This window comes from Patella vulgata, chromosome 1, assembly GCF_932274485.2.
Source record: "Patella vulgata chromosome 1, xgPatVulg1.2, whole genome shotgun sequence".
Lineage (NCBI taxonomy): Eukaryota > Metazoa > Mollusca > Gastropoda > Patellidae > Patella > Patella vulgata.
The window spans coordinates 69,791,653-69,935,831 of NC_065879.2; the positions used below are offsets into that span (position 1 = coordinate 69,791,653).

Here is a 144,179-nt window from a genome sequence, read left to right on the forward strand (position 1 = left end):
AGAAACAAGTGTTTGCACTCAATGAGAAAAGTACAACAATTGAAAGATGGTGTTTGCGTACCGACATTCAGGAACTGGACGTGACCAGTTTCTAACTCTGTCGCTTTGTAATATCCCCATGTCTCAAGAGTAATAACAGAGAATTTTTTTATGTCAACAAATCTACAATAGTCAAAAGTTGTTTGCCAGACTAATATAGATGAGTGTGTTAAGGGTCAAGATGACATCCCTTTTGCCAAATCCAGGTTTAAAACCAATTTGAGCTTTAGTTACGTGCTCTTCAGAGAGAGAGAGAGAGAGAGAGAAAGAGAGGCAGTGACATGTTTTATGAGGTCATACATGATTCAATCAGTAGGGGATCCTCTCCAGCCTTCTTGAAAGACTAATTAAAGTCAGATAGACACAGTCTTGAATTGGGTCGATCAGATGTCCGACTTTGATTTATAGTTATTTACTAATATATGGTGATTTTAAGGCATCCAGACGTCTTTAGCCGCTGTCGACGTGCGGTACAGGCAACATGGAGAAAACCACATGGTTAGATAGACCCATTCGAACATGGGATGGAAACCTCGTCACTTAATTTGATGTGAGATCTTATGATCTAAAGCGCGAAAGTAAGATCACTCGGTCATCATCCTCACGCCTGGGGTCGACAATCAAGCGCCAAGGTTTGAAAATCAAATCACAAATAACAATGAGTAGCATGTAACGAGACTTAAGGCCTGCATCATTTTCTAATATGCATTAGATTCCAAGCTACTCGTCTACCACGTCTGTTTGAATCAATGGCCTATAGACCTGCCAATTGAAACTTATGAATATTTTAAATCAAACCGCGTGCTTTTGTTAAGGTTCATATTCCTAGAAGATAATCAGCCCAATGAGTCAATCTTTCATTTTGAATTCCTAACATGTGATGGCAGAGCCATTAATACCGGATGAGTTCATATTTCAGTTGATAACTTAACAAATGTGGTTCGATCGGGTATATAATTTTCTATAACGCGAGTCATTAGCAATATATTCGTCAACTAGCAGGTCTTGATTAGAAATTGATCTGTTCATTCCATATTTTGCGCATAAAGGCTTTTGCACATCACTACTGTGGAAGCAGACGTTAAACCACCAGCTATTACTACTGCGGTAAATTGTGCAACCTAATTATCCCCGACCAATGATCTTGATGTTCTGAAAAAATTATGAAACGAAATGAAATGGGCTTTAACGTCCTACTGTTCTGCTTCGAACTGGGCTAATGAAGACGGGCATACGCCATACAGTGTGCTATAAGGGAAATTTTGCCCGGTCAGCGGCACTACGGCCTACTCTTATATGGAATTCCAACTGTCAGGGGATCTTTTACGTGCACGCCAATGTGTACACGGGACCTCGGTTCTTCGTCCCATCCGAACGACTAGACAGCTGTCCTTGTCGGTCCCTCCGTCCTGCATCACTGATGAACTTTCTCGGCCAATGCAGGGATCGAACACCCGCCCTCCAGGCTAGCGAGCCACTTAGAAAAAAAAAACAACACATTATGAATGGGTGATTGTGATTCAACGAATATCATTAATTATTTATCGTTCGTGTTTTTGAGCTGGTTCAAAATATAGATTGGCCGAACATTCCATGAATAGCAATATCCGTATTTTTCAATAGCAATTTCTGTATTTTTCAATATCGGTACCATTTTATTCTTGTGGTTTCTTTTATTAAAGCAAAACAACGATGGCATCAAATGCTTCAAAACTTTTCGACGTAATTCGAATCTTTTACAAATTAGTTTATGTATTTATAATGAAATGGCTTTATATTACAAATTAGGCTGTTATTTACCCACTGTATTTATAATGAAATGGCTTTATATTACAAATTAGGCTGTTATTTACGGTGTGTCCTCACTGTGCCCACTTTTGATTAATCCAATTAAGGTCTAATTAGGATTAGTGGATTAAGCGGATTAGGATTAGGTGTTATAGGTAATTAGGTATTTTATGTATTTTTTTTTTATTTTTCGATGTTTAATATATATTTAATAAAAATATAACATACATGAATATATCATACATCACATTAGCACTTTATAATTTAATGAAAATATAACAATTTTCGATGTTTTATATATAAAATATGTAATAAAAATATAACATACATGGATATATCATACATCACATTAGCACTTTATAATTTAATGAAAATATAACAATTTTCGATGTTTTATATATAAAATATGTAATAAAAGTATAACATACATGGGTATATCATACATCACACAAAAACAAGATAAACAATGAAAATTTACAATGTAGTTAAACGGGCTACGCCATCGGCATACTCGAATACAGTCTTTATACCGTTCTGAAGATCTGTTTTCAGAGCTTGGAGTCGGGTTTCTAGTTGCCTGTACTTTCTTCTCTTAGGCCGTAATTTTCCGTTGGCACCTAACTGGAGAATGGTTACTTCGGAGTAAGCTTGTTAATTCTTAAAAAAAGCCACCAACTTAAAAATATTTGGGTGAGGGGTGGCAATTATGGATGTTATCTTGGAATGCCATCCTTCAACATGGTTCCACATCATTCTGCCATGCTGCCCCTCCACCCAGAACTCAGTTACGTAATCTGCAAATTGCAACACTCTGGCATCTTGGAGTGGTGCATCACAAGGGCATGCAGCCATACATCTTCAACCTGCTGTATTGGAATTAATGGTAATGCTGCTGCTTGCTTGACGATTTTATTGATTTCTGGCACCCGAGAAAAATCTGCTTGTAGTCCATATTTCTGCGCATTGCGCCAAATACACTGACCAAAGTGAAAAAAACAACCTTTTAGTTCTGACCTCGGCAACACAGTTCTCACAGCATTTTGCATACTAACTTCGAAATCTGTAAACACATGGCCTGGGTTAAGATTAACATTGACAAGTGCCAATGTTTTGTCTCTAACACATCTGAGGAACTCAACATATGTTGCCTCCTTCTTATCGGGTAATAGTGCATACACCAAACGGAACATTTTATTGTGTACAAAAGCATGTATAGTGTAGATCTGGGTGAATAAGGTAAAGATTTTCTTGTGTGGAAAACACTAGAAACCTGTTGTCGGCTGCTGCGTGGTCTTGGTGTAAGAATCTGGAAGCTGGATATCGTTGCGGGTCTGAGGAAGTGCTGGGAGGATCTTTGCTCGGGCTCTATACAGGGAAGCACAGCAACTATAGAATGTTGGAATCTCTCTGATCATCTCACCTGAGTCACGGTCAGATCGAAGGGCTGTAAACAAACAAAAAGAAAATATTTATTATACATATTATTATATCATTAATACTCGACCAGACACTCGATTGGTTTGTTACGGAAGAACATGTTCAGTATGCTTTAACGTTGAATCATTTAAATCAACGGCACACAACATTAGAGATAAATACATACCTGATACTTCTTCTTGATAGATGGCACAGACTGGTTTGGTTTCCTCTTGCACCTTGGTTTTCATGGCAACGAGAAATTTGTCGACTGCCACCTTGTGTGGGTTAGCAACATGGTTGTGGTTTCTGGAATATTTGGTAATAAAGCCTTGGTGGGTGTTCAGGGTTGCTGGACAACCTTTTATACAACATCTCCAGTATACTCGTTCTGCCTTCCTATTCTTCACTCGGAATTTGTATTCTTCATGGACTAAGTTTTCTCCACCTTGAGCATTGGGGATGTACTGGATGTTTACTTGAACGTTTGCCATGATGAAATATGACAGACTGACTTCTGTGTGTCCTTATAAAGACCGTGTAATGTGTTGGCTTACTGAACATAATTCATATTATATTCAAGTGTCATTTTTTGAATAAAATTCATCACTTTAACGATTACAGTGAGTTCATCTCACCAATTATAAGACTGAATATTTAGTCACTTTCAATATTTGTTTTTTTCCATCTAATTACCTATAACACCTAATCCTAATCCGCTTAATACACTAATCCTAATTAGACCTTAATTGGATTAATTAAAAGTGGGCACAGTGAGATGTAACCTTATTTACCCCCTTTATTTATATTGGAATGGCGTTATATTATATAACAACCGATCGCTTAATTATAATTTTCTTTTTAATTTTGGTTATAAAAATTGTGGCCATATTTGTTGGCAGTCAGTGTTTTTTATTGTTTATTATTGCTCCAATGCAAACCCAATAATTGCAGCATCGATTGCTTCGTCCATTTTGTTTTGATTACATTTTGCTTACAGAAGATCAAAGAAGCTTTGTCGAAATGTCGCTCATTAATAAACATCAATGACATTCCATGTAACTGTATACTTCCATTTCAATCGCTAAATACCATAGAAACAATATATCTAATTGTGATCTAGACACAACCCTATCGATATTCAAAATCTTTGTCCAGATCATCTCAATTGTTAACCGACAATGGTCAGAGCTGCTAAGACTCCCTTTCAAACTGTTTGCAGCGGTAAGAATAAACTGTATGTTGAACCACAGCGGGGCGAATTTTATCCAATTATTCTTAGAACCACATATCAGTTCATATCTATAATCCACCAAACTGCTTTCTCACAGGTTCTGTTAACGATTACAAACCGTTATAAATATGAAATGAACTGAAACCTTCATCATGGGTCTGTACCCATATTTACCCGAACGATACCCGAAATAAATGGAAAATGTGATGGTCACTGTTGATAGCTATATAAAACAAGTCAAAAGGCATACCTTCCATGGTCTGGGTCCAAAATAAAATGGTATATTTTGTTGGATTCTTAGTCGTTCGGATGGGACGAAAAATCGAGGTCCCATGTATACGCTGGCACACGTAAACGCCCCCCGAAAAGTAAAAAACAAACTAAGAGTAAGGCGTAGAGCAATACGTTTCCCAACAGCACACTGTATGGCGTAATAATTTGTTAAACCCCATTTAATTTCATTTTTTTTTTTACATTCTGTATTACTGATGAGTTTTATGGGATTTCGATTAAACTTTTGTTTGCAGAAAGATTAAACAGAAGCCAAGTCGGTTCTGAAAAGTAAGACGTTAAACCTCATTTCATTTCATTTTAGCGGAGCCTAAAATATTGAACGATGAAAGATTGTCATATAACTAAGAAAATCAACATATAAAATCCAAGGAAAATTATTTTGAATATGATTTCATTTCGAATCATGTACATTTCATTGCTGCTTGCAGTGATAATGTATCTTTAAATGAGACTATTAACCTTCTCCAATACATTCTTTTGTCAAAACAATAAACTAAATTGATATTAAAAACCCAACTGTCGGATTCGTTATCTTATTCTGGTCTACTGTGTAAGAATAGATCAAGGAAAATGTCACCCATTGTCAACTTAGAAATATATAATTACAATTTCCACCACTTCCTGGCTGATGAGTACCATTCTTTCTTTGATGGTTCATTTTATTAACTATCAGAAGGAATTCCTAGGTTGTTACAGACAATATTAATCTAAATCTAATTCTAAATGGCTCTACAGATTTCTTCAACAATTCTAATATTTTAATGCTCAAAGAATAATATATTAAAAGATTTGCGTTTATACATCGTTGTATCAAATGTTTATAATAATATAATATAATATAATATAATATATAGATCGAATTTTAAGCCCATTTACAAACGTTATAGCTACCGGTACATGACCGTCTAAAGGCATGGGCACGTGGGGCAGTTGCCCGAGGACCCACGACAGGGGCCCCATGCTAATCTATGTATGTTGTAACTTGCAGCCCAATAAATATATACTATGCTATACTGAACTATAAATAGGTGATGTTGTGTTACAAGTGGACATTGGCATTTGCCTCTGTGTAGGTAGGGACCCCAGTGTACTGCTTGTCCAGGGCCGATAATGCTTTCAAGGATGTCCTGCCCTGTACATGCAATTTCTGAATTGCATGGTGCTGGTATCTATTTATGAGGAAAAGATGCCTGGATTTCACAGTCTAATTCGAAATACAAGTCTCGTGTCCGCCGGTTTCCAAATCAAGTATTCAAGTAGTTGAAGAATACAAAATGATAAAGGTTCGTGACGGTCGATTTCAAAAAGGTTTAGTTTTAGACCCTTTAACAATAAATCTCTGAAGTAAATATTATTGACGTCAAGTATACTCACTGCTTTCCGGCTGATTTCGGCATTTCACTTCCAGTTAGTATTTTTTCAAAACTCCCTTTTATACAGATATTTTTGCGCAATGTCTTCAAACATTGCTCTGTCTGACCGGAACAATGTTTTGACTACATAGTCATTGTCTAAACTGTAACCAAACATGCTGTTTCCCCATAACAGATACACACGCTGTTTCTGCTTGCTACAAATACTGTTCTTCAAATTATTTTAACTGGAACCCCGCGCAATTAATCTAGCACACACAGGATATCATAATCGTTAATCTTTGATATATTTAATAATGGATATCAAGTGTCTGTATGAAAGTAAAAGCACTGTTAAGCTCATCAGGCCTACCACTGACACGTACAAGTAGATCGAAGACTAGATCCGATTGATTGAGTTCGTACATGTATGTCACTATCTATTTACCTTAGTTAGAGCCCCGCCCACCAGAACAGCTACCTACTACACAAATCAATGAAATGTGTTATTGATTGAACGTGAAGTGATTCTAACAGGTTTACCATAGAGTGCGTAGCATCATACGTACATGTAGTATACAGGTTAGTCAGTTACACTTGTATAATATAAAGTTAATTGACATTTGAAATCTATGACCAATTTTAAAGATGCTATCCAAATGGTCGCAAAATGGGGTTTTACGTTTCCCTGACAATCTGAGACTAATACACGGTAATTATTGTGGGGCTGCTCTAGCATCAGGATGTTTGCCTACTGTTCTTCGAATTACAACTCACGTCTGGATATTCTGGTTGGGTATTTACTACATATGACAGTCTGGATGAGTAGCTTCGAACAGAAAGCCAGTGTCGCACCTTACTCTTCGGGTGACCCAATACTCGTCATCCGAGTTTTCGAAGGGATGAATCGCAGTAAGCGTTGCTAAAGAGATTCCACTTGGTCATAATATTATTATAATTGTATGCATCTAACAGCTCTATTCACTTTATACCACACCTTGAAACGATTTCTATTGTGTGTGCTGTATTTAAGTACCGTATTGTTGTTTATGTCGCCATTGTTGTTTCTGTCGACATATGGGGGATGGGGGAGGAGGTGGGGGTGGGGTGGTGGATGGCCGAATGGTTAGCACGTGCGCGCTGTATCATAAGGTCTGTCATTGAGTCAACTGGCGTGGTTTCGATTCTCGGGCTGTACGTGACAAGGAGTAGGGTCGCCTGTCCAACCTCGTGGGTTTTCTCCGAGACCTCCGGTTTCTTACCACTGCTAAAGACCCCTACTACGAATTATTGAAATAAAATTGAACCATATGTTAGTCCCGAAATGACCTAGTTTGTGTCGAGTGGACGTTTCCCCCCACCTCTCTCTCTCTCTCTCTAATCTGGTCTTGGGGATACTTCACTAACTTCAATGTTTCTCCACTGTTTACTGTACAGCAGCTTGCAGTTAATGACTGTTAACAACCAATATATACAAAAATCTCCTGAAATCCTGCTGAATCTTGACAAATCTTTATTAAATCTTGTGTGTTCTTAAGTTCATTCGTGATTAATCGTCTATAATCATAGAACAGTCGCAAGGGAAACGTGATTAATCGTTGGCATTTCTGGCTTTATTAGGAATAATAACCCCTTATGCTAGGCTCCCACTATCACGATTCGTGCTACGACTGAAATCTTGGTTCTAATCGTGAAGTAATCGTGGTGATCCTATCAGGTCTCATCATATATTGAGGTCAGTTGTAGCAATCGTGTTGACCGTATTGAACCCTGGTTGGAGGGGCAAAGCTGGGCCAAAGTCCAAGGTTAAGGAGGCAAAAGTGCGAGTTTCAATTAGGGGTATATTAGAGGACTCCGTCAGAAATCTTTAGATAACAGAGCTTACCAGAAGATACCGTCTGTCGCCAAACCACTAGTTGATGCCACCAGAGAGGAAGGTTTCAAATGAACGGAGCGGGTGAATCAAAGTTAATGCATATTTTCGCCACGATATTTTGAGAAATAGAGTGTCGGAAATGCAGCCTCGCAGTATTTCAGACACTGGTCGTCGAGATAAATAGAGCTGACCAGAAACTGTCGCCATGAAATGAAATGAAATGGAGTTTAACGTCCTACTGTTCTGCTCCTAACCTGGGCTAAGGAAGACGGGCATACGCCATACAGTGTGCTATGAGGGAAATTTTGCCCGGGCAGCGGCACTATCGCCTACTCTTATATCGAATTCCAACTGCCAAGGGATCTTTTACGTGCACGCCAATGTGTACACGGGACCTCGGTTTTTCGTCCCATCCGAACGACTAGACAGCTTTCCGTGTCAGCCCCTCCGTCCTGCATCACTGACAAGGGAGAACCACGCCGGAAAATCTGGATTAACTTTCTCGGCCAATGCAGGGATCGAACACCCGACCTCCAGGCTAGCGAGCTAGCGTCTTACCCACTTAGCCACGTGATCCCCAACTGTCGCCAAATCACTAGCTTATCAGAACTGAGGTGAAGGTGTTAAACGTGTGAGCAAATCCATCCTCGGTTACCCAGTGTACTCATTCCGTTCTACTCCACTATACCCTGGGTTAATTTATAGGGTTTCCACGATTTCAAATTATCTGCCCTGGCCTAGAATGTAGCTACAGTCTACGAACCAATCAGAAAACAGTTTACAAACCAATCGTTTCGCCTTCGTTTTTATAAGGGTATTCATGTCCATTTACTGAATGATTTATGTAAATAATGTATATATTTATAATTTTTTGATATTTAATTGTATTATCAAAATCTGTAGTATGTGTTGTTGATTTCAAATATGTATAACATCTATATGTTTGACTTTTGTTATTATTATTACTATTCGTTCTTTGTCTGAAATATGTCATTCTGTTATGTTTATTATTATTGAACTTGTACTTGGCAATTTGATTCGCAATAACTTGTCTACGATATCACCTCGGTGGAAGCGGACGTAAAATACAACTAACCATCATCATCATCATCGTCTACGATATCACGTGGACATAAAATTCCGGGAACGATGAACGATTCTAAATAAAATTAATGACCCTACATTATTATATGAACGCCTGGTCTTCATTAACATAATATATAATTGGTTGTTAATAATTACGCATTTAGAATAGGCCAACTCCTAACATTGTCCGATGAGAGTTACTTCCCTTTGCCAACTTCCTTTTCAAATAACAATTTATGGGATTGGTCGATAAAAATAGCACAATCATCAAGGGCGGATAACTTGGAAACGTGCCCCCCCCCCCCTAGATTAACCCAGGGTATAGTTGAGTAGAACGGAATGAGTACACTGGGTAACCGAGGATGGAGCAAATCAAGGTGAACGAATATCCTTGCCGCGCTGAACCTATACCCCAAAACTTTAAGGATCGTATAAAGCACTTCTCAAGCGGTTGACGTGTTATTGTTTATAGTAGGTTTACAGGCATCCATCAATCTATCTATCAATTACAAGATATCAAAAGAATTAACAGTGGCATATGTATATACATCATACATTGGATGTAAAAGCAATGCAAGTCCGGATATAAGCAATTTTTTTTGTCACGCCTGCACATAACAGATGCAAGCAACACATTAAGTGTAGCTATTTTAAGTAAAATTGTTACATAAGTGCAATTATCTGTTATTGTTATTAGCCCGGCCTACTGTACTGTAAATTATACTTAATAAAAGAAACACGGCAAAGTATAGGCCTATTTAATCTTCCATACTATAAAATTTTCACTTTATTTACCAAGAAAACCCATAAAATAAGCCCGTCTTCATTAGCCCAGTTTAGGAGCAGAACAGTAGGACGTTAAACCCCATTTCATTTCATTTCATAAAATAAGTAATTAGACTTTGCTCTGATATAAGCAAAATCGCATATAAGCAATTTCAAGCTGTCACCCGACCCGTTGCTTATATCAGGGCTCTACTGTACTAGTAGATTATTCAGAGGATTTACTGGACCAAGCGAGAGCTTAGGGAAACACAGAGAATGATTACGTGGGACCCCCAAAAGCGCGGGTCCCTAAGCCATGGCCTGGATGGCATGCGCCTTAATCCGGCCCTGGGATTCGGGATGGTTAATTTTAGATTTTTTGTCGGGCTTATTTCATGATGTGCAGAAGGATCAGAATGTAAAGAGGCAGACATGTGAAACCATTGCGTTAAAAATAACGCACTGCATAACCAGTGTTCCCCGTCTTCATTAGACAGACACATGTAGGTTGTCAACCCCATTTAACATTTATATCAGATAATTGTGACATACTTGGATGTTTATGAATTAATGATTAGCGCCCAAAGAATGTTAAAAGAAAGTGATATACCAAGGCTGAATTTAAACCGAGTCCAATGGAAAAAGAGCTGTGGTTAGATTAGCAAATGTATTTCATTTATTAATAGCACTTTTATCATGGCAATTGTTTTTTGCTTTTCTGTCTAGAATTAAACAACAGTGTTTGGGTTACATTTTCGAACAGGTTTCGGTAAAAACTTCTGATTTCAAAGCGAAAAGATAAGGAGGTAAAGGAGGTAGCTTCACGTATACGTGAATTTGGAAATCAACTTCGGAAATGTCCAACCCCCTGATCTTTAGATTTCTTTGACCGCAATATTTTTTCAGATGACAGACTGGTATGTCAAGCTGTTTGTGGTAATAAAGACTAAGATCATCGGAATGTTAAAACAAAATGTAGAAAACAAAATAAAGACTTGAATTCTATATTGAAGTCAATGAGTCTATCATTAAAGGGAGACAGACCACCATTAATTTCCCCGTTGACTTCAATGTTAATTCTGGCCTCTTTGCTCACCTCCAACTTTTCCCCAAATTTTCGTTGGGATGAATGCTTTTTACTACAGACAGAGGAACAAATGGTCATGTCTTTGCACTAAAATTTGTATGAGGTTGACCACCAAAATTTTGAGATACACAAACTTGAAGAAGCATACTTAAAACATATAACTGGTTGCATAACATATCACCGTAACCAACTTGAATATTCACCAAAACCTAGCAGAAAATGTTAATTCAAACCCTCTTCGTCCATTCTAGACCACAAAATCAACAAAAATGGGCATGCAAAAGGGGAAAAAAGAGACAGCGAGAGAGAGAGAGAGAATTACTATAAATAGACGAACTACAATTTGTACCGAGATGGTAAAATTTAATGGTGGTCTGCCTACAAAGAAGCGAAATGGGGTTGCTTCCCTTGGTCTGTTGGCTCAACTAATAAACACAATAATCCTTACAAGTCATATAGAGGTAGATTTCACAAATTACAGACACTTAATATATGGGTATACTACTTCTGAATTTATTTAACATACAATTATTGATATCAAGTAAATAAAGATATTTAACACAAATGTGGTGCAATATATAGATAACAATTGGAAACCATTTTACAGATTAACCATTAATTACAAAGAATTAACAAGATGAAAGAAGTTATATATTAATTGATAACACTTACAAAGAATTAACAAGATGAAAGAATGTAATATGAATATGAATTTAGCAGATAAAACTAATATTAGTATGAGATTAGAAGCTAATTAACTATTTGAAACCATAACTACAAGATGGAGGGGTGGGGAGGGGTAGGGAGGGGTAGGGAGGGGTGGGCGTAACGGCACATTCAAAAAGTGAGAGGAAGGGGAAGGAAACCATACACTTATCAACAACAACACACACTAATTAGGGATTAAATAAATCAACAAGATGAGAGAATGTAATATGAATTTAGCAGAAAAACTAATAATAGGTGATTAACGAGGTGAGTGATAGCAATGTGTAGATAATAATTAGAAGCTAATTAACAAATGAAACCATAATTACAAGATGAAAAGGGGGGGGGGGGTAACAGCATATTCAAGAAATGTGAGGAGGGGGAAGAAAACCAATACACTTATCAACAACACACACTAATTAGGGATTAAATAAATCAACAAGATGAAAGAATGTAATATGAATTTAGCAGAAAAAACTAATAATAAGTGATTAACGAGGTGAGTGATAGCAATGTATAGATAACAATTAGAAGCTAATTAACAAATGAGACCATAATTACAAAATGAAAAGGGGGGGGCGGGGTAACAGCACACTCAAGAAATGAGAGGAGGGGGCAGTGGCGGCGCCAGCCGTCGGTGATTGGAGGGGCAATGTCCAAGGTTAAGAGGGCAAAGACACGAGCTTCAACTAGGGGTAGGGGGCCTCCCCCAGAAAATTTTGAAAAACAGGTTGCCGGAAATGCAGTCTGGCAGTATTTCAGGCACTGATCGATGAGGTAAAGTGTCAAACGAACTGACTTGCGAATCACGACGAAGCCGACTCACGAGCGTCAAAGTAGGGAGTCCTCCCCCAGAAAATTTTGAAAAATAGACTGCCGGAAATGCTGTCTTACAGTATTCTGTCAGGCACCGATCGTCGAGATAAATAGATCCGCCCAGATACCGTTCGTCGCCTGATCACTAGTTTATCCGACTAGAGAACAAAATGTCAAACGAACGGACTTGCGAACCTCAACGAATTCCCCTTGTGAGCGCCGAAGTAGCGAGTCCATTGGGGACCTCGCCAAGAAAATTTTGAAAAATAGACTGTCGGAAATGCTCTACAACATGCAAGTTTATGACTGAGTGGGGATGTGGGATTATTCACCGTAGGAGGTATTGATTACCGAAACGTATCACAAATACTTTTTTTTATTTTCTAAAATTATTGGGGGGGGGGGGGCAAACAGAGGGCAGACCAGATTAATGCCCCCCCCCCCCCCTGGCGCCGGCACTGGGAGGGGGAAGGAAACCATACACTTATCAACAACAACACACACTAATTAGGGATTAAATAAATCAACCCAAAGATTTGGGAAAAAATGTCCTGAGTCTCTGTTTAAAGTAGCTAAGTCTCTAACTCAATATCATCCAAAATCTTCGACATTGAAAACACGAATTATTTGTCAATTTAAATCAACATTGAAGTTGTGATCTTACCGGGAAAAGATGGGCTTCTGATATCCAATATTTAAACATACATTATTCAAGAGCTAAATCTGATTATTGCAAGTCTTTATTTAGGCTTCAGATGTCATAGAAATTATAAATTAGATCTTTATTTACACAACAAGCACAAAATCAACTCTGTAGACCCACGGATGGCTTGGATTTAAACAGGATTTCATTGATTGATTAAATTTTTAAATGGCGTCGTAAGCTGAGATTAACCGTTACGTTGACGTCATACTCCCGGAAATTTTAGATCGAGGCTGAATGATAGAGTGTACGAAGCGAGGCCGCTGTTGAGCGAGGCCGCATAATATGTCGGTCAATTTGATTGAAAGTTCGATATATACGGCCTTGATATCATGTTTAATTGTGGTTAAAATGAGAGTTTGGATGTCAGTATTATACGCTCTTTTGTCACTTGCGTTTACAGAAAAATTATGGAAATTGATAAACATCGCAGCTAACATCACCCCAGTTGAATTGCAGCCCCATTGGATCACTGTTTCCTATTTCAATTTGTCTGCTTCTGGAGTACACGCAGGCTAACAAGACTGATGAAGTCGGCTATAATTATGCCTCATTGATTTGGTCCATTCCTTTAAAACTTTCGCTTCTTATCTATATAATAAAGGTCCTATTTTTAATTTGTAGTAAAAATAAATGTGATACGAATTGAAAACGTTACTTGATAATCGAGATTATGTAGGTGGTGTTAACGCCTGTCAATCAAACGGCCTGCATTATCGGAGACGGTGAAGAGGGAGTTGACTCCTATTTTCTAGTCAAAAATTACAATGGCGATAACTTTGTTCAGATTAAAGTAATATGACTAAAATTGTCAATATATTCTTCTTTTATCATCTATTTTTGAACTGTTATAACAAGAATGGCCAACTCTATTAAAATCTCCCATAATGTATCTTTAAGACAAAATAAAAATTTTACCATTGGTACACGAATCGTGTACCATAATGCGTTTCAGGCCCATTCTAACAAGGGACTCGAAGAACGAGACTAGACATTCAACAAGTCATGTCAAACGGTGACGGCATATTCATATCGGGAAGGTATGCACAATAAATACTAGGTAGACTAGAATAACCAGACGCTAGAAGTTTTCATTCGATTGAGACTTCAGACATATTTCGCCGAACGTAACTGATTTGAAATTAGAGTAAAAATGGAAACGATTGAATGTAAATCAGTTTATATATATTCATATTACATTATTATATGCGTTACGACCCATTTCTGGGCATTTGTGTCAATTTCTAGGTCCAAAATATTAGCGATTTAGCTCCTTTAATTTTGGCTTATGTTTTTGAATTTCTAGCGCTTCTCGAAGAATTCTGTTTTTACATGTTGATAAATTTCTAGCTAGTATTTCTGACTTTTCCATTTGATTTTATGCTGTGGGTTTTGGTAGATATGTTCTGCTAGAGCTGATTTGTTATGTTCTTGTTTTATTACTGTCGTCTGGTGCTCTTTTGTTCTCACTGAACATAGGTCGGGATGTTTCGCCAACACACGCTTCATTAAATTCACAATTGGCGACCATGGAGACCATAGCACGATATTTGGTGTTTACACCACGCTTTTACCACGCATATGGCGATGTTGATGCGCTCTGAGACCATTTTCCGTCGCCGTAGCAGCGCAGTACGGACGACACCCAGGTCGGACTGGGGTATAACATACACGTAGGACATAGAAGTTTCAATTACTATTATCAAACCGGCGGTTGAGTCACGTGATTAAACGCCCATACAGATATATCCGCCTTGCACGTGTTATGTGGGAGCCACGGTGGCTCAGTGAGAAAGACGTTGGTAGGCTAACCTGGAGGTTCCGCGTTCCATCCCTGCGTTGGACGAGAAAGTTCATCGGATTTTCCGGCGTGGTCCCCCTTGTCAGTAGTGCAGGAATGAGGGCCTGACAAGGAAAGCTGTCTAGTTGTTCACGTGTACACATTGGCGTGCAAGTATTTTAATAGAACCCTTGAAAGTTAGAATTCGATATAGGAGTAGGTTTCCCTCATAGCACACTCAATGACGTATGTCCGTCTTCATTAGCCCAGTCTGCGTAGAATAGTATGACGTTAAACCCCATTTCAGTTCATTTCATTTATTTGTTATGTAGACACGGATATTTCTGATCTGATCTGATCTTAGTAATTTTAGATTTGACGTGATTTGCTACTACAGTTACATCGGAGGTGTTCAAATTAGATTATATTTAAAATTTGAGACAACGTTACCTTGTCACCGTTGAAATGTTGAAAATAAGATTATATTTAAAATTTGAAACAACTTTACCTTGTCATCGTTGAAATGCTGAAAATACCTAACTATGAGTTGGCCATTGCTTGGAATTTCGATAATTATTCGTCTCTATGTTTATTTTGAATATGTTATTATTCAAATATAATTACAATTATTTACTTGGTGTGGGCAACAATGTATCTTTAAAGTTATAAATTTTATACACAGAATATGATTGAGGATTGGACTAAGATACCTCTCTCCTATATTTCGAAAGCAAAGCCGGCTAATATCATAGTATTCAGCGTTCCTCTTTGAAGAGCAATAGTCGGGTAAAGATAAGCCATATGGAGTGGATACCTAGAACAAATTGCAACAGAATTTTTCTCGATGGAATCTGGTAGAGGGGTCCCTGAAGGTCCCCCAAACAAAAATCGCCCAAAATAAAAAGATAGGTTTTCGAGTAATTAGCATAAATCCAATATGGCCGCCATTGGCACCTTAAAACTCCAATATCTCGGGAATGGTTGAGTTTGGAGGGTGTAAACGTATTACGGGTAGATAGGAAAGTGGTACAGATGGCTCAGAAAAACAAAGCGAAATGACGTCCCTTCTACGTCATACCGTCATACGGCCAACAATTTGCATAAATCCAATATGGCCGCCATTGAAACTTAAAACTCCGATATCTCGGGAATGGTTGAGTTGGGAGGGTGTAAACGTATTACGGGTAGATAGGAAAGTGGTACAGATGGCTCAGAAAAACAAAGCGAAATGACGTCCCCTCTACGTCATACCGTCATACGGCCAACAATTTGCATAAATCCAATATGGCTGCCATTGAAACTTAAAACTCCGATATCTCGGGAATGCTTGAGTTGGGAGGATGTCAATGTATTACGAGTAGATAGGAAAGTGCTACCAAAGAACTAGAAAAAACAATGCCAGGTGACTTCCTTGTGACGTCATAACGTCATACGGTCAACAATTAGCATAAATCCAATATGGCCGCCATTTGCACCTTAAAACTCCAATATCTCGGGAATGGATGAGTTTGGAGGGTATAAATGTATTACGGATAGATAGGAAAGTGCTACCAAAGAATCAGAAAAATATTGCCAAATGACGTCACCATGACGTCGTAACGTCCAATAATTAGTATAAATCCAATATGGCCGCCATTGGAACCATAAACATCCAGTTTTTCGCGGATGGTTGAGTTTAGAGGGTGAAAATGTACTACTTGTATCATTTTGTCAAACAATTCATATATTTCTTGAATATCTATATACATATCATCAGTTTGTAAAGGTTTTAACAGGAATATTTTACTTGGTTTCTGATAGACCTGAATTTCAATTATGGACTGTACAATTCTTCTGCTAAACATTCTTCATTATTGACGATTTCAGGGACTGTAGTGTCAAGTAAGCAATTTGTTCTGGTTCATGCGAATCGTTGACTATGAATTTCAATCTTTAAGTTGGCGTCGGGTGAATTAGTTAACAAACTTGGCGGGTCTAGTTCTGGGGCCTTTGTCCATGTGTTTCTAGAAGGTAGGTCAATGTAATACTTTGGTCCTTTAACTAATTATTGGATATTACATTCTATAGAGTCAAATCCTACTTACTAATGAAGATGAATGATATTTTTATATACATTAAAAAAACCAGTGACATTTTGGTAAAATCCTTACCATTGTCAAAATATCCATCAAATTCTATCTGTTTATGACATGTGGTTGATAGAGCCAAATAAAGTAAAGTTCTCCCCCCGGTTTTGGGAAAATGGGGGTGCTTATTCCATATTTGGGAAGGAAATGAACGCCTAGGTCAGTCTATAACGTGCAGAAATTAGGGGGTTATACAAGAGGGTGTTGAGTGAAATTGAGCAGAACTCACCCTGATATTCCTAGCAGCTAGCATCAATGCTTTATTGAGAACGTGAAACATAGAAGCCTTGCACGTAGTATAATAGTAAAGCTGTAGAAACGAACTAACCTGTAGTTTTATTTTAGATCACAAAGAAACCACAACAAGGAAGCCCGGTATCATTACATCGTTGCTGCTTTAATTTCAAATAAGAGATACAGAAGCTGTATGCATTCAAAGTACCGATTAGAAATCCTGGCCCATAAATATGATGAAGCTGCATCGCGAACGCTGAATGAAATGGGTCTAAAATTGCTAGGGGTCTCGCCGCTTTTACCAAACATAATAATAATAATAATAATCCGAATCGTTTTCTATATCGCTGAATATTCACTCAGTCTGACTGCTCTGTGGCGCTTTACAACGTAGCTATGATTATAAAAAAACATACATATATATATACAAATTAACAATCATTAGCCCAGTAGGAGCAGAACAGTAGGACGTTAAACCTCATTTCATTTCATTTCACAAATTAACAAAAGAATACAAAGGAATAGTCAAGTTACAATATACAAATGGAAAGTAAAGCATTTAAATTATAGTTCAAAAGTTTGGACAAAAAACGGCTTTTTAGACGTCGTTTAAATACATGTATAGCCAAGTTTGGACTCCAGAGGCAATTTGTTAGGGTGGCCCATGTGCTCTACAGAAATAAAGTCCACTGCTGATCGTTCGAGACTACCACTGAAGCGTACACATTCGCCGTGCCGAGACCAACTTTCTGACAGTATGATACTATAAATAGCCATGGCACGTGCAATTCTCTACAAATCTATCAACTATTACAGCCGTAAAAAATTTATTGTTGACGATTTTGAATAGCAGTGAAATTAAGCTTCTTGGTTATTACAGCAGATTTAGAAATTACGTTCGTTTCATTTTTTAAATCGCTTTATCATTAACTGTACCGTTAAGAGCGGCATCTTTTGGTTTAGTACAAATAATATCTCTGAATCACTCGGGTTAGACAGGAACATGATACTAGCAGTAGTTTCATTTTACTTTTACAAGGTTCTTAAAACGATTGTTGAGCTACCTAACGTGCTTATTTCTAAATTCAATTTCTTGTTCTAGCTTTCTGTTATGTTTCGTAAAAAAGTAGTCTTGATTATCCCGACCTGTCAATCAGACGTAGAATGGTCGATAGACTGGTTAAGCGAGACTGATTTCAAAACAAGGGCACGTAACCTATCTTTTACTCAAAAGTGTCTGGATGTGATGGACGACAATTGGAACCAGTTTTCAGTCTATTATTTGTAGATGATTAATGGTCATAGCTTATTAAGTACAACATGATCGTTTATTTAGTGACTATAATTGTGTGAAACTGATTTGAGGCTTGGCATATATATCAATAATGTGGCGTAATTGTCGAGATATATGGAGATATATGGAGATATTTATTTATGGTGGGTCACCCTATTTGTTCCATTCGTTTGGTGCTGCGTACGCAAAAGATCTCTCACCAAACTTTGACTTCTGTACTGGACATACAAGTTGGTTTTTATGAGATGAACGTAAGGAAGGAGAAAGCACATATTGTTTCATCAAATCGAATAAATAGGTTGATGCCAAAGGATCGTTTAAACAGTTGAAAGTGATTGTGTATTTTTTTTAGAAAAACTGATGCAAAATTTGTCAATGCACTCAAAAACTTTATTGTTTCTGGTCCAGGTAATACTTTTCTGGATGTGTGATGGATTTTGTTTAATAATCTTGCTGCAGATTAGCGTGGCTGCTGTTTTGATAAATCTCTTCTGGTCGAATTCCAAATCCCCCTTTCGTGAATTATCATAACATTGTCGAAGAATTGTCCCACTTCTTCGTTTAATCATTACGTCTTTTTACATTGTCTGCCCAAAATACATAAGATATTAGAGTTTTAAGATTTCCAAAGGCGGCCATATTAGATTTATACTAATGATTGGACTATGGCGATATGACGCACATGGACGTAATTTAGCAAGGTTTTTTCTGATTCTTTGGTAGCACTTTCCTATCTACCCGCAACACATTTACATTATGACTTTTTTTATTCTTTGGTACCACTTTTATATCTACCCCTAATACATTTACACCCTATAAAATCAATCACTCCCGAGATATTGGAGTTTTAAGGTGCCAATGGCGGTCATATTGGATTTATGGTAATTACTCGAAAACCTATCTATTTTTTTATTTTGGATTCATGCTAATTGTTGGCCGTATGACTTATGACGTCACAAGGACGTCACCTGGCATTGTTTTTTCTATTTTTTGGGTAGCACTTTCCTATCTACTCGTAATACATTTACTTCCTCCAATTTCAGCCATTCCCGAGATATTTGAGTTTTAAGTTTCAATGGCGGCCATATTGGATTTATGCTACAAGAACGTCTTTAAGCTATGCTTTTCTGAGTCATCTGTACCACTTTCCTATCTACCCGTAATACATTTACACCCACCAAACTCAACCATTCCCGGGATATTGGAGTTTTAAGGTGCCAATGGCGGCCATACTGGATTTATGCTAATTACTCGAAAATCAATCTTTTTATTTTGGGCGATTTTTGTTTGAGAGACCTTCTGTTGCAATTTGTTCTAGGTGATTTATTATTTTTACCGAACTACAAGTGAACATTGCCAGTCATTTAGTGATTATTTTTTATATACAGCAGATCTATAAAATTGGAATAAAATGTCATAATTTGTGGCTCCCATAACAATGTGGTCAATAGAGACACCAGACCCTCTTAGATTTCCACCTACGGGCCAGTTTGTCACATTTGGCGAAACTTCACTGGATAACCAGCCACATAATAAACCAAACTCCCGGTTACGTATGGGCAATTGAACTATATTATAGCTAAAGTCAAGAAAGAGTTGCTCGCCTTAACGAAATAAATCTCATAATTCGTATTATTTTAAACAAACATGAATCGCGACGACGAATTAGGATCAATAAAAACCATAGATATGATCCTTGAAGAGATAAATTCTAAAATAAAGTTTTAAGGAGTTTTTGATGTTGAACAGGCAATGCAAACATTTTTATTTTTTAAATGGTAATTCTTAAATAAGAATTTCATGGGCGTCGACAGTTGGGTTTACGGCTATTTACCTCCCTTATTAATTTATCTGACTGAAAAAAAAATAGATTTCATACATAATGTACTCGGTTTTACGTCCCAACAGTACGACTAGGCACACTTTCCTTACCAGCCCCGAATGCGCCCGTAGAAGGAAGATTTGAAAAATCTCGAGGATTCTCCTCTGTATACGCCGGTATATGAAACGGGAATGTTCTGGTTCAGAGGCCAGTGCCCGACCAAGCCCCTCCCCTCATACCCCAGAAGCGACGACCCCTTATTCCGCTTATGGAACGTACCTATTTTTGAGACTACCTGACAGTTATGAGCAGACATTTTGAGTTTCATTTATCCAGCAGTTTTCTCTTTATATTTTTAATTCTTATAAACACCGGATAACTGCTGATAATTACTTCATTACTAAAGTAGTGGCGTTCTAATGAAGCGACAAAATATTGCAATGGCCGTGGTTTGGGTTTTGAATAAGACCACATATTTTTGAAGCAGTGTTTCGAAAATATTAGAAATCCTGGGTCGCTCAGTAAAGAAGGCACTGGCTCACTAACAAGGAAATCCGTCGTTCAATCCCGGTGCTGGCCGAGAAAGTTCCCCGGGATTTTCCAGTGTGCTTTCCCCTTGTCAGTGGTGTAGGATGTAGGGCCTACCAAGGAAAAGTGTCTAGTTGTGTGGGAGGAAAAAGGAGGTCCCTTGAACACATTGGTGTGTACAAACCTTGACAGTTGGAATTGGATATAAGAGTAGGCAGTAGAACCACTGTGCAGGCAAAATTTCACTCATGGCGTTAGCCCGTCTTCATTATTCCCGGTTGGTGCAGAAAAATAGGACGTTTCAGCCCATTTCATTTCGAGAATATTAAATATGATTACATTACTACATGCGATAGCAAAGGTATAGAGTTCAATGAGGTCATTTTGATTTTTATTAAAGAAAACGGTCCCGATACTTGTTCTCGGCTAACGTCAGAGTCCTTATAAAAAAAGACTCCCTCTTAAACATGGAAATTAAGCAATCCAAAACAAAAGATTGAAGGAAATTTCTTTTAATTCGACAACAAAGTAATATATATGTACATATTTACAGAGTGAGGAACAATGCACTTGTAGGAGTAGAGAGGGGTAAACCAGGAGGCAAAGTCGAGATCCGTGCTCTCAGATACATAATATCATATTATTTGTATGAAGAATAAACATAATTTGATAAAGAAAACGAATACATACCAAATTCAAATAATGTGCTATATACATTTTAACTATAGATGTTACCTATATATTACGTAAAAAAAACTCCTTATATATAAATACATGTTTATTATTACATTGGTGCAGTTTATCTGGATAACCTGGATATCTGCCCTTTTGTACGAAAGTACGGCCAATCTAAAAATACTGGCATAAATCTTTTGTTGGTAACAAACTGGCAGTTATAAATGACATCATTTAATATGTGGACACTCAGAAAGCAATGATTATATCGATAAACTATTTCTATGACTACAGCTTTAAGAAGCTCCCCATGGCAAGTCGGTATCGTGTTGTTATTCCTTTCGGACACACGGCGGCACAAGTGAGTTTGCAGCAGGCACAGAACCAAATGAAGTTTTTAGTATTAAATTTAAAAAAAAATATTTGTACACCCAAAATACAATTTAGATTCGTAGATTAGGCCACCACGAACAAAGAGAAGCAAACTTACTAGGTTATCCAGAGTAAGGAAAGTTGCGTTTATTTTGTGCAAATTTGACATATCAATTCACTCGGTACGAAATTTATACAACACTCAGTCAAAAGAATACTACTCTCAATTCGTTTCTATATTTATACTTCAATACAACTACATGTACATATATATATATCTATAGAGTTATAACAATGAACAAAAGGGGTGTTTATGGTCCTGAACACTAATTCAATTACTGGCCAACGTTAAGCCATTTTGTTAAAAATACAGATCCAAATCTCGTTTCATATTCTGTTATTATGATGGTTTCGCCTGACGTACGAAATTTGGAACTATTTTTATTACGAAACGAAATAGAATTTGCGCTTTATTAATTAGACTGATATTATTCTATCTTTTATATTATTTGACTGCATGTATGCAAGTTTATCAAACTTATTAATGGATACAACCTCATTAAAAAGTACTAATAAACAATGTATGCAAATATATTTCGCCAATGAAATTCAATAGCTATCCGATGTTCTCACAGCGTGAATGAATAAAAGTTGAATAATCGAACCACAACTATTTATTGGAAGCTAATTATCATAAAAATAACTAATATTTGTTTCAATGTCCATTTATATTAATCTATAAAACTTAATACGTTTTAAAACAATCTAAAGGGTGTCATTTTTTTTTTTACCAATATACTATTTTCTTTTTCATTATTATATATATATATTATTTTTTTTTTTCAAATAATAAGGTTTCTAAGAGTAATTTTAAATGTCATCATTCACAAGTATCTTTTTTGCGATTAGTATAAAACTTATTTCACAAATATATAATTAGCTCTTATTATTCAAGTTTCATGAAAAGAATATATTTTTTATATATAAAGTTTCAGCAACATTTTTATTTCTCAGAAATAACAATAATGTTTTAAACTCATTTCCTTTAAATAAATCAATTATTTCCTCAACGCTATATTTATTGTTATACTATTAAAAAAAACTATCTGAATAATTTATATCACAATCTATGGGTATCACATCGGTTGAATAAATAGTATATTATATTTTATTTAAAGGGAGATACTTCTTGATAAGTACTTAGATAATAGCTATAACCTTTCACCAATTAATCTATAAGTTATTATATATTATTATGCTATATGTACTAGATTTGCTCTTTCAGTTGTATTAAACATTTTGTATCATAACGTCTTGATTACAATATAAAATAAATGGTAAACACTTGTTAGTAAGCGGTAAGTTATTTTTGTCAAACAAAAATCCCAAAACCGCTTTATATTTAGTTTTACGGACTAAACATATTGACCCTTTGTCGGTTGATTCAGACCATACAACTAAATCTAAAATGTTGAACAACAGTGCTTTTATACAATATGGATCCCTTATCACTAATAATACTAATATCATTGTGCGTTTACCAAATAACATGCGTCCTTCATGTTCCACTAAGGTGATTCTTAAAAAGTCCAAGTCATCTGAATGCTTTTATTTAAAATAGTGATCATTAATCCATTGATGAACTAATGCGAAGGAAATACATAATAATATAACAATCTAATTTTAATAATTTTACGTAAAAAATCTAAACCCTATGTGAAATTTCCTGCTAACTAATCACTTGAACATAAAGCTGTAAAAAAATACAAATACCACATCTCACGCCCCCGAATGGAAAAGGTGACATCAAAAGATTCAAAAGTTTGAAAAGTACGCCATAACTCCAAGCTCGCCATTTTAGAGTAAGTCTACCAGCTACATTCTCGTTCCAAACGGTTTCTAGCTATATTCACAACCTTTGGTGACATGACTTAACATAGCGCATAGCACATGCTACATGCTAAATAATTTGTATCCATAATCAAGCCAACGCAATCATAATGTAACCTGAAAGACTGGACATTCTTGGGTATTGCTACCTAAAATGAGCGTTTGCTTCTTCACCTTATATTAAGCCATGAGGCCCAAGGTTGTGTATGTTGTTTGAAACTGATCGCTTGGGAGTGGACGCTACATCTAGCGAATTAACGTTGCATAGCATGCTGAATATCCACTTTGTATTCACTAGTCTCTGAGAAGCATTACAGACACAGACGATTTATTAGAATTATCTCTTCCTAGAACCATGCTACAGGAAATCTTCATTTTAAGATTTTTACAAACTTCACACTTCAGATAATTTTTAATAAATGCCCAAGATTTTTTTGACAGATCAAAATATTCTATCTAGGCGAATACAAGGCTACAACATATTTCGCGCTTAATGAATATAAATTTTGGGTTAAAAACACTCGCTAGTATACAAAAATTCCATACATTTGGAAAATTAGCAAACCCTGTCATTTCAACATATAATTATAAACGCTAAGAAACGTTGTAAAATCAATATTTTGAAATGATATTTATGCTTACGCGATATTTATGCATCAGCCACCCACACAAAAGTTATTTCAAGAACAAGAAAATGAAAAATTATTTTTAAAAAAATTCTATTTTTTTTTATGGATGAATGTATCTTCAAGCTCCGTCTTCATTAGCCCAGTCGGAGCAGAACAGTTATCTTACAACGGGGGATAACTATGTCAAATTATCTACTCTAGAAAATTCAGTTCAACGTTGTTTTTTTTTTGTTTTTTTTTAGATTTTAATTTTTTTTGGAAGATAAACTAAACACAATGTACATCAACTTAACAATAATAGCCATTATCATTAAACGAAATAAAATATTAACGAACACATAAACGAAATACAAACAAATTGGAATGTGAGGCCGCGGGTGCACTGGGTCAAGGTCATACCATGGTTTTATGTTACCATAGCGACCATAATCATGACCGCCTTTTATTAAATCATGAGACTGGATTGGCGATAGGTGAATTAGCGAGCCTATTTCCAATATTCACAGGTTTTGTAATAAAAAAAGGGTTTTGTTTAAGGTCCAAGTTAAAAAGGTCGATGCAAAATTTAATACCATTTGCACTAACCCAGTGACATTCCAGTATTGTTACAAATTGATTACATAATATGGTTTTAAAGTTATAATATATTGAAGGCCAACAAACAACTTGGAAATATGATATAAAAAATTGTAATAAACAATCACTGCTAATATGGAAAATATCAAAACAGGCTCCATTTTTTGTCAATAATCTTATCCATATCCATTATAACGCTCTTCGAACCAAGTGACTCTTTATAAAAGGCCACACACACTAACCCTGTGTCATAGGTTATCACCTCAGCCGCTGACGCATCCATTAACCGTGATGGGTTATTACCTGCAGAGTATAATAATATTAAGGTCCGTATCACAAACGCCTGAGTGCCTTTAAACGACCGAGGAATGGGGTAAGAGAGGTGAAAACGAGACCACACACATTAACACGTGAATTGAATATAAATTCAATTTTTAACAAAGAAGTAAACAGAAGAAAACGACACGAAATATTTTAAAATCTTCCTTTTATGTTTCGTCGCCATTTGTTTTTGCAACAATTGTTAAGCAAATTGTTAGTTCTTTTCCACAACGCACAGAAAATGTTTAAGGGCAAGACATTCGCTGTGTTTCACGTCTTCAATCTCCAAACGCACAGCTCAAATTTGTCCAGTTTGCGTTTTGTTGAAAGCACTCTTTCCTTACAAACTGAGCTACCATCACCCGTTTTGGTATAACAACTTCACCCACTTCTCTTTGAAAGAATGTACCAGCCCCTTTTCAAATTTTATAACATTTCTGAATTACCCAGCACAATCTGTTCTTTAACGCAAATACTAATATCTCTTGTTCCAACACAACCCAAATATAGTCACAAAAACGGCTGCATTTATTTTCCTAAATTTCTTTAAATTCAAGAAAAACAGTATCAGTGAATTTTGGGGGGTCATTGGAGTATAATAGAATAAACGGAAAAAAAGTAAGAAATATTAAAACACGAAAACACACTTTCATCTATAAAAGTTCTTCATACAGTGAAATTCCCAATAAATCTTGAGGAAGTTGATCATAGTTTAAATTCCCAAATAAATGTTGCATCAATCACTTGATATTTGTGGCTCGTAGTATAACAGTCATGTGTAATGTACGGTGTGATGTGAAAACGATACAAAAAGGGAATAATAGTCAGTTGTCAAATCTTTAAATCCATTATAAATAGGAGTTTTTCCCCTTTGCATGATCATTTTTTCGAGTCTTTTTTAGAACCCTTTGGCGGACTACCTTTGACACCCTCCTTTCCTTTTGGCACTACAGGAAAACATAAGCCACCCATAAGTTTGTTGAACTCTGTAAAAACAAATACATTTTGTGCATAAGAATAAGACATCAAATTTAGATACTTTGCAATGACGGGAGACAAGGTGGCTAAGTAAGCAAGACCCTGGCTCGCTAGTTAGGAGGTCGCCGGTTCGCTCCCAGTGTTACCCGAGAAAATTCATCAGGATTTTCCGGCGTGGTTTCCCCTTGTCAGTGGAATAGGATGAAGGGCCCGACAAGGACTGCTGTCTAGTCGTTCGTATGGGACGGAAAACCGAGGTCCAGTGTATACATTGCCGTGCATGTAAAAGATCCCTTTCGATATAAAAGTAGGCCAAATTTCCATCACAACACACTGTATGGCGTATGCCCGTCTTTATTAGTCCCGTCGGAGCAGAATAGTAGGACGTTAAACCCCAATTCATTTCATTTCACTTTTCAATCACATTTAGTTACTGGATGGTCGAAGCTCTAGCCTTGACTATATTTGGTCCAGAGCCGATAAGGTAGTTGGGGACATAAAGCACAGGAAGTTAAAAGTACGTTTTATAATTTTCTATTATTATTGCTGTGTCATGTATTGCTGTAGGCAGGTAGGGTAAGTGTGTGCGACACAGTTTGAGCAATGATTAAACGTTTGGACAAGAGGTTTCAGGTTCATTCCCGGTGTTCCTCGTGATTTTCCAGCACGGGTTTCCCCCGTCAGTGGCCCTGGGCGGAGGGCATTGCAAAGACAGTGTCTAATCGTTTGGACGTCCAATGTACACGTTGACGTACACGTAAAAGAACACTTGACAGTTGGAGGTCGATATAAGGTCGTAGCGTCTTCATTAGCCTAGTCGATGAAGAAAAGATGGACGCTAAACCCCGTATCATTTCATTTCATTTTGTTTTTCACTTTATGAGAAAATAGCCTGGATTAAAAGAATCTTATTTCAACTCACCATCGTAATCGATCAACCCATCGCCATTAAGATCAGCCAGATGGAACATGGCCTTAACATCTTCTTCTTCTAAATTTTCACCCAGTCGCCTCATAACATACCGTAACTCATGTTCATCGATATATCCATTACCGTCCATATCAAATACTTTAAATGTTTCTTTTCTCCTATCTTCGTCTGATAGTTCGGGTTCAACCACGGCAGCAGCACCACTCGCTGACGGATGAGTCGTTGACCATCTTTTCATTAATTGTAGGAATTCGTCATATTCTACGTAGCCATTTTCTGAAATAAAAAACCAAAATGTGATTACTAACAATTATATAACAACATATATTTCTTATTACATCATTTCAATAATTCGCTTGCGCGTAGGGGTCTTTAGCAGTGGGAGGAAACCGGAGGACCCGGAGAAAACCCACGAGGTTGGAAGGACTTGAGCGCGGTGGTAGGAATCAGTATAACTCCCAAAATGCCGATAAATCAAATATCAACATAAGAATAAAATTAGAAAAAAGTTACTTGGAATATCCCCCCACGTTTTTGTTTACGTAACGTTTATCATTCTCCAAGAATACTGCTGGTGACCTGAGGTGGTGCAGGAATATTTACTCCGTGTCAGGAGGTATTGTCAAGAATGTGGTCTAGAACTCGGGCATTCGTATAACCCACACGACTATCGTGTGTTTTCCGTTAAGTGCGCTAGACAACTATTTTGTACTGAAGTTTTACCCAAATTTTAATCGAGAAATGAAAAAGAATAATACTCTTAACAAAAAATATAATCACTTTCTTTAATGGATTGTAAATATTTTAGAGAGAGAGAGAAATGGGGTTTAACGTCCACTCGCCACAAACTAGGTCATTTCGGGACTAACACATGGTTTCATTTTATTTCAATAAATCGCTTGCACGTAGGGGTCTTTAGCTGTGGGAGAAAACCGGAGGACCCGGAGAAAACCCACGAGGTTGGACAGACTACCCTACTCCTTGTCACGTACAACCGGGGAATCGAAACCCCGCCAGCTGACTCAATGACAGACCGTATGATACAGCGCACGCGTGCTAACCATTCGGCCATCCAACCCCCCGTAAATATTTTAGACGTAGAAACGGATTAAAATTTGAGTAAAGAATCAGCTGGGTAAAACGCAGCTTGTTTGGCTCGTTATTACCCGGTATGATAGAAATGAAATGGGGTTAAACGCCCCACTGTTGTGCTCTGACTGGGTTAATGAAGACCGGCACACGCCATACAATATGCTATGAGGGAAATTTTGCCCGGACAGCGGTGTTACGACCTACTCTTATATCGAATTTCAACAGCCAAAGTTTCTTTTACGTGAACGTCAATGTGTACACACGACCTCGGTTTTTAGTCCAATCCGAACGACTGTACGTTTTCCCTTACCAGGTCGTCTGTACTGCACAACTACGGTATGATAGAGTATTGGATAAATACGCCTCTTTCAATAATATCACGTAGAGTAGATCAACATACTTAAACTGTACTGTTTTATCAATTACAGAAGAAAAATCAAGTTTATCTCAGGTCAGAGCAACTTTTATGGTTATTAAATCACGAATCGATGGAGATAAAGACACCATAACAAGGCCAACGACTGATAATAAGTAAATAAAACACTTATTAGACACGCCCTGTAGTAAGTCTGCCAAATATGTTGAGGTATATTAAGTGGTTCATCAGGGATGTGTCTTGTTAGCGATGGGGTTCAATAGATACGGTATCTCTAAGGAACGTTGGTTTCAAACGCAACATGATTTACCGCATTCAGCATCACAAATGGGAATTTGCCCAAAAGTTCAACAGATTCCTAATGCGTTTTTAAGTTTGCCTCGACTTTTATTTTAGTTAAAATTTGCAAATTCCATCCCCGATTCTCCACCAAATGAATACTAGTATAAAGTATAAGTTTAAAATGTCCAAGAATGTAAATAAATGCATCCAAACGTGCATACAGATCTGAATTCCAACCGAGCACGTCAGTATGTACAATAGCTTTTCGTTTCATTGAACTGGGCGAATGTTCCTTGTTAGCATCATAGGCATCACCTCTGCAGTGGGAACTGGGCTTTAAAAAATCCTTAAGGTTCTTCCCGAATTCTTGTTGAGAGTCCATTCAGAGACGAGCATTATCGATTTGTAACTAACAGTAATACATTAACAGTTAAACAGATTTGTAAATAGTCATTCTTTAGCGCGCCATTTAAACAAAAAGACCGTTTATTAGCAATAAAAAATCATTATGATGTCTGTGGGCTATTTATATGTGACAATTTAATATTCAATAATAGACACAAGACTATATAATTATTATACATGAGAACAACTAACTGTACTGTTTATATTACTTAAATCAAATAATTAACATCACATCGACTGAATATGCAATTTGGAATTAAACCAAATAAAATATTCTTGCTGCTTCCACTGAATAGAATTGTTCTCCATTTCGTACGAGCAATTACGTCGAAAATTTTAAATTATGAAAGCCCAAAATGATAATCATCACAAGAGACGGACAAACAGACGGGTTTCCATAGTATTGATTAAGGGAAATAACTTATCGGAATGAAATGAAGAGGGGATATAACTCACCATTTGTATCTGCATTTTTAATCATTTCATCTATTTCTATAGCTGTATAATCATGCCCTAGCGTTCTTAATACACAGCCTAATTCCTCACTAGATATTTTTCCATCCTGATTTTTATCAAATAAATCAAAAGTTTGTTTTAATTCTGAAAATATAAAATAGATAATCCATAATATAATTGAAGCAAATGTGGGCGGCGGATTGTTTATGTGCAATAAATCGACATGTGGAGTCGAACATGACAGACTATTCGAACTTCTCACACACAAGTAACCTGTTTCTCAACTTTATTATATTATATTATATACATGTACATAATTTTAATACATGCCTAAATTATCCCCAAATGAATATAATTATCTATGAATGTATCTAGAAATTGTGCCATTTTCTTAGCAACTCTAGTTGAGTACCATAAAAATGATGTTCTTAACAACATTTAAAATGCTTATCAAACCATTAACATCACAATTACTCGCCTAATAATCACATTAGAGCTGCCCCTTGAAGGTCATTCTTATAAAATTGCGCAATTACATAAGTCGAAGAAATATATCATGGTCTCTCATCGCCATCTTAGCAGTAACGGATTTTTGATGCACAACCTCTAACGCGTTTCAATTCTACAATCAATTTCTCGAGTCTAGCTCTTATCTCGTTCTTAACTGTCTACAGATTGCAATGATTACTTGTTCTATTTAGTGGAAAACTGTAGGCCAGTTATTGGAATTTAAGGGTAATATTGCTTAAAGCGTTGTTTGAAAAATACACTGACGCCATGGATAACACATTGCTGTACCTATTAAAATATATCACTAAAGCAGTATTTAAAGCAGGGATTAGTTTCCAATTTAACTCATCATAGATTAGTCTCACACTAGCCCTAGGACTGCTTTACGCCCATGGTTTATAAGCCTATTACACCCACAGAATGTTTCGTGAAGTAGAGGAATAGGAACGGGTATGATCGTGATCAGTTTCTAACAGATTACTCGAATATCACGTAAATTTTGTTTGAATACCCTGAAGATTACGCAAATATTAAATGACCGATCACTTGAATATCAAGTAACTTTAATTAATTGTATCTATCAGAACACTATGTTACATGTTTCTTGCAAATACTGAAAGACCAGGTAAGTTTGCATAGCTAATAAACCTTTATTGTACTTTTGTCACCAATTACATTTCGGGCAAAACATCGAAAGTTCACACGTTCTGTTAGTTGTTTCCAACAGAACACTCCAAAACCATGTGTAGTTAGAGGTTTCCAGCAGAACATCCAAAGAACAAGAAAGTTTTTTATTGTATAATACCAGAAGATCGAATAAGTTCGGTAAAAAGTTCTAGCAGAACATCCGCCGATTAAAAAAGTTCGGTTGAAAATTTCTAGAACATCTGAAGATGAAAGAAATATGTTCGCTCACCAGTAACATACTGATAACGTAATCGATGAACACAAAACCCCTCAAATTAGTTACTGTGGATCAATTGTGGAGATTTTAATAAAAACATTTCAAGCTTCATTTAATTTTGTTTTAGCTAAGAACCATACTCTCCACAGTATGAAAATCGACATAATATGCATGTTTCTTAACTAATATTATATTCCCACTATCACGATCGTGGTTTTAATCGTGGAGTAATCATGGTGATCCTATCGGGTCTTATCATATATTGAGGTCAGTCGTAGCAATCGTGTTGATCGTATCCGAACGCACACCAGATCGTGGACTCATAGGGACAATCCTGTCGTAGAGCATTACACGACAGTGGGAACCCAACATTAGATAAAACAAACCTTACAGATTCTCTTCGTTTTAGCCAAAAAAGCGGTTCGGTTAGTTCGAGTAAACTGTGTTCGCGGTGCCCGAGGGTTCTTTACCCGGACTAGAACTTCAACTTAAGCGAACATACAACCCTACACAACTTGCCGATGAAAGGCATTGATCGACGATAATTAAATTGTTCGACTTCAGGCCAAGTTAAACCCCCTCAAGTAACAATTTCCTCAAAATATCAATAAAACAAATAGACAGAAAATCAAGTAAACCCCTTCATGGGATTACGTCTATTGAGTGCAGAGAAATCATCAAAATAACCGACTAACATAGTCCTCAAACGACTTTAAACAGTGGAAATAACACAAACCTTAATGAATAGGGGTTACCAAGCCATGATTCAATATATATATATATAATGTTAATTTGATGCCGACAGCAAAGTTTGTTCGAATCACGGCCTTCTAAATATTTCAAGAGATAAACGAATTTCTTGATGTAAATCGACAATAATGTCGTACCCAATGTAAGCACATTCTAGAACGGATGTGGTCATTAACGGGCAAACGAAATGAAATAAAATATGAGAAATATGAGAGAGAGAGAGAGAGAGAGAGAGAGAGAATTTTAGGAATCCATGATTAAAAAAATTTTTTAACGTGTCAATGTGAATACAATCTATATATGCTGTTCTAATTTTCTGTATACATTTAATTTTATAGATAGGTTGCCAGGCAACGCAACATACACAAGCTAAGCAGTCCAGGCGGTCAATACGTATTGTCGCATATTGTTTCTTTTGTCGGTAATGAAAATCTTTACAGCACACTAAAATCTGATTAGGAGTAAACAACATTAAGTAATTATCAGAAATTACTAGAATTTGGTTGGTTTCTAGTTCTGCCCCATGCTAGAGTTTAGTACACAAAACATTCAATATCATGAATTCAACTGTTCTATTTATCAGAAATCGTTGAAAATCAATAAACTTCGTCGTCTCATAATCATAAAAAGTAAATCGGATAAATTTTGCCTCGAGAGCATCGACATTTTTCGAAATAATCGAAAATCGTTGGCAATGAAAGGGCTGCTTCGTCTCAAGACCTTAAACACTGTGTAAATTTAAGGTCAATTACTTTAGCCCGAGCGTCCACAATCGGACGGACGGACCGACGGATAATATAAGCCCTGGCCAATTTAAACTTGACTGGACGTAACTGAAATTGGTAGTCAAAAATGAGATTGAGTTTAAGGTTGTCTTGACGGAAGTTGTTCATAATGAAGGAAAGGCGAATAACTAAAAAATTACCACCTCTTGAAATGAACAACGTTGGGTTAAACGATCGAGCTTCTTTTACAAGTATCAATCGTACAAGAAATTGACAACAACGATCACAATGGCGCCTCATCTGACAACAATAGGAAAGTAATTATCTCAACTTTTGACTGTCATTAAATATTTATTATAAGGATAAGGCTAATCGTCGTTTAGGGACGTAGAGTAAAGACGGATTCTAAATTGTTTTTGTTAAAGCCAACGGCAAGTCATTTATCAATGCGCCAGTTTCGCACATTAAGACGGACCTGGGTCCATTTTGGAATGTAACTTTTTTTTAAATATCTAGCAATTATCTACCTTTATATGTTACAGAACGACGCGGATTTCCAATTAGAATAATCCCCAACGAGTAAAACAGGCATGGCATACGAACCGTTAATGAAAAAAAAAAAACCAAAAAAAAAAAACCAAACCAAAAAACAACCCCCCCCCCCAAAAAAAAAACCCCCCATATATTTCTGTTAATTGAATCAGTGTATTTTAAATTTATGACTGAACTATATATATTGATAACGATAAATAACATTCACCATAATTCTTGAAATGCAATTATAGCCATTAAACATACATTATGCAAGAGCTAAATCTGCCTATTGCAGGTCTTTCTTTAGACCTGAAATGCTATCTAAATTATTAATTAGACATTAATTAACTTATCCAGACCATAATCAACTCTCGATGGCATCGCTAGCCTGCGATGTTTATTGGATTAGGTTCGATTTGCTGTTCGACTTCCATTCATATTTTAATCATGAAATGGATAATCGAGACTATGTTTTTTATCCTACCGACTTTAGTAATGATGATCGAGGCTAGGCCTAAAATTCAATCTTAAAATCTCGGTTCATAGTGGACCAATTTGACTGAAATTTTCAGCAAATTCCCTTTACAGTATCTGGTTCTTAACTATTTTAGTGAGAACTGCCAGCTCTTTATCTAATCTCCCATAATGTATCTCGGTTCATAGTGGATCAATTTGACTGAAATTTTCAGTAAATTCCCTTTTACAGTATCTAGTTCTTAACTATTTAACTGAGCTGCCAGCTCTTTATCTAATCTCCCATTATGTATCTTTGAGCAGTAGGTGTTAAATTTTAATTAAGGTCCAGTCATGTGGTCCAGGAGTAAGAACTGAAATGAAATGGGATTTAACGTCACACTGTATACCCCACCTAGTGTGCTACGCGGGAGATTTAACCAATTCCAAATACCAATGGTTCGTTAACGTCCGCGCCAACGAGTACAAGGGTGTGCATTACAGTTAGCTCTTCACGACAATCATACATCGATATTTTATAATCTACCAGCAATTAATCCCGCCCCAGCTTCGATTAACAATTAGGAACTTGATAATCAATTCTTTTCGTGGAAGTCTTTCACAGCGAAAAGTCCGAAACAGCTTCACAATTATTGACTAATCAAAATGGTTCTAGATCTAAGCGGAGATATGTAGTACCTAAACTACGATGGAAGTCAAGGAAACCACAGAGGAACCATGAGTGGTTCTGTTTTTGGCCAGCTTCCTGAGTCTACTCTCTACGAATCTACGCACCACAAAACAAATCTAGTACAGATGATGCAGGCTTTATGTAAAATATATGTAGACTGGTGGTAGAGATGAGAAGGAGAATCAGAGTGCTCAAATAATCCACAATAAGACGTGTCTGATACTACTATTAGAGAACGTCATTACTACTGGAAATCTCATCTTATTCTGATTTATATTCGTGTCTTTTACTCTGGTTCATTTGATACACGGAAGATTCCATATACACGTAATTTCAACAAACAGCCAATACGCTCAGCCTAGTAGTCATTCGTGTCTACACTCGGCAATCCAAGTCATACTACCTTAAAAGTTTATTTTTTAAAAATGTGATTGGCCACTTCTTTTATTACCACTACTGGAAAACCAATTTAAGACAATGGAATTATTTAGTATTTGTGTATAATCTAACTAATTCATCATGTTGTTCTGCCTTTGATCGTTCTTGGTACGTCTAGCGTCATATATATTTTCTGTGACCATGTTGCCAATTAGGAATAATAAGTGTGATAAAAGCTAAAAACACGTGGCGCATCCAGTGAATGAAGTATAGTTTACTTTCTGCCCTTGGGCGAGTAGTCACTATTGGTCCTAATCTGAGGTGACTGGTGCTCGATTTTTCTATGTAACTAAGATCTATCTGATAGCAGCTTAGTCATTATAAATCCTTTACCTTTCTTACCAGCTTTAGATAGGAAATGAAATGGGGTTTGACGTCCTACTGTTCTGCACCGACTGAGTTAATGAAGACAGTCATACGCTACAGTCTAATCTTATTTTGAATTCCCACTGTCATGATTTCTTTTACGTACACGCCAATGTTTGCATGGGACCTTGGTTTTTCGTTGTCCAATGCCATCGGAAAAAAAACCCTGATGAACTTTCTCGGACAACACAGGGATCAAACACGAGACCTAAAGGTTAGCGAGCCAATGTCTTACTCATAGAACCACGGCGACTCCAGATTTAGATAGGAAATGAAATGAAGTTTGACTTTGCGTCAATACACGGCAGTTTGGGACCAAACAAACAATTAAATTATAATCACGTGTTTACACTTAGGTCAGAACAAGTAAGAACCGGATTTAAAAATCGAATTTCTATTCACGATTCTCCTGAATAAACGGTGATATAAGGGGATTTTATTTATATCAGAATTGGTCTGATACCGGGATAAAACGGCACTATTTCCAGTACTCATATACCTTCAAAACGTCCAATCTGTATCAAGTGGTTTCGTCATATCAGAAAATCAAAGCACGGCATTTCTGAGTTAATCAACCTACTTAAATTCACATTACGAAAGCGGGCGATAATTAGAAATTAATCAATCTTCTTTTATCAAACAAATGTCACAAACAGGGTTGGTATTATCTTTAAAGTAGAATTTATTATTCATCTGGAAACTTGGCCCAGGTCCTATCTGTTCTTACCAGGTGCCAAGAAATAGCACGGTGTCGTTTAATACCACCGCCCTTACTAGAAAACAAGTAGATGGATTTAACTGAACAATGGAAGATTAATAAGACAGTGTTCGTCATTATCAAATGGCTAGACCTGTTTTTTATTTGATTGAAAAGAAAAAACCCAACCAAATGTTGATTTCTTTAATTTGTGTGGTTTGATATGTTCATTTTATATAGAATGATAATTTGTCTTCGTTGATACCTCCATGTCTATAGATTAGGGGTCTAGTGTTCCAATGTCAACACGGTGGTAAACAAAAATGACTTCACAGACCAGTAAATCTCTTTTTCTTCAAAAATGCAAAACGGAATCCATGAAACGTACTTTCATTATTCTGCATGTCTTTTATGGAACAATCTGCCTTTTGATATAAAGATGTGTAAAATATTGAAAAGTTTAAGATTAAACTGAAAACTCATTTATTTTGCACACTGAAGGAACCATAATATTCCACTGATGACATACTTATTATTTTTAACTTGCAACTGCATTCTATCCTATTTTGTGTGTAATTATAGTGTTCTTTCTATATTCTACTTGTATAAAGTATATGTTTTGTAGTTTGGGAGTGATTACATTTCAAATGATTTTGAATTTATCCTAATATTACATGTATATATGTCTTTGTAGCTTAGGAGGGACCTATGGAAGATTAGTTGTTTTTTTGCAAACTAAATACGTTGCCTCATTAAATTTTTATCATTATTATTAATATTTCCGGTCCTTTTAAGATATAAAATTAAATACAATAAACATTTGAAGTTCAGGCCGCGACATCAAATTTGAAGGCAATGGGAATGGAATTTGTGGTAATACAGGACCCGGAGAAAACCCACGAGTCTGGACAGGCGACCCTATCCCTTACCACGTACAGAGAATCGAAAAAACGCCACTTGCCTCAATGGCACAAACTTTATGATCTAGCGTTAAACCATTCGGCTACCCAACTCCCCTTTCTCAGTGTAATTGTATGCTCCAATAAGACACCAACATGGTTTCCATTTATCAAGATCTTTATCAACATAACAGGCAGGCATGGATGCTAAGTTACGGGTTTTTCAATACATGTGAATTAGCAATGTACTCGGTGACCCTGCATTAACTGATAATCTAGAGAGTTCCCAATTTCTCCAAAACACGCAAGTTTCTGTAATGCATACGTTCCTCAGAGTAATTCCAGACTGTAAACACAGTTCTTCTTTTCATTCCATGTTCTACGAAGATATTTTTGATCGCCATAATTCTAAAGAGCTCTCTTATCAATAAACTGAGCGACCCTGTTTATGTTTGTAAAAATGTTTTGATTGTAGTGACTGGGTTACCGAGTGAAATCTGTGGTTATGTTTAAGGTCCCACCATCACTATACCTGTCATCTTTGGCACTTACAAGATATACACTTTAATGAAATATGGGAACACTCACAAAGGGTTCAAGTAGTCCCTTTCTTGAAATAGAGCAACTTTTTGTAGTAGTCAATATGATTTTAAATCTGACATAAAAGATTACCTTCTTTGGAGGAAAGGGAAAATGAAACTCTTTTAGTTTTTGTTGTACGGATCACAATATCCCCCAAAATATATAGAATACTCCTATATTCTTACAGAAAAAAATATTTTGTTAGTTTTAGCGACTCCTACATATGTAATTATTCCCCTATGTTTTGACTATCCCAGGAACATATCTAGATGTGTAGGAGTTAGTTAGTAACAATTGGCATCCCTACCAACTATCACAGCGGTATCAATTTAAATAATTTATTTACACCTGGTTCCAGTTAGACACATAAGTTGTATCATTTACCTTCACCTGACTTCCATACGATGTTATTACAAATTGGTTTTGTTTAGACTACATTAGAATCAATGTTTTGTACATGCCGATGTCGTCGTTTAAGAACTAAACAATTTAATTTTGTAATATAACCTAAATTATTGCAAAGATGGTCGATAATGCAATCTGATGATTGATAGAATCATTATTGATGTATTCATCAATCTGATGATTGTTAGAAATCATTATTGATGTATTCATCAGCAACATCATCTTCATACACATTTTGTTTTATTAAAGTTTCAACAGTTTTTTATTATTAAAATTATATTGCAAAAATAGTTGATATTGAAAAAGAAGAACGTCCATGGAACCATATTTGCATTATTGAAATTTTGTTTCAACCAGCGGTTGCCATGCAAGATACGCCCACATTTTACAAGAGATGGATGGAGAACAAGCTAAAAAGATAGGTTGTTCGGGAAACGACAGCACTAAAGAAAGACCTGCAATAGACAGATTTAGCTCTTGCATAATGTATGTTTAAGTAATTATCAGAAAATCATTAGAATTTGTTTCACAGATATCAAGGGCCAAAACTCTGACAGTAACTATCAGCCATCGCTAAAAATCAATAGGCTTCTTCGTCTCATGACCTTCATCAAATTCGGATAAAAATTGTGACCTCTAGAATGCCCACAGGCTAAAAACTTGATTTTTCGTACAATCAGTGACTTCGTCAAGTTTCGTCAAAATCGGATAAAAATTATGACCTTCAGTGTTCACAAATTGTGGACGGACAGGGGCGACGACAATACACATCCACATGAAAATGTGGGCGTTTAAAATTGTTTTATTGCGAAAATGGTTCCCTTGGCGTTCTAAATTTGCAATATCAACCATTATTGCTACAAAGCCTTAATAATGAAATACAGTCTGAATCTTATATCCAAAGGGAGACTACAATCTCCTTTATGGGTCTTTAATGGTCTATTTCGATCTGATCTTTCAATTATTATTTGAAAGTAGACCTATAGAAAAATGGCTACAATATGATCAATCACGTGATCAATGGGGGTATGCGACAACCTTTGTGGACCCTTCGGTCAACTTAGCTGATGCCTGACAAACTATCTTGACATATTTCTCTATTAGGGCTTTTCAATATTATTGTTATCTTTGACAGGAAAGACAACTGTAACAATTTAGCCGATCGTCGTAGCTTTTCAATAATACCAATATTGAATATTGATATACATGTACCAATGAAATGGCAAACACCATAACAATTTAGTTTATAGAGCGAATGGCTTAAAGAAATGGCCGTATATAGAAACTGGCAGATGGAACTGACTCGTTGACGATTTGACAGTATATATATGCCAGACTGATTGGCCACGTTGGCGTTCAGTATAAACGAATTCGTTGAAATAGAAATTAATCGATCAAATTCGATCGTTGCGTTCGCAGGCACGTTCATTATAAACGACCATTAAAGTGATGCATACTCTATTTGAACACTTGTATAACTTATAATAATAATTCATATTATTGTTCTGTTGCTTCCCATACTTTAAACGTCTAATGATAAGCAATCGATTAAAATGTCACATTAAATAACTCTTTAATAAATATCTAAATACACCCACGCAACTATCAGTGTTAGTACACCCATGGCGAGAATCTCTGCGATGGTGAATGTTATAGATATATTAAAAGAGCAATAAAGCCACCAATTAGCATTACAAAACTAGTTGATAAATGTCATAGGTTTCAATATGATACTTGTTATCAACCAACCAGGAAATGAAGAACACGAAGAGTTATGTAAATAATCAAATTTGTTCATGTTGGTTATAATATAGGCAATAATCCACGTATCGAGAATGAAGCTAAAGGTTTAACGCCCGACAAGTCCCCTTGATGTTTTTTGGACAGTTCCGGGGCTAACATATTTCATTATTGTATTTTCACTTTTCTATAGCATGAAGCTATTTAGCGGAGGGACGATAACAGTATAATTGTATAGCCGTGGCGAAAGACTTCAGACTACTTAAACTGGGAAATCTTGACCATAACAATTCGGGAAATCGCATACTAAGCTTAATGATACCCTTTTTTTTTTCTTTTGCGGATACCATGGTGCGGTTGTATTTCAATAATTCGTTTTCCGCATAGGGATCTTTAACAGTGGGAGGAGACCCACACGGCTGGTATTGCTACAAGACCCAAGACAATATTGTTACAAGCATCAGTTAAGGAATTATTTGGTTAAAACAGACCCACATTTTATTCCGAATGGGGAATCCTGAACTGAACAACCAAATCGTATACTAAGCCCATGCAGGACCACCCTTTATAATCTTTTAGAGATACCATTGCTAATATTGTTATAGGCATCCATTAAGAAATTATTTGTCCTCTCAATGCTATGTCACGTTTAGGACCATTCTGTTCATCACGTACCTTTGGACGGTTTTAGAGCGAAAGCTATACATAACCATTACACCCTACTAACAAATCATTTATTTCAAAAACCCACTCCACGCCCGATTACACAACCTAAATCTAAACAAACTGCCCCTCGTATTTTAGACGAATCCAGTGGATCGATAAAAATGATTGGCTTTGAATTGATTTGCAGTTATCTTGGCATTTTGTCAAAAATCATGATAAGTTGTTGTTTACAATGAAAGCCTGGCTAGTGAAAATCGGTCTTTGAAAAAGTAATCCATCGTAAAGAAATAAGGTTAATGGGAAGTGTTTACTTTTAATAAATGAAATGAGTATTGACTTGTTAAAATGTCAGCTCCTACTTAAAGCGACTTTATCACTATCTTAAATCTAGACTTTATATGTGTGTATCTGTATCTCGGCATCGGCAATGGTTTGACCGATTGATCTCAAATTTTGTGCTAAAATTAATTTGAAAACGACAAATTTAATTGTTAAATAAAATCTTTATCAAAACGGTTTCTTCTTGATAGCCTAGCCCAGTCGAAGCAGAAAAGTAGGACTTCACTTTAAACCCATTTAATTTCTTTTTGATAACACCCCTTCAATGACTTGAGTAAAGTATCATAAATACGAACAGATCCAAACATTATACAAATCTTTAGATGTCTTATGGTCAAAGTTTTTAGTACTAACGGTTATATTGGTAAGAAGGAGTAAGCGTTCCTGGATCAATTTAAACCTCAACGTCCTTGTATCGAGGGAAGTTTTAACCCAGTACACACTTTGATTATTCACCTTTATAACACACCAGTATTAAGAAAAACATTTCGCAGATGTTAACTTGAGTGGAGAGGACTTTTACGGGGTAATATACTCCCTTCATATAACTTTTCTTATTTTAAGACCTTTTCATTTGCCAATGGTTGACAAAAAGAACGAAAATGTCAACAAGGGTTAAGTTATTCGTGGAAAAATCAATCAATAACACAGCGGGCAATTGAAAATAAAATATTACGCAAACCAATAAATCATAGGTCAGATATAGCATTATTTTCAACACGTATCAGGTAATAAGCTCCAATACCTAACAAATACAGAAATTTTCGTATCTTTATTGATATTGTGTTGGAATAAATCTAAAGCCTTTCGAAATGTTTGCCACTCCGTCTACCTTCCATACACCCATGAGATTACAATGAGCGGCAACGTGTCCACATAATAAGCTTCATAAATTGGCAGATCTGTAAATTATTTTTAAACACGTTTAGGATCATGACAGTCTGGAGATACATAGTGTTATTGGATGGGGAGTTTGTTCAATGACGTATTTGTCCAAGTAAAGCATAAAATTAAACGGAATAAAACGCATATTATAAATTTAAAATTAATTAGTTTAATTTGATGCCGATAATAGGTTTATATAATGCATATCTATACACCGGATAAAAAAGAAGAGTCACACAAAGCGTTGAAATGCGCCCACACAGCCGCCATGTCTCGACGGCAGCTTATTTGAAAGGAAAACTTGGATGTTGACCAAACATAATAAGAAATGTACCCCCCAAGAAATCATTATCGTGTTCACAAGCTTGAAAACAATATGTTACCAGCGGTTGCCAGACAAGATACGCCAACATTTTGCAAGAGATGGGTAGAGAAAATTCATTTTTGTTTTAAGTTCGTGTGTCCATTTTGTCCTTCATAATGCCATCGTGAGGGCATCTTGTCAAATCCTGTCATCTTCGTCTGATTATCGGTGCCGCTGGGCATACTTATAGACCCATCAGCGTTAGCTGAAAATACTTACTTTTTCACAACTCAATAAGAATCAGATTTATGGCGTTCCAAAGCATGGACATATCAAATTCCTTATAATCTGACAATTATCGAATTTAATCGATGTAATGAAACGCTATGCCTATTTTCACCATTTGTACTCAATAAGAATCAAAGGTATCGTGTTATAAATTATCGACAAATCGAAAAGTTCATCTCTCCTCAACTCGGTGAACGTCCACACCAAGTTTGTTTGAGCAATCTTCATCAATTAGAAGCTGATTTATTATGCTCTAAAGCCTTGACCAACTAAATTTATTATCTAAGGTCCCCATCACACCAAACTAGTTCTCATTCCGCTCTGAAAATGTTGTCAAACGGACTCAAACTATGTACGAACGGAGTAGCAACTGTTTACGATCGGCTTATGCACGTCGTGGACGGGAAGGTGCTCTAGAACTTTGAGCCTGTTCAAAATTTCCCTATCCTGCAATTAGACGGGAGTCACAACGTGACTACGAACGGAATTGTCGTACTATGAACAGAATTTCCTTACTTCGATCCTACTAGGGACGTGTTACAGCATGACGTGGTAGGGCATTAAATAGCAGCAGGACTAGGTCAAGTAGTAGCTCGCTGGAACATGAAATAAAGGGGTACAATGTAGGATATAAAATATGGGCCGTTTCCTCACTGGTTTCTCATTTGGCTCGAGATTTCTTGCAGTGCAGTTTTGGACAGGACCATGGAGCCTTTGATATGTTGAATATTGGTTCACGCAATTTCCGTTGTAAGCAGAGCAAGCGTACAATGAAATGGTAGAACAGGGAAGAAGGAGAAAGCCAAGAAATGGTTGGGCTTGGAATTTGCTGAAACGTGAGAGGAGAATAGCTGATAGAGGAGCTCCGCCTGGATGATCAAGTGCCCTTATACAACATCTTGAGAATCACCCCACCCATGTTTGACGAACTTCTTGAACACATCACCCCTTTCATAAAAAAACAAGACAACAACTACAGTGAGGCTATGGAACCAGCGATGAAGCTTGCCATCACACTGCGTCACCTCGCAACAGAAGATTCCTATGTCACATGCAATATGCTTGTTGGTGAAAGAAGTGTGTGATGCCTTGGTTTTTAAATTATACAAAAAAGGCGAAATTTAGCCATGTTTTTGGTCTCCATCAAATGAATTAGTACTACAACCGGACTGTCCTACAAATTCAATACTACTAAAAATATATGACACACAATAAGAAAAACTAAAAATATAATCACCCACCCCGACGAAATAAAATAAAATAAATTACTACTTATTGATGCTCGACCACGTCACGTTGTAACACGACCCTAGTAGAATCGATGTACGGCAATTCTGTTCATAGTACATCAATCTCGTTTGCAGAACGTTGCTCCATCGTCTAATGGCAGGACGGGGAAAGTTTTGAACACCCACAAATTCTTAGAACACACTGCAAGTGTGACAAAGTGCTCTATAACTCGTATCATATTAAGATTATATTGTATACATGTAACGTATTTATATAAATGCATAGAACCAATTTCACCCCCACATCTGCGAACTCACTGAACCCCATACGTTATTGATGTATGATGCAAGATATACTGCCCACTACCAATGTAACTTGTTAAGCCCGTCTCATACTACATCCGTATCCATACATCCGTATCCATAAACGTCATATAGTATGGGATTTCTCTCCACAAGGATGATTATTTCCTCTGTCTTGTCCATGTTGTGTTCTTCACAAGACTACACAAATCCACAGCACACAAGGCCAGGCTTTTCTTGGAATGGATTGAGTTTCTATTTGGGGAGATGGTGTAATAAGGGGAAAGAACTCGCTGATTGGCTAAAGCTCGGCTCACTAGCCGAAATGCCGGACGCACTTTACAAAAATACGCTCTGGGAACAATCAATCCGGCTTAACGGACGCAGTTGTTTTTGTGCGCAATACGTGCCGGATTCTATTTCAACCCTTTCTCTAAAAATGACTAAAGTATACCAGTACGTATTCACGCACGTATTTACAGATACGGATGTAGTATGAACGGACGTTTAATTTTATTGTTTCCTGGTGTATTTTAGTTCCTTTTAAATTTATGTCCCTATGTTCCTGATGTAAATAAATCAAATATTTACGAAACTGATCACAGTTATCAATAAGGTAGTGTTACACAAAGTTCTTAAAGAGATCGTAAACAGTTGCTACTTGGTTAACTCCTCTCGCATACAGTGTGAACCCGTTTGGGAGAACTAGTTTAGTGTAATGGGGGCCTGAACACCACAGCTCGAAGCGTTGAAGGGAAGAGGAATGGCAAGAACGCCATGGATTTTTACAACCCTCGCGCAATAGAAGCGCGTTCGAAGGCGACAAGAGCGAGTCGAACTCGGGCTGGACTGTCTCTTAAACTTGGTGATCCGGTTACGAACTAGTTAGACGTAGTTAGAACCAATTCCGGAGGTATTGGGAACGGAGTAGAACTAGTTACCAAAGGGTTACGGACGGGCTTGGACTGCTTGGAAAAGGGAAATTTACTCAATCTGTACTTAATATAAACTGACTGTGGACGCGGTGCAGACGAGATAGACGAACTGAGTACTGTTCATGAGCGCACTAGGATCGTATTATAGATATTATTTACAGATTGTACCCCGACCACAACCTGTTTTGCGATTTTCTAGGGAAATTTCCAGTACGGAGTGATAAGTAGTTTAGTGTGACAGGGACTTAAGCAGAAAATGATCATCATCGAACTCGGTCAACACTCATCTAACAAACTTCTATACCACCTCACTTAGAAACAGACGTCTGCTTAGGTTATCAGCAGCACGTTCACCTTAGAAACATCTACACTGAAAAGTGTACCACAGTTATCCATCTCAGTGCAGACACTCATCCAATGAACACCTACACATAATATGAATATTCTACCGCAATTAGAAGCAGAGTTATGGTGTCCCACGTATCTCTGTTTAGCTACAGGACATCCAGTTGTTCCAGTATAAATAGGCCGACTAATACCGCCTTGGCTGTACTAAAGAAATACATCTACGTTTAGACTTACCTAATCTTTCTTTATCATTTAATCCGTTTGGTATTTTGTCGTTTAATTTTTTAGATTTTCCCTGAGAGGCCATGTCTTTCATACTGGTTTCGTCCTCCTTCCGAGACGATTTCTTCTTTAACTTCGGACTAATCCGTAGAAATTTCTTCGTTTTTGACGACTGGAAAAATAAAAATATTAAGCACCTTGCCTTATTTAGATGTCCATGCGGTTATGTCAAAACAAACACTTGATTCAATGTCAAACCGACAACCGTCTTTTTATAAAGTATATGTAGGGCACAAGAAACGGCTTACTATTAGAGATTGTCTATTTTTATTTCTGTTCTTGTTTTATACAAATTTTTACAATTTTACAACCATAAAGCTTTCTCGTAATATAAAAGCTATACTGAACTCTTCGAATTCAAAATTATCCATCTACGAAGACCAAAAAATACTGTTATTCTTGAAAGCAGTTGTTTTCGCTGGAAACGTTACGGTAATTTGGTTATTCCGAAAGGTTATCAAAAGTCCACATTTTTGGATTTGGTATGAAATACAATTCTATCTTACCCGCATTAAAAAAGCCTTAAATGGGCGAGTTGGTCATTTTTTGCAATATTTGAATAAAGTTTCTGCACCACCCGATACCACGTATCAGGTATTTGGGAAAGTCATCATAGAAAAGAACCAGACACACACTGCAATTTTATATGGATTGAAAATAAAATGTGTTATAAAAGAAAAATACCCCCCTTTGTCGTAATATGTCAACATATTTATATCAACATACAAGGATTGAAAATCATAATGTGTAAAAAACCCAATACGTAATTCAAAATATATAAATTATCAACGAAGGCTTCAAATATTTTCAAGGAAAATGAAATGAAATGAAATGGGGTTTAACTTCCTACTGTTCTGCTCCTAACCTGGGCTAATGAAGACGGGCATACGCCCGTGCTATGAGGGAAATTTTGTCCGAGCAGCGGCGCTGCGGCCTACTCTTATATCGAATTCCAACTGCCAAGGGATCTTTTACGTGCACGCCAATGTGTACACGGGACCTCGGTTTTTCGTCCCATTCGAACGACTAGACAGCAGTCCTTGTCAGGCCCTCCGTCCTGCATCACTGACAAGGGGAAACCACGCCGGAAAATCTGGACGAACTTTCTCGGCCAATGCAGGGATCGAACACCCGACCTCCAGGCTAGCGAGTCAGCGTCTTATCCACTTAGCCACGTGATCCCCCTATTCTCAAGGAGAAAATAAGATATAGTAAAGAGTCACAGACAAGATAAAACCTACTTAGGTTAAAAACTCAACAACATAAATATCACACCATACCCAATGTTATTCTAGCTACTAAATATATCCTAAATCATTAAGAAGAAGAATAAAATGTCTGCTAATACGGTGTAATCACTTCAACAAAACGCAATTTTAAAACCTGTACACCAACATGCCGTTAAGAAAACGACCCAGGCCATCATGAATTTATTGTCTTGAAAAACCCAATCGTTAAAATCATCCTCTTAAAGCAGAATTAATTTCAAATGAACGTCGTTAAAAGCACATATTTATGTAGGTTTCAGCTCATAAACGTTTGGATTATGTAACACACCAGCTACTTTCCAGGTGATCTAGCTTTATAAATGTGTTTATTTTCCTTAAAGTTCATAAATGGGCGTGCAAACATTGCATGGAGAAGAAATACTGTTTAAACCGACTGCCGTTTTTTTGACAAAAATCGATTGTCATGCATTTTTATTATTAGTGTAATCGAATTGGCGGGATCGTATTTTCTAAATTAACTATGTCAGACTGGTGAAAAATGATGAAAAGCAGGAAACGAAAAGAAATAATACGGGTGTTTAACGTACTATTTTTCTGCAACAGCTGGGTTAATGAAGACGGGCTTACGCATTTTAGTGTGCTATGAGGGAAATTTGGCCCGGACACAGGCGTTTCCGTCTCACTCTTCATCAAATTCCAACTGACAGTGGCTCTTTTCCGAGCACGCCAATGTGCACACGGGGCCTGTTCCTTATCACTGACAAGAGACACTACGCAGAAAAATACCGAGGAACTTTCGAGACCAACACCGGCATTGAACCAGGGATCCATGGCTAATAATCCATCGCGGCTCCATAGCAAGGCGCCCGCTAAGAAGAGACATAAGGATTGACCCAAATCAATCAGGTTCAGATTGATTTTCTTTGGGACTTTATTCGACCTGAGATGTTTAACTGTCTACAGCAGATGTTGAATTCACGAACATCAATAATGGAAGGTTTTTTGAAGGACTGGATAAGAATGAATGACAAGTCACATCCTATACATTAGACGTGTTGATGACAAGGTAACTGCCGTTAACTCATTATCTTAAGTAGCCATATCCTAGGCCAGGTTCAACAACATTTACAAACAAGAGCAACAACTTTGGAAGGTATCACAAAAAGTTTAATACTATTCTTCGCCTCAGTAATATTAACACTATATATCTTAAAACGATCAGATCACAAATGTAGCCTGAATAGAGTTTACGAGAAATTGTGGACGATGGTCGATGCACTACCACATTGCAATATGGGTGTATAAAAAGTATCGATGCTGATAATTATACTCTTTATGAATATGACAAATGATGCATTATTTAGCGTTGGGGAAATAGTTTGTTGAGTAGTCTAATAGTTTATGTTGCAAAACATTGCTTTTAAATAAGCTCTGTTTAATGAATTCAACCACCCATTGATACGCCACTTCTTAACACCTAGTTCCAACTTCCATTGAGGGAGCTTTGCATTTGACTGCAAGTTGGCAAGTTTAGATCTTTTTTTATCTACAGCAGAATTGATGACACGTCTATAGTCCGAAGCACTATAGAACTATTTTAGCATGGATGATGAAATAGTTATAGGTTAGACAAGCACACGTATTAAGTTTAGTCGCAGACACCACTGATGATCAGTAATATAAAACATCCTAGTGCCTGAAAGCATGTTGATGACAGGCTGATATCACGTGCGTGATAGTTAAACCGTAAGCGACAAACTCGCTTACTGACATCCACACGGCCTCTTCTCAAGTAATTACTACTTCCGGTCCAGGAATAGATCAATTTGCCGCTGGCATTACGGGCCAATCACATCCGATATTCCTTGCATCCATTGTAAAACGTTAATTGATTGGGTCTAATTGGCCATTGGTTGATGGCGGTGTACCGAGATATGGTACTATGTTTGATGTATTTATAAAAGGTGAACAATATGAGTAACCGCAGATTGCCGATTTAACAATGGATCAGTTATTATTCAATAATTGGCTTGTCACAAACTGGGTTCATAAGAACCCGAAGACATGGCACAAAAATAAAAAAGTCCTTGTATATCAAGCGGCTTTTTGATATACAAGGACTTTTTTATTTTTGTGTTTTCACCACTTTTAAGGTGACTTCTCATATACACGGACTTTTTTATTTTGTCCTTTTACCAATTTTCAACCCATTAAGTGTGAATAATTTAATTAAATCAACCTGGCCATAATGTCATATTTTATGTTTTGGACGTTAAATCTGTAATGAACAACAAGCAATTCCACTGCATTAAAGGTTAAACTCTCTTGTTCGGTCATATAAAAATTCGGTCATCTCGAGACGAACGACCTGGTCCCATTTCTTATTAGGGAGTTCAAACAACAATTGTTTGTTGTCCTTTGTATATTAAAGAAATAAAATAAAACCAAGTACGTACAATCCAAACCATTAGACAAAATTCGAAGTCCTAAAAAAAACGGTATAGGCAAAATAGTGTAATAAGGCAAAATAGTGTAATCAGCATATGGACTGTTCACCGTGTACAAAATACACGACAAACAGTCGTAACAGGTGTCCGGAAGAGTAAGCTTACCCTGCCTAGTAATAGCTGTTAACTACTGTCACGCGTGTAACTTGATTGAAAGTAGAACAGATAATTTTAAGCAGACAGCGACACTACTCCTTTTCGAAATCCAAAAATAGAATTAATTAATGGAATAAAGGTATATTATATTTTTTAGTTCGGAAATGGTTTAATCTTAAGAGGACGTTAAGCCAATGTCTGAAATAAACATGTACTTCGTATATTAACAGGAAATCGATTGGAAATAAATAAAAGTATTATTTAACGAAGAGAGCAGATTCATGACATTTCAGTAGATACAGTGGGGGTTATTCGATCTAACTTTATTCTGACATCAGACGTCAATTTATCGTCTGTCGGTATTGCTATATTCCACGTCCAGTAAATAATGAATATTCATTTTTCAATCAGATGCGATCTATATTCGAGGTAGACAATACACAACTTACAAAGTCTGGCAAAATAAAGGTTAATAGGAATAGTCTGTATCGATACTCGTTGAAACCTTACAGACACATAAAACGATGAAACTAATTAAAGGAATTAGTCTTAAAGGCCCGCTTTCAGGGTAAGAAACTAGGCCACAGTAAAAAAAAAATCGTTAGGTACATGAACTCCCGTTATCATGTGTTTTAGAAAATGCTAGACTACACTGTACTGCGCATGAAATCCGACACGAAATATAACGAAATGAGGCATCGCATTAAAATTCACGGAATCTCAACAAACGACAAATTCATCCGGTGACAGACTATCAAAGAGAAAAAAGCCAAACCTGTTCTATTCCCGGTATCTTTAATAAAGGAAATCTTTACTGTAACAAGACGCTGTACATAATGCAATGCATGGCAACGGCTAAATAGATTCTTATTTACCATATTAAATCAACCAAAGAAAATATTCATGTCCCGCATCAACATGTCAGTCTAAAAGAAATTAAATTACAGAGTAAATTAAGAAAGCGTATTAAGTTTGTATGTCTGAAAACGTAAACCTAAAGTGTGTACACTCCAAGCCAGAACTGAAATCAAATCAGAACAAACCGACTCCGTCTCTTTCAAATAAATTACGCTGTCGATCTTGAAGGAAAGAAATTGCCATCGGCATCTTTTTGTTACTTATAATGAAATGTATAGATTTTTCATCAGAGTTACAGAATTTACCTCAAATGATAAAAAGGAGTGTTTTTAGTTACCATCGATTGCTATTTATTGGAATTGCTGTTGTAAATGGGTAACTATTTAGTATTTTGATGATAGTTAAAAGCTTACCAGTGCATTAATCAACTCATCAGTCTCTGCCTACACAATTGATTGAAACGATTTTTAAAAGAGCTATTTGCTTGCTTTTATTATGCAAACCATAATGTCGATTCCCAGTTATTACAGCTGACTATAAAATCTCATTAGAAAAGTAAAACTAATGAACCGATATTATGTTCACTGCAGTCGTGTGGGCAGGATCGCCTGCAGTCTAACCTTGAGGGTATTCTCCGGATCCTTCGGATTCTGGATACTACTTAAGACGCCTAGACGCAAGCAAATTATTTAAATAAAAATGTACCATATATTAGAAAAATAACCTAGTTTGTGTTGAGCGGACGTTAAACCCCATTTATCTAACTCTATGTACACTACACGTGTATTACGACTAACTTTCAACATTATAACATAGGTTTATATGTGTTAACACGATCTTTCCCCATCTTACCTCATGGATCTCATTCAGTCATACTAACAAAATCGAACAGTTCCCTCACAAAATAAGCCCTCATTAGTTGTGCCACAAGCTAAACTGAAATCCTATGGGGATAAAGCCTTCCATCTTACCTCATGGATCTCATTCAGTCATACCAACAAAATCGAACACTTCGCTAACAAAATAAGCCCTCATTAGTTGTGCCACAAGCTAAACTGAAATCCTATGGGGATAAAGCCTTCGGTGTCTGTGGAATAGCTTCCCACTGGAGATACAGAGTTCTCAAACATTAGCTGTGTTCAAATCCAAACCCAAAACTCATCTGCTTGTTACTTATCGGGATTAGCTATTATCTTCCATGCAAGCACGCAATATGGATGGAGCTGTACTGACAAAGTACCCTCCCTATCCACAATGTGCACCCAACCACGTGTTAGTCTAAAAAGTATAAACCACCGGAGCATTGTACAGACATGTTAACCCTCATCACACATCTTTAATTTATTTGAACAAACCTTCTAAAAAAAAATAAATAAATAAAATAAAATAAAATAAAGAGACTGGTTATTAAAACACAGGAAAGTATTTTTCAAAATAGTCTCCTCATACTAAAGCATGTTATCTAAAATAGTTACTTGATATTTTGAGTTCATCTTCGGAACAACCTACACGATTTGTTGCTCAAAATGTCAGATTTATGCTTATTTTACCACACGTCTACGTAATATACTACTGCATATTATGTATTAACAAAACAGTTCATAATTTGGATGAATTCCAAAATCTGTATTTTACATTCCTAATGTCAGCGAGTACATCTAACGAGAAATGCCTCGATGGAGGAAGAGAATCCGAAATGAAATGAAATTGATATGAGTTCTGAATCTTCTTGGTGGAGATTTGGGATCTATTTCTCGCTTAATGAAACCCATATTTATTCTCTTTCATCATTTATTTGATTTAATCATAAAACAATTACTCTGGTAGAGTGAAGACGTCAATCTTTGTCTAGTAAATAAATTATTCCATATCGAAAAGGAAAGAACATAAATAAACTGAAACGAATGAGGTATAGAGTCACGTCATAGCCTAACACTGACTTTCCTTAAAATCCTAACATACCATTTCAGTCTTTATTACATATTCCCGAAGCAATGGAGGGAGAAATCCCTAAACACTGCGAGGAATGTCTTCATGGAAGCTTTTTATACGTAATGTGCTTAATTCTAATCAAGGAGGGGGACCAAGGTGTATACAGGTGCAATCGGACTAATCCAAAGATCCCGTGAGCTTATGACGCCAATAATATACGCGTTACATAATTATTTCTGCACGCAAACAACTTAGATATTCGAATGATTTGACCAATATTTAAAGTTCGATACTCGTAATATCCGTAAACACAATATGAATCGAAAGCTAGGGACTTTGAAATAGACCCCGCCCCACTCTCCAAAATAATAAAATTAACCCAAATGAAACCACGGTCAAGTTTTTACATAGTTTCCACGTATTAATATGGCACCATAACGGGGAGTGTTATGTATATAACATTAATATCATTGATGCCATATTTCTGTTTATACTATACCTGATATATAGAGGTAACTTCAAAGAAGTCAGTGTGTAATTAACCTTGAGGGGAAACGTATACATACAGACACTACTTTAACATGATTTTATGCAGCTGTTGAACGTTACAGATTTGAAGAACATTTGCAAAGTCCCGATAGAAAAAGAACCAAATCTCAACAAATAGTACGCCTTTATATCAACATACCAAAACCTAACAATACATAATTTAAAGACACAAAATATCAACAAGGACATCGAATATATCAAGGGGAAATGATAGAAGGTTAAACGTCACAGATAAGATTAAACCCACTTAAGTAAAACACCCAAATATATCACAACAAGCATAATATTATTATCGACAGTACAGATATTGTAAATTATTAACTAGAAGAAAATATTTCAACGAAATATAAACACCAAGAAGCTATTTAATAACAAGAGCATCGCTACCGCTGCAATATACGTCCACATTCCTGCATTGATTGATATGGTATTATTTAAAATGAAGTGAACGAAATATGAAATAGTTGTAACAACTGTAATAATTATGACACGAGGCAAAGAAGGCTAAGTGATGGGTTTGTTTTGCCAAAATTTACAGACTAATTATTAACAATAAATAGTTGCCGTCTTTACGGTATAAAGAATAAATATGTCAAGTTCCAAGATGATCCATTCAGAATTGCAGTATGTAGACGATAAACACAAAAATTTGGCCTGACTCTGCCCCTGGGGGTTGGAGATGGAAAAATACAAATAGGTATAACCCTATGATGAATCATGCCGAATTGGATCTAAATCTGTTAATATTTGGAACTTATAGATTATTTACAGAACAAAATGTGGGCGTGGTGGTGGTGGTGGTGTGTGTGTGTGTGGGTGTGTGTGTGGGGGGGTATGCACTAAATTCAATAGTTGCCGTCCAAACATACCAAGTTTAAAATAATCCAATCAGAATTGCGGCCTGTATACGATAAACACAAACATTGGGCGTGGCTCTGCCCCTGGGGGTCGGAACAATAGTTGCCGTCCTTACGCTATAAGGAATAAATATGCCAAGTTCCAAAACGATGCATGAATAATTGTGGCCTCAAGGCAACACACAGACACACAAAGAAAAAAATGGTGTGGCTCTGTCCTTATAGGGATCGGACATTGACCAAAAACAATAGGGATCATTCTTATGTATAAGGAATAGGTATGCAAAGTTTCGAAAGGATCTGTTAAGAATTGCGGTCTGTAGGCGACACAGACACAAACAAAAATTGGGCGTGGCTGTCCCAGGGGGTCGGGCATGCACCAAAAATAAAAGAGGCCATCCCTAGTGTACAAGTAATAACACATTGAGTAATTATAAGAAAACATTAGAATTTGTTACGATTGTTTGTCTCATGACCTTAAACTATTTCTATTAACTTTAGCTTTCGACGACAATATACGACCACATTTCAATGTGGGCATATAAAAATTAACAGAAATCAAGAGCACGAAATCTGACATGAAACTATGTTTACTACATCCCCGTATCTTCTACATGAGCATGACTTCATTCTTTCCACTTAATTTTGATATGAAAACTTTGCATGAAAAAATAAAATAGGACCGCCCTGTTTCTTAGTAGGGCACTCGATACTTCATAGCAGTTATCTAGGAAAACCAAATAGATAATAGTTTAGCTGGCCTTTCAAAATCATATGGACCAGTTGTGAATAACTTAATTGTTTATCTTCACTATGTCAATGACTACACTAGACATATATATCAACTATTATTAATACTTGATTTGTATTTTTAAGATTCCAAAAAGTCAATCCGAATATTTCGAACAGAACGAAACTGTTTGCAGAATCTTCTACGAAAGCTAACCATCAAGGGTCCTAATTTATGCGGAATCAATATGAACATTTTAACTGCCGTTATTCCGTCTGATCAAGAATGGGTTTTACGTCTGAGAGATAGTAACTGAGCCGACGTGATTGCGAATCAGAAATATTCTGGTCATAACAGAAACTTATATTCTCGGTGAGGCAAATTGATGTCCTTTGGGATGACTTGAAGTGAGGCGGGGTGCACTTCAAAATTCTCAACAGTGACCTGTAAGTATGTTTGGACTGCATGGCAAACGGCTGAAAATTATAGTAGTTACGTAATGTGAACACCCCGTCCACCGTAGTGTTGTGTCTAAATATTTCAAAGATAAATAAGCCAACTAAATATAATCTAGTGTATCCATGGTACCCAAGGTCATGCTTCAATGTCAAAATTGGGCGGTTAGATGTATTTTTGGAAGCATTTAAGTGCAATGCAGGTGTTCACAAATGGATTTTAATTGATTTGTTCAAACGTTAACAACGTTAAAAAATAAAACCAACACGTTAAGAAAATGTCTTTAAACAATATCATTCACCATTTTCCACCTAAAAATCTAAAGAAAACAGCAAAGTATGAATTGAACAACAAATATATCCTATGCATGTAGGCTGGTGAAACCTGTTTTTAGCACGTGCGCTAAAGTGTCCGCCATCTTTAAAACAAATGGCAACGTTTGGCAAAGTACTTTGTAGAAAGTGAATTACGATTTCAACATTACATTAAAGGGACACGGTGCTGTCGATTTTCTAATATGAGATAATTTTGTTCAGTATGAACCAAGGATAAATGCAATTTTACACAGGTGACTCATTACGCTAGATTATTTGAAATGCTGGCGCGGCTAGACTAGTTCGAAAACAACGCTTTGCACGAATTTTGCGTCGTGTACTTACGAGATTCCACTATCCACACAAACTGTATGCTTAAACGAGTGTAAAGCATTTTAAGGCTCCCCCCTTCTTTTTTAATTTCTCCGTCAGATATACAACTATTTTTTTTTCGATATGTATTTATAAAAGGGAACCCACAATTCATATTTGGCATTATTTCCCTTCAATTAGAAATGAAAATGAAATGAAATGGGGTTTAACGCCCTACTGTTCTGTTCCTATACTGGGCTAATGAAGACGGGCATACGCCATACAGTGTGCTATGAGGGAAATTTTTCCCGGTCAGCGGCACTATCGCCTACTCTTTACGTGCATTTCAATATATACACGGGACCTCGGGTTTTCGTGCCATCCGAACGACTAGACAGCTGTCTTTGTCAGGCCCTCCGTCCTGCATCACTGACAAGGGGGAACCACGCCGGAAAATCTGGATGAACTTTCTCGGCCAATGCAGGGATCGAACACCGGACCTCTAGGCTAGCGAGCCAGCGTCTTACCAACTTAGCCACGTGATCCCCAATTGATTAGACACCAGAATCTATCCACCAATGACAGCAACTGTACCGCAAACATGTTGTTGACTCTTCTCAAGCTTCTTGTTTGCATGTTCGTTTAAAGATCCGCCAAGTACATTAATAATGTAAATAAACCCATGAAAATGTACGACATATACATATTGATAAAGAAACTTACCGTGATACACATTCTAAACATCTAAAATATTATATTTCATAAACAGTTAAAACAAAGAAAGGCAAAATATATCATTGTCTCCCCGTCTTAAATATTTATAAAAGAGGTTGGATCACGTGAAAGAGGTAAGTCAAATTTACGAAAATGTCATCGCCTCTAGCAACGTAGTACTTATCCGATGTTTATCAAAATATTAAATCAATCGTTATCTACTATACTATGTCATCTGTTTTTCCGACAATTGAAAATTTACGACACTGTTATTTTTTTATTACTAAAAATGGCTGCCTCAGAAAATGAATGAACTGTATTTTGTTATCATATTTGAACTACTTTTAACAGTGCAGGATAACAAATCAAACGATACTTGAGTATAACGTACAAACCAAAACCTTGTCCTGGTGTTTATGATCAAAATTCAGTTTAAATTAAATTTTCAGAACGAGATCGGGAAATCAATAATTGTTGTATGGTTTAATCGAAAAGTATTTGTTTTCGGGTTTCCCATCTAAACGAGCTACACAGAATATTTAGTTTCATTTAAGCCTCAACATTCCAGGCATCCAATAATAATTGTCCTCATCTTAATCAACAAAATATGGACTTTAAAGTGTTCTTCAGATAGTATTCTGGACGATTAAAACAAAACGTCGTTTTAGCTAGATGCTTGTGGACAGAAATTCTATATCGTTACAATGATATTTTGAGGAATATGATTTTTAATAAAAATATTTTGATTGTGTTTTAAACGGAATGCTATATTGCCTGTTTTTCTGGAAAATTGTAACTTTTACATCGTTGATCAAATTCTGTTTGTCCGGGTATCTTTTAGATGAAGAACCAATGTGCACTTTAGACATCATGATTTGTACCATCCAACCCAAAAACGAGATCAATATCACCTCAAAGGCTACTGGCAATTAAAACTTGGTAAGAAAATTTTGCCATGATAGGGACGTTTCCGCTTATCCCTATTCGTATATCAACTGTCAATGGGTCTTAAATGTGCGGATAATGCCATATTTATGGAAATAATAATATTCCGACTTACAAATGGAATAAAATAGCGTTTAATGCCTCAAACACCACAACACTTCGGTCGCTATAACACGGTTAGTTTTATATGATGACAATGCTAAGAACTAGAATGCAAATTTTCGAATTTGATGCCGAAAACAAAACCCCTTATTTCGTGAATTGAGTGTCATTTCCAAATCAGAAATATGCCATTATTGTACCACCATATGATTTCAACGCAACATTAGCTGTATTATATTCAAACAAGGCGCCGACAAAGCCAATATTTCCTTGATTAGTTATAATTTTGTCTGTTCATACAGCGCAACTGGAAGCGTCTTTTACCACTGAAGCTATTACCAGTTAACAAGTATTCGTAAATAAAGACCTATTATCTAGGTACATGATTAAAGCAACGAGTAACTTGTTTTGAACAAGTCTTTTGGGCAATGCTATTTTTTGGACGAACACCATAATATATTATGTTAAAGAGACAACTCTAATGTATGGAGATCGGGGTTTTGGTAAATTGTGAATTGGTTGTGATCGTGTTGTGTATTAAGAATCTGAAGTCATAATCCATGTTATTGTGGATATAGTAATGCTGAGGATGGGTAGCTGGATTAAAGAGTTTGCTGACAGATTAGAAAAGTTTTTAAGGTTTATGATATGCATTACTAAATGTTCGCATTAACCGAGTGGCTTTTAGTGTTCTACTTTTCTGCACCGACCTGGATAATGAATAGGGATGGGGGAAATTGTGCCAACAGAGTGGCGTTTCCGCCTACTCTACATTAACTTCCAACCGAAAATCTTTCTTTTACTTGCACGGAAACTATTACACGTAGTAACTATTTTCCAGAACCGGGACCCCTAGTTGATTATCCAGCACCATACTTACTGAGCCATCGTGGTTCCCTTTAAGAATAAAAGCTGCTATCAATTATGGGGAATTACTGAGGTACTATTTGTTAATAGATACCAGCAAGACATAAGTACCTACACAAATCTCAAGATATGGTAAACAGCTATTACTACAGAAAACATAAACATATATTGACCTCTTGAACTTCCTAAAATATACCTTGACTGACCTATCGACCATAATTACTGTGGTCATTTTGGTTACAAAAATAGCCATTGCAAGATATATAGATAGACCTCACAAGATAGTGCAGACTTCCGAAAATATCATTCGATCTTTAACCTTTCTAAATATATCTAAAATGACCTATCGACCATATGTTATGGTAATTCAGATTGCTACAAATAACCCTGAATGATGTACCAATGCATAGACTAATTGTATATAATTATAGCCTTGGAACAGAAATATATTTTTTACACTTTTACATATTTCAGCCAGTTGATATAACAGCAGCTTGTGTTGAGTGGACGTTTATCCCCATTTTTCTCAAATCTTCGACCGTTCTTAACAGGTCATTGGCCTGATGTGTGCAACAATCAATGGTGTTGTAAAACGGTGTATCTCACAGAATCTCTCTAATCAGTGAGGGCTTTATGGCGTATGTTATGCGTCTTAAAATAGCACAGGAATAATTGTTTCAACAGAAACTGTACATTCCTAAGCATTATATATTTAAGTTGGTTGACAAAAATACATTTAAATAACTATGGTTTATGTGGAATACGAGGTGTTGTGGGGAGGGGGGGGGGCTTACAGCGGTGTTTCCGCCAACACTTCTCCGAATTCCAAATGGCATGTTTCCTTTCACGTGCACGCAAACAGGCTATATTTTGTTAGTCGATACTTTGTCGCGCTCTGCATGTTCCTGACATTATACTATTCTCAATGACATCACTGCACTGACATTAAATCATAACAATTTCGTTATGTCTAGTGAACGCTCGGATTTTCAAGGTTTTTTCGGGTGTCGTAGACTTTGACGTTCGGTATTTTACCGCACTTTTTGCCTTACCTCTTCATACCGTAATTTGTACTTGTAAAACAACAAAATTAATACTGTCAAGAGCGTCATATCTAAGAATAAGATACCCGAAATAAGATAGTCTACGAGGATTTAGCTAGAATGCCATCAATTATAAGGAGAAAGAATTTTATCTTGTCGTTAATCACTCATGTTTTTATTCATAAAGCTAGCCTTGTTTTTCGCAGTTCTGTGGAACAAATAGACTCATTTGCCAAAAATTATATTTCGGTTTAGAACTTCTAGATGGTTTTTTTCCGATGCCTTAGTTTATTCATTACATTCGTTATTCCAAAAATTTAAACAAACAAATAAAGTATTAAAATATCGAATACCCTATTTCAAAACAAAAACAAAAGATAAAACTGTTTAACCGAAAAATAAATTCATATAAATCTATTCTTCCATCTCATATATGTACTAAATACACCTGATTCCAAGTTTGTCAGGTTGTTTTCAAGTCACTGGACTTTAGAGGGTACATTGCGATCATGCACAAAATTCATCAAAATCGCCACATGCCCTTAGTATCCAAATCGTATGAGACCCCTCCTCTTCCTCCAGCCTCACGACTAGCGGAATATGAAAGTATATTTTTACACATTTGAGCACAGATGAGGATGATGACGGACGTTTAAGACTACAACGTGTGTAAGAAAGGCATATGCCTTGGCCGGAAGACCACTAGATCTTGAGACTCTAGGCTTCAGACTGTCCGGGTAAATCAGGCACTGAACCAAATGAACCCTCTGCATCGGATCTTGGGGAGTGCCTTTCCTTCTAACAAGACTAAATTATATGATCTCCGATAACATAAAAGATAGGTTGCCAGGCAACGAAACATACGCCCACAGCAGCTAACTCGTCCGGGCAGTCAACAAGAGTTGTCACATATTTTTACTTTTTTCGGTAATGAAACATTTATAATACATTAAAATCTGATTAAGAGTAACAACTCATTAAGTAATTATCAGAAAACCAATAGAATTTGTTTGGTTTTTATAAAGTTTTGCCCCATGCTAACGTTTAGTATAGGAAACTTTTAACATCATGGATTTAGCTGTTCAAGTCATAAGAATTCATTGAAAATCAGCATACTGGTTTGTCTCAAGACCTTACACTCTGTGTATGAATCTGAAGTCAATCGGATGATAACTTTAGCCTCTAGAGGGTCACAAGGTTTTTAAAAGTGATCAAGGGCCATAACTTTGGCAGTAATTATCAGAAATCGTTGTAAATCAATATGATTCTTCGTCTCATGACCTCAAACACTCTGTATTAATTTAAAGTCAAATGGATATTAACTTTAGCCTCTAGAGCATTTACAAGATTTTTTGAAGTGATCAAGGGCCATAACTCTGGCAGTAATTATTGAAAATCGCTGAAAATGAAAAACTTCTTCGTCTCATGACCTTAAACACTGTGTATAAATTTAAACTCAATCGGATATTAACTTTAGCCTCTAGAGCGTCCACAAGATTTTTCAAAGTGATCAAGGACCATAACTCTGGCAGTAATTATCGGAAATCGCTGAAAATCAATAGCCTTCTTCATCTCATGGCCTTAAACACCGTGTATAAATTTAAAATCAATCGGATATTAACTTTGACCTCTAGAGCGTCCATAAGATTTTTTGAAGTGATCAAGGGCAATAACTCTGGAAGTAATTATCGGAAATCGCTGAAAATCAATAGGCTTCTTCGTCTCATGACCTTAAACACATGTATAAATTTAAAGTCAATCGGATATTAACTCTGACCTCTAAAGCGTCCACAAGATTTTTTGAAGCGATCAAGGGCCATAACTCTGGCAGTAATTATCGGAAATCGCTGAAAATCAATAGGCTTCTTCGTCTTATGACCTTAAACATTGTGTATAAATTTAAAGTCAATCGGATATTAACTTTAGCCTCTAGAGCGTCCACAAGCAATTGTGGACGCCGGACCGACGGACCGCCGGACGGACGGACAGGGGCGACGACAATATACGACCACATTTCAATGTGGGCGTATAAAAATTAATCAGCCCAAGTATTCTATTATTTACCTCGTACAAACAATTAGCTAGTTATGTAATGCCGTTCTAGGGTCTAATTCAAACCGTAAATATTTAATTAATATTATCAAAATAGATACATACGAACTTAAAGGGATTCTATACCAAACTAAATGAAGAATGTCTGGTTATTAAATACTTCGGATTTTCTGGGACTGTAGACAATATGGCTCTCGATCAGCAAATAGTTTACCCAAAACTTAATACCGGTAAACTTAATTAAATTTGGCTTTTAACGTCCTAACCACAACAGCACTGGTTTGTTCTAAAGCTGTATTAGTTTTGCAAAGAAATTTTAAATTCTGATTATTCTTTAACTAATCATACTGATGGGATAATTCGAAGATTTTTTATCCATTAAGATTAAGTTTGTATCCGTTAATTCGAAATAACGATATTTAACGGTACTTATTTTTGAAGTCATTTATAGCTTTAAATATTATTTTACAATCACGCTGGAAAAAGTATAATAAAATAAACACGACTATTGATTTTCGCAATAAACTTATTCATCGACAATCTATTTTAAGAATACAACTGCACGATGATTAAAAAAATTCTGACACACTAATGAAGACTATTGGAAAGAAGTTTAACTTATTAATCTCATATTGTTTTTATGAATGCAAATAAGCCTTGGCTTAACGTGGTAATTGTGACAAAAAACTCCAACAAATCTGCCTTAATTAAAGGGTAACTAAAATATTTGTTTATTTTTTGATTACAGTTTCATTTTTATGCGATTTAATAAGATGCTAATTTACTGCAATCATTACCATTTAAAGGGAAACTATACTGTTTTATAGCGATAAAGTGTTGTTAAGATTGAACTCTTGCTAAATCTGTGGCAAGAACTTCATTGATTTAATGTCACCATTTTTTAAAATTCAGATATAAGGTTATAACGGTGCTTGGATATTGTTCAAAGCAACAATGGTTTACTTTTCAATGAAATCCGTGCCTGGATGTCAAACGTCTGTCATTTTAGAATCGGGATAACCCAAAAGTATAACCAAATGGTAAGCCTAATGAAAAAGGAGAAGGTTATCAGTTGTTTTAGAAATCGTATGTATGCACTGTCTCGTATATGACACAAAACACTTTTTAGAGCTAATTGGATAGACGTCCCAAACTACTTGGTTAAGATAACCTTCGGACGCTGTGATTTCAAAGAAGGATCTAAAATAGTAATTTACCCTGTTCTCAAAAATAAAATGAGGCAATACACAAGTAAATTTAAACGAAACTTTAAGGATTGCATCTCGACATTTAAGGCCGGTCCGGAATCTTAAGGTGGTGGAAAAATTACTTTTAATTGTGGCATTTCTGCTCGAGAGAAACACTACATTATAATTTCCGATGGACGAGACATTGATCCTTGACATCTCTTAGAAATGAGTTAATCCATGAACACAGAAACACAATCAGAAATGACTTAACCAATAGCAAAGTTTAAAATGCATCGGATACAAACTTTTATAAATGGCATTTCAGTCATCTTGATAAAACAATACGTTCATTGTATTACCAGGTAGAGTTATTAATGCCATATTCGACAAATGAATTAATCCACACGCTTCCCTGCCGTCGTTTATGATTCTCCGGCACTTCTAAAAAGGTCAATCTGTTTTGACATTTGATGGATTCAAATAAGCACACAAAATGTAAGTCCGCGAGTAAATTTCGAGAATCGAAAATCGTGATGTCAAATTCACGGTATTGTCTTGATTAGGTATTGTATAAACCTAAAGAATCAATCATGATAGATTTATTCAATGAAACAAGTATACCCATAGAAGAAAATAACTAATTTCTAAAATAAGGTTATATTCAGAAGAGCTCTTTTACCGAAATGGAAGAAAGGAGGTCTTATTATTAGAACCAATTATCAAACAACTTGTTCAATTAAAACACAAAACCAGGATTGAGTATCCAGAGAAATTTTCCAGGGCAACAGGTGTATCGAACCCAAGACCGGATCAGTAAGCCAGAGGAATCATGGCTCACGGAATCTGAGAAAAGGTTTGACATGTATATATGTACCAAAGAAATTGATCTCATACCCTTAGTACCCTTTAACATCCAAACGAACTATTAAGTTTTTATGAAAGCCATCTATGTGTTATTCTCGACTGCGTCTAAATGTTCCAATAGACTTCACATCCTATTTGAATGTCGCCTTTATTTTCTAATAAAAGCCTATACCAAGCTCTATTATTTCACAGATTGTGTTCTATTTTGGTAAAATCATTAATAATTTATTGTAGTGTTTCTAGCCGAATGAATCAAGACGGTTTGATTAACACTAAATACGCGTTTATACATACATAGCCATGGGGATAAGCATAGATACTGACACATTAACCACACTCTAAAATTTGAGAAGGGATACAAAATTATATGCAACGAGTTGTTCAATAACAAGAAATAACCACAAAAAGGTCAGCTTGCCAGGAAACGAAACATATACCCATAGCCGTTATGTCATCCAAGAAGTCCACAAATGTCATCGTATGTTTATTCAGATAATAGGAATATTCAAAGAAAATGAAAACTGATCAGGAGTCACAATTCCGCCAGTAATTCGATAGACTTCTTTGTCTCATAAACACATTTGCAACGAACCTTGTTAATTTTAACATTAAATCAGTCCAAAAGAGTAAACGAATACCTAAAACCCGGTTCTCCCGCAGGATATACACAAAACAAACCTTTTGAGTGCTCTATTAACTTTTCATAGATGTAGCAAAGCCATTAAATTTTTCTTTTTTTTAAAAAAAGAAGAGACCCTAAAATCATTAAAAGGGGTTGGAACAATACGGTGTTGGATAGAATCATCACGACACCGCAAGATAACACAGACAAAGGGATAAGCAAAGCACTAAGCATACTATGCATTAAAAAAAAGCATTATCTGACTTACCAGATCCGATTCGGGACTCAGTAATCCGGGTCTACCGTTTTCAGCCATCTTAGTTTATTGGTTAACAGTATTAGTAAACCATATAATCCAATGTTTATAACGAAAGTAAATTACAACAGCACCGTTACACTTTATACAATCAACAAACAGGTATGTAGGATATACAGCTGAAACCAATTTTACAACGTTGTTATTCGAATCGATTCGAATTCGAATTAAGCATTAAATTTAATGTAATCAAGATTTACTACTATTACATTACTGTTAGTCTACAACTCTGACTTTTGGGACAGATTAACTGGCTGTTAAACTTGAAAACGAATTTAACGCTTGCCAGAATGTCCAACTAATTAATTTCAGATTCTTTAGTTTAATCCAAATTGTCGATTCATCACCAATTATTACCTGTCTACTATATTTACACTATTCAAATTGTGCTTATAATTTTTGAGTAAGCTGACGCCAATGACCGGTTTATCCCAACTAAAGATATGGGAAAACTCAGTTCATGTGATTTCTATTACAATTACAAAAATTGTTAACGTTCAATATCATAAATGGATTCTAGAGTTCAGGTTCAGTGACAAAAATATATGAAGAGAAATTTTCCCTTAACAATGAATAGTAATGACACTCAATTACAATAAATTTCAATATTTGAAAAGTACTTGATATTCCTTGGTTAGAGTGCTGTATCACTGGTATAACTATAATTCATATGACCAAACAGAATAATCAGGAATGAATGAAAAACAGAGCTGGATTTTACAAGTTACTGGCAGGTTGTATCGAGTTCATTCTATGCATGGAAGTGCAGAATAGCGCCTCGGGATATAATCAATGATACTAACGATATGGAAGATACCTCAAATTACGTTATAAATATTACACGAATTAGATCCTTCATAAGATGTTTGTAAAACACATACCATAATATGTAATAAGTTACGGTGTTAGACAGGTGAACGTTATATTAATTCAGTTCCCCAAAACATGTAAGAAATCACTCACAAAGTAAATAGTTTGTTGGTATACACATATAAAACCAAATTTACTTGAGGTTTTTTTTTTGTTCTTATAACGATTCAACGTTATAAACAAACTTCACTGTGTCGAGGCATCAGTTAATCAAAAGACATTGATTGATTGTTTAATATTCCGATGTAAACATCCATAAAACACAATTTGAATACAGTCAAAATATGTCCATCAATTCCAGATTTTTACAACTGTTTTGACAACACATAAAATCTTCAGAGGAGAATTATCTTCCATATTCGATGAATATATGACGAATCTCATGTTAGCTTTATATATTGAAGATCTGGTTTGAGATTACATTTTCTTAAAAACTGCAAAAAAGACATGATTTGTTATTATGTTAGTATACTACAAAGTCTCGTCAGCATTTTATATATAAATGCTCTGAGAGAGAGAGGGGGAGAGAGAGACAAAGAGAGAGAGAGAGGGGGGGGGGCGGGGCTTGACACTAGCTGAACAGTACTTTAGTTGAGGCTTTTAGAAGTGGAAGGAAACAGATAACACAGAGTAAGCCCACAAACAAATCCTTGACCGAGTTGTCATACATTCGAGCCCACTACCACCGTGAGATACATAATTATGTACACAACAAACATAAATCAATCTATTTCAAGAAGACATTATCAGCCCCGGATGGTAGAGATACGTTGGATGGCAAACCCCATTTAATTTATTTGCAGGTATTTTAATTTGTCTTTTCATACATAATTAAAATAGAGCATATTTACTTTGTGGCTGTTAACACATTCGTTAACTCGCATCATTCATTGTAAGTTTTTAACATTTTGTATATGCAATATATAAATACTCGAAATATATTCGAATGGAGACTGGCTTTACACAAAACTTTAAACTATTTCTGATGACCGTTTGCTACGAGAATATCTTCTACACAGTAATCTTCGGTTCTTGAAATCCAGGTTCAATCTATCGCTCAATTTAGCATTTAGTAGTGACGGGCGTCGTTCACAGGCAAGTAGCTTTACTCTTTCAAGAAAGTCATATATAGAGAAAAATGAAGTTTTACATCCACTCGACACAAACTAGATAACTTTGGGACTGGACTAACATATGGATCAATTTTATTTTAATAATTTGCTTAGCTTTGGGGTCATTAAAGTAGCTAAGTCCCTAACTCAATAGCATCCGAAGTCTTCGACATTGACAACAATATACGGATACAATACAAATGAAAAGAATTACACCAAGGCCACAATATAAAGACATATTTCGAAGGGATGTGTAAATCGTCTCTGGAAAATACAAACACAATTCGGTGTTTCTAAGCTAGTCTATATAAATGTAATAGAAAAGAAACTCCTTCATCATTTATCAGAATTCGAAGAGATTTTTCGATGTTTTATAAGATCGGAACAGAACAGAACCTTGTCTGTTTTCATATTCATTCAAAATGCCAAAATTGTACCGAATAATACTGAAAACTGAATACAAAAGAATAAATTGTCATATGTGCGCCAATGTAACAAAAGACATCGTAAATAATATGGAGAACACAGGAATCGCACGGAAGTACTATTAGCCTGCCAAACCTTGTGAAATCTGGGCATTCAAATGGACGCAGGAAATCTTCAAAGTCTGAAGTCTAGAACTCGCTCGACATCGCACGATGCTAACTAAGATTCTTAATTTAATCTTCTGAAAGACATACGTCGATATTCAATACGACACCCAGACTAAAGCCCCAACACGATTACAGACATCCATGTAAAATTAATGAGTCGTACTTGATTCAAAATCCGGAGTTCGATGATCGGCACTCTCAAGTATGGAATCAGCCGAGAAAACTCTCCCCTGCAGGCAAAGGCTTATAATTAATTAATACATTCGTACTTTTTAAAAGTATTATTTGCTAATTGCCTGTAGAAATGGCAGACCCAATTAGGATTGTGCCCGGGGAGCTTCCATGCCAATGGTTTAACTGGTTTATCACTAGCAAGGACAGGCAGAGCACAAGTTATAGACCATAGCCTACAGTATTGTTATATATTTTTTTTATAACCAACGAGCCACTGAACTGATCACAGACTAAACATTAATATATAAATAGAAAATCTGAAATAAAAAGTTAAGTATCCTTTCCCTTTTTTGACCAAACTGTCCGACCCTAAAGACCCGGAATTTTAATTTTTTCGCCAATTTAGACCCACCTTGGATTCTTTTCATTAGGGTATAACTTGTTGTGGATTGACAGATTTCGCATACAATCTAATCTAAACAATCGGGATGTACCAAATCAAAACCGTTTCTTATCGGAGAGGTGAATATCTCCAAAGCGCCACTTTGATAGATCGATACTCCATAAAACTACTATACAAGCATCTCTTGTACACACTTTACACATTATATTCAAATGTACCTATTAGCCCACAATTTACATCTATCCAACAGGCCAGATTATCAATAAATCGAAACTTGCTTACCCTTTTACGGTACAGAACAAACAAGTCAACAGTTTCTTTCATCAATATCTGGTTCAATAACCGAAGTAGTCCATTAATCACAACGTATCTACATCCACAATGATGCTCGCATACACGACGCCTACATAAATTGTACGTAACTCTAATATCGACTGTTTTTAAAAAGAACAAAAAAAAAACCACTACTACTAACCAAGCTGTTCCACACGGAGGTGACAACAGATGACATGACTCTTGGTCACGTCTTAGCCATATTGTACTCCCCCAGTGATAGGTCCCAAAGGATGTCGCGTATTTAGTCTTTTGTGGGTAATGGGAGCATTCACAAGACATTAAAAAGGATCAAGCGTAACAATCCATGAAGTAATTAGCAAAAATAATGAAAATCTGATTTGCTTCTAGATCTTTCTGTGCATAAATTAATAGACGCCTTCGTCTCGGGAACATAAACACTGTACGAATTTAAAGTCAATCAAGTGATAACTTTAGTCTCTATAGCGTCCACAAGGAATTGTGAACGACCGACAGACGGGGGTGACGATAATATTGACCATATTTCAATGCGGGCATATGATCAGAATTATTTGATAGAAAAAAAATTCTTAGGGACAGCCTTACAAAATGGAAAAACCTAACAGAAAGACACTGGGGAAAACCAGTTCCAAAAGATCATCTTACCGATTCGACGATCCAGAGCTAACCAATAAAAAAGGACATAATTTCTTCATAAGTGTGCTTAGGATGACAAATGCCTGGCAGGCCTTATGGCAGTCCTGACGACCCACCCCCACATCCCGATTCCAAGCTACCAGCGGGCAAACTCCCCTTAACGTAATATAATTTATTCAAATGTTCCAATAAACAAAGAACGTGCTACTTAAGCCTTATATCACTTCCTACTTTATACATCCCACGCAACCACTAAATCAAACTAAAGAAAAAACTCGCTTGAAACTTTAGACATTACAAAACCCTTCCATAGCGCGAAAACATTAAAAATCTATACATTGTCACCTGACACCATTCATGCCCTGATAATCAAATGCAGTAGATGATAATCATTAATTCTAAGCTCTATTCAATTGTCCCTTCATTCATTAATCCGTTCAGCTTGCCATCGTGTTGGTCCATGACACGTCGACGCCAGAAATTAGAAATCATTGCAGTTATAAATATATATATATATATATATATATATATATATATATATATATATATAAAACAAATTAAACCCTAAAATCCCAGCACCGGCCTTTTTAAAGCAAACCTTGACATATACATATAAAATTTGTATAACTCTTAAATTGAATCCTAAATATCAATTGCCAGCAATGATAAAACTAACCAGCAATAATATGTTTTTATAATTTGTACACAATCTTCTCAAAGCTTCCCAGATTAAACTGTATAGAGAAATCATGTCAAATGGGGTTTAACGTCTTACTTTTCTGCACAAACCGGGCTAATGAAGACAACTATACGTCGTACAATGTGCTATGACGTACAATTTGCCCGGACCGCGACAATCTTATTTCAATTTCCAGCTGTTATGGGATCTTTAACGTGTTGTCAGTGCTATACTATAGAATTCAGTTTCATATCCTATCCGAACACCGGGTTCAAGCAAGGGACATCCTGGTTAATAAACTAGCGCTAAACTCTCCGATCCACCGTGGCTCCCATCTTTAACCATGAGTTACAATATTCTTTCAAATCCCCATTGAACATTCTAAACGCCAATAAAAATAACGGGACATGTCCAAGTTATATCTATTCTCTGATTTCCCCACAACCAAATCCTTAAGGAGCCCTGGTTCATTTTCATACACAAGACCAGCTTATGTCCATTCCAATCTAATTTATCATATGCACTTTCTCCATATCTAGTGTGATTCCATATTTGATTGGCACTGAACTAAACTCAAAGCTGGATAATATAAGCCGAACTTCATCAGCCGTATGCACGTACTCCCACAAATCACTCATTAAATCATGAATTACCTTAAAAAGATTAAGAGGCGTGAAGCAGTATTTCATTCAGCTACAAGCAATATTACGCATGAAGATGAATCAAGCATCAAGCGCTACACAAGACGGTTCGTAGTCCACGCCGGTCCGCTACATACTGTTTCAGAAAATCAAACGAATTCCTATGAAGGAACGTGACGGACAGGATCGGGAATATTGATCGGCCGTTTTCTATAAAACGTTATCGTTCAGTTGACGAGTATTTCAAGCTGAAAATCGTTAAAGCTACTCTACTACGCAGTTAACGCATCCAGTAATCTTGTCGCTGGAAACCCAAACAAAAGTATCAGTCTAAAAACTGAACGTGTGACTTCAGACTATGGAGTATTCACATAACGACAAATGTAAATAGCCACGGTAATTAACACGTATTGTAATGTAGCCGGACTTTTAATAGTGCTTGTTATATAACGAGTAAAATGATATGATTATATTTAATATATTCATGTGACTGGGGCTTTGAATTCTACAGAGAGCACTCTGAGACTAAAATATGGACAAGACAGCAGTGTTCTAAATCTGTTAAAAGTCCCACAATTATAACAGTAACACCCCGGGGCATAAATGTAATAAATGTGTGACTTGCAACGGATGAATTTTTTTATTTTATGTGAATCTGAAATGAAATGGGGTTTAACCTCCTACTTTTCTGCCATGACTGGGCTAATAAAGACATGTTTACGTAAATCTACTGAGGATAATGTTAATTGTCAATGCGGGTTTTCGTTTAATCCGCATCAGCGCTTAGCAGATCTTGGTCGGTCGGTAATAAGTTTATTTTTCTACTGTCCGTGATTTCTAAATAATTATTAGACTGTGTGCAAAATTTGAGACATCTGTCAATCCACCGTTGAGATACAGACGTTTTGAGATTTTTTGAAGTCTTATAGTAAAGCAAATTTTAACTTCAAGAACACGAGAGGCCGGTCGTTGAAAATGTCTTTTTGTTAGACAATAGTAACATGAACTTACATCATCTTCGAGACATAACGGATCTGATAATAATGTCGGTTGACTATACTTACTCATCAATGTTACAATCTACATAGAAATAACAAATTATATTTTATATACATAAAATAAGTATTAATTAAGTCGGTTTACTATACTTACTCATCTATGTTCAAATCTACATAGAAATAACGAATTATACTTTATATACATAAAATAAGTATTTAGTAAGCAGCATGAGTTGCTGGTAATGAGGAGTTCGCAATAACGTGCACTCAACAAGTAAATAGCCAAGCGAACAATTTCATTATATGCACCATTTGTTACTGACTAACACGGTGTTAGCAACAGCGATCTGAACTCAACAACGTTGTGGCGGAAAGTTCATCAAATCAGAAATTGACCAAATGAATTAGATAAAAAAAAATAATAATTGAGCATGGAGTAGTTATTGATATCTGTAGCCAACAGAGTAAAACTAATGTAACAAGGGCTATAAAAGACTGGGTAATAGGTAAAGCCCAGCAGGACGAATGGGATAATTGGCAAATCCTCTCAGTATTCATTAAGAGCCACCCTGTATGTAAATAATTATTCCCCGGCTTATGTCGGATAATGAGAAAAGCAGACACAACCAATCAACCAACGGTTATCAATTTAAAGAAGAACGTTATGGGCGGCAAACGTAAGGAAAATAACGAGGTTTTGTTCTGTGTGTTCATCCGACTCGCTTCGTCCAAATAGACTAATCGGTGCTATTATTTAAATTGACAAGGTACAAGTGTACCAATAACGGTAGACTGTCCCGTTTTCGACAATTATCAACCAATACGTGTACGTTTACAGATACCAATTTTATTGGGCACCAACGGACGAGTGAACAGCCAATAGGTCTTGTAACGCCTTGAGCAACTCAAACAGTGATATATCATTTAACTTTTTACAAATTTGATTTAATACAATTTAGAGTACCATTATTTTCCTAGGCTAATCAGATTATTTAATGACAATTTAAGGGAGCTCTTGTTTCGAAAAATCGATATATTTTGCAGCCGTAATTTGAAGTTGCAATACAGTATCTTGAATGTTACATAGTTTATTGAAAATGCAAGCAGTGACCTGCTTGAATTTTTCAGCTCTGTATTAAAAGTCGTATAAAAATTCCAGAAACTTCTGAATCTGAGTAATGGTTCGGCTGACTAATCTTCAATATCGCGATTAACAAAGTCAACCTTTAAACCCAGCCTTTCATTTAAAGAAATATCAGATTTAAAACATCATTCTCCAGGCCTCATTAAATACACCATCAATGATGGAGGCATTAAATCTGTAAATCTTTTGTAGCCATTCAATTTATCACTACAAGATTGACCTTTAAAGTTCCTGCCAGCAAAATAAAAAAAAAGATTTCTTTGGATTATTTTCAAAGGTTTAATTAAATTTGTCCCAATTAGCATTGACCCGTACAGAAAACCATTGGATCAGGAATAAAGCCTCAAATACCAAACCATATTCTAACGAAGTGAAGTAATTAACGTTAATTCTAAAAGGTAACGTCTTGGAATGTTCGGGAATCCATTCTTTGACAACAAACGTGGATAAATGGACATGCTTGAGGTTTGTTTTGCTTTGATTAAAAGGAAATGAAATGAACAAAGTTTTACGTATCGGATACGCTATAAGCCATTTTGAGACTAACAACACGACTACAGTGTAGGCAAATGCACCAAGATTAGTGAGCTAGATCTGTATTTACACGGTTTAACCTCGCTCTAGCTGTGTGTCGAATCTATGTGTCCTGGAATAAGTCACAGTTTTCCATTGTTCGCAACTGTAATTGGGTACCGGTTAATTTAATAAAAAACGAAAATTCAGTATTGTATAACGAAATGAACGTCATCGGGCGAATCCCATGTATTAATAACGAATCAATGTAAACAGCAACCGAACGTCTTGACACTTATTCCTAGGTAGTAACCGGGATTTGAAATTCAAAATGTTCGAACAGATCAACGCCAAAAAGCAATTAGTTAATAACTGGACGAACGGTAAGCGTGATAAGAAACATCATCACAGAGTAATCAGGATGACTTGATATTCCCAGAGCAATTTCTGACAATTTTTATTTCGAAGTGTTTTACCTCCGAGCACTGCAAACCAAAGTGTGTTAAACACTGGAAATAGCTCCACTAATAAAAATTACTTTAACATATTCCACAATAAAAGGGTGACAGTTATGTAGGCGTATAAATGGTGCCAATTCAATAATAGTTGCTTTAATTCAGTCAGGCCGGATGATGTCTGACCTAAACTGACATAATATTGGAGTTGTCTCGATACTAAACTCCATCTATTGCATACAATCAGTTGCAGACAACGAATAGTCACAACCACTACTAATATTAGTCAATCTGGAACAAAACCCTGAAGGGAAACTGATAAGAGTATTAATAAGATTTGACGTCCATCGTTTTAGAAAATAGCGCCCCTATCTGTTTTCTGGTGTCTATTTGTGGAAATAAAATCAAATAAAAACTACTCGAAGACCAAAGTCAACAGCATTCAATATGTACTTAGCCAAATGGACTAGCTTTATCTTATTAGAGCTCTAAATGAATAGAAAATTCCTTACGGACATCTTTTTCTCAAATTGGGTAAAAGGGTGGAATATCTTAAATTTAAAGGCGATTTAAATGTTTTTAACTTGGTGTGAGGACAGACTAGATGACTGTGTTCTCTCCTCTATTGGTGTTTCGCTGTTTTACATTCTTTAGACAGATGGAAATTTCTTCACATTCAAAACATTTCTCAAGATTAGGAGATTGGCCTGAATTCAACATAACATAACCGTTATGGAACGCGTCGGATAATGAAGACGGGCATACGCCATACAGTGTGCTATGAGGGAAATTTTGTCCGGACAGCGGCACTACGGCCTACTCTTATATCGAATTCCAACTGTCAAGGGATCTTTTACGTGCACGCCAATGTGTACACAGGATCTCGGTTTTTCGTCTCATCCGAACGACTAGACAGCTGTCCTTGTCAAGCCCTCCGTCCTGCATCACTTACAAGGGGGACCACGCCGGAGATAAAGAAATGAGTTCAGCTCGAGACGAAGTGGGGTAAATAATAGAAGTGAACCACATAATTTTAATTACACTCACTACCTTCTAGTCATTCGGATACATTTATCCCACATCAGCCTACCACTACCCAGTTAGAATATGATATACTGTCTTATTGCAGGATTCGACACGCAGAAAGTTTGAGGATGTAATATACAACATTATGACAAATTTTAGATCTGAAGAGCAAATGAAATGATGTGGAAGTAGTTACAGTCTCTAACCAGTAAATTTGTGATTAAATATTAAGAGTGCATAAGCGTCTCTAACATGATTAGGAAGTGCTGTTTGTGTGTGTACGGGGAAAGTCATTGTGATTCCAATGGTTATATAAGACTTCTCTTAATTTTGATTCAATAATCCATAGGACTAGACAGATTAATAAATAACGTTTCCTTGCAACTTAAATTAACATCACAGTGATACTGGTATATATGATCCTCCGCTACACAGGTCGAGTATATAAACAAAGAAACTATAATATTCACTGGAAACTAGACGTGGCTTTGTTTAAACAACAAAGAAAGCTATAAATCAAACTTTTGATCACAAAGAATTAACTGTTTTGTATGCAGATATTTAATGAGATAATATATCCTAATGTTGAGCGACTCAAATATGGGATGCACGACTTAGTGGAGTAAAACGGAACAATACTACTGGGGATACCGAGGATGTGACAGGGTTCGAATAAGTCTAAGCCATCAGTAAAAAGTGTGAGAATAAAACCCTAAAATTGGAATGGTATTTATTGAGTGATTTGATAAACGTGACTATAAGATACTGTAAACTTCAGCAACGGCCTGCAAAATCCCATGTGTAACCTAACGTGTAACGAGAAGTTGTCACTGCCTACGCGTCTAGGTTGTAGACATGTTTATCCAGATACAAGATGATTTCTTGTCAAGAAGCAATTCTCCAAGACAACATGTTGGCATTTCTCTGAAAGCATATCACTAAGCTTCTGATAGTATTGTCTGCGATATCACTTATGTGGAAGCAGACTTTAAACACCAAGAACTACTACCTACTTCTGATAGTTGGTTGTGTGGTAGTAGAACTAAAAGGTACAAAGAGGCTTCAACACAGAACTAACCAGTTTATTCACAGAAATATACCTCAGAAGTCTCCTCCAAATTTAGAGAACAACAAAATAAAGCAAAAAAAAATTGTTCACTTGCAGTCAACTAAATAGTTCTATTGGCTGAAGTTTCTTGGATAGGTTTTGTTAAATTGGTACCAAATCATGAACCATATAGAGTTGGGACAACTGTTGAACAAAATCAATAGTTTATAGTATCCACGAGTGGGCGAACGATCTGAGTAAACTGACAATCTGTAATTTAATCAAGACAAGTTGTGTTTACATACTAAATTTAACAAACTTGAAATTAGCCGCATAAACGTATGAGAGAATCCCTTGTGGATCTTTATAAATTACATAAATGTGGGTAAATTCTTTGACTAGACAAATAACCAAAGAAAACCAAGGTATTCGACAGCGGTCGAAAATGGATACGATATTAAAATGAATGCTTAGTATAAGTTAAACGCAATCCCCGATATGGTGATTTGCACTTTTCCATAACGAATTCGAAGTAAATCAATACAACTGAAGCCAAAATCGCAAAACAGAGAGTAAGATCGATGGGTACTGTTGTAAATATTTAAAATAGGGTTAGAGAGAAATTAAGATATATTCCTGCTACTAAAAGATCATCGTTATTCAAGAGTTGGTATTCCAAATTCCGGCTATTCAAAATATCTCAATAAAAATCGAATTTTCATATACCACCTTGCTTTGGACCCCTTTTAAATCACCATTCTGTCAATATTTCACAATTTAAGCGTTTTCCAAAATTAAAATACTATACTTACCCCGATTTTCTTTTTACATCGCTTCACTTAATCCACAGCTAAATCGTTACATTCAAATCTTATCTATGTAAAGTATATTGTACACTTTAGATACTTTAACACTTGTACGCATGTACTTACGTAAGCTAGAAACCAGATCTTTAGAAGAAAACACTATCACCGGTAATCAGTTTTTTTTGGGTTTTTTTAAAAGTTGCTTATTTCCACTCTAACTAATATATAGTCTTAACATTCTAATGTCGATTGTTGGTTAACCTCCTTATAGTAAAATGAAATTCAGAAGAATATCCAAAGTTGTAAAAAGAAAATATTTCGGAGTAACATATTTATATATACAAATACAACAACGTTTGTTCTAGAAGAAACCAATACAGTCGGTAACCAGTTTTAAATAATAGTTGATTTTCTCTGCAACTAATAAAAAAGTCGTATACTTCAAGACTTATAGATCTTTGGGTAAACCCTTTACAGTTGGATCAAAGGTTGTGAACAAAATAAAATTAAACGGTTAATTCAGTAAACTTCGAATGGGGAGTGATATTAGGTGGTTGTCTAATAACAGTATCTTAACAATAACAGTTCCCTCTTTATAATAATTATTCTGAGCACAATTAATAAGCCATCTTAAAAATTTGTTCGAAATTACACACACTTCCAAAAAAGGGAAATTCCTTGAAAAGATTACATGTGAACGTAGGAATTACGAATTTGTCCAGAACGATGGTAATATGGGTCTGAAGATTCAATACACTCACAGAAAGATGAACATGATATTAAAACATTAAATAATCTTTTAGTCAAAAAATATTGACGCACAGTGAACCATACACATTGTATCTCAGTTACCACAATTAAGAAACGGTGTATGCACAGAGCTAACAATTTACCAGATTAAAATGTTAGGATACAAGTAAAAGCTGAATGCACGAACACTCGATCAGCCTAAAATAGATCCCCCCTTCTACTACTTTTGTAACTGATATTGTAATACTTCTGGTGTGTTTTTAAGCAACTAATTGCATCACTAAGCCTGGTAATGTCAATCAAGTCTACCCACTAGCCAATAGTAAAGCGGTTAACAAGTGTACTCAGGGGTATTTCTAACATCCTTTATACCGCTGTAAATGTGTTACTCACATTAGACGTTCACTAACGAAGCCATTATCATAATTATTATGCCAATTTGGTTGATTGCAATATTCGCTATAATGTTTTTGTCCTTATGTGTTATACTTATTTATTGACCTACAGACTTCTTTGAAAATTGAGTAAACTTAACGATTGGAACGATAATTGGAAATGAGTAAAATACCTGATTTAAAAATACCTTGAATGGATAACTAAAAGATAGTTTGCCAGGCAAAGAAAGCAGAGACGCCGCCCAGCATACCAAGAACGGGTACAGAACACTAGGAAGTGATCAATGGTAACAACTCATGGTGTAATTATTGGCAATTAACATGCGAGCGCAATGTTTTCTTAAACAAAACAAAAAAGAAATATCTGGTGTATCTGTTATGTATTCTCAATTTGCTAGAAGCAACGCGGCCATATACAGATCAGCGACATGATATTAAAGTCTAAACTTCTATTATGTGTCATGTACGAGACAGTATGCATATATATCACCATATATAAAAAATTGAAACTCCAGATAAAGATTTCGATCGATTGTAAGCTTGGATTACAAAAAGTGGTGTTTATTTTGTTCTCTTAAATAATATCAAATTCTTCCATAGTGGCATTATAAACGGATTAGGCTTGTATCATGATTAAGACGCTGACAGCTAACAATCCCCTATTCAATCCAAATCCTAAGACTTCTTCCATAAACAACATATAAATGAATTCTTAATTTATTCTCGGGTAATAAACCATTTATCGTGTATCTCCCCTCAAATTGAAATAATGAATATAGAGCATCCGGTGCAACGTCTCATCGTCACGTCACCTTTCTAATTTAGGGACTGAAGTACTTTTTTTTTTACAGTTGCCGAGTGTGTAATGCGAAAGACGGGGGGGGGGGGGTATGGATTCTGTGCGGACAGTGAAGTTTGTTATTCAAAATGCCGGATTAGTCGAAGAAATTAATTAATGAATAACAGATTCTGCTGTACTTTTTCATTGTTACGCATCTAAATTACTGGTTCTGTTTTGTGATAGTTTGAGATCTATACAACGAAGATGCCAACCCGGAAGACCAGGAATATAGTTAGTTCCGGATTTTACAAAAACACCATCTTGGAACTTGGATTACGTTCGTTTTGACCATATTCAGATTCTATCGTCTGCAAAAGATGCCAAAGTTTCGAAATTTTCAATTCATCCTACAAATACTGAACGGAAATGAACCATTTTAGGACCAATTTCACAATATTGTTGTTTGGAGCGATTAATACTCCTTCAAATGATGTTCAGCGATTTTAATTTTGTTATTGTGTGCTGTCACTAGGGTCTAGGTTGAGTTGTTTATTTGTCATTCCAGCATGCTAGAATGTTAGCAACGGTCAATCGTTCTACAATCTTAGTATTATCAATTTGAACAAGAGACTTGCAGTAATTAATTTTGAATAATACCAAATTCAAAATAAACCTAAGTTCAAATTTGCTCTGTCGAAAATCCAGGCTGGCGTTAGCTGAACTCCTTGAAAACTACTTTATTGTGGAACTATAATGTGTTTTAAAAATCGCCTTAAATTTTCCCCATTAAAATTTTTTATTGTCAACTCGTGACCAATCATAATCATTTTGGTATCGATCGGTCAAGATTTTCAAAGCGCTGGTGTCTTTTGAATAACCAATCTAAAATATTCACCGATTTGAAGACACAGGGAGTGATGTATATAGACAGAAATGTTGCTTTTTAAGAATTGGTTTCTAAATTTGTGATTTATGTTACGAAATATACAGATGGAATTTAATACTTTTGCCAAAATCACCAAATTCTTCACAACGGATTATTATTTTGTCAATATGTCAAGATAGATCTATGCAATGCATAGACTTTGATACTTTTTTTTTATATTATCCCATACTGAAAGTGTAATTTGAAAATTCCATTTATTTCCCATGGAATAAAGTGTTCTACAGAGTAAACATTCTCCGCATACTGATATCCGTTTTTACCGTTGATTACGTTTCAGTATTGCTCTTAACTTCTTTACTCGAATCATCCAACTTCTACGAAACTAACCTAACATATTACATACATAATTAGTACTAGCATGTCATGCATGTGTTCTAACAATGGTCGTACAACAATTCATTAAGTTTTTATGGACTATTCATGTAATCTTCAGAATGAAGATACGGTCTGCCGACGTCTACTGAATAGCCATTTTGTCGGTATCAATGACCGTTGCCTGGTAACCTTTACATGGGCTTAACGAACGCCGGTAACTGTGATTGGCTGTAATCGAACGCCGGTAACTGTGATTGGCTGTAATTATTTTCCGCTGTGCTTACATTGATTCCATTAATTACGGGAGTCGATTGCGGTATAATAAAGATCTGATCATGCAATATAGGCCTTTTACATCCTGATTTCACTTAACAGTTGTACCCATGAATTCACCAAATTGAGTTTTCAATGATGCATGTTCAAATCAAGCGAATATTTGTTTTTTTGAAAACTTTAGTGTTCAATTCTATTAGACGGTGCACTTGATTTGGAAACTGGTTGTCATCTTAACAAACAGACCCTGCTTCAGAAATCCTGTACAGACAATCGGTATACTTTGATATAACTAGTAAATGGCAGGAATAAGAGTGTCACTGGGACACCATATACGTCCATGGGTGGACAGAATACATCAACCAGTAACATAGTGAGAATTGCGTACGAGGCAGGATAACTTAGACTTCATGCATACGAACATATCTTTTGGGGGTTTGGGGGTGTATATATTATAACTCCTACCTGAAATTTGTTAACCAGAAAACTACTTTATCGTACTTAACTTTCAAATTCAGACGCATATAGACAAAAGAAGTATTCCAGAAATTATGCCCTAATAACTTTTGGTGAAGGATCCAATATCACCCAACGTACATGAACCGATTGTTCTTAAGATGGCGTTGATGCATTAGCAACTTCAGTGTCAGCAAGGAAAAACATCAAGCCGTTCGGCTTGGCAGCAAAAGTCTGAGGCTCGTACAGTCGGAATGGAAATATGAGTACCAGGGCAAAATTTACCCCACAGTACACACCATAGTGTGTGCCCGTCTTCATTTATCTCGGTTGGTGCAGAAAAGTAAAACATTGGAGTCTATTTTATTTAATTTCATTTCCCCTGCACAGAAAACAACAGCTAATTCGTTGTACAAATAAATTTCAATTACAAGCAATTGTCACCTAAAGAGAAACTTTCATAAAACATCTTCCATAAGCCATCAACAGAAAGGAACATTATCCTACTCTTACATAATGAAGCTAATGATTAATCTTTGAATGTAATGTTCTTATGTTACGAGAGTTAATCAGAGCATTTAATACAGTTGATCCACCTGTTGTCTAGCAATAAGTAGATTGTCAGCTTATATCACTTCTCTCAGACAATTGACACAGGTGGTAATCGTTCTGGCATGAAGCACTGGAAATATTTATATAATTAACCTCTTTAATGATATACATACAGTTCCTATTGATATTCTTTTAAACTTCATTTTCTTAGGTTCAACTACGATTGCCGGGATAATTTACAAGCATTACATCAAAACTAAACTTCAAGTCTGCAACCTACTGAAATGTCTTGAGAAGGGGGTCTAATGCATGCACTACTTCTCTGTACTAACTGGGCTAGTGCAAACGAGCTTACGCCATCCAGTGTGATATTAGAGAAATTGTGTCCAAACTCTTCATAGAATTCCACTGTATAGAGTTGTTTTATGTGTCGTGAGTAACGATTTTAAGGTATTGACAACACAAGTATAGGAATCCTAACTATTCATGTGCAGAAAATATCATCTTTAAAATTGCACAATGCGCATATTAAGCCATACAAAAAAAGAAGATGTCAGCTATGTAACTACTCCAATGGAAAGTGGTATCAGGTGTCCTAGAACTATACAGATGTAAAAGAACCAAACAAGGGATGTGTTAGTCTCCAAATAACAAAATGGGTCGGTGAGATAAAAAACCCACAATTCATCATGTTATATGTATTTTGTTTATCAGTAAAGTTTTAGGAAATAACTATAAAAATAACTACAGAAAGATTAGCTATAAAAGCATGTTTATGAACTGAACCGGTTGTAGTCTACGCTGATCAATAGCAGTATATACCATCTTTTATTTGACTATAAACCACGCTTTATACCAAGGTTAGCAGCAATAGAAAAGGCGGAAGCTACCGGTATTCAATCTCAAAACACGCATTAAAAGCGAGGATAAAGAAACCGTTTGGAGGATAATTACAAAAAAAAGGAAGAGGAAGTCATTATTAATTGCAACTGGTGAAATACAAAAATTATCACATCGTTAAAAACTAACATCCCCAATCAGAGAAATACAATAGAAAGTCATTTCAGATAATTTGGAATGAATATTAACCTTGAAGACAATTAGCATTTGATTGTAAATCAAAACATCGGATAGCAATCAGTGGCATAGCCAGCAATTTGATATGATGGAGTACTCGGACTTAGATGACCTAAGCCAACAAAGCAAGAACCGATGGTTCTAGTTTGGAAAGGAGGTCAATTTCGTAGTTGGAGCGTCCACAAGCTTCTACAGAGTCATCTAGAGCAATGGCACAATATTAATCTGCGTCTAACTGATGTAAATATATTTATGCATTTTAAAAAGATAGACGATAAATGTAGCCTATAGTGTCCACAAGTAATATCCCGCCATATTTAAATGTGGGCGTATGTAAAGTCGAACAGAATAAAAAAACAACCTAGTCAATTACATATATCATCTACTTCGTATAAATATAAATAACTTGATTGGATGTGTGTTCTCTATTATCTTAAAGTAAACACGATCTACAATGGTTTAGGCTTTTAAATTGTGTATATATTGGACTTGGATTTTGTATAGTTACGCGTATGCACCATCCGAACATAAGGTACTTACTTTAACTAATGTTATGTCCAATGAATCAAGTTTGTTATACACACAGTAACATCTGTCGAAAATGGATACAAACAAAATGGCGCCTAAGAATGAGAGGTTTGACACATTTGGCGGGCTCTGGTACTATTTGTTTAGAAGCATAGCACGTAACGCGGGTTGCTAATGTATCGAATGCTGATTGATCCACGTCATACCAAGAGTTGATTGTTAATTCCAGATTAGGCATGCTAAAAGATAAACGTAACGGTTGCTGAAAGCCAAATACCGTATGATCAAACATACGTTATAAGACTAATGGAAACACGCTACAGAAACGGAACGAAAGATAACACAGATGGCGCATTTCGTAGTTTTTTGTTTTTTCACTATTAGTGATGTGTTCTTTACACCCGGGGGCTCACCTGTCCGCCACCGAATTCAAGAAAGTACCTAAATTGAATTTTGAAAACGTCAAATCTGAATTTAGATACAAAACGTCATAGTCTATTCCCATAACGCAACAATTATATTTTCAAAATCATGAAATAACTGCAATACATGTCTAAAAATGGATATGTAAAATGAGAAGATTACAGACATCGCTGTATATTTATTTTGGTCTTGCGGAAGAAAGATAATACGACACACTCAGCGTCTTTGATGTAGTTAATATTATACATCAATGCACACCCAGACAGATGAATCCCATGATACTTAAAGTAAGAAAGAGAAAGAAAGAGAAAAAAAGAGGCCCAATGAATACTTAACATAAACTTGGTCATTTCGGGAGTAACATTTAGAATAATTCAATAATTAGAAATTGGATTAAATCGTGGAAAACCCATGAGACCAGATTATCGTGGAGAAGCTACATTTTACCGAACCAATCCAGAAGGTCATACCATTGTATTCAAACAACTTTACTTCGTGTTGACTGTCATTCGCCATTTCCCAGCGTTTATCGCCCACACAATAGCTTCCACATCTAAATGACATTCCATTTTCAGACAAATGCTCTATTTCTTTTAAAAATTGAATGATTGTCGAGCACAACGCAACATATCCTTACTAAAATACCCAATACCTATTCTACAATTGTTTTTAAATGGGGACCGAGAAACCATCGCCACATAATATAAGATAATTTCTTTGAGGAGTTCATACGACCAGCAATGGACCGCTTTAACTATAACTCAATTTTACTACATACGTTTAGGCGTGCTCGGGGTGGTGTATGCTTACTGTTTCTAGTACATCCAAAACACCCACACGGCTAACAACTTTTCGCGAACTTTTGTAATTAATATCTAAATAGTGCCAACTTTATGTATTACATTTTACAGGCCCCTGAAGAATTAAGAAAATTAGATTAGCTTTTTTATGGATCATGTTTTATATAAAAACTACACGAAGCGTTAAACTAAATTAACGAAAACATATTTTATCTAATATGTTTATGTGTTTTACGTCCGCCATATATATATAATGGCTTCAAAGGATATCGTGGTTATAGGTAACGGTAAATTACTTGGTAAAATATATAAAACATAATACAACAATAAACAGATATCATTTAAAACACGTCACTGTTTCGTTTGATATCGACTGAAGTTTCTCCTACTGAAACATTTTAATATTTATTATCATCGCTAAGCCTATGCTATAAACTGATTATTTCCAATAAGCGTAAATATGCGGCATATTCAGGCAGGAAATGATATTCTGTTATTGTAAGAAAGTTGAGGGGGTGAATAGGATGCATGCGACCTTCTCATCCACCTCGAAATGTCCTTTTAAAGACAACGTCTACACTAACTGCAACAGGAGAAACTTACTCGAATCAAACCGGTTCGGAACAAAATTTACATACGCAGTTACATGATTAGAATCCGTTGATGACGATACAACAGGGGTAATATGGGATTAAAAGTGCGCCTGGTAAACTGGATTCAGTTATTTTCCCGAACCTTCACTATGAAACTTCCACTTTTTACCCGAACTATCTGCGCCGATACATCTAAACTGTGTAGCATAACATGTAATGTGAAACATTTGTTTATAATAAGTACAATAAGTATATGACATACATGTATACATGATCGTACATGTATATGTTCTAGATGTATTCTTATCTTATATCAGATAACAAAGGATCGTATATAAAATAATTTATAGATTATAGACCCCTATCAGTCTAAATATAATAAACAGCAGAGGAATCGACTAAAATATGAAATGAAATGAAATTTAACGTCCTACTGTTCTGCTCCTATACTGGGCTAATGAAGACGGGCATACGCCATACAGTGTGCTATGAGGGAAATTTTGCCCGGGCAGCGGCACTATCGCCTACTCTTATATCGAATTCCAACTGCCAAAGGATCTTTTATGTGCATTCCAATGATTACACGGGACCTCGGTTTTTCGTCTCATCCGAAGGACTAGACAGCTGTCCTTGTCAGGCCCTCCGTCCTGCATCACTGACAAGATGAAACCACATTGGAAAATCGGGATGAACTTTCTCGGCCAATGCAGGGATCGAACACCCGACCTCCAGGCTAGCGAGCCAGCGCCTTACCCACCTAGCCACCGTGGATCCCTGACTAAAATAAGCATAGAATAAAGGATAATATCACACAGTACAACAGTTGGCTTTGGTATTACACTACGTAGGAGCGGACGTTACCATCCCGCCCCCACACTCGTGCTCCTTAAAGAAGAAGAGCACAAACAAGACAAATGGGCGCACGGGACATGGTGATTAGATAGAGTTTTAAATTAATGTATACATTAATATTGACCGACCAATGTATCACCAAATACACTGGGAGTGAGTGTGTATGTGTGTGTGTGTTGGGGCGGAGGTAGGACTGAATTCCGTTGTTGTTGAAGGCCTCTTGCTCAGCTCAGTGTTATATTCAAAGGTATCTCGAACCAAGTTCAAAATCAGCCACGTTCGTGGATACATTGACATGATTTGTAACGTTTTTATTTTCATTTTCATAACGCAATATATATTTATACCTTTCGATCTTATAAGATAAGTCCCCTCCCAAACATCAATTTCCTACAGAGGGTACACAAGAGTTTGATGGTGAATTGTATACTGTGATTTTAAATAACGTACATGTATAATGCCAAATCTTATCAATAATTTAATCACCGTGGGGAAATCAATCGATAACCGTTCTCCTTTAATCACTGCATATACTTTAAACGACCCAATGATCCTATCTATTATTGATAAGCACGGATTAGACGGCACTAGCATTAACCCCATCTCTACTGCAAATGCAGCAATGCAGTAACATGGGACAATGGACATGGAAATCTTTAGATTATAGACAAACTGTAAGTAGCATACTGTGTCTATCACGACCAATGTCATAGCTCTGGTATCCTTCCGCCTTGAAATCACGAATATTCAACAGAACACGGTAGAAGATTTATAATCAAAACCCTTTTCTTCGATTCTAGATGAGAAAGTCAACAAAAATCGCCATGGAAAAAAGGAAAGAGAGAGAAAGACTACAATTGGAAGGGACTACATATTACTTGAGTGAAAATTTAACCCACATATTTTTCCCCCGTGAGTCTTGGAAATAGATCAACTCCTTTATTTGGGTTTTTTAAAGAAATTCTACTATTTTACATTGCAATTGGGCAATTTAAGCACAGGTCTTCTTATCTGAGATATCTGATATGAACATATGGCATGGTTTTTTGTTGGATAATAAGAGAACACGATTATGTCGTTCTTGAAAGATGACAGGAGTATTAGCCTACAATAATGAATTTTGTCTTTCGTTTATTGTTTTCGAAATCAAATTTTGGATTTTAGCTTTAACGTTTGTCAATACTTCGAAACCCTGATGCAACAAATTGAATTGGACGAGTTACTCTGGCATCAAGTTGTCAAAATATTGACAAACGTGAGTTACTCGGGTTTGCCAAGTGACATTTTCTCATCTGTAATAATTTAATCATTCTAGTGCTTTGGTGCGAAAACATATTAGTAACGAATTACGTTACATGGATTGATACCACTTCTCAACTCTCAACTGTTAAGATTACATGGCTAAAATATAGTTAGGCTTTAAAGCCGGAAAAAAGCTGAAATGAAATGGGGTTTAACGTCCCACTTTTGTGCGCCGACTTGGCTATTCAAGACCGGATAATTCCGAGCGAATGGACGCTGTTTCTTGCCAAACCCCCCGCCCTGCATCACTGACAAGGGGAAACTATACTGGAAATACAAGGGAATTTCTCAGCAATTTTTACTTTTGCGTTATACGAAATTTCTACAGCAGTCTATTTATATTAGTCGTTTATATATGTACTAACTGATCCACCGCGGAGCAGGGAATTGTGTTACCGGTGAATTCTAGAGATCACACTGTGCATTAATAAAACATCACCCATTTCTAATAAGTCGGTTATATATGTACTAACTGATCCACCGCGGAGCAGGGAATTGTGTTATCGGTGAATTCTAGAGATCACACTGTGCATTAATAAAACATCACCCATTTCTAATAAGTGGTTTCTTATAAATGTCCACTTTTCTTCTGCTTTGCGGTGTTTGTCAATAAACGTATAATGAAATTTAAACGCACACGAATCGGGCCTTATTTAAATTCAGACTGAAAACATACTCATTTACGAAATATTTGTAAGAGTGAGTGTGTTTTTTTTGTAGCGCAATGAGTATGACTATATGTGGAAATTAGCCAAACATCGTACTTACTTTTACTTTCTATGACCTTGTCGCTGGTCGGGCGAAAGCTAAATGAAGAACTGGAGATGTACCTTAGTGACGATGGCATTCGACCTTGGCTACCTTTTATCTCGTTTTATTTTTTTCTTCCTTTCGCCGGCGAATTATGTATAAGATAGGTTGTCAGGCAAGGAAAAATACGCATATTATTTTCTTTTGTCATGACTATAACTCTGTGTATAAATTTAAAGTCCACTGTAGCCTCTAGAGCGTCAACAAGCAATTGTGGACGACGGACCGACGGACGGGGGCGACGAAAATATACAACTTTTCAATGTGGTCGTATAAAAATAAAAATGTTGGCAACTTTGCAATTTTCAATTTTCGCGTTACGAAGTTTTCCACAGCAGACTGTTTATATTAGTCGGTTATTTATGAACTATTACTTTACGTGCGTAAGAAAAGTTTGCTCTTTTTCAAATGTGGAGTAGTTTGGCTGTTTTTGTGGTTAAATCACCGACATCGACCTCCCCAGAAGTTGTATCCATTTCGTCTAGTCTGCTAAAAGAATCTAACGAAACGCCTTAAAATCTAAATTTAGCCACATCGACAGCTGGAATTGACATTGTTTGCAATTAGCGGTGTAGAAGTGGTCTATTTTTAAACATAACGGTACAGATACAACAGATATATATACTTAACTAGCCGTGTCGTTCCCCTCACATTACCGTACAACATGTCACTGGATTATGTTTGTTTTAAAGGGGTATGGGAGCAGCCGTGGCTCAGTGAGTAAAACGCTGACTAGCTATAACATTTGAAGTCCCTGGAAAGTTCATTGGGATTTTCCGGCATGGTTTGCCTCTGTCAGTGCTACAGGGCGGAGGGCTTGGCAATGAAATCGTCTAGCCGGTCGCGTGGGATAAAAAAAAACCCCGAGGTCTCTTGTACATCTTAGTTGTGCACATGAAAGAACCTTTGGACGCTGGAATTTGCCTCCAACTGGCCAAACGTTAAACACGCATATCATTCATTCATTTTATAAAAAGACATTTGAAACGACAAATGGGAAGGGGAAACAATATTTCAAAACATAACTGTTAAACCTCGCTTCTCTCAGCTTTCGCGTGTGAAATGTAATTCTTTAAAAATGTCGCGGAGTTTGGGTAGAGGCTTTATTTTACTTCCATTCTGGCTTAATGTCCCCTTATTACAGATTTTAATAATCCAGCGGTTGCCACGCAAGATACGCCCACATTTTGCAAGAGATGGACAGAGAACAAGCTAAAAAAATAATACAATTTTTCGTACAATCACGGGACATAATCCAAGAAGTTACGGACCGATATGCGAGAATATCGAAAGGAACCGAAATCTCTGGGACATAAACATATAAGCATCCGTTAATATCGATAGGAACCGAGATCTTTGGGATGTAACTATCGCCCAGTTTAGCTGTAAGTAGTTAAGGGTGTCGTCCAAGAGGAAGCGTATGTATAATCTATCAAACATCTGCTTCTGATTCTCGTTTATTTGTGAAGTTCACACATCTAACAATTTTTGTTAAAACTTGATGTACGATAAACGATCATTAGCAAAACAATCATTGGGTTATGGGTGCCGTGCATAGGCAGGATATCTATACTCATTCTATGACACCTGGCATGACTTCTCGTTTATGAATCGAAAATCTTAACATTTATTGTTTACACAATCGGCAAATACGAGAAACAGAGCACGGAGGACCGACGATTATAAAATAATATTTACATTCAGAGATTTTTAACTATTAAAACCTCTCCAAATCAAACCGTGCCAATAACACACTTGAAACTGTGATAGCTGAAATTTAATCCTGTTAAGCTCCAGGCACTTATCATTAGAGAACTGGTAAAATTGTGGTTAAAAATAGCGATGGGTAAATCTAATTTTAGATTTTCAACAAGCTCCGTTAAGTAGATAAAAAAAGGTCGACCTAAATAGAGTTAAAGTAAGGACATGTATTATCTTCTGAAATTAAAACGTTTGGCTAATTTCAAGCGGTGATTGGCATAAATGTCCCGAAACCGCGCCAGATCGTACGAAATTAGTTCAACGTTTCAACATCATTCAACACAAACTAGTTTAAGTGTGGAATCAGTACATTGACAATGGTATGTCTTCATTTCAATTATTCGAGTTAAAGTAAGGACATGTATTATCTTCTGAAATTAAAACGTTTGGCTAATTTCAAGCGGTGATTGGCATAAATGTCCCGAAACCGCGCCAGATCGTACGAAATTAGTTCAACGTTTCAACATCATTCAACACAAACTAGTTTAAGTGTGGAATCAGTACATTGACAATGGTATGTCTTCATTTCAATTATTCGAGTCTAACAGTTGGGGGGGGGGGGGGATTAGAGTAACCCCACGGGGCCAGACAATCCACACTACTTGTCACGTCCAAAGCACGGGATCGGAACCATGACCAAATAATTAAAAATTACCTCTGAGAATTAAGAACTGGGACATTTTAGCGATGGGCCCAGTTCAAAATCCACTAAAATTCTAAATGTTCAAGAAAAATAACAGACATAAAATGGCATTTATAATTCCACCAATATGGCCAAGTTTCAAGACTAATATTGTTTCACCACAAAAATATCAATGGTGCGAGAATTGTTAAAAAGGGCGGAAAATCGCTCAAAGCACGCACTCGCGAACAGACGGTTAAGAATAGTAATGGAAGTAAAAAGGGTTTCTAAAAATAACTAGCGCAGACAAATTTATCTCGGACTAAAATCGTCGTTAAGCCAACAAAATCTTTTCAATCTGGTTATAAGCAAACTAAAATAACAGAAACCCAAATATAACGAATTCTACTTAAGAGTTACACTGAATAAACATATGTTGTTAAAATACGTCAATAATGCAATTGTCATGACGTCACCATCTTTTCTTTCCAGTGCTCGTGACGTCTGCAGATTGTAGGCTAATATGCTCTTTATATTTGTTTAAGATCCACTTAGGAAATCGCTGCAGTGATGAATACACCTGCATTCATGGCTAGCATTTATAAAGATTCTTAATGGTTTTTGGGTTTAAATTTAGGCAAAGCCATAATATGCTGAAGGCTCATAAAGTAAATGTTTAAAAACGGCAATTCTGATGGTCACATTATTCAATAGCCACCACTAAAATCACTTATCCACAAGAAATAGAACTTTTTAAATACAAGCAAAGTGCTAACTGTAATTGCCTAATCTTTTCTTTAAAACGGCTGTTCTTTTCTAAAAAAACGAATGTTCTCAGATAGGTGGTGAGTTTCAGGGTAAGCACGTTACTCCTGTTCATCTGTAGCAAATTCTGTCCTAATACTGAGGTGTCTATGGCCTTACAGAATTTTCGAGATAGATAGTACTGGGATTCGTGTAATCTGCCCTAACCTCTTTGACCCCCAGTTCTTCGTAAAAGAACAGGCAAAGTGATGCTTGGCTAATGTGTCTGCTTGTTTCATTTCACACTGACAAAATTACAGGTCCAGGAGTCGGGTACCTTTCACAATGACCTACAGTGTCAGTAAGCGTTACAGAGCATTTTCCACCAATTGTCTGTACACCAATTTTTGTCAATTTCATACCATCTGCAACACGAACTAGAGGTATTTTAATCTTATTCTACGAGACAGAGAACAGATAGTGGAGTCTGCTATTTCAAGACGCCTGTAGTATGTTAAGGGAAACTCAATGTTAGACCTGTCGACAAAATGTACTTCAATAGCGAATCTCACATCAATGCGAATGTAAATATTCGACACTCGATCTGGCCATCCCAATTTATTTTCTATCGAGTTCCCTTCTCTAAGTATTAAAGTAGCAGGCGTGTCTCAAATAATAACCTTCGACGTTAGTGTTGCCTACGTCGATGCCCATGATATTAATTAATATATATATCCCGCGAGAGTAATCCGTCCAATTACGGTCGTTGGATGACAACTTGCGAGTAACGTACACGGGGTAACTTCAGACTACCCTCTAATTTCTATTACCGAGAAAAAATGAATACGACCGACATTTACAGTGTTAGATCTTCGGTAGCATTGACTGTAAAATTGTAACTTTACGCCCAATACAAGATAATCGAAAGACTCTGCAAATCAAGACCCCACAGCTCAAAATCAACACCGGAGATACATCACTTAATATCAACAGCACTATATATATGTGTACTATCATTTAAAATAACAAGATCCTTTTGAAATGCACCAAAAAGAATATTGCCGGTTTCACTAGATTTTGTTGAAAATATCACATCTAAGGACAATTTATGTGCTGAGATATATCCGATTTTGTGTTCCAATGTCGACGCAGTAGTCAAAAGTTAAACAAACATTAGTAAAAAAAGCCGACTCCTCTTAATCTTTTGAAACAAATGTCTAATCACATACAACTTCCACCACTAATGGAAATATCACATCAAATCAACACAATTCAATAGTCTATTTTGAACTAATTCAAAGAGATTTCGTTCCTTTGAGACTGACAAGTGGAATGCTAGAGACTTACATTTGCCTTTCATACAACACTCAACGCATGATGTGTGAATGTATATTTTATTTTCATTCAAACTCTATTTAGAGATGAATCAAAATAAATTAACAATACAAGTAACAAGTCGCCTCAAATAGAACACTGGGTTGTCTAGATGAGTTTCCTCGTCTAGCAAGAAACACTTCGTCAACCATTTACAAGTTAACACCAGACCTCTTGACAACTTTACAAACAAAGTTGGCGTTACGTACTTGTGTTAACATGGTAAAGAGTATTAAGGTCCGTCTGGACGACGTGAGTTAATCACGTCAGCAATCTACTTTAAGTTTCATTAAGTATTTACTTGATGAGTGTTGCGAGTAAATCATTTCATTTCGACTGAAGGTCTATGGGGAAACGCATAGTAGAGGTCGGATTGGTCATCTATGATGAATAAAAACTTCGTTCGGAATGTAACTTAGATAAAGGCTATTTGCAGTAGCATATTCATTGATTTCCGGTTAAAAGTATCCGTTAAACAATTATATTGTCAGGTAGTCCCGGCGGCAGGTCGAAAAACCTGGAAATCTATATAGTCCACCTAATGTTTTTTGATGGATAACATATCTTCAGTATGTGTAGATTCAGAATCCGGATGAAGCCACCCTGGCACCCCTGGGGAATTTAAATACTAAATATGGCCGCCGTGAGGCATTGTCTGGTTATTTAGTGGGGTAAAATTTTGTGAAAGATTCTATCGGAATTCGGATTTAAGGTGGTTTCTAAAAAAATTCAACCCGATGAATCCAATGAGCTTGGTCCAAAGGTGGATTGTGTTTGGCTGTGAAGCTTTTGTGTTCTTATAAGAATACATGGGGTAGGTGTTTGCCGTGCTCTTACTCCTGTGATACGTAAGCTTTTACATTACAATTTTCTTCCATGGTCTCCCAAACTTAGTTATTTTGTCGAATTTGGGAACCATATTGGAGATTTGTTTGGTCATGGCAAATTTCGACATTCAGATATGAATTCTTTAATCCTGAAAACCTATAGTTTGACGTATACAGTATCACATTACTAACATCTAAATGTCCCGCCAAATATGGCCGCCATCATTTTGAATAAGAGCTCAACCTGGAATACCTTTTCCGTCAGAACATGTTTGTATGTTTATATCCGAAGTAATTGACACCTATATTTTAATATATTACACATCTTTTTAGGCCAAAATTAGCCTCCATTTTGAATTTGGCCCACTAGCTGAATTAACCGTCACTTTTAGGAGGAATACCCAAGTTTAGTGAATTCAGTGGGTCTAATTCTTACAGAAGCCAGCTTCAAACCAAGGTCCGAGAGAATCTGTAACGAGCTTTACCTCGCTAAATAACCAGAAAATGCTTCATGGCGGCTATCTTGAATATGCAAATTTCCCCACGGTTGCCAGGGTGGCATTATCCAAATTATGAATCTATACGTATTGAAGATAATATAAACCACCGAAAACCTATTTTCCAATATATTATACACCTTTGCAGGGAACTTTATGAGTTTCCCGCTAAAATGAGACTCCATTTTGAATTTGGCCCCCAAGCGGAATTAGCCGTCAATTTTAGGAGGAATTCCCAAGCGCAATGGATTAATTGGGTCGAATTCTTCTAGAAACGACCTTCAAACCTAAGTCCAATAGAATCCGTCACGAATTTTTCTTTTACCCCACTAAAAAAACAGAAAACGCCTCATGACGGACATCTTGAATATTTAAATTTCCCCCAAGGGTGCCAAGGGTATAGATTCCAAATCTACACATATTGAAGATATATAATCCAAAAACCATTAGGCTTAAAGTGGGGTTTGGCTACAGGACTATGGGGCTTAGTTAAAATTGGTGTGTATTGTTTTGAATATTGAATCGTAATTAGAACAAATTAATAGTGAGGAAACTTGAAATGAAAGGTTTTTGGCACATCGCATGTAGAGCACATCTTAATAGTCGAACATAAAACTAAGTAGCCTGACGTATACGAATCTTGGCACAAATATGCACTTTAATGTCTTCGCCTTGATTTAGATTTGGTACGTGATTCGGTTGCTGTACATTTCATCTAATTAAGGACCTTAGCTCTCCACCTTAGACATAGGTTATGTCAGTCATTGATAAGATCTTTCTTTGATTGAATTACTATGGTACTTTTATATATACAACTACACTACGGATAATACGCAAGACATCCAAAATTAGATTCATGACTAATAAATCCTTACGAGGCGTACCTGTACTTGACGTATGTATATATATATATAAACTAAATTAAAGAAAGACACTAAAATACTAATTTAACGTTTAACGGCTAGCACTTTCTGTTCGTATTGAACATCTTCAGGACATTTTTATTTATGAACGATTGCCTAGAACAATAGACCCAACGTCATGGCGTCACTATAAATATATCAAATACAACAGATATATCAAATACAACAAATAATATCAAATACGCAAAAATGATAGCAGCTACTGAAAATCGACGGCCACCACATTTCATCAGTTAATGCAATTTAGTTAGATTGCATAACACCTGAGTACATTTTGACTGGACTGGAATGAAAACGTAAGTATATTGTGCAATAGGGTATAAAGCCGGCACAGCCTCGACACATGGAAGAATTAACAATGAATTAATTCCCCAATAGATACGTCATGAGATTTTAAACGTACGTTGATGGTGCAAAGCAGGGATCTTTCCCACCCCCTTAAATTCCATTGACAACGAAATGAAGGAACAGACACTAGGATTTAGTGAACACGTCTCTTTAGAGGCAGGAGAAAATCCACGAGATTCGCCAGTCACGTACAAGCCTGGAATCGAACCCATTACTTGCACAGATAACATTCCCTGTAATCTACATCGAACACATCAGAAGGGGGAAGTATACTCTGCCTTGCGCAAATACAAGCAAATCTCCCAAACGACAAAAGAGGTAATACATGACCTGGTTTAAAAGCTGGTGTTTGACATATTATCTGTACATAATCATGAACACAGCAGGATTATAGCTAGCTATAAAAATTCCAAGCTGAAACATTTTGGCCTAATTCCATTCTATCTAGATCAATGATAAGTTAGTTAGGTGGTTATTAAGCCATCTCAGAGGAATTTCATTTCATACTCGAAAATATTTTGGTTCACGATTATTGAATTATCATGAAATGAATATGATTTTACGTCAGGCTGATTTCTAAAGAGACTTTTCTTGACAATACCTTGTGAACCAGAATTAGACAAGAAACTCACTCAGTCGCGTTTCTGCCCTTCATTCTTCTTTATTAAATAGACACATTCATAGAGGAGTCTTTATTTTGGAAATCAGACGTCGGAAAATAATTTCGGTCTGATTACTGTACTCATGATAATAAATCATAATGAAATAAACGCAGTCAAAATGAGGCCACGTAAAGGGTATTGAAGATAATGAGAACCGCGGTATTTTAAAACACTGTGTCGACTAAGCGAGTTCCTTGTTTGCAAAAATCGAAACCCTCGGTCAATTCATTATCGATCTGTGTAGTGAAAAAGTCTGTAGCTGTTTTTTTGGCGATAAACCGAAGGTCACTGCAGAATATATATATCATCTATTTTCATGATGACCGTGTCCAACGATCCGTATAATTACGATGACCTATGTTTATTCTAAGGGGCACAATAACCTGAAGTTACAATATGACGACCGAGGTCAATTACGTATCATAATATCATTGAAGATTATCGTTAAAGCGACGAACGAAATAGAATATGGCGGCAATTTTACTTGATACAAAAATATTCCAAAAGAGAAAAATTGATAAAATAGTGAAGTCTGCTCACATTACCGTCCTACCCTCGTGTGCAGACTGAACTATTTTATCAATTTTGATGTTAAGAGCCTTCATGACTTCTTTTCCACAAAACACATTAATACTTCAAGAAGAAATGAAATGGGGTTAAATGAAGACAGGCATACGCAATACTGTGGGCCATGGCCGAGCGCTTAAGACTTCCGCCTACTCATCCGTCAAGCGTTCTTTTACGTACACGACGAGTGCACAGATGGACCTCGATAAAACCAGACTAGGAAAAGCAGCGACATAGCCACTGAGCCACCATGGCTACAGAAACGTTTAAACATTGAATTGACGAGACCTTGTTTTTGTGTAAAAATGTAAACATATTCAGTCCAAATAGTTTATCATTTCATGTAATCACACGATAAATATCGATCAACAGTTACCTATTAATGTTCATATTATGACTTGTATGGATAATAATTTTATGGTAATAGCTTTTGTTGTGAGAAAGGATTAAATATTAGACCAATACAAATAGGTCCAAAAACCAGATGGTGGTTTAGGGCTTGCGTCAAAGTGCAATTATATTGATTACATGAGACTTGTTTTGTTTCGTCATAAAACATTTGTATAAACAATAAAAGATAATGTATAAAAAAAACCCAAGGAAACGCATCATAGAAACTGACTATCATCCTCAAACGGAAATGATAATGCCTTGATAAATTCTATCACAATGAATTGGGACACACAATTTAAACTAGGGTCCAAAGGCATCTAACGTAACTTTTGGATTTGGGCCGTTGTGGTGGTCGAGCGGAAAGGAAACTGGACACTAGACTAGAATAGCAAGAGTCAACAACACCTGCATGTTCCTGAAGTAACGAACGCGAATGTTACATAAATAAGACGCGCAAGTTAAAGCGAGATCAAGCATTCTATTGAAGATGCAACACCTGTGGGTCCTGGGGTAGTTGGTTATCACGTTGCCAGCTCTTAGCTAAATACTTGACAACATATATATGACGGCATTTCACAAATCGCCACGGAAATTCGCCCTATGTCCTTGAATACCCTTTTATTAAAGGAATCACACTTTCAGAAGAAAAAGATAAGTAAATAATTACCAACGAGAAGATTTAGCCCCGGAAAAGAAAACTAGTCACAAACGCGATTATTATCCTGCTTATTCATAACTTTAAACTGTTGAATCATCAAGTCACCTATTTCTGGTGTTATTGAATTAGTAGACCATAAATAAAAATATTTGTTATGTAAATATTTGTCGCTAATGTCATTGACAATAACAAGTTCTAAATCAATATTATCATATTATCACATTGCCTTGATTAACTTATTAAACATTTAGTACTGTCTGCATAGACCGTCGCTGTTGCTATATTTAGCTAATGTGTAAAATAACAAAACAAAAACCCAACATCAAATTACCAATATAAAAGAGAATAGTTTGAATGAAGAGAGGAATACATAGTGAGAAATAAAGAATAACATAACCAATAACAGACATGTGATGTAAAGAAAATAAAGTGAAGATTGGATTGAAAAGAAGGATGAATTAATCGATGTAACTTGTAATCTAGTGTAAAGACAGATAACGAATGTAGTATTTAAAGGTTAAAAGAAAATGTGTGTCAGTGAATGGATCGAAAGAAGGATAAATGAAGAACAGATATTATCAGTGTAACCTACACCTTAGTTGAAAGACAGATAACGAATTGATATATGAGAAACGTAAACCAATTACATCTATGATAATACAGGGCACAAAGTGAGCTAATGACGTCACAGCTCTACACAAATACAGTGTGAAGACAACTTTTATATTTATATTTTACTAGAATAAAAATATCATATGCAGATTTACTTCCATCACAGTCGGTATGACAGACATTAATGTACATAGCAAAACGCAATTTACGTGTACCAACTTATTCATAATACATGAGGTATTCTATTGGTTCAATACGCGAGTTCTAGTTCACGTGTACGTGATAATTTGTACTTTTGTTGATTAAAGTATGGGTGACCAAATAGAGGATAGGCTCTGTAATAATCCACAATATAAACAAATACAACCAATCAAATTACAAACAGCCACTATTCAATTTGTTTAGCAAATAAACCTGCCAGTAATTACCATCTTGTTGAAGATCTGACAATCCAAAAAAAAAAAAAAGAAGAAAAAAAAGGTAAATAGATAAGAGAAAAATAGAAATAGCCCGTGCAGTCTCTTGTTTTTATTCATTCAATACTTAACCATTGGTTGCCAGGCAAGATACGTCCACATTTTGCAGAGATGGATAGAAAACAGGCTAAAAAAAGTGATTTTTCGTACAATCAGGGGCCATAATCCAGGAAGTGAGAGAGAAATTGTGTTTAACGTCCACTCGACACAAACTAGGTCATTTCGGGACTAACATATGTTTTAATTTTATTTACATAATTTGCTTGCGCGTAGGGGTCTTAAGCAGTGGGAGGAAACCGGAGAACCCGGAGAAAACCCAAGAGGTTGGACAGGCGACCCTACTCCTTGTCACGTACAACCGGGGATTCGAAACCACGCCAGTCGACTCAATGACAGACTTTATGATACAGCGCGGGCACGCTAACCATTCAGCCATCCAACCCCCCAATCCAGGAAGTAATGGTCTGAAATACACGAATATCGAAATAGACTGAGATATTTGGGATATAAAGATATATTTTAAGTTTTTAAGTTTTATCAAAACTGGATAAAAATTGTGACTTCTGGAGGGCCCATTTCGTACATTCAGCGGCCATTTTTTCAGGCATTTTCGGTCCGATTTTCACGAAATTCGATCTCAACAGTCATTAAGGGGTAACGGTGGTACATTCAAACCTTTTATTTTAAAATCGGATAAAAATTGTGACTTCTTGAGGGACTACAAGCTAAAAACGTGAGCTTTCGTATAACCAAGAGCCATAATTCAAGAAGTTATGGTCCAATATGCGCAAATATCGAAAGGAATCAAGATCTCTGGATTAGAATCGTACATTTCAAGTTTCATCAAAATCGGATAAAAATTCTGACTTACAGAGTGTCCACAACCTTGGTATTACATACTTTTACACTATTTGTGTACAAGGAGCGGCTATTTTGTCCGGCAACTTGGGTCAGATTTTTACGAAATTCGAACTCAACGTTCATTGATGTGTAACAGTGATATATTTAAACGTTTTTTTTTTTAAATTGAATACAAATTGATACATATGGCGGGTCCACAAGCTAAAAATGCGATTTTTCGAACAATCGGGGTCCATAATCTAGGACGTTACGTTCGGATATGCGCGATTATCGAAAAACCAAGATCTTTGTGACATAAACATAAATTTAAAGTTACATTAATATCGGATCAAAATTGTGACCTCTAGAGGGTCCACAACGTTGATATACCATATTATACTTACCCTATATGCGTACGAGGGGCGGCCATTTTGTCCGGCATTTTGAGTTCGGTTTTCACGAAATTTGAACTCAACCATCATTAGGGTGCAACGGTGATATATTCAAACGTTTATTTTTAAATGGATAAAAATTGTGACCTTTTATCCAGTGACAATCATTTTTTTTATAAATTGTCAGATATCCTCTCACAGTCTCATATATAATTATGAGAGAGCCGAAATTCGCCCGTGTATCTGTTATCGCTTGTTACTTAAGTCAGTTATATAGAAGGATAACTCGTGTTTTCCTTTTGCTTTCATCACTTCCGTTTCTTCAAATCTTCGTTATTGATCTATCGTAGCAATTATCTCTGTGTTAAAATTATATTTGGAACATGTTTAACCAGTTCTATCACATATGTGATAATGGCGGACTCCAATATTGTCCTTTAACCAAAATAAAAGGGCCAAATCAGCAAAACTGGACTCCACACAATAGAATAATTAAGAGTATATGGGCTAATTAAACACCCTAAAAATTAACCACAGAATATTATGCGTGGTAGGATGAGGCAGTTGCCCATCGCCACGCTTCTTCTCGCTGTTCTTCGAATGGTATATATCTTGGGAACTCTTAATTGCACTATGTCTTGTTAGTATTTAAAGAGGATATTTGTCGTTTTAGAGTGAATAACATATTTTATTTCATCGAGAAGCAAGAAAACTTATATTTTCACGAATGCTAAATATAAATGTTTTCTTGCTTAGAGATGAAATAAAATATGTTATGCACGACAAAACGACAAATGTTCTATTTATTTTATGATTTTACAATCATTTTAGGTAAAAACAACTAGCCAGTGGAATAACACTTTTATTTCACTGATAAAACGCGGTATTCCACTACTGATCATAAAATAAAATGTGTTATTGCCGCAACAATGTTTGGAAAAAAAGTTAATCTCTGTTCACGTCGGGATTAACATCTTTTACATTATAGTTTCTCATCAAATTCACTAAACATAATAAAGCATTGTCGTCTCATGTGAGTGCAAAGAGGTGTCGTTGTGAAGTTTTAACCCAATTCTATCTGTGTACGTCCTTGCATTTCATTAGTAATACTGTTATTATACATAACATGACATTAAACTCAAAACAAATGCCCTATTATTTACATTTAAACCAATAACTTCCTGCAACGGTCGCCAAATACAAGAATCTCTGTAATTTTAAAAGCTAAGTTTTTATCGGTCATTATCCCTTGGCTTAAAGTACTGGCCCTTTAATCACAACGAGTTTTTGTATTTAGCGACTGAAGTATAATTATATATACTAAGTTTAAATAAATACGTCAAAGGTCATCACGAACTTACTATTTAGCTGACGGGAATGTCACATTTTTCAAGGTTATGGTCTAGATTGTAACTAATCATAGCGCATTAAAATGTGGACAATTATTCATTTGTTTTCCCTGGCCATCCACAATCACAGAGATGATGAAAAGGGACAAGTTAATGAGGCCTCAATATTAACTTTTTATTTTCTGTAAATTAAAGTAGCTAAGTCTATATTTAACTCAATATCATCCAAAGTCTTCGACATCGAAAACACGAATTTTTTGTCAATTTAAATCAACATTGGTGTTGTTGTCGTATCGTGAAAAGATGGGCTTATGATATTCAATATTTAAGACAAAATAAACATTTTACCATTGGTACACGAATAGTGTACCATAATGCGTTTCAGTGCCATTTGTAATAAGGGACTCGACGAACAAGGCTAGACATATTCCACAAGTCATGTCAAACGGTGAGGCCATATTCTTATCCGGAGAACATGCGCAATAAATACTATAGGTGTAGACTGGAATAACCAGACCCTAGAGACCGCCATTCGATTGACACTTCTGGCGTATTTCACCGAACATAACTGATTTGAAAAACGGGTACGATTATTATATTATTATATGCGTTGCGACCCATTTGTGTCAATTTCTATAGATCCCAAATATTAGCGAATTAGCCCCTTTAAATTCTAAAACATTTTTAAAATATTTATTAAGAAAATCAAAATTTACGGGCAAATTTAAAATTCAGTTTTCGACTACTCGTACAAAAAGCACGAAAAATTGTTTTTCTAATTTCTACCCCCTCGCTATGTACAGCACAATGAGTGGCACAAACCACCGAGCATCACACCTCACACTTCGGTCGACACTGGCACACATGGTGCTGCCATCGGGACGGTATGCATTGGGAACCACGTTCATATGTTAGCCTAATCATGTCTAGCACAAGTATATAGTTTCAATAACGCATACGTCGGCTAATTAATTACTAGCTATCCCAACGCACTACACGTATTTGTTTAAACGATTCCTTATCAAATAAACTTGCCATAGTTAATATAATGAACTCGCGATTATGCTAAAGACGTCATAACATGTTATTGCAATCGGATCTTCTCGTTACATTCCGTTTCATCATTAATGATCTCGATGATGCAAATGAAGACTTCATAAAATGGCAATTTCCAACGTTAACGTATGGAAAAGATGATTCATGGTGCTATTACAATAATATTTGCATTGATTTCGACATTTCATATAACGCATACGGTAGTTGAATAAACTTTACTAAACACGGACACACTGATATTTATATTAAACTCGTAAACATTTATGATAAACAACTAAAACTACTAGATCATTGATTTAAAGGCTGCCGATTATCAGAATACAACCAAAGTGTAATTTATTGTAAATGTTCACGGTGGGTCTTCACCTTTTCATGAAACCAATTAGGTTAAGTACTTTGAATTGGTAACATGAACTTTGCTGAAAAAGAAATTAAACCTTGGTGTCCTTTCAGATTAAGAGTAATCGTATTATACAGAATCCAAAGATTGGCCTCCTGGAAGAATGCGGCGGTCATGGGTGTGTGTGTGTGTGTGTGTGTGGGGGGGGGGGGGGGGCTTTTTATCTACACGTTTAGAAATGAAAGTATTAACTACACGAGCAGATTTAATGTTTAATAAAAATGTGTCAATTAGAAGGGTAATTGGTCCTTTCCCCGTCATTTTTTCGAGGTCTATAGTGTACAAGTTATTTGCCCTTTGTTGTTGAAAACAGCACCACCACCATCCTAAAATTCCTGGATCACCACAAATTAGCTATTTCGGGACTAATACATGATATACCTTTATTTATTGGGAAGGAAACAGGAAAACCCGGAGGAAACCCACGGGGTTAGGCAGACGTCCGTACCCTATTGTGATCTAAAGCGCACACGTTAGACACACCAACACCCACTTCACCCTACTCCTAATTGCCCCTCTAAAAACGTTAAAGGGCCAATCTCGATTATATTTTGGAGAATAAAACTGCTTAAATTTGTGTGAAAAGCCCTTAAAAACCTCTACCTTAGGGTCGGGCAACTAACTCAATATACGTGATACGTTTTCAAACAACTTAATCCATGCAGTCTTCATCTGATACTAGGGACCAATGCCCCTAGCTGCATTATACCTCGAAAGAAACAGCAATAGGTTATTAGGTCACCCAACGAAAAACAGACCCGAAATCTTAAAAGGTTTACGTGTCCGGATAAGCGGTTTTGACGTTCTCGCCCAAACGGCTCAATATTTTAATCTGAAATCTTCAGAGAAGGTAAATACACCATTCCTCTATATTTTGGCGTTTAAATGTAATACGTACACAGACTTTTATTTCTGAGACTGTGAAAATCGGGATGGTCCCTTTAAGGGCCAAGTTGGCAAGACGGCGTTTTACACCAACCGAAAGTTGAGTCAGAAATCCAATTTCTCTTTCTGTCTCCTTTTTTATTACAAATGTAAATAATCATGTTATACGAAATTGATACAAAGTATATAAATATTTGACACTGGATAAACAAACATTATTAATTTACGTAGATGTCGCTATTACCCAGGTGTGTGCAAACTGTGGGGTAATAGGGTGCAATTACCAACCGTGGAGGCAGAATAATACTGATATAACGATTTATAAACAAGTCAAGTTCATATAAGTTACCTTGGCTGTAACTAAGTAATCCAATGATTCACCCCTTGTTAACCCACACACTTTCTTATTCCTAGTATCGATATCTGGGGTCACTTTATTCATCTTTGAATGAGCAATTGAAATTATGATTTTCTGATAAACATCAGCCACTTACAATGGGGAAGTTGTGTTTATGGTTGATAGACGAGCCTACTGCATAAGTAATAAAATATTAACCTCGCTTCATCCGAATTCTTATTACTATGCTATTATGGATAATTTACATGTATATATGTATTACTCGCAATGAGTCTCCGTTATAATTAATACCCATGTCTTCTCTAAATGTCTATCAAAGACGTTCACGAAAATCAATTGAAACTATAACACTGGACCCCACTCCACCACGCCCACCCCATACAAGCATGTTGCCGGATCTTAGTTTAAAGATGTGTCAATTAAAAATAACCTTAAAAGAAACTTACATCTTTTCGAGCTGGCTCTTCCGTCCTTTCCGTAAATTGTTTTTGCCCCTTTGTTTCGGCTTTCGGGGTATCTACTCCAACAACCATGATGCTGCTTTAGGTTGATACGTGTATGTTTAAACAAAGAATTAAACAAAGTTCCAAATTTTTTTCAGAAGTTATTAAATTGTATTCATAGAAATCTGTGAAACGTTTTATGTAACGTTTCGCAAATTTGAAATAAAAACCATTAAGAAAAATATTCGGATCAATACTGTTACCGAACCCTTCTGAATCTCCACTCTAAGTCTTTCAAAAGTCAATTTCAAATCAACACTGCCAATGCAGTTTTGATCACTGGAACCACAAGTTAGTTTCTTTAAATTACTGACACTGTATATGTGATAAAGTCGATTACCAGTTATTTTATCCAAACCACAACGTTTTTAGATGTTGTGTTTTTGCTCCTAAGACCTAAACACAATATACTTTTAATCTACCCACAACAACTGTTTAACACTCCGCACTGTGAACTCACTCACAATAAGCAGACGTCAAAATAAATTTGAACCACCATTCCATTGACGTAGAACGCAAAGTTTCAACTGACAGGTCATGTATAATGTGAACTTATATATAAAACTAAAACAACGATATATATATACACGCGCGCATTCATCATCAACATTGGACATATAGGTATATACAATAAATACATCGTATATACACTATCGCATGCGCGTCGCACGTGTGTTTAAAAATAGCACCACGAGTAGAAGCAGACGTCTAATTGTTATATTTACTTATATTTCTAGGATGTAAAATTGAGGTCACTTTCCTATGACTAGGCTGCACGTGGTGTACATAATAACGTTGTTATTTGAGAAACATAGTAATTTATTGATTTGAAAACTGGGGTCAAAAACTAACATGTCAGAATTATGCGAGCATTTGAAGCAGCTGGGTCAAGTATGCAATAACAGTGACGAATCGTCAGCAGCCATGAATATAATGAGGGGTTCGCCAAGGTTCTCTACTTTTCTTGTAGATATTTCTAACATTCGTAAGTTTTTTTAATGACCTTAGTTTATTTTCTGTTTTAAACGCAATGGATAAGATGATAAGTTAATAAAAAGAATAAGGCGTTTACAATTTTGATCAAAATCTACGAAATCCAAACAAACTGTCCCTTAAATTGGGAAAAGAAAATGGTCGTTTTCCACTTTCCCTATAGATGGATACCAACCAACCATTACCAACTAGCATCCTGTTTGGATTTGGGCTCAATAACAGAAACATTATTTTCCATGTGGGTGTATTAAAAGTAATTAGATGACACAAATTTTTAATTGCATATTTATACGACAAGTTTTACCATTCTCACTCAATTAGAATCGAAATTGTCGAGCTCCAATATGTCGACCAATCAAATTGCTCATCATCGAACTTAGTTAAGGTATATATACGACTGAAACTATACTCCGACTTTGAGCTACAGAAACTCGCAATCAATTGGAATCAAAGTTATCATGTTCCAAAACATCAACCCATTAAACGTTCAAGATACCGATGTAATGAAACTATAGGGAAAGCGCATCATCGAACGTAATTAAGGTATTTATGTAATGATATACGCCACGTTTACCCATTGTCACTAAATTAGAATCAAAGTGTTGAGCTCCATTATTAATTTGCTTATCACTCTGCTTAACTTGAGCCGAAAATGCTCATTATCAAACTTAGTCACGGTATTGATGTAATGAAACTATACACCAAGTTTCAGCACTCTGGCCTAACTAGAAATAAAGTTATCGTGTCACAAAGCATCGACCAATCAAATTGCGTATCTATGCTTAGCCTAAGTAGAAAATGGTCATCATCGAACCCAGTCAAGAAGGCATTCGTATATTATACTTGCACAACATCAAGTTTGAGTTATTGGGTCCCAAAAAGTGTGACAGACAGACCCATTTTAATAGTCCCCTGTTTTCTTCGAAGGGGGTGGGGGGGGCAATAATGCTAAAACTCTAAATGTAAAAATCCGAATGATAGACGAGACAATTTTCATATTAATGCTAAAGTCCCCTAGGCACAAGCGTAGTTGAAATAAAATTGAACCGTTATGTTAGCCCCGATAAGATCTAGTTGATTATGTTAGCCCCGATAAAATCTAGTTTATTATGTTAGCCCCGAAAAGATCTAGTTTGAGTCGAGTGGAAGTTAACAACCCACAACTCTTTATGATGTTTCTGAGTGTAATTAATTAACAGGTGATTAACAGATGGTTATGATGTATCTTGGTGAAAAGTGTACTTACGCTTTCTATATAACACCTGTCGTTACTTTATTGGTGATGTCAACTGATTCTGACTGTCACCACTGTTATCTAACATTTTGTCTATTTTTACATGTCGGGGTATTGTTTTAAGATTATCTGATTTAAGGTCTGGCAGACACTTTACGTGGTTCATTTTGAGACTAACATACCGTCATTTTATGTTCCCGTGCGAGAATTTTGAGTTTTGTAAGTACAGTGGTGTTGCAACTTCGAACTGCCAAGTGATCTTTTACATGCACAACCACTTTGCTCACAGGACTGAACGGGTTCTAGAACATAAACCTTCAAGGCAAAGGGATGGTTCCCAGTTTGCATGCCTATGCTCGTGGTTACCCAGGTATTCGATTTACTTATTTTAGTTTTCTTACGCTCTAGTTGAATTTGGGTTTATTTTATTCTTTAATTCTAGAAGGCTACGATGATTGTATCATACTAGCAAAAGCCCCCATAGTAATAAAATAAAAAATATAATCTTACTTCAGGGATAGAAAGTAGATTCATCTTCAGAAATCTTGGAACGGAAGCAGTGGAACGCAAACCGGAATCTCTAATACAGGCTTGTCATAACCCAACAGTTTTATTTATCAAAATCTCAGCTGTTTTACCACGACACATTCGCGCACTTTTTTGTTTTTATTTTGCTTTCGGAATGGCTAAAACGGTTATTGCGCAACATTTATCTGGTACTTCACAACGGGGATAAGTATGGCACTATGGATTGTCTTATGAGGGTGCATAATACACCCAAGGTAACGAGTTCCGTTTCTAATCACTTTAAATCGCAAATATAACAGAACTGGGCACTCATTTAGCGATAACTAACCAAATTGACACACGGCACTGGAAACGTTATCGCTGGTCAATATCAAAATAACAATAAAATACTTGAGTATATGTTCATATATTAATGTAGGCCATATATGAATCCAATAATCTCGTGTTTCAATTAAATATACGGCTGACTAACAATCGATTATCATGAGATCGAATAATACCTTAGCGGTGTATTACAAAAACTGTCATCGTGTCTATAATACACGTTTAAAGAGACACGAAGTCAGTATTAAAAAGTTTTATAAAGAGTTGGCCATTCTTGCTATAATAATTCAAAAATAGATGATAAAAAAAGAAAATGTTGAAAATTTCAGTCAAATTACTTTGTTCTGAACGTAACTGTCACTGTTAAAAGTTTGGACCAGAAATAGGCATCAATTGTGTCTGCACCGTCAATGAGAATTGGCGATCGTTTGATTGACAGACGATAACTCCACCCATGCTCAATGGCAATGGCAGCCTCGCTTGACAGGCCTTTCATCACCAGTTTCCGGTAGTGACATCAGCGACTAACGGTAAATGTTAGCTTGGTCCGCCATTCATTGATTTAATTTTAAATGGACGACGTTTAAATCCAAATTGTATCCAAACCATCCGTGGGTCTACAGAGTTGATGAGCAATGTTTGGCACAAAGTCGAATAAATTGTCGGCGATGCATGTGTCGATGTATTTCAATGACAGTGTCAACTTTGAAATAAGCGAGTAACCACCGACTTGGGAAATGTCGTCCCAGATAACTTCCGACATATCAACGACAGTCAAATAATGCGCACCGAATATCCGTGATGAAAATGCCACATAATAAATATTTCAAATTCAGCCTGAAAAACTATCAGATTGTCGGCGGCAAAAAAATCATTAGTGTGCACGAACGCAACGTGTGGGATGGCAGAGTTACTTAGTGCCAGTACAGGTTGTCTAATTCTGGTAAAAAAAAACCCACAAAACTCCTGTATTTTAGCAATATATCTACATGCAGACTTTATATTGTATCTCTAAACACAGTGTAGTCAACCACACGGAAGACCCCTCCTTTAAATCAGCTATTCACCATGAACAGATAGCAGACAAATCATATACCGTTCTTATTCATTGAACACAATCAATACATAACTCATAAATAATCGTCAGAGACGAAGTCATATTCGTCAGTTTATGGTTACAAAACAATCCTCAGCTGTATTACGAGAAACTGCAATATTGAAACTGGGGACAAAATGGTTCACCAGCAACTGACCGATTTTAAGAGTTGGTTGAGTTAGGTGTTTAACGCAAATGATTACCACATAAAATGGAATTAAAAAGCAGATGTCATAAACATGGCATAATTTGTCAGACAATAAAACGTTTGTATTTTTCCTTCTGGGACACAATTCACAAAAAGTTAAACCTTTTGCCACCTGTGCATCTTGTCCCGTTGTGAATAAATCAGATCTTACACATCTTAAAGGCAGAAAAAGAAATTTTTTTCAAAACCGTGGCCAAATTTAAATAGGTCAGTCAGTACTTGGATTTTCGATAGTAAGGTAAGGTTACGTTTATATGAATATATTTTCTCTGAGAAACCAGAAATTAATTCGACTTCAAATTCACTATATCATGGCATAGTTTATTATCAGATTTCTATCCATATATAGAATTCCCATACAATACGTTGCCACCTGTACAATAAGGTCCATATTAAGCGGTTTTCCTTTTTACCAAACAAGAGGTATTTCTGTCTCCATAAATAATTATCGACTGTCATGTCCTATGTCAGCATTTATCAGTGAACTTAATTCGAAAGATTAAAAACCACCAAGTGGTCCAAAATACTTTATTTTAAAAAGGGATAAATGCAACTGTGTTATATAATAAAAAGAAAGCTTAAATCTTAAATGAATTAGGTTTTATTTAGATCAATTATTATTTCATGAAAAACTATATTATAAAAAGGGAACAGTTAGCAAAAATGGGGCTAGACTGTCTACAGTTATTATTAATAATATTTCGTTTCGTTTTCATTTCTTCCTTAATTATAATAAGAGACATCACCCTACCAATTTATAAATTATCGTGACATATTATTATTCATAAATTAAAGACCATTCAGCCAGATTATTTCACTACTATACAGTATTTGACATCTGGAGCAGGCCATAAAATGCACTGTGTATTTTTGTAAATAGAAACATATACAAAAAATCTCGGATTAAAATAGTAAGTGCGCGATAATAATTTTCTAGATAGTTGGGGTTCTAGAAGAAGTACTTGGTAAACATCATACCATAAAATGATACACTTGGATTATTTTCGATTGGGGTCATTTAAAAGAGCCCGAAAACTATAGTGTCCATTCATTTATGTTATTTTGTCGCTCTTAAAGGAGAAGTCTCGCCTGTAAGACTCTTATGTCGGTTACATATGCCCAAACTGTTTTTCACACTTTGTGTAATGAATTTAAACCCTATGTCTTGTATGTCATAACAATTTTTCTCTAGTCTTTATACTTGTAATTAATGACATGACAAATTGCAGCTCTATAAATGTATAATATATGTTATTGTGTCTAGTTTATGAAAATAACGACAAGCTTAATTGTAGATCACATTTGAAGATAGATGGTGTCGTCCTTTGTCCCTTTTAGACTAGCACCATCACTGTCTTTAAGGTTATACAACAACAATTATTTCATATTAGTTAATTTTGACACTCTACTACTAACAACTGATACCACTTCTCATTTGGGGAGTACACACGGCTAACACTATTTTAAATGCTGTACTATTGTATCAAATCACCTGAAACTAAAAAGGGTTCTAGAAAGCTTAATCATGCTTAAAACGATCTCAGAAACGGAAGACACCGAGATTAAAATAAACACCGAACCTAAGATCGCCACTTTAATCAAATATAGCAGAAAATTGATGAAGTATTGTCATAGAAATAGCAGCATGTAACTAAAAATATCCCAGATCTTGAATCAATTCTCTTTATACAAACATAATGACAATAGTATTTCAGAGCTCCAGTCCTAAAATAACTCACATGCATCAAGCCGATGACTCATTCCTAGCTTTTGTAATACAAAAAATTAACTGAATTTATTGATCACCATCAAAGTATATTAGAGGAAAATATATTAAGTATGTGTTTCATGTTTTATAGCTATTTTCTTTCACAAAAATAAGCTTAAATTTAGCTTTACGCACATTAGCGATTTTTTTTGTGAGTGATTATTCGTCATTAGTACGTACAAAAATATACTGAGTTATATAAGGAACAGTACACCGGTTTTCCACCGCGCTTAGTAAATATAATTAATAATCAAACTATGCGTTTTTATATCCTTACTGTTGTTATTGTGCCATGGCTTTTACATAGTGGGTGAGATTTCAGAATTTTATTCACTACACGTAAAATATGGGTAATGCGAATGGTGGACAGGTGCTAAAATCGCGAGACAAAATGTCATTTCTCCTGTGGTTACTACATTTAAAAGAGCCAAACTGATAACTCAATATTTTCCATAATATTCGAAATTAAAAACACGAATTGGAATTCATTATTGTTCGATTTCAATCAATATTGATGTTGTTATCTTGCCGTGAGACTATAAGATTAAATATACAATATTTAAGACACAATGAACAATTTATAATCAGTACACGAGTCGTGTATTCTATGGCTTCGGACGCCATTTGTAATGAACAAAGAAGAGAGAGAGAGAGAGAGGGAGAGAGAGAGAGAGAGAGAGAGAGAGAGAGAAATGGGGTTTAACGTCCACTCGACACAAACTAGGTCATTTCGGGACTAACATATGGTTTAATTTTATTTCATTAATTCGCTTGCGCGTAGGGGTCTTTAGCAGTGGGAGCAAACCGAAGGACCCGGAGAAAACCCACGAGGTTGGACAGGCGACCCTACTCCTTGTCACGTACAACCGGGGATTCGAAACCACGCCAGTTGACTCAAAGAAGAGAGAGAGAGAGAGAGGGAGAGAGAGAGAGAGAGAGAGAGAGAGAGAGAAATGGGGTTTAACGTCCACTCGACACAAACTAGGTCATTTCGGGACTAACATATGGTTTAATTTTATTTCATTAATTCGCTTGCGCGTAGGGGTCTTTAGCAGTGGGAGCAAACCGAAGGACCCGGAGAAAACCCACGAGGTTGGACAGGCGACCCTACTCCTTGTCACGTACAACCGGGGATTCGAAACCACGCCAGTTGACTCAATGACAGGCCGTATGATACAGCACGCACGTGCTAACCATTCGGCCACCCAACCCCCCATGAACAAAGAAAACATACCCTACGATGCCGAAGTAATTAGTAATCACTGATTCACAAACGACAAAATAATAATAAAATAACGTATAGAATGGACTAAGCAGGCGTACACGTATGCATTTATACAACATTAATATATGATTTAAGACCCATTTTCGTCTTCCAAAGAATAAAGGCATACGCCCTTTAATTAAACTAGCAATGGAGAACAATAACAGCGATTGTAGAATGGAACAATAAATCTAAATTATTATTACAGCTAATAAAAAGTTTGTCATACTTAAAATTAATGGTTACTGTGGTCGTGTAACGCCATGGTTGTGAGTTGTGGAGACATAGATCGAGTAATGGAATGGATAGGCTGTATCAGACACGATGTGCCATTCTGTGTTTATATTATTAAGTATTTTGAAAAAGTTTATAAACGTCGCACGGCTTTATTCTTTGGAACCTTAAAATATAGGAACTTGGGTATAAAAGCACAATATTAATGTAATATAAACTGATGCTGGATATCTAAGACTACAGTGCGTATAAGAAATTATATGACAGCGTCAATAAAATTATACACCTTGGCCGGGACCGAGACCCCCTTGATCATGATCTCTTAAATCCCAGCCTGCCAAGCCTATATATAGGTAAATCCGGCAGTGATGATTGTCGAATTTTAGCCTCAGACATCGGCAGTGTAGACGAACAGGCAAAGGTATCTCCACATCTGCGTCTTAATTAAATATTTGACATAAACTGTCGATTGTTGAAACCAAACATCGATTTATATACGGCTACAGTGGAGTAATTAACGACTTGCAGAATCAATTAGTACATCAAAGTTATCAATAAATTATTCACCGAGTGGTCTACAGCGTACACTGTGGATCTTAAAGTCATCTATGAAATACGTATTAATAAGTATATTAATCAACAACAAGTATAAACCCTGGAGGCGGTGAAGAGGGGGGGGGGGGCGGTTCATCAGCCCCCCCCCCCCCCCCACTCCCAGTTCTCAAAGTTTCTTGCGCAATGCTAGAGAATTGAGGTGAAATTACTCCCTCGCTGTCTTGATTGAACGAACCTCTGTGTGTGTGGGGGGGAGGGAGGGGGGTCCTGACGCGTGCGATTTGGATTTAAGATCCGTCATTGAGTCAAGTGGCATGGTTATGCGTGTAAGATCACCTGCCCCCCCCCCCCAACCCTATCTATCTATGTCCCGTGTCCTTTGTGTGAACGATAAACTGGGTTCCTTATTCCTACACTTATACAGCACACATATGAGGACGTATCACAAACAATATCGATGGCCTTGACTTAAATCCATTAAGGAAACTGATAACTAGAAAACTCGCAAACAGATAATGAATATTATTGGCGTACGCAATCGAGGAGGGGGAAAGTGATCTTCATAAATTGATCACGTGCAGTGATAACTGTCATTCATCTCACTTGATTCGACTGATTTACTTTCACAAGTTAGTTACCCTGTATGTCGACTGGATGGTTGTTACGGTTGTATTTGCTTTGTTTGTTGGACTTCTTCCAAACTGATTACCAGATACCCCCATCCCCTCCTAACTAGATTTGCGACCTACGGATAACTTTGTTGTGAAAGGAATATATATATGATCTAAGATGATCTATGTGGGTATGGTCCAATCTTTTGAACACCACTTCCGTGACATTGGCCCCCGATATGCTAAAAAAAACAACCTTGAATACACTGACCATAGATAGGCATACGAAAACGCAAACGCAGATTTTCATTATATCTAAATGTCTGGGGTTGTTATAGGCCATTTTAAAATCGGCGTTTACTTGCAAATGTAATGGTGTTTCACTCCTCCGATTTCATAGATGAAGGAATTTAAAACTCTAAATCATATGGAGTTTAACATCTTATTTTTCTGTACGAACCGATCCAGTGTAGACGGGTATACGCCATGCAGTTCGGTACGATGGAAATTTTTCTGACAGTGGTGCTACAGCCGACTCTTATTTCGATTTACAAAACTGCCAGGACACCTTAAGATGCGGTCAATGGCATACCCGGGGCCTGGTTTTTTCGTAACATCCGAACAACTAGACGCTTTTATTTGCGGACAGGCGGTGAATCGAAACCCTTGACTCAATGGCATCCCTTATGATCTAAAGCCTACGCGTTACAGCAATCGGCCACCCAACCCTCCGCTTTGTGGGAGGAAAAAAAATGAGTTTAACTTCAACCTACACTCAACACAACCGAGGTCTTACATGTGGTATATGATACGTAAACGAGCAGTCGATATTAGAAACTTTTGGCACGCGTAATTTTTCCCATCCGTATGACGTGTCCGTATCGTCACGTGATACGTTGCGTCGATGTAGTTTTAGATTTTCGCGCCGCGTACGTATGAGTAGCTGAAATGAGCTTAGTTCTATTACAGCATGATGGCAGTTATCTACCAAGATCACCATCAGCACCAGTCAAGGGCCTAGCCTACAAATTCCTGCGGTGGGTAAAGTCCTTTGACAGTCGCTGAGCTATTACAAAAATATTCAAATCGAATCTTATAAAATCTTCAGAAAGTTTATATCCCTTTACTGTAGAATCGCATCATTTACAGATTTGCAAGGTCCCACCTCCCTAAATTTAGCACGTAGATCAAGCAGCATGCAGACAGACAGGAACAATATAAAATTCCCGAGAAAAAACTCATCAACTATAATGATTAAATTCCAGTCTTTATCATGGTTAAACTCACATCAAATATACTCTTTAGTGTTCTAGGATACACATAGATTTATAAAAACGCTATGACACAACATTTCAGAGTCTAAAAGTAGCAAAAAGACGGTTAAAAGACGAAGGTGTTATACGGACCTTTTCCGTATGATTATGAAATCTGTTCGATACGTGCTGCCATATCCGTGTGCCGGATCACGTATGAGAAATCCACAAACATTGATGACGTCACGCGAAAAATCGATACAGATACGCGACACTTACCAGGAATCAACGCTTGCGAAATGTCTCTAATTACAGTTGTTTTTGCTCTTACTAATCTCATATCAGTGGAAATCTGAAAACGCTACGGAATTGTCAATTTCGGTCAACAATCCAATTACGACGGAAAATGACTGGCATTAGTTAAGCCCATTAGCATTAATCAGTTCTTCATTATTCAATTATAAATCAGTCAGTATTAACAATCAGTGAATGATGGAGAATAAATGTATGCGATGAACGACTTTCATCAATTGAATCAAAGAATTAGGCATAGTTGAGAAAAGGATTATTTGAGAGAAGTCGTGATAAAATTCCAGTTTAAACTTGAATGACGTGGGGTTAACATCTCATAAACACAATTCCTTCACACTAAGAAAACTTGCTCGGTGACTGACGTTTATCGCTACCATTGTGTAATTTGTGGAATGCGAATATATTTCTGTGTGGATAGAATAACGCGTAAGGTCCACTCGTCTATTTTATTACATAAGGATGCTGCACGTGAATTATCCATGTCTGCTATAGGACGAATAGAGTTCAAGTTTTTCAGACCTTGGATATACATGTTACTGTATGAATGATTACGGCTACACATTCTCAATATGGCTCCCGTCCTGCGGATCATGTTATGACATTCGGGTTACAAATGAAATAAAACGTGGTTTAATGTCATACTTTCCTGCACAAACAAAGCTGACGAAGGTGGACATTCGCCACACGGTGTACTATGAGGGACATGTTGCCTGGACACCGGCGCACAGAGTAAACCGGCGTTTCCCTCTACTCTTTACCGAATTTCATAAATTGTTAACAGTTTCTTTAGGAGTACGCCGATGTGCACACGAGATCCAGGGTTTTCGTCCTGACAACCACGCTCAAATATCCAGAGAAAATTCTCAGCCAACATCAGGTTCGAACGCGGGACGTTAGTAAACCAGTCCTTTACACTGTGTCGCCATGGTTTATAGTTCGGGGTAATCAAATCAAAACAATCACAACAACGGGTGTATGCCCCCTTGTCAACACGCTTGAGGTGTTTTCACGATGCGATGGGATGCACTTCGTAGTCTCTGCCATACAGATTATCATTGACACCATATTCTTTGGATGCATAATAATAATATGATATGTAATAATTGTTGATATTTGAAAGTATACGCATCTGAGAGAAACTTACACAAACCACCAGGATCTTACTACTGTTTTCGTTGCTCCTCAATATAGTTTCCCCACATACGAAGTCCACTGACTATTTACACGAATAAGCCTTTCGTTTTCTCGACTCTTTGTCGTTAATACCTTCTTAGGATTTATTCCGTACACCTTTTGTATTGAACTAGATGATGGGGTCTACGCGCTTCGATTTCAATATAGTGCATCCGGTTTCGTCCCCGACATCTCTAATTGAACAACAAATTAGCTTCTCAAAATCACCGAAGTGTTATTTGTGTTCACGGCAGGTTCAAGCTATACCATTTCGTTTAATAATGAAATAAATCAGCAATTCCCGTTAGTTCAACAACACGCCAATCAAGTCTTGTTATAGACGTCATTGTTTGATTGAAACCTACAAGTTCCAACAGTATTGCTCTTTTGTAAAGGTTGCCAATTGTAATATGTTCTTACATGGTCGAACAACCGACGGAACTAGTCAATTATTTAATGACATACGCGAAAGACTATGAAGGCACTTAATGATATAATATTTTTCATCAGTAACCATAAGTAATTATGAAAATTTGCGGCAAGTTAGATATGAAAGGTCCATGCATATACTTCAATTAAAGGAGAAGTCTCAGATTATCCAAGCCAATGAAACTGGTTAATTTTGTGCGAACGACACTTACAAACATTTATCCTACATAATTTTCGCAGCAGGTGCAATGTGAAACCGGGGACTGATCCTTTAAAAATATGTTAAATCGAGTTCAAAAGCTTTGGAGTAAACTTTGATTTGCTATTAGAAGCAATCCCTCTGTTGAATTGTTAAAAAAAATCTTTTATGACTCATTTATATTATTAGCGCTATGATCTTTGCTTGATAATGACTGATAATGACTAGAGAAGCCTAGTCGAAACATCGCTCAGTAATAAGTAGTAATTGTATTCCATAGAATTGTGATCTGTATACTCTAGTTCAATTACTAAATGCTGCATTGAAACAATCTATTATCTGATGTTTGTTTTATTTCGATTTTTCTTAATACAATTATATTATAAATTTTAGAGCTTTATATTTATTTTCAAGTTTTATAGATATTTATATATTGGATTATATTAATGTGATATCATATAATAACCACCTTTTTGTAACTTGAATAATGTATAATATTTTTAACCAGCGGCTGCCAGGCAGGATACGCCCACATTTTCGAGAGATGGATAGAAAACAAGCTAAAACGAAAGTGATTTTTCTTACAATCAAGGGCCATAATTAAGCAAATTACAATTCGATATGCGCAAATATCGAAAGGAACCAAGATCTTTGGCTTATAAACTTACATTTCAAGTTTCAACAAAATCGGATAAAAATTGTGACCTCTATAGGGCCCACAACCTTGATATACCATATTTTTACGCAATTTGAGGACGAGGGGCTGCCATTTTGTCTGTCAGTTTCGGGCCGATATTTCACGAAATTCGAACTCAGTCGTCCTTAGGGTGTAACGGTGATATAATACTACGTTTTTTTAAATCGGATAAAAATTATGACCTCTATAGGGTCCACAAGCTAAAAACGCAATTTTCCGTACAATCAGGGGCCATAATTCAATAAGTTACGGTCCGATATGCGCGAATATCGAAAGGAACCAAGATCTTTGGGTTATAAACTTACATTTCAAGTTTCAACAAAATCGGATAAAAATTGTGACCTCTATAGGGTCCACATCCTTGATATACCATATTTTTACGCTACTTGAGAACGAAGGGCGGCCATTTTATCTGTCAGTTTTGGGCCGATTTTCACGAAATTCAAACTCAGTCGTCCTTAGGGTGTAACAGTGATATATTAACATGTTTTTTTAAAATCGGATAAAAATTATGACCTCTATAGGGTCCACAAGCCAAAAAACGCATTTTTGCGTACTATCAGGGGCCATAATTCAGGAAGTTACAGTCCGATATGCGCAAATATCAAAAGGAACCGAGATCCTTGGGTTATAAACTTACATTTTAAGTTTCAACAAAATCGGATAAAAATTGTGACCTCTATAGTGTTCACAACCTTGATATAACATATTTTTACGATATTTGAGAAGAAGGGCAGCCATTTTGTCTGTCAGTTTTGGGCCGATTTTCACGAAATTCGAATTCAACCGTCCTTAGGGTTTAACGGTGATATAATACAACGTTTTTTTTAAATCGGATAAAAATTATGACCTCTGTAGGGTCCACAAGCTAAAAACGCGATTTTTCGTACAATAAGGGGCCATAATTCATGAAGTTACGGTCCAATATGCACGAATATCGAAAGGAACCGAGATATTTGTGTTATAAACTTACATTTCAAGTTTCAACAAAATCGGATAAAAATTGTGACCTCTATAGGGTCCACAACCTTGATATACCATATTTTTACGCTATTTGAGAACGAAGGGCGGCCATTTTGTCTGTCAGTTTTGGGCCGATTTTCACGAAATTCGAACTCAGTCGGCCTTATGTTGTAACGGTGATATAATAATAGGTTTTTATAAATCGGAGAAAAATTATGACCTCTATAGGGTCCACAAGCTAAAAACGTGATTTTTCGTACAATCAGGGGCCATAATTCAGGAAGTTACGTTCCGATGTGCACGAATATCGAAAGGAACCGAGATCTTTGGGTTATAAGCATACATTTCAAGTTTAAACCAAATCGGATAAAAATTGTGACCTCTACAGTGTTTACAAGCCCAAAACGTGATTTTTCGTACAATCAGGGACCATAATCCATGAAGTTACGGTCCGATACATGCCAATATCGAAAGGAACCGAGATCTTAGGGTGATGAACCTATATTTCAAGTTTCATTGAAATAGGATAAAAATTGTGACCTGTAGACTGTTCACAAACAATTGTGGACGGACGGACGGACAGGGGCGACGACAATATACGTCCACATGAAAATGGTCTGTTTTGGCGACATCCTGGGCTTCATTGCATTCAGTAATTATCTGAGTTAGATATAATGTTTAAAATGAAAAAATATGCAGCAGAGGTTCATGACTGCTTGACGTCATCTACATGTATATAAAGTATAAAACAGCACGTACAGAAGAGTATATTTATGAGAATACAATAATATGCGCGAAATTAATGACCTATCATTTATCGTTATGATATATAAGTATATAATAGATCATATTACATATTTATATATAAGTGTGTAATATACACCAGAGTTAATATACGTTGGACTTGTGTTCAGCTGTCTAATATTACCAGACATAGAAAACTGGTTCAAAAATGTCAAGGATGCATTGATTAATGAACTGACAAGTATGAAACAATGTGAAAAACGCATATAATTTTATACAACGTTTCGGACACAAACCCTTCTTTAGGTAAACCAATAAATAACAAGTACGGGCATATTATGTGACAGGGACCGAACTTGGCGTCATCGCAGACATCTTGGAATTGTGACATCATATCAGACATTGAAGTCCGTCAATCGCAATTGTCAAAGGAACAAGCTCGCCGTGTTTCATGCCGATCGTACTTGAATTGGCGTCGCCCTCAAGAAGACGAAGAACAAGAAGATGAGTAGCGCCTTGGGCCCAGTTTCGGGTCCTAAAATAAAAACACACTCCAAAACCCAAGATCCTTCTTGTCGAGTTCCCAAGCGACACTACCACACGAGCGTCTGTTAGTAAGCAAATAAGAACACCGGTTGAGATCATCTCATATTTATTATTGGTCTACGTCTAGTCTACTTGTCAGGTTTGATATTTTTGCAAATTTATGATCCTAACCTTAGAAACACAAGGGTTGTTAACAATAAATTTATTGTACCGCTTCCATGAGAAACAGAATTAAGTCGACTTTAATTACTTTGTACTATATTAGTCATAGTCATGTTCTACTTGGCTAGAATTCAAATCAATCTACAATATAATACTCTGAAGCGACATGAACTTGTCTTAGATCAGCTTTAAATTCAGTGGGTATTTTCCATGCATGGTCAATTAGAGGGGCCACAATTATTATTACCATATCAACCTTGCAACACCTAGCTACTACATGGCTTTCACCGGGTTCTTTAAATGACAGATCACATCTAACTTAATTCTGATTAACCATCATAGGCAGTACACCTTAGAAAAGCTCGTCTTATGTGGTTCACAGGTTCGACTTCTTATCAAAAAGTTGGAAATATGTTCCAATTTCCTGAATTGATCTGGAGCGATGTCCAGTCAGCAAATCAGACAAATTCAAAACTGCCACAAATAGCCAACAAAATTTGAAAGGACAGTGTAAACCTAGCATAACGGTTACCCAACTAAAATTGAAAGGATCTAGCATTACGGTTACCTGACGACTCATCAAAAAGATTATTGAAAACCAAACGATCTCATTGAATGCCACTTAAAATTGGTCGCCCCATAAAATTGTTTTGCAAATGTATCAGATCCGTCTCATATTGTGTGTGGGTTTTTTAATCAGTTAACTCGGATGTCTGGTATTAAAAAAGGAACCCAAAAATCACTTCTCCATCACGCACGGTTACATTACAAAAGATAAACGAAACAAACGCATAATCTAACTTGATTCACATTGTCTCAAATATCAAACATAGTTTTATATTTATAGTCAAACCATATCAATTCGAAAATAAGTATTCGAAAGTAAATAGCACCTTTAATGAAGGTGATAGATTGCCTTATTGTATAAAAAAGAGATTCCCACCGATGAAATATGCAACAATCTACCATCCATTGGCATCGTATAGACAGATACGTGATAACATTGTTATACTAATAGGTTTTAAATACAGTCTCTTTAGACAGTATACCAATGACCTTTTGTTGAAGGCTACTTACAGTAAATATCAAATGTATACAATGAATGGGATCTGACGACACAGCAATATGATTTGATGACTCGTCAATGCGATACTTCGGTCATTTGAAGCAAGCGCGCAACTGGGTATATTTTACGGACAAAGCAACTCTAAAGTTCAATTGCCTTTCTAATTAAAGATACATTATGGGAGAATCGATAACGAGTTGGCAGTTCTCACTATAATAGTTAAAAACTAGATAATGTAAAGGCAATTTGCTGAAAATTTCATTCAAATTGATCCACTATGAACCGAGAACTAAGCGGTTGAAATTTCCGGCTAGCCTTGATCATCATTACTAAAGTCAGTACGATAAACAGCATAGTCTCGATTATCCATTTAATCTTTAAATCGTGAAGGAAAGTTATGCAGTAAATCGGCTCATAATCGACTTAAGATCACAGGCTAGCGATGCCACCTAGAGTTGATTATGGTCTGGATAGGTTAATTAATGTCTAATTAATAGTTTAGATAACATTTCAGGCCTAAAAAAGACCTGAAATAGGTAGATTTAGCTCTTGCATAATGCATGTTTAACAGCTTCGTAGTAAATATTCCGTGTTTCGTTTAATTACTTTTATATCGAGCATCTGTGAATAAAAGGGGCATTTAATTTTTTTCAATTGTTCGGGGATTTGGGTTGTGGGTATCAATTGTTTCCCCGTCATCTGGACCCAAACTTGTTGGGACAAACACCGGATATACTGAACTCCAAGTTCTAACTATTGCCCCACTATAGCTATATATTATGACAGGTGCCGTGCACAAATTGTTCGGAGTCTTCGTTGTATTGCTATATTTTGTTTTAGCGCGAGATACAATAGAGTATTTAATCAAGGCAGCAACAGAATTCCAACTTTTCTGCAGACCTTTCTTGTCCCAACCTGAGAACTTGACTGAAGCTGGGGTGTTACACCGTAGCGAATGTCATGAAGATAGCATAGACAAACAACACGAACGATCAGAGTGAAAATCGATTCGACACCACAAAACAAAAAAAATAACGTTCATGAGAAAATCTTAAAATAAACCCATTGAGTAAAATATTGATTGACATGTTATTCAATGTGACAGACGACACTTCGATGGCATCGTGTCAGTTATATATAGACATTCTTCGGTTTTACAGATATGAAACCGAATTTAGCGGAATGGGAAAAAATACATGAAATAGGGTTTAACATCCTACTTTTCTGCACCAACTGGACTAATGAAGAGGTATAAAAGGAATAGAATGGAGAGCGACGTGGGAATTGGGTCTGGCGTCCACTCAAGTAGTTAACCCATTGGGAGACTTCATTCATAATCTATGTATGATGTTTCAAGAAATGAAATCAGAAGGCAAGGAAAGAGACAAGGAAATGGGATTTAACGTCCACCCAAAGTGAGAGCCCATTACGAGGCATACCCATAGATTAGGTGGCGGAAAAGTTTGGTGCGTTACAGAGTGAATCTTGTTCTGTAACAAAGTGTTCGATCTCAAGGCCTACCCAATCCAGTTATTTCTATAATAGGTTCGCCGATTTCCTCCTATTCCGAAGAGCCCGAATAAAATAAAATTAACCACATGCTAACCGGTTAGAACTATTTGATAAGGCCAACTTCAAGTTTGGTCAAAGGAGACGAGATATAAACAGGGCTAGCGCTAATCCCAGCCATAACCCTGGACCTAATGCTTACTCCTAACCCGCCAACAATCACGTCCCCTAACCGTATTGACATCTCAGCGACATTGAGCCGGACTTAATAGATTTAGCCCATACTAACCCCAAAATGACCTACTTGTGTTGCGACAACGTAAAACCGCCATTCCTTCATTTATTGACCTGTCCTTATGGCCAGTGGAAGGAAAGCGGAGAACAGAAGTCATTTTGAGACAAAACTCTTGATGAAAGGATAGAAAAATAGGGTTTAACGCTCACTCGATACAAACTAGGTCATTTCGGGACTAACATATGGTTCAATTTCATTTCAAAAATTGGCATGAGCGCAGGGGTCTTTAGCTGTAGGAGGAAACCGAAGGACACGGATAAATCCCACGAAGGTTGGACAGACGACACCTGTAAATGAAAGGAGTCACAGAATGAGAATATCCAATGTAGACAGTCCGCAAAAAAGAACAAAAAGGATAGACAATTTAATTAAGAGTTTGACCTTTCCGGTTTTAATGTTTGTTTTCCAGTTGTTCGTTCTCTTTGAAATCTGGCTGTTATTGATTAAAATTCTTCCAACCAAAATCAAGGTGAAGGGTCGTCAGAGGTCAGTAGAACACCATATTCCTGAAGCAATGGCCCGAAAAATCTCCCTCTAGTCATTGCTGTATTGAGACTGAAAACTTGAGTCTTTGACGGAGCGTGTCCATTCTCATCGTGCAATCAAATCTCTCAGGGTGACCTCTTTAAAAAAAAAATCCTAGTGTGTCAGTGCGGATTTCAAGAAAAAATTACCTTTGGATGCATCGGGAGCAAACATCGATACTCGCTTAGATTCATTCGACCGTCGTTGAAAGTGAAACTCGCTATTGGAACAAACATTCTTTGACTCAAATCTCCGATATAAATACGATAAAAGTGTGCCAATTGTTACTGCTTACCTTTAAATATTCGATAATATTTATCCATTTTTGTGACGAAAATCCATGAATTATTTATTTTATTAAAAAAGCACATGTCGTATTTCTATCCTGTTTGTTGAAACACAATACGTAACATGACAGCCCTTCTCTTTGATCTGCTGTGTGGTCAAAGAGATGATAAAAAGATTCCACATGCGCGGCGATTACCAAAAGTTTACATTGTAGCTATTTTGATAGCCTCGTTTATCACACAATTAGTTTCTCTGCAAAATTCTGGGCGTAATACATTTCGCGCGTTCTGACATAATGTAGCCGCGTTTGTCACCAGACACTTTACGGTAACATATTTAGAGCTCTGGTTAATCCCGACTGATTTTGTAACGTCGTTATGTATTGGTTGTTGACCGGACTGTTAACCAGTCATAATTGGGGACAGAAATTTGCTATGAGTATTACAATTTTTGAGTGGGATAAGGTCTAATCAACCGAAACACTGGGAGGAGTATGGTAGAACACAAACTTCTTAAAAGTGCTCTTAGTCCTTAAACTGTAGTGTAAACAGAAAGGACATTTAAAAAAAGAACAAAACGGAAATTGCAATCAACACGAACATAAATTTTATTATTCATTCGTAACCAAAATAACTCTAAGACTCTAAAATTTGGCATACACATTTCAGACTGCCCATATCTTGGTTATTTCTCAACGAATCTTCTTCGGGGTTTCATTTATGGATTCTTTGGAAGAATCTCATAATATGGGCTCTGACTGGCGTTTTTTCAAAATTCGAAAGTTCGTTCATCAGCCTCTGTTGAACTTTTGAAAGACAATAGTATATACATATAATGTGTATGGAATCTTTAAACAACTGTATCTCAACGAAAGATTAGCAAATCTGGCTCAAATTGTTCATACAATCACCCCCCCCCCCCCCATGTCAATAATTCGATTATATATTGATATCGGCAAATCGAAAATATTTCGTTAAATTGTCTCTTTAAATCGAAAATATCGATAAGCTAGTAAATCATTTTAAAATATGAGCCAAGAGTGAATATAATTTTGCAAGAATTCATTATAATAGTAATTATATTACAACATAAAACATGTTGATACAACATCGAATAACGATGATCGGATTTCTTTTATGATCATATCAAATGCCTGACAGAGCACACACACTTAAAGGGATTAAAACATGATTGCTTACTACTATATAATTACATAGTATATAATCCGACATTGGACTAGAAGTTACATTCAAGTCCCCAATATCGCTAACAATAGATAAAACAACAATTCACAATACAATAAACCTCCAGTTTGTTTATGGAAGAATAACGTTGACATTATTATTTCAATGTTCACGGTTCAAAATGCATATGCCAGCAGTTCTAAATAATTCTTTACAATTCCCATTGCTCCATAATACCAATGTCACAGTGTTAAAATACAGAATACACTTTTCAATAATACAAATTACAGTATAAGAGAGTATCAACAAAATTCTTTTCCGCATAGCTTCATTTATTCCAGCAATATTATTATAATACAGAATCAAAATAAAACTAGAACTCAGAAGGGGTACTGATGTGTTTCAATACGTCAGGTCATGTCAGGTTAGGCCTTGTCACGTCATCGGTCAAGTTACACCATGAATTTTTGAGTATAGTAACATCCAGTACCTATTAAAGTGGAAAAAATCTTTTTTTTATATTAATTGTTAGTAGACACCAGGGTCATCATATATACAAAAGTCAAGAAGCATTAAAAGGTTAGGTCACCAGATAGGTGAAAAGTCGAACAAAAGTGAAACCGGAAGTAAACAAAATCGAAATTCAAAAATTGGCTCCCTAAGAATTGTTGCCATTTGGACTAGGTTCTAAACAGGAAACAGTTTTTGAAAATCGGAATGAACTTGGCGGCTGAAAATCGATTTGAAGGGTTTTTTTTTTGTAAAATCCAATATGGCGGCCAAACTGTTGAAAATGTTATGGAACAAGGTCTCTGAAAATGAAAGATAATATCTGTGGCTAACACCACCATATGTCATTTTTGGTATATTTTCAAAATGGAGAGAACTATTTATGTTCGAGAAAAATCGGAAGGCCTCGGTATTTTCCGGAAGCCGACACAAAAATATTTAATATGCTATTTTGAAGGCATCAATGTGTTCTCTTTTCCTAATAATAATAATAGGATTCCTATATAGCGCTAAACACCAAACAATAAAGTCTGCTCAAAGCGCACACAAAGTTAATTCTAAGTTACTTTAGAGTTGGTCAAAAATGATCCAATTTATATTTAATAAATAGATCCCAGAGGCCAATCACATCTACGTTGGCAGAATGTTTGCCCATGCCCAGTTTTGGCTGCAAACTCTGACTTTGTTTTACCTTTTCCTGCAAAATGATCAATTTTTACACTTTGTATCTCTCAAAATGCCAATATTTTTCTATTTGTTGCAAAGTCTGAGATAAAAGCCATTTATCTCTAGAAACCTTGGACAGTATACAAGCAGACAAACTGCAAAATGGTTGCATTGAAAGGAATTAAAACGAACTATAATGAAACTATAATGAAACTGGTAAACCCACCCCCTAAAAATGTCACTGTGCTATCAATCCAACTTGTGCCTGCACAAGTAACCCTGTTGAAGGAATATAGCTAACGGCTGTGTTCTACTATCCATGGCTTATATACATACATATAAACACATGTACTTGCAAGAAATGTGAATTATTAATTAAAATATGGATTGATAAATGTAAAACAAATGCTGTATTTAGGCGATAATCAAACCACACCCACTAATAAAGGGGTCACAGACTACAATCTGTTTTTATTATTTTATTTTTATAAAATTGGGAATATTCCAGTGTTTGAAATACTTCAAGCATCCATCGGAGGTATCAATGAAATTATATGGTGTAACTATTTTGTGGAAGCAAATTGCTTTAATCTTTAAATCCATTCCCTGACAAAATGAAGTGGAAAAAGCAGTTATGACATAATTCACGGAATAAAAGGAGTATGGAAAGGCTATAAAGTAATATTTTATTGCTCTGTAAGTGCCACATATTAAACAATCACCACAAATAATAGATTTACATTCAAAATGTAGAACATAGAGCTGCAAAACAAAAACAAAACAAGCACACCTACAATATATACATTTTTGGGGTGTAGACTCATTAGGAAGAAATGTCATAGATTCTATGTTTGGCCATAAACAAAAAAGTCTTAGAAATACTTGAAATCTTAAAAGTAACTATTTCTTGGTGTAAAATAAGTTGCCCGGTTATTATTCAAGCCCAAATTTAATAGTGGTCTGCCTCCAATCAGAGAACAGTGTATCGCCACATCCACTGGCCTTGACCTTGTAGATTGATCGTGAAAATCATTATTCTCCGTCAGTCGTAGTTTCCTTATAAGGTAGGTTCTATTGTGCAGAGTCCATTGTCTACGATATCACCTTAGGTGGAAGTGGACGTAAAACTCCAGAAACGAACGAACGACGTGCAGAGTCCCAAATACAGTTGCGTACAATGCAAAATGGAGAATGGAGAAGTGTAATGTGCAAAATAACTACTCTTTTATAATCTATTTTGTATTAATGAAAAGTGTATTCTGTATTTTAACACTGTCACAATGGTATTGTGGAGCAATAGAAATTGCAAAGTATTTTGAACTGCTGACATGTGAACACTGAAATAATGGCAACGTTATTCTTCCATATTTGTTAGTCGTATCACTTCCCAAAGGATATAAGACGTGTTATAAGGGCCTTCACATAAATCAAATGGGTCATTTATGGGTAAACATAAGTTAAATGTTCACAATAACCAAAAATATTTTGGCAATTAATATTCACAACGACAGACCGTAATGATAGAGGGGCTGGAACGAGTAAGAACATTCGATCTCGTAAATAGAACGGTAAAACCGCGAAAGCTCACTATCAGCCACACAATGAGCTCCTCTCAAATAAAGGAGGGGTGATAATGGGTGTTTTAAAACTAATAACCATGCTCTTCCCCGTGTGTGACACCGATCACAACAGATTTCTTGAACTCTGAAGTCAGAGGTCGCAGCCACTAAGTAGGTGGTAATTTTGGATCAGATCGCCAACCACAATTTTATGTTCCATGAAATAAAATGGGGTTTAACGTTCTACTTTTCTGCTTATGTTATATGCAATTAGAGGTGATACCAAGTCTTCTAAAAAGAGTAAAACCATATTACATTAATCCTGTGAGACCCACCCGCCGATGTCACAATAACGTTTTTGCCACATACATTGGGGTGCAGTTTGTAACAAAGTAGTCTATGACTTTCATCAAATTGAACGGTCATTTAGGTGCTTAGAACTGTGTGGCCTCAGCTGTTTTTTGATAATATATGATATTGACGTTTCAACTCTCTATAAATTTCTTTTAAGGCACGGACTGGCTATGAACTAATTAAACATGACAATTAATCCCATATGTTATTACAAACTACATATGATCTGTGCACACGCTCCGCATTACTTCAAAGGAATACGCACTGGTCACTAAGCATGCCATGACGAGATAAGAGACAATTGCATGTATGACTATGTGTCTTATCTATTGTCCGAAGGTATATAACAGGGGTTTGCTGACAGTTAGAGAGACGACTAAAGAGACAGAGAGGAGAGACGCAGAGACCGAAGTATGGACTCACTCGAGTAACAGTTCAGCCGCTGCCTTGGCAGAGGGAGGAATGGTGGATTTAATATAGTTATATGTGTTTCTGTCCTAGTCTAGTTCCTGTATAGTTTAAGTTCCCGTATTGTTGTATGTATGTAACTGTAGCTGTTTTATATACCCGATGTAAATAAATCCTATGTTTACTAAACTGATCTCTGTTATCACTAAGATAGTGTTACAAATTATGAAGTTAGTATATTATTATAATGAAATCAATGTAAAACAGCATTACCCCACGGGAGCTTAATACTACGAAAACAAAATACGCATGTCATTTGAATCACAGGGGCTTTAACGATGCGTGTATAGAATGCAGACCGTGTGTCTTTAAGACCTTAAAAATTCTTCATGGACACTAATACTGTGAAATGAAATGGGGTTTAACGTCCTACTGTTCTGCTCCGTCTATGCTAATGAAAACGGGCATACACCATATAGTTGGCTATGAGAGAAATTCTACCGGACAGCTGCACTACGACCTACTCTTATATCCCATTCCAACTACTAACGGATCTTTTACGAGCACACTAATGTGTACACGGAACCTATGTTTATCGTCCCATCCGATTGAATGTAATGTACAGATTATCGATTAAAATCTGGGTATTGGATTTAATCGTGAACTAAAAATCGCCATAGAAGTATCAAATATATCGAACATACCTGCTATTACTGAACTTTTAGAAATTCCTCTGTTATAGAAGTCTTCTGTGACAGACTGTCGGAATAAGATAGAGTGAAAACCTCCCCCTATACAGCGACTCGAACAACTGTCACATGGCATAGAAACAAGAAACTAAAAATTCTCCAGCATAAAAGCACGTGGTAGTTGGACTTAGACCGTGATTTCTAAAAACATTCAATACTGTGCGAATGTCATCTAAGCTATTAGCATTGACGTCACAGTTATGGCGATAAAAATAACTCGGCAGTCGATGCGATAAGGCCAATCTGATATAGAATATTCATTCCTCTAGCATTTGTATTCACGCGTTCTACGGCTATTAAGAATATATGTTAGATTCAATAGATCGCGTGAGGCGTGCGGATTGATATTTGATAATCATCAAATGTATCAAATTGATATAAAAACTCAAAGGCGAACCTGATTATAATGATACAAATACTCCATAATGATTTGATCCGTATTTGTATCTGTGCAGGTCTGTAGGGAAACTATACCTACCGTGTTTTATTCGTATAATATAGTAACTTAGAAATTTCGTTTCTTTTTGCAAATATATCATAGGCTCGATATATCATATGCATACGGTCGCAGACTGGCAATTATCACCCCATATCGGCAATTGCATTTTCAGGCAATATCCAATCTTTCACGGTTTAATTCACGCTAAAATTTACTCAAATTTATTATTCAACATTTAATTAAAGAAGTAATATCAAAATACCAGGGTCAGAAAATATCCCGACTTGGATTCAATCAGATTTGACAATCGTTTAATTCAAACCATATCCTTGGAAATACTGCACTGACTTTCTATTTAGAGATTTGACCTTCATAACACTGTAGGTTGATAGAGGTTAAAAACACTCATATGACGACCAGAGACTTTAAATCCATTCATCTTGGCCCGGAACAACGTTTTTAACATCCCGATGATCGTAATGATTGTAACCACGGAGAGCCCAATTATCTGATAAAAAATATTGATGAGGAGGGGGTCATCTGAATTTCTACAGGTCAAAGAAATCAAAGCAAAAAAAATAAAACGTGTATAAATTGGTTATAGGTACCGTGACAGGTGGTAGAACGTCTCTATCCAGACGGGAGCAACGATGGCTTAGTAGGTTGGGAGTTGACTTGCTAACCTGTAGGCCCCGTGTTCGATCCCCGCGTTGGCCGAGAACGTTCATAGGGGTTTTCCGGAGTGGTTCCCCCTTGTAGGTCGGAGGGCCTTGCAAGGGACCAGGTACAGTCGTTCGAATGGGATCAAAAATCGAGGTCCCGTGTACACATTGGCGTGCACGTAACAGAACCCTTGATAGTTGTAATTCGAGTATGCCCGTCTTCATTAGGACGTTAAACCCCATTTCATTTCATTTTTCTAACCAGACAGAATTCTCCCCTCGCAATCGCATTGTTCAAGTCAAACTGACAGCAATATTGAGTTGACGATTTCTCCTCTATGTTGTTCCCTCTATTTTTAGTCTCCCCCCACCCCCACCCCCAACGCAACCAATGACGATTTTGGTGACTTTTTGATATAGAAGCGAAGAAAAGGGTTTGAATTTACTCTTAGGGTGAAATGATAACAGGGCTTAGACGTTCGTTACGTTGAAATGGAGAGCGGACATTTACATATTTACTAGTAAAAAGTAGTATGCTGCCTCCATTTGTGTATCTCAAGATTTCCACAGTATACCTCATAAATGCTTTTGAGCAAGACCTTACAGAAGACAACCGTTGCAAACAAAGAAAGAAAGCAAGGAAGGGTTTATAAAATAGAATCGTAATTGTGATGATCGCACTTTTATATTCTATTACATTTATAGATCTTAACATACGATCAAATAAAGCAATAAAATCTTAATCCACACAAAATATTCAAGCAGTGTTCGACGTGTTCTTGTGTTTTTGTACAATATAACGTTATTGTAATACTGACTATAGTTATGTCTTGTACCCGAAGTTATAAATACAATAGTGTACATCTGTATTTTTGTGTTTTATAATAGAACATGAGACAAGGAAGGGTCGGGTTAATACCGTCAGTATGTCATTGAGGTTTAACAATAAAACTAATAAAATACAAATAAGATATTATCCAACAATATCAGTCTACATGATTAGGCTTGTATAAAGATTTACAGTGATTTCTTTATTAAACAGAAAACAAAACGCAAAAGTTTCCTGACGTCAGTCTGTTTTTAACAATGACATTAAAATTTGCGATTTAAGCACAAGTAAACTAATCTATTTGTCCAATATCAAAGAAATCTTTTGACGCAAATTGTTTAGGACAATCAGCATACATAAACGCCTTTGGGAAAGAAATGCAATTTTTCAAGCTTGTCCCCATCACTTCCATAGTGATATATATTCTTATCCATCAAAATCTTGTGTGAAGCAATAGTCTTTTTAATGAATTTAGTAACTGGATAGAGCAACATTAACACAGCTATACTAATTTAGCTTAATAACGTTTAGAAAATACTCGTCGAAACGCTGTAGTTGTGTTTTATAAGTATGTGTTATAGTTTATTGATATGAAATATATACTAAAAGACATTAATACAAGGACAAGAAAGGATTTGTCACAGTATCTCTCCTTGTATCATGCCCGAATATGGATAGTTCAACTCATTCAATCAATTACGCGTCTCTGAAGTAGGATTGTCCTAAGCTGGTATCCACAATTACTAATGATCGATATGATAAACCTGTCATCGAATAATTACGCAAGATGGTGAGATCCCCATACGTATTTCATTAAAACTTGATTAGGGTAAACATAGCTTCAATTGTCATATCGATCTTTCCATCGAGAGGAGGGAGAAAAGATCGTATAATGAATAACTGTGTTGTTGGTCATCGGTCGTTTACAAGAGTGGCAATTAGTGAATGGGAACTTATTCAGAAACAATATTATATCCTATAATTGTACCAATTGATTAGGTTCCAATCAATGTATCTTCCGACGATAATTGCCTTCACAATGGTACTGAAGAATGGAATTTGAAGACGAAGACACGTTACCAATTAGTAATTTGTATCGAATTATAAGCAGTTGTAAATTAAACAAAGTTGCGGCTGCGTTCTGGAAGGAATGTTGACAATTTAGGGAATTGGTGGTATCTAGAGGATTCGCACGAAGGGTATCGGTTCAGTGGATTTAAAATTAAACTGGACTTTAACCCATAAATCTGCCACAGCCCGACTACCATAATTAGACGAACTAAACTTATTTTTATTCTAGTGTGCATTATAGTCTATACTTGACTGTTTTGTGAACTTTGATTACACCTTATCATTTATTATGTACAGTCTCTGTCTTATTATTCCGTCGAGTCAATGGCCGTTGATAAAATTTAGAACAAAATAATTTTGTGTTTTAGTTTGTTTCCCATGCATGTTTATAGGCTTAATGAATGCCATCCGTGTGTTGATGTTCTGTTGATTAAACCTATACGTGGGAGGACACCCTGAAGAATGCGTACGGTATGAAATTTCATTTTGAAAATGACGAAGTTATAAATAGTACAAACTTGATTAATTGTAGGAGAAAAAAACTTTAAAAAATATCAGTATTTTCTTTCAATCTCCACTTAACCTTTTTATTCCTCAATTATTTATGGTTGATATTTCGATAAAAGTCCACCGATTGATTCTTTGTATCTTCATGAATTAAACATATTGGATTGAAATGTTTCTTAGGTGGAAACAAAATGGCGATAATATAATTGTATCTTATATAAATGTGTCAATTCAATGAGGGAAGCAGAGGTGTAAATTGGCTAGGGTTCAAGGTGAGAAGCAAACAAGGTGGGGGTTATTCGGGCTTGGGAGAAAGACGGGGGGGGGGGGTAGGACATTGACATAAAATCAAATTATCCTGACATATCTTGCCAGAAAGAATTTGAAGAAGTCAGAAGTAAAGCTTTGACTTTGGTGAAAGCGGGAAAAAACAGGTGTTGTGCGATATCGGTTGACAATTCGAAAAGACGCTATCGCAACAAATTTCACATTTATGTGGATGCCCGGTATGAAATCTACTACCGGTTTACTGTCAACAAGGAAGCATTTTGAAGGTCAATCCCTTAATACCAAAGATGAATGTGTGTATAGAAGAAAATGAATTGCCCCTAAGCATTTTTCGACAGGCCTGGAAGTCAAATAATACTATTCAATATCCGGTTGCTTATGTCCGGTTCCAACGCTAATTTCCGCTACTATGAAATAATGATTATATTGACTAATCAAATATTATGGATAAGCACTGATAATGCTTATATTACCTTTACATAGTCATTTTCCTTAGGGGTTAATACGGTCATCTATGGCAGCCTAAAAAAATATTAAATATAAAATATGTTTCTTATGACTTGGGGGGAAAATAGTACGCTCAAAATACATCAAATAACACACAAACACTGTCAGACGGCATCAATTTTATAACACAATATTATGGCGGTATTCGAGTTGGGGGATAAAGGATAGTAACTTGTTAGAGAGAGAGAGAAATGGGGTTTAACGTCCACTCGGCACAAACTAGGTCATTTCGGAACTAACACATGGTTCAACTTTATTTCAATAATTCGCTTGCGCGTAGGGTCTGTAGCAGTGGGGGGGAAAGCGGGGGGACCCGGAAAAAACCCATGAAGTTGTCACGTACAACCGGGGAATCGAAACCACGCCAGTTGACTCAATGACAGACCTTATGATACAGCGCGCACGTGCTAACCATCCCGCCCCAGTAACTTAAAATAACATGTGCAGAAGTGTCAGTTGGCAGTTCAAACTTATAAATGAAGTAATGTCGAAATGACAATACATTTTATTTTTTCGGGCACTAAATATATTTCTACCGGTAATCTAGGTGGCCTCTAGACGACGGTTAGGTCATGTAAGTTCGAATCTGGAACAGGGGTAATAACACCAAATTTTGCCATCTTGTTCATCACTCCGCTGAAAGCAACACAGCGACTTGCAAGGTACGCAACCAAATCAATTCTGGCATTTACAGACTGTTTGGTGGAATATATATATATAGCAAATTATGTACTGTGAAAAAATATCAAGAAAAATATTCTTTTGTCCTTTCTTTTATCAGTAAAAGCATGTACGGTAAGCCAATATTCGTCTTTGTGAGCTGTGATTTAGTCTCTGTTTGCTATGACCTCAAAGCTATGTCTTCACATGCATAAAAAGGGGGTTGTAAAATGATTTCCGTCTAAGATGTATTATGTGTAGCCTCAGTATAAATCACAGTTTTAACTTGTATTGGCTATTAGTAACAAGGAGTACTCATGAGAAATTAATTAAGCAAATAATAATAACCAAAACCCCTGCGTGTGTTGGCAGTGATATCAGTATTTTTAAGAGCCGTGTCATATTTAGAGGGTATCGATTTCGCTTGCATGTTGGGTATTAAGAATCGTAATTTGGAACGACCAAAAACAGTAACAAAATATTATATATATTATGCAGCTTCCATGCATATTATGAAAAGAAACATAATCGGTGCTTTACCCAAACGGAATCAAACACGCCTTGTGTGTACCTGAAAGTAACGGAATACCGTATGTTTTAAGCCCAAACAATATGAAAGACAAAAACAGAACTGCACAGTTTATGCAGGTGCATCACTCAAAACAGTAATCGAGTGCACACTTGATTGTTGTACTCAATAGCCTCCATAACAACTGCAACACCTGATACGGTTGACGGGCGGTGGAATCACACCAAAGAATGTGAAACGCATCAAGAACTGTCATAGGAGTGGTATTTTAACACGGTATTGTTACATGATTTTTCAGAATTCATCTTTTGTAAGAATGATTTAAAAATTAATCCTTGAAAATAAAATTAATTAATGACGTCATCTTGCACGAAGATTCTCCCCTGCAGCGTGTCTGTTTTAACCTGGTTGTACCACCAGTTAAATCAAATCTCATAGATGTTTGACCATGGGCATTTCATTCGCTGAGGGAAATTACGATTAAGAGTATTCTCAAAAGAATTTTTTGTTTAATCCGATTAAAATCATGTCAATTGAGCCTTCTTCGTTGATATCTGACATATGTATTGTCTTTGAAACCGGTGGGCAGATCTTATTGATATATATTATTGGTCAGTCAAATTGTCAGTATTCACGTAATAGGCTAATAAGGCTTATAGATTTGTTTACCGGTTATTACTTTTTGGAGTTTTGTCACAGAAAAAAAAACAACAATGTAGTGTGAAAATCAGGAAAATAAGCAAATTATGTTCCATTTTCTGATTAATTTTAAGGCCGTGTATAAAGTCAGATCGAAACCAATGGTTTGTTTTGCCTATCGCTGTCCCTCAAACGCTACTCTGTGGGACCATCTATACCCTACCAAGAAATTAAATCCATTCTCATCGATTTCATAAAGCTCCACATGCTAGAAAAGTCTCGGTCCACAATCAGATGATAGAAATTCACATTCTTGCAAATGCATCACCACTCTTTTCCTGCCAGTACACCAAGCTCGGGATAATCTACCATACAACCAGTACCCCTCTTTACACTAAATTACCATCTGGCAATCGTTCAAAAACAACAACTGCACTGAACAATTATCAGAAATTTACATCAAGAATTAAACAGTTTCAAGATGTTCCACATAATCTCTGCTTTACACAGAAAAAAAACCAAACAAAACGAGAAATACGTTGTGTACGTGATCTACTCGCCAGTATGTGGGACTAGCATCGTGCAGTGGCGATGCCAAAATTGTGCACCAGTTGGCACAGGGTGGATGTGGGGGACATGTTAAAGTTAGAAAAAACTTGTGGGTGGGGTGGGTAATTAACATGATCTTGAGATTACAATATAGTTCAAAATACTAGGGGCTTCGGCTGTTAAGCTGGCACTGGCTCATTAACCAGGTGTTGGCAGATCCAGCCTAGCTACCCCTAGTCAATGGTGTAGAACGGGTAGACTGGCGAGGACAATCGTCACTTTAAAGATCCGTTGACAGTTGGAAATCGAAAAAAGGGTAAACTGTGGTTGTCCAGGCAAACAGTTGGGGCAGAAGAGTAGTTCCTTATTTCATTAGACAGTGGTTTATCAAAAATAAGTGCAATGGCGTCATCTGTTCATATTCGTGTTCGTTGACCCAATTGAATTATAGTTTCAGACAATTTCTTCAATACATATTTTAGGATTGTCAACTTGGCATTAAGTCAGTATGTTGAACAATAATAGTCCCATTAAGTCCGTGATATCCCTCCAACTATACTTTGCCACAACTTAATGAACTATAATAAGCTTGCCACATTCCGACACAGCCCCGGGCGTTTCCGTTATTAGTCGGTAAAACGAGCAAATAAATGCACAAATTACATGTTTTTTGTGCGCCCGCAGTCAACCAGTTTGTCTAGGAGTTCGACTGACAACTAACTGCTTTCTTGGCCCACACGCATGTCTTGGGATTTTCTTTTCATAAATTTGTATATCTTTGTCTTACCATTTAAATGTAAATATTTGTTGGTGAAAAATGGGTTATCGTTACCCATAACGCATTGGTCTAACAAGTAACATAACGCAAGTGAAATGCCGATCTCTAATCGTCGATGTTTAAAGCATTTCCATGGGAATGGTCGCTTGGTAATGTCTGATCGCACGTATGGTAACCGTGGCCGGCTTGGTGGACTTGTCTCTTACAATGATCCAATGTGTGTAAGAGACACGTATGTGCCGTAAATAGTAATAAAAACGTTTAATCAAGGGCGCACGGGTAATACGATGGCTTCTTCGTTTCGTGAACTGAAAGACTATGTATAAATTTCAAATCGATCGGATGATAACTTCAGCATCGAAAGGTTCACAAGATCTTTCGAAGTGATCTATGGCAATGATTCCGAAAGAAATTCAACTCATAAACTTGAACATTTTATAAAAATGTAAAAAGTGATCAATGGCAATAACTCCGAAAATAATTACCGAAAATTATTGCAACTACAGGCCTCTTCGCCAACCGGATCTTATATATAGAGGGTCTAAGGGATCTTTCTATGTTATTAAGGGCCATACTTTTGACAGTAATTATCGGACGACATGCAGACGGAGGTGACGACAATATACGCCCACGTTTGAACGAGGGCGTAAAAAATATCGTACATGGCCATGACTACGGTCGCTGTTACCTCCCAAGTTGATTATATTAAATATCCATAGCCTCATTTGAAAAAACGAAATAGACCTAAATATGACCATGTGTTAGTCCATGTACTTATTTAACATAATTTTAGCACACAGAACTACTTAAGTATGCGGAACTTGGTTGAGTTGAAACCTTATTTCGTTCGCCCTTTAATTAACGCCCGCTTCCCCATAAATAATAATATCGCAGACAAATCCATCACTTTAAAGTTGGTACGTATAAATAACCTTAGCGGCCTAGTCTATAATTCATCAGGGTTATCCAGTAATTGGATGTCCAGCGGTCAGATTGTGGTGATTTATAAGGTCGGTGCCGGTGTCAACACAAAGCATTATGACCTTGAAGATATGTAATGAAATCATATTTATGACTGCTTGGGGGCATTTGTCATAATTAGTTGGAGACTCCACAGTGATATAAATATTTTGAGATATTATACCGCGGACAGCGTTTGAACGAGGGCGTAAGTTATTAGTGTTAATATGTATGTGACATGGAATATATACTTGAAGGGGCTCAATTATCGCAATTGGATGGAAAATGTCAACTTTCTATCTAAGCATATTTTTTTTGTATTTTCGCGAGTTGATACAGAAATGTAATATTTCCAGCGAATAGATTAGACGTAGAACAAGATGTCCGAGAGAGTTTCGTGTGGGACACTCGTCACTAATTGTAGTCGGAGAGAGTCATTTCGAGATTAATATATCGTATTTATTTATTTATTGCAATAATTCATTTGCGAGACGCTTGGGGTATTTAGAAGTATGTTTGTGTGTGTGTGTGTGTGGGGGGGGGGGGTCCGAAACAATCCCGGAGGCGACCCTACTCATTGTCACGTACAAGTCCAGCTTCACAGACATTGTGATCTTACTAACCCATTCAATCTCCGGAAAGTCTTTGGTAGATGGCAACGCAGGTGCAATTGCCAATAACAGATTGTCAGACAAAATACGAGTAGTGACTAATACATATGTGTATACAATATATTGCAAGTAATCGATATATCGATTAATCAAACAATATAAAATAGTTGTGTGTATTATATCTACTAAACCGTGTTTACATTTGAAATATACAATCGATCAATATGTTATAACCTTTGATACTTCTGTATATTACTCATACACACGCCTTATTCATTACTTTGTTTGTGTACATAATTTTGAAATGATATCGATGGGAAAGTTAATTTGATTAGGCTTAAAGTTGGATTCTTGGTATTATTTGTAGAAAAACAATGGTGTGTAAATGGTCAAATCAGTTAGCTATTATTATGTTCTTTGAAACATACACTGTGCCGTGTAAGACGCACGATACGACATACAGCTAAATGAGGCGATAGAGAGAGAGAAAGAAATCTGGTTTAACGTCCACATTTATTTCAGTAATTCCCTTGCTCGCAATCGTGTTCTGTATTGAGAGAAAACCGGTAAAGACGGATAAACTCCAAGGTAAAAGCATGAGATTGGAACCTCGACACTTGAATTATGCGTTAGACCACACAGCCATTTAACACTCCAGGACCACGTTCTATTCACAACTGCCTGTTGAACATTCACAAGATAATATAAATGGAAATGAAATGAAATGTAGTTTTATGGCACGTCAGCTCCAACCGGGCTATATTGCGCCAACTAATATAAATGGACCGAGAATATTGATGAGTTAGAACGTAATTTAATTAATTAGAATGTGAGCAGTGGCAAGCGTGTAATATTTTGCTGAAGTGGGGCGTGGCAAAGTCTTTTTTTTACAATAATTATTGACCTTCAGAGAATTTGACGCCTCTGCGATCCTTCTATTACAACGCGCGCCCATTGGTTATAGTTAACTACAAAAATGCAATAACGACAACTTTGACCACAAACAACTTTCCTGCAGATCCCTAACTGATTAACACTCACATTTTATCAATCAACTAAGACCTCTTTTAATAAGATTACAAGACAAAAGTCGCTTCTTTCGTTCCGTACTCGCTTGCAGACATGACTATCATTAATCAAGTTGAACTGTGAGCGTTCCAACTAGTTGTTGATTAGAGGAGAATTGTTAATCGAATAGATTTATATTAGATACGCTTCGTAGGTAAAATTAATGGATTCTGTCAATCTTTCAGCGCGGTACATGTGGGTTTTGTACACAAATGTTTTCATTTATACAATACCAAGTTTTTATTTTGATTTCGGTAGAAAAAACAACAGCTGGGCTAGAATATCCGTAGTGCATGAATAAGTGACAGAAGAAACGCGGCCCACTTTTCAAAAACATTAATAAATCAGTTTTTCTCATGAAATAGGGAAAAATACCTCCGAGCAAAGCTTATCTACAGAACCGGATTATGATTTTATATAGCTACTGGACTATGGTAAGGACAGGAATGTGTTAAATAAGTTGTAAATTTGTACCTAACGGACATCCCTGGTATACAGTACAGTGTTTCCATTTGCCATACTGTAGTATGTTTATTAATGGATTTGTTTTTGAAAATAGATGATTTAGAGTATTTCGACATTCACTAATAAAATAGAAATGCGGGGGAATAGGTTCGTTTAGCTGAATTACATTCTGCTTAGAGCCAGAAGACGGCACATTATTACCTTGAAACAGTTACTCACGAACTCGCGCGATTAACCAATTAAATACACTGCAGCTGGTATCCAGTTTAATTATGTGCTATGCAACCACGAGATCAAATAAACAAACCCCAGTATTTTACAGCAAAAAAATCAACAGTACTCATCAATAGCTGTATTTTCACAATTATGTCCAGAATGAAATAAAATGAAATGAGAATTAACGTCGTTGAGTGGTTGTGCGGTCTATCGCGTGCGCTTTAGATCAAAGTGTCTTCCATTCGGTCAAGTGGCGCGGTTTCGACCAAACGCTTGTACGGGACACTGGGAGTAGGGTCTCCTGTCCAATGTAGTGGGTTTCTCTGGGTCCCCCGGTTTCATCCCACTGGTAAATCCTACCCGAGATCTTCTGATTAATAAACCAACGCTTTACTCACCGTGTCGACATTCGTCTGAGAGACGTCGACAATTGCGTCATCTATCTCTTATCAGTTCACACTGATATTTTCACTAATTTCTAATTTTTACCACCATCTTTACTTTTAAATGCACAGCGCCGATATTACACTGTTTGACTTTTCACAAGACAATTGATTGTACCTAAATTGCTCAGTTCTGTTCGGTTCAAGGGAGCTAACCATGACAAGTATTCTTCGAATGACCATTTCAGACGGGCGAGAAAGTCAATACCAACATTTCGTCCCCCCTACATGATGATTGATTTTAATTTTAAAGGAACAGTGACAGATTTGATAACTTTGGGATATTTAAAAGGATACAACCTTTGTTTTGGGTAAAAATATAAATTGTCGATTTGTTCAAAGTTTAGGCCCAAAGATAAAGTCCATGTACAATACCGAGATAGCAGAGACAATATTCGAGTTGAATATGATGACACGTCAGCAAGAAACTATAAAGTTAATGAAACCATCTCTATTAACCAGTGTTCACTGCCTTGCTGCAAGTTGTGACGAGTATCATGTACGAGTTAGGGTATGCAGTTTCTCACTGGGCTAATCTGTGAATGATGCTGGGCAATTGTGTTGACATCATGAAATACATATTGATTTGGGTGCATGTTCTGCTAAGTTCATTTCTCTGTTGTTAGATTGGGCTGCATCGTTTACTACCAGCTACATCTATTACCCCAAAAGATCGCGGTAGTCGAACGGTAGGGGCATTAGACAATATTGTTCCACGCCCGGTTCCCACTTGTCAGAGGTAGCTCATGTGCGGCTGACAAATAAGGTGCTGTCTAGTCGTTCTAATGAGACGGAAAATCGAGGTCCGTACAGCAGCACGTACAGGCATACTTGTAAAATCTACTACATGTATTTGAATTTGAACTATTGTGAGCCCACTAATCAGCATATAATTTTAATATATCGGTTCATAAGAAATGTATATTATCAGTTAGTTACAAAATATATTTCTTGGTTGCAATATACGGCCTGGTTAACATATCTTCATAACACTTAAAACTGGGTTCATGTAAGTAACACCTGCGTCAAATATATTCAAACGAGTCTGCAGTTTTACAATCTTATTATTAGGTTAACTCCTGTGGAAGTTTGCATTATATGTGGCTACTGTTTTAACACATCTACACTATGCTTCCAGACGGCCTCCTACTACACTGAAGAAGAATGTGGATTATGCTCAGGTACGCCTTATGCACTTGTTCGACTGAATTCCTATACAAGTTATTGGCACCGTACAGGATGATGAAATACGGTTAATGTCATTATGTTTGACATGCGGAGTATATGTTTAAATTTCCTTCTAAAAATGGAATATCATTTACATGAACTCTTTAAATTATGAAAGTGTCGATATTATGTTAGTTTGCTCTGTTTATGTATATGTATACAGTTAAATTTCACTTCTTTAAAGTTGAGTGTTCTAGGCCGTAGTTTTATATCTTGCATTTGTTTGCAACAAGAAAAGTGACCGGATTAATTTGCATTTGGAAGAATACTTCTTGGGATGGTTTTGGTGCTTTTAGGTTCGTCTCGGTAATTAATTAAGTCGCAACCATTTCTATTTAGGGAATTACAATCACGCAATGTTTATTTTATTTCCAAATAGTCTTTCAGATAACGATGGTTAAAACCAATCAATTTAAACAGTTCATCATTTTACATATTATAACTTAAAAAGGTGGATTAATTGATGTAAATAAATTTTTGATCAATGTGCTATACTAATTTTAGTCTGGAATACTGGGCCATTTAAATTAGCATTTAGTAATTCATATGTCTACCATTTCCAGTACTGGGTACTGTTTATTTTGTTCCCTGAAATGTGTTGGTGGTGTGTGTACGTCGAGTATGCTTACGTTTTCCGAAACAAGTAATACTTTACAATTGGTTGCCTTTTAGATATCGATGATACTATATTTTATGATGTGGTATATTAGGAGAGATGTGGTTACATATTTGGTTTTCAATAAATGAATACTTGTAATATATATTCTGCAAACCTAATGACGTACATAAATACGATTACAAAGAGTTCTAGTAGCAGCACTAACAACAGATATAAAATTTGAAGAGCTTCGCCTGATTAACCGATAATCTATTTCTAAATCCAGAATCCAATAAAAACCACGAAGTGTGAAATAGGAGTGCAGATATCAAAGAGTTGTGTGCCCCTGTTGTTGATTTACGGTAATAGTATATGTAGATAAGAAACACGTGCTACTGTTTATAGTTTATAAATCTCTTAGCTTTGAAGTCTGTATATTATGAGCTATAACAACACACGCCCTAATTATCATATTAACAAATAAATAAGTGTCTTAAAGGTGCTTATCTTTTAGAGTCTTTCGTTTGGATTGAAAATATATTTTTAACAGGCGCAATATAGTTAATGAATAGCAAAGGCCATTTACCCCAGTTGGACAAACCTCGCGGAGAAGATAAAAAATTAAAACCCATTATTTATACTTAAGGCCAACTCAATATTTCGTCAAGGTCGCTGAGATGTAAATGAGGTTAGGGCACTTGATTGTTGGCGAGATTGTAGGTTAGGGTTAGGGTTAAGCGCTAGGGCTAGGTCCAGGATTGGGGTTTTACATGTCTTGAACTAATTTTGAACAACTAATATAAAAACAGGAAATGGCGTAAACATACATGTACTTTCAAGACAAAGGGTATAACCCCAATTCGGTACGGTCAGGTCTAAAAATTAAGGCCACTTGCAGATTGCGTCACGGTCACAAGATGTAACCAGGTAGCCTTGAAGACCACCTAAAATGAAAAAATCTAAATTGCATGTATGTATAGTCAATTGTTACTATACTAGACAGCAAAAGAAACGTCAGGTTGGTATGTTACTCTGAATAGACGCATTGCATAAAACGTGCCAAATGTTTTTATTGTATATTTGTGACCACATCTTCAAATTTACCCGAGCAATAAGGCTCCTTCCCAAACACAGAATTGAACCCAGGAAATGTTCTCAAAAACGCAACCTGACTTCTAAAATGGTAATGTGTTCTCCATGACTTTCATGTAACTCATGCTGCACGTGCTGTTCACCGGGCCAGCCCTATAAAATACACCCCCATACCTGGCTGAATCATTCACACTACAACGTCAGCAGCATGCCATGACTCACGACAGCTCAGAGGAACCAGGCGCTTGGAAGATTCGACGCTGCCCACACTGCCCAAGCCGCTGCCAATCACTTCCAGGTTAATGTTCGGACCATCTACAGGCTTCAGCAACGCTTTCGGGCCACCAACGCCACGGATGATCGCCCCCGAAATGGTAGACCAAGGGTTACCACAAGGCGAGAAGACCGCCATGTTGTGCGACAGCACGTGCAGAATCTCTTCACTCAGGCGTCTGAGACAGCAGTGGGAACACACGGAAGACCCATCAGTACCGATACAGTGCGTCCACGTCTCACCAGAGAGAACATCCATTGCCGTTGACCTTACCGCGGAACGATCCTGAACCCACCAGAACTGGCGACACAGGCAATGGAGAACTGTTCTGTTCACAGATGAGAGTCGGTATTGCGTATCAACTGCAGATGACAGGACCAGAATATGGCGTCGACGTAGCCAGCGTTATTCTGACCAATGTGTTATGGAACGAGACTCATGGGGAGGTCCAAGCATAATGGTTTGGGGTGGAATCGGCCTGAACCAGAGAGTAGGTCCTGTGGTGTTCGAAAATCTTGGTCCAGGGAGAGGAGGCGGCATCGATAAAGCTCTCAGACCTCACGTCATACCACTTTTCGCACGTCATCGAACAGCATGACAACGCCCGTGCGCACACCGCCAGATTTACTCGGGACTTTCTACAGCAGAACGGTGAGCCCTTAGTCCGGACTTGAACCCGATTGAACACCTTTGGGATGAAATTCAGAGGAGACTTAATAACGTCATACCGAGACCAAACACAGCTGATGGATTGCGCCAGGCTTTTCTGAGAGTGTGGTTCCAGGTGCGTTCATCAATCGTATGGTCCACTCCATGTACTAACACTGCGCTGCTGTTATTGACACTCGCGGTGGACACGCCAGGTACTGATATATAGACTGTGTACAAACTCTAAACCTTCTCGTAATGTCTTGGAATTGTGCTTCTCTGATTTTGAAATCCGGTTGATTGGCTGGTGACGTCACAGGGACTCCACATAGTATATACATTATCTATACAATGTATCACTGTCTGCACAATGTATCACTGTCTGCTTAATATATCACTGTCTACACAATATATCACTGTCTACACACACCACCAGTTGACAAGTGTGTATTGGCGGCCCAATTAATATGTGGCTGGCATAATCATAATCACCGAAAGTGAATTAAAATGTCGTAACATGCCGTAGATCCATTTAAGGTGCCTTTGTTTAAATAGGCCACCTGGCAAATAAAGACGACCCAAGCAATTAGCGCGTTTACCGGTAATTTGGATAACCCTGTAATACTTGATATCCCAAACCATTCTGTATAAGTAAAAAATACAAATGGTGCCAGTCATTTGTCGATATATTTATTATTAGCTATGTATAATAATAATAACCATTTCTATACACAAAGAATAACTTTTAATCCTAACTCCATTTGAAATTCACAGCGAATATCGAATTTTCCGATGACTATGCATAACAATAGGTCGCCCTCATTTCTCAACCAATCAACGCCGGAAATCATGCATATTACGGGCGTAGTAACTGGGGTTAAATTATGGCGCGAAAATACACGTGATCATACATGGAGTGTTGATGCCGTTTGGTGAGTGATTAAACTGTCAATGTAATTGTAAAATACCTTTACTATAAAGAAGTTAAACGATGTTAGACATTATAACCTAATCTTTATCACGACCGTTTATCCTTCGCATAACGTATATTTTGATTTCATATCAAGTCAACTAAATGTTGTTTAAACGCCAATCAACAAATAATACGAGGCTACTTTATCACAAAAACATCAGTGAACAAAGCTAATTGATTATTGGGTAACTAATAATTATAAACAACTGATGAGTAAAACTTAATTATTTTATACAATTAACAAGTGTACGATTCTACGATTAGTTGTCGTGTGGAGAAATGTTTGTAGAAAAGTTCCCCCGTAACTTTTTTCGTTCGTTCGTGGGGTATTACGCACACAATTCACCTAACTGTCCTTGATCTGGCCGGCGTATAAAAGATAACTAGCTAATCAGCATTCTTAATCCCACATCGAGGTTTAAATTAATTTATGACCCAATGTCTGTGCAACTTTAGTCGGATTGATTAGTGACAGATAATAACGACACTGCAATTCTCATTCTGTTATTCGATTTAGATGGTTAACAACAAAATTTATTTGTACTGTTAATTCTAACGTATATTGAGTTATGTTTTCGTATTTCAGTTTTACGGTCTATTTCAGAGTAATCCAGTCAAATCCACATGCAGATACAGTTGGCTACTCTGATAACGGATCGTCATTTACAAATCGCGTTTCAATCATGTTCGACTTTTATGATACATTTTGCATCTTTTTACTCCTGTACTCTTTTACTCGGGCAAATTAGAACCACAATACTCTTCTGACGGAAATGTATCTCGAATCGTTTGGACTGCACACGATGGTAGAGAGATTCTTATCCAAAAGTCACTTTAAAAAACAGTTTTAAAATCGCTTTCGTGAGAAGAGAGGGCGTGACATTATGAAACAAATGCTAAATTGGATCTTAAATTAAAATAAATAACAAAACAAATTATTCCGTAGTCAATTGTTTTATTTAATTTGGGGATTAAGGAATCAGTCAGGCGATAATGAATACACACGCCAGCTGTATATAGGTAATTAAGGAATAAACATTCCGAATATGAATTCGGTCACTGTGACGTCACTGGCGTCTGAGGGAATTAAGAGTGTTTTCGATAATTGGCAGAGTTGTTTTTACGGGAGGTCTCTTTTTGCGACTTTGAATGAAGATAGCCGAATTAATTGTAATCAGATTGGTGTAAACTTGCCGTTAAGTGGATATAGTAACCATTGGCTATACGTAACGGAAAGTAATGTCGTCCATCTTATGTGCCCTTTGATATTAAGACCTAACCATTTCTACTGTGCAGATAACCCGTCTTCGTCACTTCCTGCTTAAAATTTAATTATTATTTGGTATCAATTTATGAAATTTAAGAATTTCGAACTTCATGACTACCGTGCCACACCCTTCAGACATATAAAGGCACACTTTACTCTTCTTTAACAAACGGTCATGAGTCGTTCCAAATGTCTGAAATA

At 36.4% G+C, this 144,179-nt stretch overlaps 1 long non-coding RNA gene across 1 annotated transcript; it reads right to left on the bottom strand.

Moving 5' to 3' along the window:
* Positions 1-29,939: 29,939 nt before the first annotated feature.
* LOC126808464 (uncharacterized) lies at positions 29,940-102,923 on the bottom strand. The gene is made up of 3 exons (XR_007674643.2): positions 102,216-102,923; positions 45,157-45,316; positions 29,940-30,075 (listed from the first exon to the last, which is right to left on the bottom strand). It is a non-coding gene; the product is annotated as an uncharacterized LOC126808464 (long non-coding RNA).
* Between the last annotated feature and the right edge of the window lie 41,256 nt (positions 102,924-144,179).